The sequence below is a fragment of the Symphalangus syndactylus genome, chromosome 18 (genome assembly GCF_028878055.3).
Source record: "Symphalangus syndactylus isolate Jambi chromosome 18, NHGRI_mSymSyn1-v2.1_pri, whole genome shotgun sequence".
NCBI lineage: Eukaryota > Metazoa > Chordata > Mammalia > Primates > Hylobatidae > Symphalangus > Symphalangus syndactylus.
In genome coordinates, this window is record NC_072440.2 from 63782746 (window position 1) to 63904641 (window position 121896).

Consider the following 121896-nt stretch of genomic DNA (forward strand, 5'->3'; position numbering starts at 1 on the left):
AATCTGGTGTATCCAGATAGGACTCCACTCTGATGACAAGTTTTTTGGGCTGAGTTTCCTTTGAGCCCCATCCAACTTCTTCCCAGCTGCTGAGAAGAGAAAATCCTTTTGAGGCTTCCTGGAATTTTCCCAGTCCACACTGATTTTGCTTAAAAGATAAAAGTTATTATAATAAGGTCTGTTCAGCAGTATCTCAGTTTTGACTTCTTGTCCCTGAGGATAAGAATGTTGCTTTTCCTTCTAGCATAGGGAGGGACAGGGTTTTTTTCACATGGGACTTTTGTCTTCTGCTTTTAAGAAACAGAAAACAAGGCAGAATGATCTTTTTGCAACTGGTGTTTTCAAGTGCCTTTTACTTAAACAGTCAATTTGCTAGACTGGTACTTTTTTTTTCTTTTCTTTTCTTTTTATTATACTTTAAGCTTTAGGGTACATGTGCACAACGTGCAGGTTAGTGATATATGTATACATGTGCCATGTTGGTGTGCTGCACTCATCAACTCATCATTTAACACCAGGTATATCGCCTAATGCTATCCCTCCCCGCTCCTCCCCCCACAACAGGCCCCGGTGTGTGATGTTCCCCCACTGTGTCCATGTGTTCTCATTGTTCAATTCCCACCCGTGAGTGAGAACATGCGGTGTTTGGTTTTTCGTCCTTGTGATAGTTTGCTGAGAATGATGGTTTCCGGCTTCATCCATGTTCCTACAAAGGACATGAACTCATCAATTTTTATGGCTGCATAGTGTTCCATGGTGTATATGTGCCACATTTTCTTAATCCATAGACTGGTACATTTTTAACTCTATCAGAGCGCAAGCCAAAAAGCTTCCTCCTGGGCTGAAAAAAAGCTTCCTCTTGGGCTGAAAAAGCTTTTTGGCTTGCACTCTTCCTCTGGGCCTGAGCCTTCCCTGCCCTCTCATCTACTTGGACAGAGAGCAGGGAAGACTGAAGCCCAGAGCTTAATCGTAAGTGTAGCAGACAATCAGGACCCTGACAGGGTAACAGCGGGGTACTGAGTCATGGGATGAGGCCATCTGGATTCACGCGATGTCCTTGAATTTTCCAAACCTGCAGAAGTGGCCCTCCCTTACTCATTGAAGCCCATGTCTCCCTTCCTTTTGCTTGAAGATGATGCAGAGGCCTCTGACCTGTGAGATTATATTCACCACCACAAGTGTCCCCAGAAATCTGCCACCTCCTCCTATTAAGACCAATGGACCAATAACTAGAGTCACAAAGAAACCTGGCAAGGAATGTGATAGACCTGCTGCAGAACTAAGGAGCTCCAGAACCAGCCAACACGTGCAGTGGGCCCCAGGCGAGTGTGTATGGGGCTGGATTCTGAGGGTGCAAGATCAAAGTGCAAAACCTAAGATTGGATTGGGGAGGGTTTATCTGCTGGAAGCACTCTCCTGGGACACAGGCTTTAACCCCCTAGCAAAGACATTGAGGCATTTTGCAAGCCCGCCGCAAGGATGGCCCTTAGGAGGACAGAGAAAGCAATGGTCTGTACCAAGCAAGGTCATAATGCCAGACTTGCTGTGGCAGACGGTGGGAGAGGAATCAAAAGGTCCTGAGATGCCAGGTGTGGTGGCTCATGCCTATAATCCCGGCACCTTGGGAGGCCACTGTGGGAGAATGGCTTGAGGCTAGGAGTTCAAGACCAGCCTGGGCAATATAGTGAGACCTTGTCTGTACAAAAGATTAAAAAAAATTAGTCAGGCATGGTGGCACACTCTTGTAGTCCCAGCTACTAGGGAGTCTGAGGTAGGAGGATTGCTTCAGCCTGGGGAGTTTAAGACTGTAGCGAGCTGTTCCAGCCTGGGCGACAGAGTGAGACCCTGAAAAAAAGAAAGAAAGAAAGCAAGAGAGAAAGACAGAAAGAGAAAGAGAGAAAGAGAAAAAAGAAAGAAAGAGAAAGAAAGAAAGAAAAAGAAAAGAAAGAAAGAAAGAAAGAAAGAAAGAAAGAAAGAAAGAAAGAAAAAAAGAAAGAAAGAGAAGGAAGGAAGGGGAAGGGAAGGGAGGAAGGGAAGGAAGGAGAGGAAGAAAAAGGGAGAAAGAGAGAAAGGAAGGGAGGGAGGGAAAGAAGGAAAGGAAAGAAAAGAAAAGAAAGAGAGAGAGAAAGGTTCTGAGAGTGCTTAGCTGGAACGGCAATACCAGGTACCATGGACACCTCCCCAAGTGAGAGAATTCTCAGGAGGGCCTGGGGGCTGCAGTCTGTAATTGATTGATAAGCGGTGCACTGGTGAGAGAAATCCAGCATCCTTGAGAAACTCAGTGGCTAGTTCTCTAGACCAGGCCAGCGGGCTAGGCTTGTAAGGAAGTTGATAGCAATAGGGATGGAAGGACCATGCAGTGATAGTGTAACATTGTCAGGGCTTAAGCATAGGAGCCAGGTGTGTGGCAAAAGATGAAGTGGCAGCCAAGGCACCTGACATTGAATGATGGAGTCAGTCAGTATAGCATGGCACGTCTCAGGGCAAGATGCATAAGCCACCAAGAAAGGGATAGCTTCTAATCTTTTTAGCTTATTTTTTATTTTTTTGTTGAGATGGGGGTCTCACTAGGTTATCCAGAGTAGTCTCGAACTCCGGGCCTCAAGTGATCCTCCTGCCTCAGCCTCCCGAATTGCTGGGATTACAGGTGTGAGCCATAGCTTCTGGCCTAGCTTTTAATCTGTATTTTCAGAGGGAAGTAAGGAAGAAGGGCCAAACCCCATTAACAAGTTTCTGAAAGAGCCCAACTTGCAATGTCTAGTCATTCCAGAGTAGGATATTTACCCCAAAGATTAATTCACTGTCGTTGCTGTGATAAACGACCAAACCGTAAAGTGAGTGGCTAAAAACAAAGACCTCTAAATGATTACACCTGATATCTTTGGAGGAGCTATTCAATCTACTATACACTGCTTCCAAGTCTTTGTAGATAAAAATACGAAAATCATGCATCATCCCATGGATGGAAGACCTCGCTCCAGGTTAGTGAACTGCTCTGATTTGTGACTCCAAAGATGGACACTGATGGCAGCAAAAGGAGGACCCAGAATCTTGTGTATTCAAACAGGACTCCACTCTCATGAGAGGTCCTTGGATCTAGACCCTTGGGTCAAGCTTCCTCTGAGCATTGTCCAACATTTTCCCACTTGCTGAGAAGGAAGATTCTTTATGTGGGCCCTGCAATAGCCTCAGTCCAGCCTGATCTCTCTCTCTTCCCTCCTGAAGTTTTACTTCAAACATTTTGAGACTCTAAAAGGGTTTCTTTGTCTCATTTCTCTCCTCCAGTCCTACTACAGGGTTGTTTTCAATTTATATCCAATGTTTCTCTGGCCTGGAACTGAGACCTACCTCCCAAGCAGCGACCCATGGACTGGGGTCCCTGGGGCAAACAGGTGGCCCTTAGCCTGGAGAACCTGGGCCAGCAGGCATGGCAGATGACACATTCCATTCTGGGTGGAGGAACCAGGGAGGGAGCACTGCATAGATCAGAAGGGTAAACGAGGGGAGGGAGAAGAAGCAAACTTAGATTTGGGAGGGAAAGGTGGAAGGGTGCAGAGGAAGCAGAAGCCAGATGACTGGGCCTCCTTCAGTTGTTCTTGTGACTGGACCCTCCCATCTAAGTCACCAGGGGACAGCAAGGGTATGAGTTTGAGGACTCTAATGGCCCCAAGGTACTACTGGGGTTTATCCTACTTTTATCCCGAGAGCTTTGTTCTTTCCAGGGACTCCAAAGGGGATGAACTTATGAGTCTTTTGTCTCCACTCAGTGCCTTCTCTGAATAGGCCAATAAACATCCCCAGGCCTCAGTCTCAGGCCACAGTAGGGGCTGAGGACAGTGAGACAGATGTGTGAGCATCCACCCTTTGGAGAGGTTGAGTAGGAATTCCAGTCAGAGGAATTCCAGCCAGAGGTCCCCAGCCCCGCCTTTGGTCCTTGTGAAGGGAGATGTTGGATATTTCCCAGCTAGGCTGGAATCCTCTCCTCACTCTCCCTATTCAGAGTAGGGATGAGTAAGTCCTCAGCTTTCTCTGTAACCATAATTGTGTTTTGCAGGAAGGGATAAAGTGGGAAAGATCAGATCCCATGCCTCTTCCTCCTCTAATTCACAGGATGACTGCAGAGTGAGCGAGAGGGTAAAAACAGAGCACTGAGTGTGACATTTGCTAGAGGAACAGATAATTGCATCAAAACGTATTTCTAGCAGAGTTGTGGTGTGTGCCTATAATCCCAGCTAGTAAGGCGGCTGAGGCTGGAGGATTGCTTGAGGCCAGGAGTTCAAGACCAGCCTGGGTAGCATACTGAGAGCTCATCTCTAAAAAACAAAATAAAAAAACACACTTAATAATTGTCTAATTGGGGTCCATATCAGACCTTTCTGGGAATTTTTTTTTTCTAAGATGCCTAAATGTGGTTTGGAGACTCTTTGGACAAGACCAATAGCTCAGCTTCCCTACTTAAGTGGTCTCCTTCATTCATTCAACAAGCAGGTATTATTGAGTGGATTGTTGGGTACATTTGTGTGTCCTCAGTAGGATCCAGGCATGCAACACATAAAATATGATAATTCTTCAGAGGAATGGCCTGTCAGAGGAATGGCCTGTGCAAAGGCCCTGAGGTAGAGAGAACCTTGATAATTGAAAGAACAGAAAGAAATCCAGTGGAACTGGGGAAAGAGAGGAAGGAGATGAGAGGGGAGTTATAGGCAGCCAGCAGATCATGTGCAGACAGATCACTGGAAAGCAGAGGCAAATGGCTGGATGTTTTTGTAAATGAAAAGAGAATTTATTTGAAGATCTTCCATCATTTTTACATGAAGTGATTGATGTGTAAAATGAATGAAATTTAACATTCATGGCATATGAAATTTATGGAAGAAAAATTGAAGTAGGCAGAGCATTTTATGGTCTTTGTCTGGGCACAAGAGAGTGATGCTTGTCCCAAGTAGAGTCATGGAGAGTGACTGGGAGATTCACCATTAGAGTCAGCAGGTTGGCTCTTGGATTGAATATGGGGCATGAAGGAAAGAAAGAGTTGTTGACTCATGGAAGTTTGACTTGGTCAATGGCGTGGCTACTTTCTTTTATTGAGACAGAGACAGATGGGAGAGCAACAGGTTTGAGGGAAAATCATAAAGTGCTTTGTTTGGACTCATGGGGATTTTTTGGAGAAGACAGACAAGATACAAGTAACAAGATGATAATGTCTGTAATATTTGGGTACAAAATGCAATTCATAAACCTGAATGTATAATATGATCCTATTTATGTAAAATCATATATGTTTAGTTACCTTGATTCAATTTATACATCACTAATTGTTTCAAGTAATATTAACCAAAGGTCTACTATATGCCAAATAATCTTTTATGGCTAGAGATAGAAAAATGAACAAAACTTACTATGTGTTCATCCTTATGGAAGATACATAATTCATATTTGTAAACATCACATTTAAGTATGGCAAGAAATCTGGGGGGATAGTTCCTAAAATGAAACAGTAGTTTCATAGGTTTGTGAGAATTTAAGTGATATTTCTACTCAACTTTCATGTACACTTAAAATTTTTCCTATGGTCAAAAAAATTTTTTGGAGTCAGATTAGCAGTATATTTATTTTGGAAAAGCAAGAGTCAATCTGAATTGAACTGGAGGGATGCTGAGAGTTCTAGAACTTCACAGAGAGAAAGAAAACTAAGTTATTGGGTGGGGGTTACACCTATCTTTTTGTCTTTTCTTTTCTTTCTTTCTTTTTTTGAGACAGGATCTCCCTCTCTCACTCAGGCTGAAGTGCAGTGGTATGATCTTGGCTCACTGCAACCTCTGCCTCCCTAGTAGCTGGGACCACCACAGGCATGCACCACCATGCCCGGCTAATTTTTAAAAAATTTTGGGTGGAGACAGAGTTTTGCCATGTTGCCCAGGCTGGTCTCAGACTCCTAGACTCAAGAGATCCGCCCACCTTGGCCTCTCAAAGTGCTGGGATTCAGGCAGATTTGCATGGAGGCCCCACCCTCCTCTGAGGCAGAGGGGATAAGACAGGGCTGGGGGCAGGCCCAGTGCTTGGGTCTCAGGAGGCAGCGCTCTCAGGACATCCCCACCATGGTCTGGACTCTGCTCCTCCTCACCCTCCTCACTCAGGACACAGGTGATGCCTCCCGGGAAGGGGCGACGGGGACCTCTGGGTTGATTCTTGGTCTCCTGCTCCTCAGGCTCACCTGGGCCCAGCTCTGACTCACTAGAGTGTGTTTTTCCCTTTTTCCAGGGTCTCGGGCTCAGTCTGCCCTGACTCAGCCTCACTCAGTGTCTGGGTCTCCTGGACAGTCAGTCACCATCTCCTGCACTGGAACCAGCAGTGACGTTGGGCATTATAACTATGTCTCTTGGTGCCAGCAGCACCCAGGCACATGATTTATCATGTCAGTTATTGGCTCTCAGGGGTCTCTGATCACTTCTCTGGCTCCCAGCTCTGGCAACACGGCCTCCATGACCATCTCTGGGCTCCAGGCTGAGGAAGAGGCTGATTATTACTGCTGCTCATATACAAGCAGCAACATTTTCCACAGTGGACATAAGATTGATTCTCAGGCTCCAAGTCTGGCCAGTCAGCTTCTTTGAGACTCCCTGGGATCCCAGCAGTGACACTGATCACTATTGCTGTCCCATACATCCCAAGTGATGAGGAAGCAAGACCAAAACCCTCCTGAGATTCCTGACTTGTGTCCTGACACCAGGGCTGTTGGAATTCCTGTCATTCCTTCAAGATTGTTCAAATAAGCAGTGACAATTACTTCCATATGAGATATGAGAAGAGAATAATTCCACATGAACCAAACCCACGAAGCCCACACCGAAGCCTGCCGAGTTCTCTGCAGTCCAGTGAGATGGAGGGAGCATTTTCATGGGGACTTTTAAGAGTATGTGGAATGTCTGAGGAAACCAGGCTCAGCTATGGGTTTCAGAGGCAAAACTCTGGGATGTCTCTCCATGGCCTGGGCCCCTCACGTGCTACCTCTCCTCACTCTTTGCACAGATGCTGCCCCCAGGCTAAGGCCCCATAGGACCCTAAGCTTAGTCCTGATTCTGAGCTCAGCCCAGATGATGCTTCAGGAGATGGGACCCGGAAAATGAGCCCCAAAGTCTCCTCAACATGCAGCCTCTGTGGTCTCTTAGACTCAGCTACCCCCAGTAGAGGTGGCCATAAGACAGCTGTCCCCCACCTGCTCAGGAGACAGTGGAGCAGGCAACAGTGCGGAGAGAACCAGCAGGAGCCAGGCCAGGCCCTGCATCCAAAGCAGCCCCCAATCCCCACAGATTCTCAAGCTCTAGCCTGGAGTACCGCCCCCACCTTCTGCAGGCTGAAGTGGGCTCCTCAGCATGGCTAGGCCATGACGGGGGATGGCAGTGTGTGCATGGGACACAGCCCTGCTGCCTGCCTGGCCCTCATGCCCCCTCCCTCCCCACCCTGGTTAAGCTCTGCCCCAAAAGGCCCAGGTTCAGAACTCAGGACACCTGGATCAGCTCCTGGACTTGCCCCCACTGCTCTCTGTTCTCCTAAGCCACTTAGTCTGTTTTGGCATCAGTGTTACCTGCTGTGAAGTGTGGAGGCTTATACTGAACTGAAGAGCTCTTTTCTTCATTCAAAATTAAAAGATAGAAAAACAATGAAAGTCATGTGAATGGTGGGATGTCATTTAATGGGCTTCAGACATGGAACTTCTTGTCTTTCCTCTGCAGGGATTCCAAGAAAGGGACTCAAAAAGAGCTTGCTTTCTATATGGTGGGAACAGCAGCTGCCAGCTAAGAACAAGCAGGAGAGTCCCAGTTTCATCAGGAAAACAGACTAGGCTAGTTTAGAAATCCTCCCTGCAGAAACTCTGAGAAGTGTGGAATGAAATAAACATAAACATGAAATTAATCTGCCAACGATGGTGATGTTAGCTCACAACTAAGCTGCAGTGCCAGAAACGTGCGGTGATTGCAGTGAATCATAGCTGCTCTTAGTAGGTGGGAGATGTACCAGTTTGCTTCCTAAGTGCATAGAAAGCCTGGGTCCCTGTAGGATGGCACACACGTCTCTCTGGACTTCGAAAGCTTGGCAGAAGAGCTTCAGTTGACTTACTCTAATTCGTCCTGATGGAACAAAACCACTATAGGAGGGCATTTCAACCTTGAGACACTTTTATAGCAATTGCTCCTGCCCCACATCCCTGCACTGCATGTGTGACCTCTCTGTGGTGGGCTGGGCAGGGCAGATTGGGCCACACTGGCACAGAATGGGGCTGGACTCTCTGGTCCTCAACTTCTGAGGTGACAGGTGCTGTGGGGTCACCTGGAAGGAAAAAGCTCCTGGGCTGAGTCTCCTCCACCAGCTGGGGGCAGCAGAGCTGCAGCCAGGAGCAGTCAGGAGAGAGGCTGGGGCTGCCTAGCTGGGGAAAAGAGGAAGGCCAGCCTGGGGTTCAACAAGTGTCCAAGAATCAGTCTTCAGACTGAAAGTGAAGACAGCTCATCCTGACCCCAGACCTATCCATGCTCAGTGACAGGACAATAACCAGGAACCTGGCTGGAGTAACCAGGGACCACCCATCCTTTGGAGCTCACATGCTGTGCAGAGACCATGACCCTGGGACCCTGGGACCCTGACAGAATCCATGGGGCCTAAAGTTAGATTCTCAGTCCACTGTGGTTTTCTGCTGCTTTTTGCAAGTTTACATAAAACATTGATGAGAAAAACATATATAAATAACAGACGAGCTGAGAGTGCCAATTGCTAATCTCTTGTGGCAGTGAGGGAATGGTATAGAAGGAGCAGCACCATGGCTGAAATGAGACCAGAGGCCCTGTTGACTCCACAAGGGTGTGTGGTTGCCTAAATGACCCAACTATTCCTACTGAATAATTAGCAAGTGTCCTAATGACACAGCACAGCATTTAGATGAAATGAACAAGAGGGGACTGACTCTGAGGGACCAGGAGGAGGAAGATGATGGGTCCCTGGGCCACCTGCTGGCTGAGTCAGGTGTCATCATGATCTCTCGGCAGGGCCCAGCTCAGCCCCATGGCCAACCTCCTGGAAGGTCCACAGCTCTGCTGAGCCTGGCCCAGGACGGACCCCAGGTCAATGAGGTTTGGGACAGTGGTCATGAAGTCAATTCCCAGGAAGGTGACTGTGATCACAGGGCTTCAAGGCTGCAGCTGATTTTCTAACCAGAGATCCTGCTTCTTCTTCCTCTTGTCGCCTGTGCTGCCCCCACAGCTGGTTTGAGTGACATCTTTCCAGGAGGGGTCCCAGAGGAAGTAAATTTGCATAAACACCAAACACTGACTACCCCAAAAAGCCTGAGAGAGAATAAGAGAGGACTGGGGAGCCCAGCTGTGCTGTGGACTCAGGAGGCAGAACTCTGGGTGTCTCACCATGGCCTGGATCCCTCTTCTTCTCCCCCTCCTCACTCTCTGCACAGGTGCTGTCCCCAGGCCCTGCTCCAGGCCCTGCTCCAGTCTCATTCCCCACAGATCCCAAGTTGAGACTGCCCTGAATCCTGAGCAAAGCCCAGACACAGCCTCTGGGTGGGACTACTGGGAATGGGTCATTTGTCTTCAAGCCCCCTCTCTTGTTCATCCTTGCAGGCTCTGAGGCCTCCTATGAGCTGACACAGCCACCCTCAGTGTCAGTGTCCCCAGGACAGACGGCCAGGATCACCTGCTCTGGAGATGCATTGCCAAAACAATATGCTTATTGGTACCAGCAGAAGCCAGGCCAGTCCCCTGTGCTGGTGATTTATAAAGACAGTGAGAGGCCCTCAGGGATCCCTGAGCGATTCTCCGGCTCCAGCTCAGGGACCACAGTCACCTTGACCATCAGTGGGGCCCAGGCAGAAGACGAGGCTGACTATTACTGTCAATCAGCAGACAGCAGTGGTACTTATCCCACAGTGACACAAGCAGACAGGGAAGTGAGACATAAACCCCTCCCCCTCTATTTCATCCTCTTCCTCCTGCCCCAGGAGGACTGTGGACAAAGCCATGAGCAGGCTTGGCCAAATTCACCCAAATCTGAACCCCCAGGCTGCCCTTCCCTCCAGCCCTCCAGGCAGGCACTGCAGAAGAGTCAGTCTGGAGTGGATTTGTGCCTGGCAGGCCTGGCTGTCCTGTGTTTCTTTGCCTGGGGTTTGAGTTGTTGATGGAGGGTCTGAATGGAAAGACAGACACAGGGAGACATCCATGCAGGCATGTCCAGAGGGACGTGGGGGACCCTCAGGTCTCAGTTCATTGTAGTCTTTGTTGTATCCTCTGGGAAAACATTCCTCCAGTGCACCTAAGACCTCTAGACCCACAGAGCCTAAGGTCAGGAGGAGAGGATGTCAAATTTTCGCTAATGGATCACTGAAGACATTTTTGAGTGGAGCCACTACAATGTACTCCTTGATTCTGGACTCAACGATCCTGAGCGTGGGAGAAACAGCCCCATATATCGGGCACTGATGCACAGCACATGCCCCATCCTGGAAGACATTGTCCAACCCTACACATACTTGCCACTTGCCTGGCGCAGTAATGGAATCTCCAAGCAGTCGTTAAACCATTCATATAAGCCACATGTCACAGAATGTTTGGGACAAGAGTAAGAATCTTGAATGCCAGGAGAAAAGGCCCATAACCCTTTATTTGCGGTGAAATGAATTCCTTGGTCAGAACCTCCTCTGGAATACCATCGTGATGGGTGCATCATTCTGTAATCCAGAGACAACAGTTTTGGCAGAAGCACTGCTGTCAATGAAAGCAAATCCTCTGTAGAGTAAATGTGAATTCTAGTAAGAAAAAAGAGCTATTCCTGCCATGATGGAAGAGTGCAAATGAAATTAATATCAAACAGGCCCCTGGCTGTTTTCCACAGAGAAGGTCATCCTAAAGGGATCTCTGTGTTAGTCTCTGCTGTTGGCAGATGGTCACTCAGCAGTGGCTACAGCCAGGCCAGCTCCAATTAGTGGAAATCCACATTGATGAGCCCATGGACAGCGTCCATCCCTGCCACCATGGGCACTTTTTTAATGGAGCCCATTGGGCATCGACAGGAGTGGTTGAGGGAGGCTGCCTGGTGTCCACAGAACAAGTCACCCTACTCACCCGATTAGCAAAATCACTTCATTTTCACAGAAGACTTGGTGAGTATTGACATACGGAAAAAATTCTCATGCTTTCTGCCCACCGGAGGAGGTCTATTCACACATCTGTCCCCCTGACATATTTGTGATCAATATTCTCACTATGTCTCTCTCAAGTCCCTAAACATCCTTGACCATCTTCCAAGACCCTGAGTCACAGCCCATGAATTAGGAATCTCCGCCCATCTCTTTGCAGGTGACATGAACCAATTTTACTGCTTAAAATTCTGCTTTAAAGAGAGTGTTCTTCCACCACTGCTGTTCGGGGATTCTCAGAGGCCAGGTGGAGTACTAGCACTGTCCACACCAGTGGTGGCTGCGTGTCCTGCAGAAACCTCTGTAACCCCAGCCTAAGTGCCTCCTCCTAGGCAGCTGATCTCAGGGAGCCCCTCAGGAGGCCAAGGCTTTAAGGTGAGAGGAAGGCATGGCGCAGGGGTCGGGTCATGTCTATTTGGCCAACTCTTCATGCAACTTACTTGGGCCTCATGACCTAGTCCCTCAAGTCACAAATATATCCCTGCCATGTGATTGAGGAGCTGCTGGAAATGGCCACCCGGGACTGTGGTTCAGACCAAACCTAGCATACTGGCAACTTGGGTCTCATGGTGAGCTGTGTGGCCACAATCACACAGAGCCTCTGCTGAGGCCCAGGAGCCCTCGCAGTCTTTCTCAAATGGAGCTTTCTGCTCATTCAAAAAAATAAGTAGAGGGAGGCTGGGACCCCAGGACCACTTAGACCACAGACATGATCTTGTCTGATTATTCCAAATCCTTATACACTCAGCTGTGCATTATGGTAACCAAGCCACAGTGTCTTTCGCAATAAAATGCCACTACTTGACCCCCACCTGCCCTGGGATCCTCTCAACCACATCTTGCTACCCAATTCAGGTTTCAGCACCACTGAGAGAAATGTATTTTCACACTGAGAAGAGGAAATCTTAATTATTTCAATTGTGAGAATTGTATAGGACAACAATGTGAAAATATTTTAAAAGACATTTTACAAAGAGTGAAAGACCCTCCATTAAACCACTCAATAAATTACTCTGTAAATGGCCACCCAAACCCCAAGTTCAGCTCTGGGTTGGGACCTTCTGGGAATGGGCCCTTCATCAACACGCCCCCTCCCCTCTCCTCTCCTCTCTTCTCCTCTCCCCTCCTCTTGCCTCCTCTCCTTTCCTCTCAGCCCTGTGCTTCTTACGTGCAGAGACAGCTGGTCTCAGCGTTGGTGGCCCTGGGACTGACAACCATGATCACATACTCTGGAGATAACCTCAGCATAAACATGCATTAAGGAACCAGCAGAAGCCAGGCCAGGCCATGGTGCTGGTCATCTAGTATAACAGCCACTGACCCTCAGGGACGTCTGCCCAATTCTTAGGCTCCAATTCAGGGATCACGGCCACCATGACCATTAACGGAGCCCAAGCCCAGGAAGAGACTGACTATTGCTGAGCTGCAGATAGTAACAGTGGGAGCAGCTGGCAGGGACTCGCAGTAACACAGAGAGACAGGAACTAGCCACAGAACCATCTCACCTTGGCCTGGCTCTCATTCTCACCTGCCCTCTGAGCAGCTGTAGGTCAGGCCTCAGGGTCAGGTGTCTCCTCTGGTCTTAACCTGGCCCCTGCGGGGCTGGAGATTCTGAGCGGCTTCTCCATCCTCTCAGGGCCTGCATGTGTCCAGTGAGAAGTGAGTGGACAGGGGGAAGCTGGTTGGAGCTGCAGGGACCTCTGTCAGGTTTGTAGTGTATACGAAAGGTTTAGGAATCCACACAACATCACATGGCCCCAGATGTAATCACGCATCATGCAGGGGAGGAGAGAGCTGTCGCAGAGGGTACAGTCCTGTGGAATTTCTTTTTTCCTTGGGTATAACCAGCTTAGTGGAAGCTCCAGAGGCTGTGTCTCCTCTGTTTTCCAGATGAGTTCAATTGACCTCCACATTCTAATGGGGCGCCTGAGGCCTGAGGAGGACTGGAGTCCCAGCCCCTTTTGGCCCCAGGGCCCTTTCTGTGTTGATATTTTACAGCACCTGAAGAGGAAGCACACACACTACCTTTGGTCCCACCTGGGGACTGTCTTTGGGGCACACTGACCTCCCATGGCCCCCAAAGTCCCATCACCTTCTCCAGGTAGGTTAGATCTGCCTGGGTGTGCCTCCAGTGCCCTTATAGTTTGGATTTTATCTTTGGACTCTGGGCTGCTTTCTGAGGAGCTCACTAAGAAACCCTTGATGCTGAGACCAGGGCCTGCCCCTCTGCTGCAAGTCCCGGGGCTGCAGGTGTGAAGGGAGGGTCCTGCTGGGTGAGGATGGTGCCCTTTTCCAGGAGAGATGTCTGATTCCAGTCTCTAGGGCCAGGTTTATTGGGCTTTCTTCTCACTTGGAAGATCTCAGGCTTTTTATTTCATTCTTTAAAAGTACAACTTGTTTAATCATGAAATCATGTGTATATGCTAAAGTTTACAGACTATTGTCATCAGCACACACACACACACATATATATATGTATATATATACATATATATATACTCTTTCTGGAGGGGACAACTGTGGACATGGCCATACTGCGGTCTCTCTCTCATTATCACAAGTAAGGATACTAACAGCTCTCTTCTATGCAGACTGTAGTCATGTTTCCCAGTTGCACAAGAATGTCTCTTACAGTTGTTTAATTTCCTTCCCAGCCAGGACCCTTAAGTTTCCCATGCTGATACTTGGTTGCTATTTCTCTTTGATCCAACATTTTTCAAACAATATTGCTTGGAACCCAAGGCTTATGAAACATTTTACCAAAAGTTCCATAAGAAAAGCTCAAGTTTCTGGTGCACATTTGGACTAGGTCCATTGTGTGCAGTAGGATCTTGTTCAAGTGATGAGTCCATTTTGTTTTCACCATCAAGGGGAAGGGTGTTATGACTTTTGGGTCCTGAGTTGACAGAGGGAAGATAGCAGCTGATGATGGCCCTACCCACCAATGTGTGTGTGGGCAGGATCTATCGATAGATTTGGAAGTTGACGGAACTTGAGGAAGTTGAGATAAGTTGCTGGAATTCCATTCTGCAGATGGAATTTCCAGCACTGAATCTCCACCACCCAGCCACTAGCACTCAGCAGGTGCTCTGTAAGAAGAAGCCCTTCACTGTCCATCACAGCCATTACACAGGTGAAGGAGAGGATGAGTTTTCACAGCTATTGAATTTCACAGTAAACTGAGGTAGAAACTCAGGTTCACACAGTGACTTTGAGGGAACAGGCTGAGGAAGCAGGTTAATTATTCGCAGAAGGTTTTGCCCAGAGCAGGAAGAATCACAAGGTCAGTGAGAACTGGGTGATGCCACGGTGTGGAAGGAACAAGGCCTGAAGCAGGAGCAGGATGGGACATGAGAAGGTCCACGCTCCCACATGTGATGTGTCAGCATGCTGAAGACATTGCATGTGTGGTGAGGTTTTGTGTAATGTCCTGGCAAACAGCTGCTTCTCTATCCAGTTTGATGAGCCAAAAAATGTTACTGATGCATTGCTGTCACATTTGGAGGTGTGTGAAGCATGGTGACATTCAAGGAAACCTGTTCTCTGCAAATACCTACCCACTGGCACATCAGACACTCCAGCTATGCCAAGGGCTTTGTCTTCCTCTGGAGTAACAGCCTGGCAACAGCCAGGTGTCCCCTGAAAGGGGTGCCCCACCATCTGCTCTGCATGCCTGAGTTAAATGGGGAGCTCCCAGAGAACTTTCCAGAAAACAGCCAATCTGCTTGTGCTGGGTGCAGTTAGGGTGACCCAGGATCAATGGAAGTGACAGAAGCTTAATTTCCCCATGGCTGCACAGTGAGCACTGGGAGGATGGCTGGGGCAGGTTAGCCACCACCCCCGAGTGGCTTCAGCCCCAGGCAAACAGGGACAGGTGAGAGGCCTGTCTGAGCCCACCTGTGTCTAATTAGTTCCAGCATCAGAAGCTGCATCCTGTAGACCACCAGGGTGTGTGGGTGCCCAGCCCCTCACAGATCGCCTGAGCATAAACAGGTAATTCTCCTCCTTACACCTGACTGCACCACACACCTGGGCCCAGCTCTTCATTTACAAGACGGTATCACATCAGACACGGACTGATCTGGGTCCCAGGTCCCCTCAGGTTTCCACTGTCCTCTCAGGTCCCCACACACAGCAGACTCTTCGCCATAGGGCGTTGAGGCAGCTCTTCCCCTCACACGGCCTCTTACAGGTTACTCTTCTCCAATATGGTGGGGGTTTGCTTTCACTGTGTCTGTTTTTTTATTTTGTTTTGTTTGTATTTTCTTGTGTAAGCTGAGCCCCTTGTACCTGGTCTTGAGTCAGGCAGGGGCCACACAGAGAAGAGGAATTCCTCCCCTGGAACAAGCAGTCCACGGATCAGGGCATCAGGGACCTGAGCAGCAGGTTCTGAATCCACACCTAGACCCAGGAAGTCCCTGAGCCCCCAGCCCACAGTGTGGAGCGGCCACCAGGGGGAAGCGGAGAGTCATCTGGCAAAGCCACCTGGAGATGGGGCGGGCCTGCGTGACAGGGAGATGCTGACATGAAACAGGAGCCAGTGGCCATGACCTCACACCTGGAATGAAAGGGTCTTTATTTTCTTAGAGTATTGTCCTTGTGTCCTTGACACTGATGTAGAAATTCTAGAATCAGATTTTACCTTCAGCTCTTGCAGATGCTGCCTCTTTCTCTGCCACAGATCCAGGCACTTGACTTCTCACAATGCCCCCTCCTCACACACCCAGTTGGGCTAAAATGGTGTCCCTGTCATATACAGTGTCCTCCCTGAGGTCCAGGTGTTCCCCCCCCCCGCCCACTCTCCTTTGCTCTGGGAGCCCCTGTCCTGCAGACACAATGGCTTCTCCTTTCCGGGCTGCTCCTCCATTTTCATTGTCTCTCGTGTTTCCTGACTCTCTCCTGGGGAAGCTGCCAAATCATGGCTCTTGATTTCCTGGTTAGTCACAAAATAGCTGCTCATTAACCTTTAGTTGACTTAAGCTCTTATTCCTTGATACATTTTCCCAAGCAACTGAAGACATCATATTTATAATAAACATTCACTTCTGGGGGTCTTGGAGTTTGCAGCCCCCTCTCATTCTCTCATGGAGCAAACATTTCCTTCACCTCCTCATCTGTCCTTGGTCCTGACAGCACCCTGGAGATACTGAGGCACAGCAGCTATGACCTACCTAGAAGCTCACAGCCAAGACAGAAACTTCCAGCATCTCATGGATCTTCCAACACTCTGTGTGCACTTGGCAAATAAGGAATTTCATTGACTTCTATCACTCAGAGGCTGTGCCCTGGGGTGGGACCTGCACCTGTCCAAGGTGTGCGTTTTCACCTGTACAGTAGAGATGAAGAAGGAACCTGCATTGGGTTCTAGAAACTACCATCTAAACATAAATTTAGGCCTACACCAGAAATCTCCTCTCTAACACAAAATATTTATGATCAGGACACATTTGGAGGCCTAGACCAAAATTAAATACCTCCCTCCTGAGCCAAGATAGAATGGAGGAGGCGACTGGGGACCCCAGATATTTCCACAGTTACCAGCATGACTCTACAGTCACCTCCCAGACTAGGTCAAAACCATCCCATAGGAAGGACTTCACATTCCCCCTAGGAAATACAGACAAAGTCACCTCTGAGCTCTGCTGTGACCAAGTGAGCCCAGGAGCGAGGCTGACAGTGTGATGTGGAGATGTCTGCAGAGAATATGGAATCAATTCATAAAGGAGATCCTGTGGGCAAAGGGTGGGAGGGCAAGGTCCCCTCTAACCTCTTTGGGTCCCTTGGGGCTAAGCCCTTCTGGAAACCACAAGACTCCTGCAGCAGCAGTCTGTGACTCTGCTGATTGGCATCACAGGCTGATCTCTCCAACAAGGGGTTAAGAGAGACATGGGAGGAGCCTGTCCAGCCTGGGACTTGAGAAGCAGCATTGGAGGCACTTCAGCCATGGCCTGGCCCCTCTTTACCTTGGTCTCCTGACTCACTGCACAGGTGCTGTCCCCAGGGTCTCACCCACCTGCCCAGCCCCAGGCCTCTAGGTTCCGCCTGGCCCTCAGTCTGAGCTCAGCAGGGCCCTGGGTGTGGTGGGCAGGATGCTCATGACCCTGCTGCAGGGGGAGGGGCTGGGGGGGCTGAAATGCCCGGACTCTGTGCTCCTGTGCTCATGGGTGCCCTGCGAGCTCTTTTATCCCTGGGGCTCACTCCAGTCCTGGCAAGTAGCAAGATATCCTTGGGTTGAGCCCCTCAGTTTCAAGTTTTTTTTCTCTCTCCGTTTCTTTCCTTGCAGGCTCTGTCACCTCCTATGAGCTGACACAGTCACCCTCAGTGTCCGTGGCTCCAGGACAGATGACCAGGATCACCTGTGGGGAAAGCAATATTGGAAGTAAAAGTGCTCAATGGTACCGGCAGAAGCCAGCCAGGCCCGTGTGTGCATCATCTATGGGGATATCAGGCCACCTTCAGGGATCTCTGAGAGATTCTCTGGCTCCACCTTGGGGAACACGGCCACCCTGACCATCAACAGGGCCCAGGCTGGAGACGAGGCTATTACTATAAGATGTGGGACATTAGCACTTCTCATCCCACAGTGACACAGGGAGATGGAGGAGCAAGACACAAACCCCTCTTCCATCGGTGTCACTCTTGTCCTCCATCCCAGGAAGACAGTGGACAAAGCCATGTGTGTGCGTTGCCCAGTTAACCTGGATCTGAGACTCCCAGGCTGCCCTTTCCACAGGCCCTCCAGGTAGGCTCTGCAGAGGGGGCATCAAGAGTGAATTTAGGGCTGAGGTGACCAGGATATATTGGTTTGGGGGACTCAGTTGTGATTCGGGGAAATGGGGCCTGGGTGGAAGATCAGGCCAAGGTCGACATCCTTAGTTGGGCTCTGGATTTCCATAGGGGGTGAAGGCCAGTCCTTGGCCTGAATATCCTGAGTCAGTTTCCAGAACTGCCCAGCTCAGTCTCCCGTGGCATCCTGCCATTCTCTTCAGGAAAACCAGTGGAGTGGACACTGTGGGATGCACCGATATTCCCTCTTCTGAGCTGGCCCACCCAGCACTGCTGGTAGCTCTGGCAGCTCGGAGCTGTGCCCTCACTGAGAAGGGCTGCCAGCAGAGAAAACTGTCTCCTCCAGGTTTATGCCCCTTCTTAGCAAGGTTTGGTTTCATAACTGCCTGAGGTGAAGATCTCAAGACTCCCTTTCAATATGGGAGAAACAGAAAATCCTCCCAGCGTCACAGCTCCTTATTGGGATGGTAGAAGACTCAGTGTGGGTCAGAGTGTCCTTGCGCCCGGTGTTGCCTCCCTCACTTAGTTTCACACCTGCTGAGACAGCAAAGCTCCATCTCAGAGTCTGCTTCCAGGCATCCCAAAATAACACATCAAGTCATCCCCAGCATGAGCCGTCGGGAACCTCAGGAGGCCACAGTGTACCGGGAAGTACCAGTTGATTCCTAATGATCATTGTGAGTCTGCAAATGCCCAATGAGATCCGAGTGTTTCTTGCATTTGTATGGAATGAAAAGGGCCCTGGCATGCCAGGTGCTCTGGGGTCTGAGGGAGAGTTAGAGTCAGATCTTCCTGCAGGAATCCGGGGTCAGGAGGAGCAGCCTCGCCCCATGCAGGGACCACAGATGCACCCACAGGATGAGCTGCAGGATGGACCCTGCCCACCTCCACCCTCCACATCTTGTGCAAAAAATCATTCTTTTCATCCCTCCTTCAGCCTATCAAAGTTGACACTTTAAAAGCCACAAGAGCCCACGCTTGTCAACGGAAAACCCATTCACATCTCCATCAGCCACACAATCTCCACAGAAAGATTCTTCAAAAAATAGTAACAGCAGCCATGAAAAGGCATATAAAATGTTACATAAGTAATTGAATTTAGATTATGATAAAAATGATATTATTTCTGATATGCTAGGTAAATAAAATATTTTATTTGAACTCATTTCCCTTCTTCTTTTTGTATTTCTAACGTGGTGACTAGACAGGGGATTCCCATGAGGCTCACATCATATCGTGATTGAACAGTGCTGGTCTGCACCCCTTCAGATTACATGGGCTGTGGAGTGACCTGGCACACAAAGCCCCAGCTCCATTTATAGGACATCAGTGTGAACCCAGAGAGAGTTGTTGGTGCAACCAACAACAGGGGTCCAGACCACCTGTTGGTACAGGGGACTGAGCCTTCAGTTTGAGCCAAATCAGTTGTTTTATCTATCTTCAATCCTGAACAAGAAAGAAATCCTGAACTTTCCTGGACTTCTTTCGGTTTTCAGATTTGTGCCCCTTCAGGTTTGGGGCTGTCTGGAGTCCCAGCCAGGGGACAGTGAGGAAATCCAGGAGTCTCACACTGACTCTGTTGTATTTCATCTGCTGAGGCCATCCCCAACTGCTGTGTACCATTTCCTTTCCTGGTGCTCAGATAGCTGCTCCATGCACTTGTCATGGTTTCAGACATGAATCTAGGTGGGAAGACAGGATAGTGTGTTATAATATTTAAATGGAACCTAAATCCATTAATTGTTTTTTGTTTTTTGTTTTTCAGAGTCTCACTTTGTCTCCCAGGCTGGAGTGCATTGGTGTGATCTCAGCTCCCTGCAACCTCCGCCTCCTGGGTTCAAGTGATTCTCCTGCCTCAGCCTCCTGAGCAGCTGAGATTACAGGCCCCTGCCATCATGCCCAGCTAATTTTTGTATTTTTAGTAGAGATGGGGTATCACCATGTTGGTCAGGTTGGTCTTGAACTCTTGACCTCAGGTGATCCACCCATTTTGGCCTCCCAAAGTGCTGGGATTACAGGCATAAGCCACCACGCCCAGCACAATAATTTTTTAAATATGAAATGTTAAAAGAGTTTTGTCATAGGCAATGGGAAAGATGAAAGTAGATTGGATGCTTTTCAAGGAGAAAACCAACAATGTACTTACAGACTATCTGTGTGTCTTCAATGTTGCAGGGTTCAGAAAGGTCAGTTTTATGGTTCCCGAAAGATGTGCTAAGATGGAGGAAACCAAGAAAGCCAAAAACACACATCTCTGCGACTCAAAACATAAATCAAAGTAAAATGGAAAAAAATCTTTCAATAAATCATTCACAATAAATATCACTCTGGTCCACACAGAAATGCCTGTTACTAAACTTTCCCTTTCCCCTGCTGGGTCATATCCCCATGGGTCACCTGTGTGCAGAGTGGACTCTGTGGTCCCCATTTCTCAGGCTGAGAACCAGAGTCTGGGAAGGACAAGTCGCCTGCTCGTGAGTGGGAGGGTAAGATTGAGAGCAGTGGACTCAGGATCAGGAATGCAGCTCTGGTTGGTGCTCTGTGCTCCCTCCACAGGGTCCCTCCCACATGTGCCCATGTGGATGTGGGTGCACTGCCTGGGGTGGCTGATGTCTCCAGGGATTCGATGCTGCAGATGCTTCAGCACCAAGGGTGGTGGTGGGGATGGGATGAGGCTGCACCTGAGGAGAGGAGGGACCAGTGATGCCCAGTAGTGTTTTCCACGGGGTGGGGAGAGCCATTTCCTGAGAAGAGAGAGAACCTGGAGATGGGTGCCAGGAAGAGGACACTTTGAGGTGTGCCCAGGCCTGGAGGGTCACAGAGACACAGGCACCGTACAGCAGAGTTTTCTCTCCTGAGCAAATCAGAATAGACAAACAAGGACTTTTATCTCTTCAGCTGAGCCCCGCTGTCCAGGGAAGCAGAAGTCTCTGAGCCCAGCCCAGGTGAGGGTGGGGTGGGGATAGGAGCTCAGGGTGCAGATTTGCATGGAGGCCCCACCCTCCTCTGAGGCAGAGGGGATAAGACAGGGCTGGGGGCAGGCCCAGTGCTGGGATCTCAGGAGGCAGCGCTCTCAGGACGTCTCCACCATGGCCTGGGCTCTGCTCCTCCTCACCCTCCTCACTCAGGGCACAGGTGACGCCTCCAGGGAAGGGGCCTCGGGGACCTCTGGGCTGATCCTTGGTCTCCTGCTCCTCAGGCTCACCTGGGCCCAGCACTGACTCACTAGAGTGTGTTTCTCCCTCTTTCCAGGGTCCTGGGCCCAGTCTGCCCTGACTCAGCCTCGCTCAGCGTCTGAGTCTCCTGGACAGTCGGTCACCATCTCCTGCACTGGAACCAGCAGTGACATTGGTGGTTATAACTATGTCTCCTGGTACCAGCAGCACCCAGGCACAGCCCCCAAACTCATGATTTATGAGGTCAGTAAGCGGCCCTCAGGGGTCTCTGATCGCTTCTCTGGCTCCAAGTCTGGCAACACGGCCTCCCTGACCATCTCTGGGCTCCAGGCTGAGGATGAGGCTGATTATTACTGCTGCTCATATGCAGGCAGCAACACTTTCCACAGTGGTCCAAGTTCCTGGGGAACTGAGACAAAAACCTGCCCTGGGCTCAGGCTCTCTTTTTGCTCTGAAGATGCTTCCTCACCAGGTGCATGGGGCTTTCTGCAGCACGGCCTTGTCAATTCCCCTCTCTCAGCTCGTCTCCTTTCCCTCTATGAAGTCCAACAGGAAACCTGCCCTGTGGTTTCTCATTCAGGACAGGGACAGCTTCCTGATGCTTGTGTGCTGTGGTCCCTGAATGTGCAACTCTTCCTAGCTCTTCAAATGCAGGGACAGTGACAAGGAGCTGCCTGATTGGTGCAGTCACTGCTTTTTTCAGGGGTGTCTTCACCCTAAATGCATCACCATCTCCCACACTATGGGTAGAATTTTAGCAACGACATTCTAATGGTTATCGCCACAACTGTGATCTTAAATAGCAGTGCAGCGAACATCCCTATGCAGCCTCCTTTGAGTTCCTGTGTGAATACGACCATAGGATTCATTTCTAAAAGTGAAATTGCAGGTCAGAAAGATATGTGTGTGTAATTTTCTTTTTTTTTTTTTTTTTTTTTTTTTGAGATGGAGTCTCGCTCTGTCACCCAGGCTGGAGTGCAGTGGCGCGATCTCAGCTCACTGCAAGCTCCGCCTCCCGGGTTCACGCCATTCTCCTGCCTCAGCCTCTCCGTAGCTGGGACTACAGGCGCCCGCCACCACGGCCGGCTAATTTTTTGTGTTTTTAGTAGAGACAGGGTTTCACCGTGGTCTCGATCTCCCGACCTCGTGATCCGCCCGCCTCGGCCTCCCAAAGTGCTGGGATTACAAGCATGAGCCACCGCGCCTGGCGTGTGTTTGTAATTTTCACCCCTTGTTGTCAGATTCCCCTCCAGAGGGGTTCTACCAATCTACAATGCCAGCCGTAAGTACTTGTTCAGAGTACATTGTTGAAAGTGGAAATTTTTGCCAAGCTATCAGACTCAAAAATGTTACCTTGTTATAGTTTTAGTTTTGAGTCTCCCATTCTGCTCAAGGTTAGACCTTTTCACAAATATTTCAGTACTATTTATTTTTTAGGATTTTGGTAAACTTTTTCTTAAATATCCAGATAAGAAGTATTTTAGTCTGTGCGGCCAGGCAAGGTGGCTCACGCCTGTAATCCCAGCACTTTGGAAGGGTAAGACAGGTGAATTGCTTGAGCCCAGGAGTTTGAGATTAGCCTGGGCCACACAGTGAACCCTCATCTTTATTAAATTAAAGAACATAAAAATAAATTTTAAAAAGAAGTATTTTAGTCTTTGTGGCCCAAGAATCAACTTTGGGGATATTCCACAGGTACTCAGGAAGGAAAAGTGAGCAGATTCAGGACAGGAATGGCAGAGTCGCAGCCAAGGGTACCTGAGCAGCAATGGCCCCGGGAGAGGCCTGGCACCTGCCGGAGGTGACATTGGAGACAGAGAAACATCTAAGCCATAGGACTCCTAGTTTCTGTGTACTTTCCCCATCCAACAGTTCCTGCGTGGCAGATATCGGCACAGCCTTACTGCAAGAGGTCATAGGAATAATACAGTCTCCAAGGGCATGGGTGGGAGGGCAGCCAGGTTTAGCCTTGAAGCCCATTTATGCTACCTGCTGCTGTGTGGCTGCGAGTCATTTATTCTCTCAAAAACCTGTCCTTCCTAAGAGGTTAAGAAGCTCTGAGAAAAAAAGAAGTTAAACAAGAACTCATAATAATTCTTCCCTATTAAGTCTACAGGAATAACTTAATCACATTTATAAGTGTATAATACAGAACCTGATGTGCCCCAGGAGTTCACGAGTTGATAGCAATTATTCCTGACAATGCTCATGAAAATTGGACATGAGATGGAAAAAAGGCAGTGCAGTGGGTTTCAGAGAGTTTGGGACAAGAGAGACTTCAATGATTTAAAATGAAGGCCTAGGAGTGGAGGTGAGCATCCCTGGGGCTTTCTCCTGCCAACTCTCACAATGTCTCAGGAACTGTTTCAAGGGGAGGTCAGCCAGAGAGCAAAGGGAGGAGTTTGCAGAATCAAAGATTGCAACTGCATGCATGAAGGGACGTGGAGTCAGGGGATGGGAAGATGCAGATGAGCTCATTTGATGGGGTGTTTAAGGTTTTCTGGGCCTGGAGTCCTAGGCCATCCTGCTATGACTAGAGCCTCGTTCCTCAGCTGACAGCCCAGACCAGGAGACTGACCTGTGAGTCTAATTAGCGACCCCATCAGGGGCCCCAGAGGGAGCAGGTGTGGGAGGGAGGGGTCTAAGGTCACAGGATACACTGTTTCCTGTCTGGAGGGTTGGGACAGGATCCTGGAGAGGAAATTCAGACAGTTTAAGAGAAGAAAACATAGGACAGAAAGGTCCATTCCCAGGTGATTGTGATGATAGAGACAAAAGCATCTGCAAGGAGCCCAGCCCTGCAGGAGGTTCCCTGAAAATAGGGGCATCGTTTTATGTTATTTTTTCAGGACTATCCTAAAGAAGTGGCAGAGCGTGGATGGCTCACAGAACAGAAATTTAAGCTCTCACTAAGCTGGAGGTGATGTTAGATCAAGGTGTCGGCAGGGTTGGTTTGTTCTATGGCTGAGGGAGGATCTCTTTCATGCCTCTCTCTGGCTTCTTGTGGTTCGGAGTTATTTGCTGCTGTTCCCTGGCATGTAGGTAAATCACCCCAATCCCTGCCTCCATGTTCATGTGGCATTTTCCTCACCTGCATGCCTGTCTCCAAGCTTCCCCTTATTGTAATATCACCAGTCCTGTTTGATTGGGGCCAACCCTACTCCAGTATAACCACACGTTCACTAGTCACAAATGCAAACACCCTATTTTCATACAAGGTCCCATATGAATTTCAGGGGTCACACAATTCAATTTCCCAACAGCGTCTGTCACATGGCTTGAGCTTCTGAACTCTGGGGCTGTGAAGATTGGACTTGCACCACCAAGCTCTCAGATGGGGCATTAACTGACAGCCCAGGAGGACCCCTGGCCCTCTGCAAAAGACTTGATCTCTTGTGCATCCTGAGGGGCAGGTTTTCATGCTATCCTTGTCGTCCTTTTTATGTTGACACAGTAGACTTCATTCTCTGCTTTTGAATGAACAGACCCAGGATTGACTTTCAAGGTCCCAGTCTGACAAGTCAGTTTCTCTGAGACTCCCTGGGATTCCAGCAGTGAGGCTGATCATTATCACTCTCCCACACATCCCAAGTGATGAGGAAGTAAGACCCAAAGCCTCCTGAGCTTCCTGACTTGTGACCTGACACCAGGTCTGTTGTCACCTTTCCTGGGATGTGACATCTCTTATGTGCAAAGCTGAAGAAGTGTGGCTTTTGAAAGGTCTCCCTCACCCACTTCATTACCCCAAGCATGTGCCCAAGCTGGGTTCAGAGGAACCAAATCTGCGTGACTTTCTAATTATATGAATCATCAGCCGTCAGTATTCCCTGAATGTCCAGCACTCATCCATGCTCTCTGACCATCCCCAGGGTGAGCAAGGCTCTAATGTGAATAAGAATTGCTTTCATGGGCTCCTAGCCAGGCTGAAAGTGATGAAGGAACCTCCTTTCTTCAGTGCTTGGAGCTCATTGCAGCTACCTCCCTGACAAGGTCTCCCTGGGACACTAAGCTTCTTTCTTCCAACCACAGTTCCTAGTTACCCTGAGCCCAGCTCTGTGCTGCTGTGGCCTTTGCAGCCTAACAGCCCACTTGACCCCACTTGCGTTCATGGCCTGACCTGGAGAAAACAGTAGGAGGTTGCCCTGCTCTCTGTCCCCAGGGCCTCTTCCCTTCAGTGGCAGCAGCCAAGCCCTAATGTCCATTCATCTGCGCCTGCCCATCCAGGGCTCCATGCTGCCCACTGGAAATGGCCACAGGTCAAAAACTAATTGCCAATCTTGAGCAGATTGTCCTGACAGTTTCTGCAGAACTGGACATCTCCTCCCAGCACCAGAAGGTCCCAAGCAAGGCAGGTGTAGGAAGGCAAGCAGGAGTGTAACATACCTCACAGAGTTTGGACAAGACAAAGTGGTTTTGCTGTAGCTCTGCTGGGACACGACCTGGTGATGTCTCTCAAAACTCGTTCAGGTGCTTGCGACAGAAAGCCTACAGAACAGGACAGCAGGATGAAGGCTGTGCTCCCTTTTTACCTGTCCAGCTCCAGGTGGACTCTGACTCAGGGGGCAGCTCCTGTGCTCAGCGGAGTCTCGGCTGGGTGTGGTGGGGCATTCGGGGCTCTTGTCCCTGCATGGGCATCCGCAGCCTCCTTGAGGAGACGCTTTCCAGAGGGAAGGGGATTCTCACCTGCCTCAGGCCACAGCTCTCACCACGGGGCTGTCCTTTGATCAGTGGCAGGATCTGCATGGCTGGAGGGACTACTGACCACATGCCCTCTGGAGCTCATGTCTTGTGCGGAGACCATGACCTGGGGACCCTCAAAGAGACCATGTGGCCTAAAGTTAGATTTTCAGTCCAGTGTGATTATCTGGTTCTTTTCACAAGTTTACATAAAACATTGATGAGAAAAAGTGAATAAATAAAGGAAGAGCTGAGGATGGCAATTGCTGGTCTACTGTGGGGTTGGGGGATAGCACGGAAAGAGCAGCACCACATGTCAAATGAGACTAGAGATTGTGGTGCATCCAAAATGTGTGTAGTTGCTCAAATGACAAAACTCTTCCAACTGCAATGATTAATAAGTGTCCCAAAGACACAGTACATCATGTACATAAAGTTACCAGGATGGGGCCAAGTGACTTGGGGGTATCCAGAGCAGAGATGAAAGAGGAGAAAGATGATGTATCTTCGGTGCACTTGCTGCTGAGTCAGGCGTCCTCAATGATCTCTCAGCAGGGCCCAGCTCAGCTCCAGGCCAGACTCCTGGAAGGTTCACAGTACTGCTCAAGGCAGCCCAGGACAGACCACCTGACACAGAGGTTTGAGACAGGGACAATGTTGTCAATCCCCAGGATGGTGATTGTGATCACAGGCCTTGGAGGCCAAGGCTGGTTTTCTGACTAAAGAAGCAGATGAAGGAAGCTGGGGACTCACCCCCACATTTTAAGTGTCTTGTGCTGCCCCCAGAGCTGGCTTGAGGGATATCCTGCCATGAGGAGTCCCAGAGAAGTAAATTTGCATAAACACCAAGGATACACTGCCCCAGTGGGCCTGAGAGGAAATGAGAGAGGCCTAGGAAGCCCAGCTGTGCTGCGGGCTCAAGAGGCAGAGCTCTGGGTGTCTCACCATGGCTTGGACCACACTCCTGCTCCCACTGCTCAATCTCTACACAGGTGCTGCCCCCAGGCCGTGCCCCAGGCTCAGCCCTCCTAAGCCCCTGAGTTGGTCCTGCCCTGAACCCTGAGCTCAGCCCAGGCATAGCCTTAGGGTGATACCACTGGAATGGGTTTGTTATCTTCAAGCCCCCTCTCTTGTCCTCTCTTGCAGGCTCTGTTGCCTCCTATGAGCTGATACAGCCACCCTCGGTGTCAGTGTCCCCAGGACAGACAGCCAGGATCACCTGCTCTGGAGATGTACTGGGGGAAAATTATGCTGACTGGTACCAGCAGAAGCCAGGCCAGGCCCCTGTGCTGGTGATATATAAAGATAGTGAGCGGCCCCCTGGAATCCCTGAGCGATTCTCTGGGTCCACCTCAGGGAACACAGCCACCCTGACCATCAGCAGGGTCCTGACCGAAGACGAGGCTATTACTGTTTGTCTGGGGATGAGGACAATCCCACAGTGACACAGGCAGATGGGGAAGTGAGACACAAACTCCTGTTTCATCTGTGTCATGTTCTTCCTCCAGCACCAGGAAGACTGTGGACCAAGCCATGAGCAGGTCTGGCCAAGTTCTACTGGATCTGAGACCTCCAGGCCATCCTTTTGTCCATCCGTCCAGGTTGGCTCTGCAGAGGGGGGAGCAGGAGTGGATTTAGGGCTGCTATAATCAGAATTTATGGTGTTTTTGGGCCTCATGAGTGACTTGGGGAAATAAGAACTGCATGGAAGATGAAAGAGATGTAGAGAACCATCACTTGGCCTTAGATTTCCATACGATGGTGATTGGGCCACTCCTTCTTGAAAATATCCTACATCAGTCCCAAAAATTGCCCACCTCAGCTCAACACCTGAGGTTCCAGGCTTCCATGGCAGCCTGGGATTTTGAAAAGGAAAAGCCAAGGAGGGGACGCCATGGCATCTGCCTCGATACCCTTTTCTGAGCTCACCCACCGTCAACTGCTGGGAGCTTCTAGGAGCTCAGAGCTGTGCCCTCACTGGGAAGTGCTATTAGTTCCAGAAAACTTCCTTCCTCATATTTAGGCCCAGTTTTGAGAGTTTTGGTTTGATGACTGCCTGAGCCAAGAACCCAAGGCCCTACCTTAATAGAGGATGACACTAAAAGGCCTTCCAGCTCCAGACATCCCAGTATGGATGCCTGAAGCCTCAGTTGCAACCCTATTGTGGGTCGGGGTCTCCTTCTGGTGGGCGATGCCTCCCTCACTCCTTCCAGATCCTCTGTGCATGCACATCTTTATCTCAGAGTCTACTTCCAGGGAACCCAAGCTAAGAGGCCAGCTGTCACCAAAATAAACTACCATAGAGCTGAGGTGGAAACACCAGTGAGAAAATTTCCCAGATTTCCATTGTGAGCATCCAAATGCCCATTTATATCTGAGTGTTCCTCGTATCCTTATAAAATGAGAATGGAGCCTGACATACCAGGTTCTTGGAGTCCTGAAGGAGAGGTGAAGTCAGCTCCTCCTGAAAGGAATCCACTGGAAGGGGAGCAGCCTCACCCCATGCAGGGACCAGAGATGCTCCCACAGGGGCAGCTGTAGCATGGACGCTGCCCACCTCCACCCTGCACATCCTGCACAATCACTCTTTCACCCCTCCTTCAGCTTATCAAAGTTGACACTCACGAAGCCAGCACAGCTCACCCTTGTCAATCAGACTCCTTCAAACCTCCATCAACCACACAATCTCAACATAAAGAATCTCCCCAACTTAATAATAGTAACAGTAGCTATGAAAATGTCTATAAAATATCTCACAAATAGTTTTAGATTATGTGCATGTGTAAATATTATTTTTCACACTTTGGGTTAAATAAAATATATTATTGAAACTAGTTTACCTTTTTATTTTTTATGTCTAATATGGTGACTAGACAGTAGGATTCACATGATACTCACATCATGTTGTGATTGTACAACGCTGGTCTCGTCTTACCCCTTGAGGTGACAGGTGCTTTGGAGTAACTTGATTCAGCAAGCCCCATCTCCACCCGTAGGACGTATGTGTGAAGCCAGGGAGAGGTACTGTTGGAAGAGAAATGACAACACAGATGTGGACCAGCTGTTTATGCAGGTGACTGAGTCCTGGAGCCCTGACCTTGCTCTAACCTAGATGTGTCACATCCATCTCACCAGAGACCACTGCTGGCCTGCCTGAGCTCACAACTGGGGGAATCTGGCAGTTCATGAAACATGGTCGCTTGATGTCCAGTGTTATCCTGTCTCTCTCAGGGCCCAGTAAGACAAAAGGAGCTGTTTTTAGAAAGGGGAGTAATACTCTACTGCACATGCCATGGCCTTCTTCCAAAACCCCAGGAGTCTACAATGGGATTCTCCAGTGGGGTTTGCCATGTGCAGGAGGTTTCAGTTCCCACAGTAGAGTCAGCTGGATTCTCTGGCCCCAACAGCAGGACACTCACAACCCTGCCTGCACCTACCGCAGAGCCTCAATGCTCTGGGCCTGGAAAACAATGGGTGATATTTATGGCTCCTGATATATGGGTTGGAGCCACATCCCCAAGTGTAAAATATGCTACTCCTAGACCTTTATAGACCTTATGTCTCTTTCTTCCTGGGGGGAATTGAAGGATATAATAACATGTTCTTTAATTTGTAGGAGAGTCTCAGCTACTCCAGACAACTAAACTCCCAATTTCGGCTAATACAGAAGAGGGAACAGTTTATTTCCCACTCTCAAAAGTGCGTGGATCTCACAAAAGCTTCCAGTAGGCCGTGCCCATCATGTACATGTGACTCAACTATGATATCCAGATGGTCTGAACCCTCATGATGATATCATGATAGAGAAAAGAGAGCTAATGAAGCTGGGCAGAAAAAGTGTGAATGTATACTGTTGCCCATTCCACGTGAATGCACACAGATTCTGATCCTATTCTCTGAGGGGAATAGACAAGACCTCAGCATCTGCTTCAATGGTGTAACTGTGCAGCCATAGCATTCTGTTCCAGGAGATCTCCATCTGGCACAGATATTGCTAATGCCACTACTGCCTGTCTGGATCTGTGCAAATCCAAATTCATCTTTCAGGATCATTCAATTATTGTAGAGATCAGTCCAGTAAACTGAAAACGAAAACCCCAGAAGTAATCACACGTACTGCGGGAGAGGAGAGCGCTGTCTCAGAGGGCACAGTCTTGTTGAAATTCCTCTGATCCTTGGGAAGAAACAGCCCAGAAAAGGCCCCAGGGGCTGCGTCTCATCTGGGTTCCTGGATGAGGCACACCCCCTACTGCACTGAGATTCCATAGAAGCTGGGGGTGAAGTGCAAACACCGTCTTTGGTTCATCCTTGGGATTTTCTTTTTATCACACACTCGTCATTTTGTCCACAATGTCCAAAATTTCTAAATAGCTGTCTAATAGATACAGAGGTTCTGCGTGGGCTGATGAAAAAGCTCTGGGGTTGGATAGTGGTGATGTTTGCACAACGTTTTTACTGTGCTTACTGCCGCTTAATTACACACTTAAAAATGACTAAAAGGATGAAACATTTTGTTATGTTTATTTTACCATAATAAAAATATTGCATGCTCAGGAAGCAAAGTAATACTAGTTTAATTTTGCAATTATACAACTGTTAAAATGGGAGAATTATGTACTGAGCACCATTTTCTGTATTCTGTATGCTACAATTCAACTTTCTCTCTCACTCTTTCTCTAATTAGCAATGATCTTCTGTCTGGTCCAAGGTCACACATTTCCAGTCTTCCAGGAATGTCTATTGAATCTGTTAATTTGTTGCCAAATTTCTCATGCTCATATTTGAGCGTCAGCTGTCTCCAGCCAGCATTTCTAAGCCAGATCCTTTGTCAAGGGTTTTGAATAATTTTGTGAAAAGTACCCCGCAAGATGACAGTGTTCACTGTTGCCAGCAGGACTGTTTCCACGCAGTACGGCTATGCTGGGTGTGCAGTGGAGCCGTGCACACTGTGCCCACGGGGCAGATTCTGTGCTGCTGACTCTGATCCCTGTGCTTGGGAGGACCGTGTCCACTGCTGAGTCTACATCTGAATTTGATTCTCAAGAAAAAGGTCATTCATAGCTATTGGACACTGAGTCACATAGAGGGACAGAAGGTGGCTGAGGACACCTTATCTCTGATGAGCATAAGGGGATTAGATCTGCTGGTGGAACAGGAAGCTGAAGAAACCTGTGGCTCTAAACATGGAATTTCCAGCCCTCAGTCTCTGCTGTCCATGCCCCTCTCATCTGTGTGTTCCTGGAAATGTGGACCACGGGGGGTGGAGGTGAAGGGGATTGGGAAGCTTTCATGTTCTCTCTCGCCATCTCCCTTGCTTATCTAACACACTCTTCTACACCTACTTTATTAGAGCTTCTGCTCTACAAACATGCCTGACCTCTAAATTAGAGACTTTTGAAAGTGCAGACGGATGCAGGAACTCGTCTATCTGGAGACTTTCCACCACTTGAAGCAGTGAACATGTCAGTGTAAGGCTCAGAATTTCAAGTGACAGGATTTTGGGATTTAAAAGAAAACTCAATCTTTGGATGAACCAAGACAGAAGAGGGAAGGTTCACACATTTCCCTGCTGCTTGGGCCTCAGTGAGGACTGACTCAGCCAGTCTCAATGTTCTGGAGACCGCCTGGGAGATCTGCACTAGGAAACCCTTTTCAGCACAACCCGGGGCTGGTAAGGGGCCCTTGCTCTGTTATTCTGCTGCCTGATAATTTTGCATTCAGAGAAGAATTAGGACCTGTGAGTCCAGGAAGTTCAAAGCCCACAGACAAGTTCCCCTCATTCTCCCATGACAGCCTCAGCTCTGCTTTCCCAGAAAAAGAGCATCTTCCCGGCATGAAGAACGAGGAGCAAAGAGGGAGCTTCTCCCAGGGGTGAGCAGGGCAGAAGCCACCTTGGTCAGTGAGAAGGAAACGTGCTCAGCTCACATCTGACCCGAATGACTCAATCACACCTGTGCAGGGTCACCTGCGTGTGAGCATCATCTATTTGCTCCATGAGAAAATACCTTGTGTGGCTCTTGGGTAAAATCATACCATAGGTGACATTTCTCTGCCTATTGCTTCAGTCGATGCTTTTCGTGATTCCCTTTAGGACGCTTACCTAAGGTAAGCATGTCAGGTGTGGGACGTATTGAACAGGAAAAGCAGAGGCTTCGCCTATCAATGCTTGTGGCTTGTATTCGGGCCCATACCTCATGGAAATGGGGAAAACAGAAACGAAAATGATACTCTGCTCAAAAAAGCACTGAGAAATACTATAGTATTAATATATTGACAACTCTTTTATTGAGCTAATGAAATATTAACATAGATCATTTTTATAGGGGGATCCCTAATCCTTAAACATTATATTAAAAATTTGTCAGGTTAAAGGATCATTAAAAGGCCTATGTTTGATTGAAACGTGGAGTAATGTACTTTGAGTCTTCTAATCAGCCAATGAGTGCAGGGAGCTGGCTGCCTTCCCAGGCCCTGACCGGCTCCATGTCCAGGTAGAGCAGCGCTCCCCACAGGCAGCTGGAGGAACTGACGAGGGGAAGCTGTTTGCATCAGGGCCTCAAAAATTTGACTCAGGGTTTTCCCATGTCCCCTCCCCAAGTCCAGGCGGGTTCCAGGACACTCAGAAGAGTTCATCATTATGGGTCTAGGACTTCCCTGGTCCTGCTCTTCTTTCTTCCTTCCCCAGTGGCCTTGACATTGTCACTCCTTCTCACAGGCGCTTCCTTTCCTTGTCAAGTGCACTCCCTGAATTCTCTGCTCCTGGGTCAGGAAAGCTCTGGAACTTCAGGGAAAGCAGTGCTGGGTGACCCAGTGGGGCCCCAGAAAGCTGGCCCAGGACCAGACACACAGGCTGCAGGGTGAGTCCCCACAGGGCTGATTGGTGGGCATCGGGTAGAGGGGAGTGACCAGGACCAACTCCCCTGAGTGTCTTCAGGGCCAGGTGAACTAGGGAGAGGCTGAGACCTGGTCTGGACCCATGCACTGGTTACTGGACTGACCCAGGAATAGGACAGGAAACTCCGCAGAGCAAGGACTGTGTATTCCTCATGCTGAATTCCTAAAAAGCAGTCTTGCCAGGATAGAGTGGGCCAGGGTGAATATATGTTGGGTGAATGAACTTCTGTCTCTGTTTTATTGCAGGAGTCACTACCAACCCACGCTGGCCCTGTATTTCTATCCAGAACCAGTCAAAGCCACCTGTGAGTCCTGCATCCCTCAGTACCAAGCCCCAGTCCCCCTTCAGGACCACCCACCACCCAGAGAGGTGTGCAGGGATCCTCAGGAAGAACTTGTCACCTCCACAAACACATGGAGTGTTTGTATTTCCACACCCGTTGCCTCACAATAGCATCTTCCTGGAGGTCAAGAGTGATTTTGTTTGCTATGCTGCCCCAGGTCACCTAATTTATTACCTGTAAATTTCCTACCCTACACATCATTCCTGTCCCCAAATTCTTCACATGTGAGCAATGTCATATCAGACCTGAACTGGTTTACATCCCAGATCCCCTTCAGGCTTCCCACTGTCCTTTCAGGTTCTCACACACCCAAGACCCTTCCCAGCAGGGCACAAACACAGCTCCCTGCACACGCTTCCATCAATTGTCTCTTCACTCCTTCCTCAAAGGAGCTCCACAGACTCTTCTTCAGGGAGGCCTTCTCCGATCACTGAGGCTACAGCAGCCGACCAGTCAGCTTCTGTCAGAACTTTCCATGATCATCTGCATACAGCCTACAATTCCAAGTTTACTCTTCTATCATTATTTTTGACTGATTTATTTCTATTAATCATTGCATTATCAGTCAGAAATGCTTTTTCACTACAGGAACACATGTGGCAGGAACCAGGGAGCATCCAAATTTCTTCCACAAAAATAAGTCTGCACGTGCTTGGTGGTTGTTTTCCAGATGCTCTCCAGTTCTATAGGAAGCTCAAATATTTCTAACTCTCCATTCCCTTTCAATGCGATGTTGACTTTGCTTTCATTGTTGTTGGCCTAAGACCTCAGCATGGCTGCTGCAGCTCCAGCTATCACACCCATGTTCAAGAGAAAAAGCAAAGCACAAATCCAAATTAGTCCTTCCTTCACAAGAGGAAAAGTTCCCTGAGAAGAACCTCAGTCGTCTGACTCTTACATACTATGGACCAGCGCTGGGCTGCATGGTCACTCCTGGCTGGGAGAAAGTGGAAATTTGCCTTTCAGTTGAAAAGAGGGGATGACCCATAGGTTGAAAGTGCTAGGGAGTATCTGCTGGGTCTGTAAACCCAGTCTGCCTACTGCACTGACCCAGCAACAGGCCAGGAAACTCCTCAGAGCAAGGACTGTGTCTTCCTCATGCTGAATTCCTAAAATGCAGTCTTGCCAGGACAGAGTGGGTCAGGGTGAATATTTGTTGGGTGAATGAGCTTCTGTCTCTGTTTTATTTCAGGAGTCACCACCACCCCACATTGGCCCTTCATTTGTATCCAGAACAAGTCAAAGCCACTTGTGAGTCCTGCATCCCTCAGTACGAAGCCCCAGTCCCCCTTCAGGACCACCCACCACACAGAGAGACATGCAGGGAGCCTGAGGAAGAAACTGAAACCTCCACTACTACTTGGAGTGTTTGTATTTCCATCAGGAATCTTGAGCGCCTTGTGCCAGGTCTTGAGGCAGGAAGGGGCCACACAGAGAAGAGGAATTTCTTCCCTGAGGTCAGCAGTCCATGAATGAAGGGATCAGGGACCTGAGCAGCAGATTCTGAAGCAACACCTGGACCCAGGAGGCCCCTGAGCCTCCAGCAGCCAGCTTAGAGTGGCCAGCAGGGGGCAGCAGAGAGTAACCTGGCAAAAACACCTCTGGATGGGTTGGGCCTGGGCGGGCATCGGGGGATGCTGACATGCAGGGAGCGTCAGTGACCATGACCTGAGATCCGGAGGGAAAGAAGTTTTTCTTTTCTTAGAGTATTTGTCCTTGACGCCGATGTATAATTCTTCTGACTGCCTGGTTCTCAGATCTGACTCTTGGAGACGGTGCTTATTTTTCTGACACAGCTTCAGGCACTTTGCCTCTTCCCATCGCCCTGGCACTTATCTCACTGTCACACATGCCATCCAATCCTGTATTCACACGTGTCCCACCTCCCTGCCCTTGCTCGGGGAGCGCTTATCCTGCAGACACAGCGGCTTCTCCTTCCCTGGCCACCCCTCAACGTCCGCTGTCCCCGGTCTCTCCTGACTCTGTCCTGGGGAACCTGTCAATTCATAGTTCTTGATTTCCTTATGAGGCACACAATACTTACTCATTAATCTTTCGTTGACTTAAGTTTGTATACATTGATACATTTTCCCAGCAAATGAAGACAACTTAAACATTCAGTTCCAGGGTCTTGGAGTTTGCAGTCCCCTCTCATTCTCTCACGAAGCAAAAATTTCCTTCAACTCCTGATCTGTCCCTGGTCCTGACAGCACCCTGGTGATACTGAGGCACAGCACCCATGACCTGACACTAGAATTCACAGCCAAGGCAGAAACTTACCGCATCCCATGGATCGTCCAAAATTCTATGTGCCCTTGGCAACCAAGGATTTCATTCTCCTCTAGCACAGAGGAGATATGCCCTGGAGTGGGGCCTGTACCTGTCCAAGGCTTGTGCTGTCCCCTGTGGGAGATGAAAAGCGTCCCTGCATTGGGCTCTGGATGTGTCTTGGACATGAGTGAGGATGAAGAGGGTCCCTGCATTGGGCTCTGGATGTGTCTTGGACATGAGTGAGGGTGAAGAGGGTCCCTGCATTGGCCTCTGGCATGTGACTTCAAAATGGATTTAGGCCTGTACCAGACATCTCATGTCTGACATAAAATATTTACAATCAGGACATTATTAGAGAAGCAGAAAAAAGCTAACCATCTCCCTCCTGAGCCGGGATGGAACGGAGGAGGGGACTGTGGACCCCAGATAATTCCCCTGTCACCACTGTGACTCTAACAACCTCTTGAACCACAGCCAACCTCTATCCCATAGGAAGGACTTTATATCCCCTAGAAAATACAGAGAAACTCAGCTCTGAGCTTTTCCATGATGAACCCAGGCAAGGAGCAAGGCTGGGCACAACCTGGGTAAAGATGTGAGCCCAGACCATGAGACCAGTGGGTGAAGGAAAATCGCATGGGCTGAGGGGGTGGGTAAGCAGGGGCCATCCCTCCTCTCTCTGTTTCCTTTGGGGCTGAGCCCTTCTCTGAAACCACAAAGCTCCTCCAGTAGCAGCCACTGACTCTGCTGATTTGCATCACAAGCCGCTCTCTCCAGCAAGGGGATAAGAGAGGCCTGGGAGGAACCTGCCCAGCCTGGGCCTCAGGAAGCAGCATTGGCGGTGCCTCAGCCATGGCCTGGACCGTTCTCCTCCTCGGCCTCCTCGCTCACTGCACAGGTGCTCCCCCCAGGGTCTCACCAACATGCCCAGTCCCAGGACTCTGGGTCCAGCCTGGCCCTGACTCTGAGCTGAGGAGGGCTCTGCCTGTGGTGGGCAGGATGATCATGGACCTGCTGCAGGGTGGGGGGCTGGCGGGTCTGAAATCCCCACACACTCTGCTCAAAGGCTTGTGAGAGCCTGAGGGGCTGCAACTGCCAGGAGAGAGTAGTGGGTTTGCAGTTCAAAGGCTCCATGCAACAGGAAATTCCATGGGCCACTGGGACTGGGGCTGATTGCAGGGGATACCCTGAGGGTTCTCAGACTCTCTGGAGCTTGTCCAGGACAGCCGGGCAAGGGATTTCATATGAAGGATCTTTCACCTGCAGGCCAACTTCTTTTTTTCTCTTTTCTTTTCTTTTTTTTTTTTTTTTTTATCTTTGCAGGCTCTACAACCTCTTATGAGCTGAGTCAGCCACTCTCAGTGTCAGTGGCCCCAGGACAGACGGCCAAGATCACCTGTGGGGGAAACAACATTGGAAGTAAAAATGTGTACTGGTACCAGCAGAAGCCAGGCCAGGCCCCTGTGCTGGTCATCTATGGGGATAGCAACCGGCCCTCAGGGATCCCTGAGCGATTCTCTGGCTCCAACTCAGGGAACACGGCCACCCTGACCATCAGCGGGGTTGAGGCCGGGGATGAGGCCGACTATTACTGTCAGGTGTGGGACAGCAGTAGTAAACATGACACGGTGACACAGGCAGATGGGGAAGTGAGACAAAAACACCCTCCCAGCCTCGGTCACCCTCTTGCTCCAGCCCTGGGAGGCCTGTTGATAAAGTCATGAGTGAATCTGGACGAGTTCACCTGGATCTGAGCACTCCCAGGCTGCCCTTCCCTCCAGCCCCCTCCAAGAGTCTCTACAGAGCATACATCAGGCAAACACATGGCCTGGAAGGGCCAGAATCATCTGGTGACTTGGGGTTGTTGTGTGAGTTAGAGAATGAAGGCCTGGGTGGAAAGACAGACATAAGCAACCTCTGTCCACTGTCCTGTCCCTGGATGGTCATATGGTGGGGATGGGGCCTGTCCTTAGAACAGCTGTCTGGATCAGGCCACAGAACTGCTGCCCAGCCCTACTAAGGTCCTGGCCCCCAGGCTGGGTGGCAGCCTGTGATTCCCAACAGAGCAAACCAGAGGAATGGACACTGTGAAGTCTGCCCAGATCACCTCCTCAGTGTGACCCACCTAGCACTGCTGAGAAGCCCAGCAGCTCAGAGCTGTGCCCTCACTGGGAAATGCTGTTAGTTGCAGAAATCTTCCTCAAGTTTATGCCCCTTCTCAGAGAGGTTCAGTTTAATTAACCAAGATCTCAAGTCCCTACCTCAATTTAAGATGCCACTGAATGAAGGGCCTCCCAGCTCCAGAGCTCCCTTTGTGGAAGCCTGAGGCCTCAACAGCAACCCCATTATGAGGTTGCCGAGTGTTGCCTCCCTCGATCCCTTCTAAATCTTCTGTGCATGGAAATCTCCATCTCAGAGCCAGCTTCCAGTGAACCCCATCTGCGATGGCCAACTGCCCCTACATGGGCCATCAGGGACCTGAAGAGGCCACTATGCACTGAAAACTCTGGTTTCTGTCCTAAATTTTCAGAGTACATGTTCAAATGCCCAATCTGATTGTTCCTTGAATTTTTATGGAATGAAAAGGGAGCCTCAACTCAGGTGCTCTGGGTTCTGAGGGATAGTTGGAGTCAGATCTCCCTGCAGGGAAAACCAGGGCAGGCAGAGCATCCTCGCCCCATGCGGGGACCACAGATGCACCCACAGGGTGAGTTGCAGAATGGACACTGCCCACCTCTTCCTTCCACATCTTCTCCAAATGTCACTCCTTTCTACAATCCCAACCAGATATGTAGATGTGATGAACCAGGTAAAACACAGGTCGCTTGTCACATCAAAAGCCACTGCAGGCCACCCTGGTCAACAGAAAACCCATTCACATCCCCATCAGCTACACAGTCCCCAAACCATTGATCTCCAGAAAAATAACAGTAACAATAGCCATGAAAATCGATGTAATTTATCTCATAAATAATTTCATGTTGATAAGATGTGAAAATGATAGTATTTTGCTCTACTGAAATAAATAAAATATATTTTATATATATATATCTGAATTTATTTGTCTTATCTTTTCATATTTAATGTGGTGATTAGACACTAGGGGGTCACAGGAGGATCGTGTCATACCGTTATGGCACAGAGCTGGTCACAACTCTTTCAGGTGAAAGGTGCTGTCGAGTAACCTGCTGCAAGCAGCCCCACCTCAACTAGACCATGTAAGTGTGAACCCAGGAAGAGGCACTGGAACAATAGAGAGAAGAACCTGCTTGTGCGGAAGACAGTGCCCTTGAGCCCTGCTCCTGCTCCATCCTACATGTGCCGCATTCATCTCATGGTGTAATATTTCGCGCCCTGCCTCAGCTCATGACTGAGCGGATATGGCATGTCTGACTGTGTGGTTACTGGTGTCTCATGCGGTTCTGGATGTAACAAAGCCCTCGAATATAGAAGAGGTTGTTTTCAAAAGGAAATAATTCTCTACTGCACATGACATAGACTTGTTGCTAAATCCCATGGGTCTACAGTAGGATTCTCCTCTGAAGCCTTGCCTTAAGCACAAGGTTTCAGTTCCTATGTCCAGTTCCTCTATTATGGTAGAGTCTGCTAGTTTCTCTGGCACAACAGCAGGACACTCACTCCCCCACCTGCACCTGCTGCAGAGCCTTTCTGCTCTTGGCCCCAAAACAATGGGTGACACAGTTCTCATACCCGTGATTTATAGTGTCAGTATTCAGGCCGCAGGGGTCCCTGATGGCTTCTCTGGCTCCAAGTCTGGAAACACAGCCTCCATGACCATCTCTGGGTTCCAGGCTGAGGATGAGTCTGATTATTACTGCAACTCACATAGGAGAGGTGGCACTTTCCACAGTGGTCCAAGTTCATGGGGAATTGAGACCTAAACCTGTCCTGGGCTCTCAGGCTTTCTCTTGTTCTGAAGATGCTTCCTCACCCTGGGCAAAGGGCTTCTTGCAGCACCGCCTTGAGAATTTCCCCTCTCCCAGCTCCTCTCCTTTCTCACCAGGAAGTCCAAAAGGAAACCTGCTCTGCGGTTTTTCATCCAGGACAGTGACAGCTTCCTGATGCTTGTGTGCTGTGGTCCCTGAATGTGCAGCTCTTCCCAGCTCTTCAAATGCAGGCACATAGTGAGAAAAGCTGCCTGACTGGTGCATTCACTACTGTTTTTAGGGATGTCATCACCAGAAATGCATCCTCCTCCCACACTGTGAAGAACAATCTGGACAGAAGTCATTACGGGGAGTTTCAAGAAACTGCATCTTATTCAATTGTGTCCATCACAGTCTGGTAAAGATGGCCCTCCTGGATGGACTATTCCTCTGCATGTCTGTCCTGAAGCAGTGACCACTGTGAGAAGATCTGAACGTGTCTGTGAGGTATTAAGGATGAGAGGAAGCTGTTGTTTTTATTATTCTTTTGTTTTTGTTTTGGAAACAAACTTTTGCTCTGTCACCAGGCTGGAGTGCAGTGGCAGAATCTTGCCTTACTGAAATCTCAGCCTCGCAGGCTCTACCAATGCTCCCTGCCTCAGCCTCCTGAGTAGCTGAGATAACAGGTGCCCACCACCATGCCTGGCTAATTTTTGTGTATTTAGTAGAGACGGGGTTTCACCATGTTGGCCAGGCTGGTCTTGAACTCCTGATCTCAGATGATGCACCCACCTCGGCCTCTCAAAGGGATGGGAATATAAGCATGAGCCACTGCACCTGGCCGTGTTTTTTTTTTTTTATTTTTGCTCCTCCTCTTTGCCTCAATACCTCAGGTTGCTGAGCTGGGGAGATTTTGAGTGACAGGCTCAGTGCTCCCTCAAAATCCTCCTGTCTCACATCGCTGAGGCCCTGTCCTGGAAACTCCCCAAAAGTGGATGGTGTCCCCATAGGTTGGGAGTTTTCAAAATGGCCCCACAGGGAAGAGTTAACCTGAGTCTATTCCTTCTTCCTCATTGACATCCAGCATTTGTAATTTCCATGGGTGTCAATACTTTTGTAGCTGAAATCTTTCTTAATATACTAAACGTGAGAATGAATTTAATAAATATTCAGACATTAGTTGTATCCAATATTTAAATTTTATGAGTCAATTGGTAGACATAGCCATTATTATATATAATTTAGGCTTCATAAACTTTGATTAAATAGATTTTATTAAAAACAAAGTAACCATTTTATTATGTGTTTAGACTATATCAACATGTTGTGTACCTGAAATATCCACAAGAAAATATATTTCAAAAACCAAATTGTATTTATTGTCTATTGTTGCATAAAAATTGCTCCCTAATAGTTAGCATGGTAAGAGAACACGTGTTTGCGATCTTGTCACTTCGGTGCATATGGAATTGAGAGCAGCTTAGTTTTGTGGTTCTGGTTCTGGGTTGGTCATGAAGTTGCAACCAAGCTATCAGGCCAGGCTGCATTCCGAGGCCAGAGCAGGTGGCCAGGCCCAGCCTGAGGGGCTTCCACTGTCCCTAACCTGTTTGTCTGATGTGGAAAACTCAGAGGAAAAGGAGAGAGTGAAGTGTAAGGTGCCTGTCCTGGTCCCCAATGTCAAAGACCATCCCACACATGCACCATTTCTTATTCTTTCCTGCAACATCCTAGGCATAGAGCACTGTCCATTCATTCTAAGGCTGTAGAGTATTCCCCAGTAGAATTTTAGCCATGCAACCTCTAATGGTTAACACCATGATTTTGATCTTACAAATAACACTGCAGCAAGCATTCCTATGCCGACTCCTTTGAGTTCTTGTGTGCATATCACCGTAAGATAAATTTCCAGAAGTAGAATTGCTGGGTCAAAAGGATGTGCATTTCTAACTTTTACCCATTGTTTTCACATTCCCCTCCAGTTCTACCAGTTTACAACACCAGCCCTAAATATTGATTGGAATTCATTGGTGAAAGTGCAAAATTTGCCAACCTATCAGGTATAAAAAAGTTATCTTGTTACACTTTTATTTTTGATTTCTCCTATTGTGCTTGAAGTTGAGCATTTGCTCAAATGTTTCAGTGCTCATTATTTTTTAAAATTTGGTAAACTTTTTCTTCAATGTCTCTATAAGGAGTATTTTAGTCTTGCCACACATGAGTCAACTTTGGGGATACTATGTAGGTACTGACAGCACCATCTGCAATGTAATCATTAAAATATATAAAAACCATTTTTAACCCATTAACCATCCCCAGATAATAGCTGATTTCTTATTAGAAGTAATGCAAGCCAGAGTCAGTGGAGTTATATTTAGAAAATATTCAATGAAAAAACTTACTACCCAAAGCAATCTACAAACTCAATGCATTTCCTTTCAAAATACCAATGACATTATTCACAGAAATTTAAAAAAACCTCTAAAATTGGTATAAAACCAAGAAAGATCCTGAAGAGCCAAAGCAATACTGAGCAAAATGAACACAGCTGAAGATATCACATTACTAGAATTAAAATATACTACAAACTATAGTAACCAAAACAGGAAGGTATTGGCAATCAGACACTGAGACCAATATAACAGAATAGACAACCCAGAAATAAACCCATCTATCATACAGAGCCAACTGATTTTCAACAAAGCTGCCAAGAACATACACTGAGAAAATGGCACAATTTTCAATAAACGGTTCTAAGAAAACTGTATACTCATGTACAGAACAATGAAACTAGACACTTATCCCTCTCCATATAAAAATATCAACTAAAAATGGATTAAAGACTCAAATATAAGACCCAGACTATAAAACTACTAGAAGGGAACTTAGAGAACATTGGGGAAGAACAATTCTTTAGGACATTGGTCTAGATAAAAGTTGTATGGCCAAGAGGCAACAACAAATAATAAAGATATGGGACATCATTAAACTAAAAAGCTCCTGGAAAGCAAAGGAAACGATCAACAGAGTAAAGACAACGTGTAGAATGAGAGAAAATATTTGCAAACTACTCACCTGACAAGGACCTACTATTCGGTATAAGAAAATTAAAAAACTGAAATAACTAATCAACAACAACAAAAAAACTAATCATACCATTAAATACTGGGCCAAGAATTTGAAGAGACTTTTCTCAATAGAAGACATACTAATGGCCAACAGGCATATGAGAAAAATGTTGAACATCACTAATCAGCGAGGGGATTAAAATCAAAACCCCAGTGAGATATAATCTCACCCTAGCTGGAATGGCTATGATCAAAAAGACAAAAAATACAAACGCCGATGAAGATGTGCGACTTCATATTTCTCTAGTCCGATTCTCTGGGAGCAATGAGAGTGCTCTCTTTGCTCTCCCTCTAGTAACTATTTTTCGCACACAAAAATACGGACCCTACTGGGAAGTAATGCCTAAGACCACCAACACCTTAATTGTTTGTTCATCACACTAGAAATGAAACTGTTTTCTGAATAATATTAGCTTCTATCTGTGTCTATCACCATTGTATCAATGTTTGTGTGATTCTATAAAGTTTAGAAGGCTTAGAAGAATGCCCTTGCTTTTTGCAATACAAAAATGGCCTAACAGATACAGATGATATATAGATATAGATACAGATATAGATGATATAGATATAGATATAGATATAGATTAGATATAGATTAGATATAGATATAGATGATATAGACATAGATATAGATAGATAGGGGGTTGTATCTTGAAATTTGTTTCTCTAAGGGACTTATTTCACATCTAATTTGAAATTATTCTGGTTTTAAACACTATAGAATGATAACATAATTGGTGAACCAATCATTCTGTGTTGAGGTTAACAGTATTATTTTACTGCAATTCTCACTAAATGAGAGTAGTTTTTATACGGAGGGGCTATGCCCTAACAATACCACATACTGGGGTTGTTCTCAGACTATGAGGTTCTGTCCACACCAAGCCAGGATGAGAATTTTATTTGTCAAACGGCTCTCTCCACTTGTTTGTATCCCATAATATCCCCCCAAAATGAGCATGATTTCATTTTTTGTGCTGCTTGTTTGTTCTCTTACATTTAATACATGTACCAAAAAGTTGTCTTTGTTTTTAAAATAAAATTTTATGCTATCTTTTAATCTATGTCCCTATAGAATGATCTTGATCCATACACATTTGTTATCACAGAAAGAACAAGATAAATTTCCTCTCTCTCGAATAAATGCCATGACCGCTGCTTTTGGGACATTATTTTTCTTAAATTATTTTTTAAACAAATTCATATAACTTACTTTAAATTTCTTTTCAAAGTAATCACATTTCTTTTATGTGAAAAATTAAATACCTTCTTTTATCAAAAATTATCTTAATACAAAATATGTATTGTTTTACTTTTAGAAGAAATGGAAACTACCTACATGTTACTAATCTAAAAATACATGCTCTGGGTTTATATGGTGTTAACATTATTCCAAATTTTAAGGAATAGGTATTTAAATGTCATGCACTTTGTTTTTAAATTTAGAAAATGTTTCAACCTTTTGCCTGGGCATGGTGGCTCATGCCTAGAATCCCTGCACTTTGGGAGGCCGAGGTGGGAGGATCACCTGAGCTCAGGAGCTCAAGACCAGCCTGAGCAACATGGTGAAACCCCATCTCTACAAAAACTTTCAAAAATTGGCCAGGCATGGTGGCACCACCAGCAGTCCCAGCTACTCGAGAGGCTGAGATGGGAGGATTGCTGGAGCCAGAGAAGTTGAGGCTACAGAAGGTAAACTGTTGAGGCTAAAACATGGTAAATATTTAATTGTTCACTTAAAAGAAATGTTGGTTACATTGAAAAGAAATTTGATTAATGTAAGTTAGATAAATATCTGCTTAAAAAATAATTTAAGCGAGCTGTTAGCACTACTGCATTCCAGCCTGGACAACAGGGCAAAATCTGTTGAAAGAAAGAAAAAGGAGAGAAGGGAAGGGAAGAGGGAAGGGAAAGGGGAATGGGAAGAGGAAGACAGGGGGAGGGGGAGGGGTGGAGGAGGGAGAGGGAAGGGGGGAGAGAGAGAGAAGGAGACAGAGAGAGAAAGGAAAGAAATAAAAGAAAAGAAAAAAAGAAAGAAAGAAGAAAGAAAGAAAGAAAGAAAGAAAGAAAGAAAGAAAGAAAGAAAGAAAGAAAGAAAAAGAGAAAAGAAAGAGAAGGAAAAAAGGAAGGAAGGAAGGGGAAAGAAAGAAAAAATATTTCAAGCTTTTCAGTAGCAGAGACACTTTGTAATCAATAAGCAACAGAACCCCCCCCAAAAAATCTACAGAACAGTCTAACCAACAATACAATTATAAACTTCTGACTTCTGATTCAGATATCAAAACCATTTCAATAATAAATATATGGTATGAAAACCTCACAAAGATCAAGTAGAATGTATTATATTTGAAAGAAATTATGAGTCGAGTGTAGGAAATTTATAAATTTAATCAAACAAAGCATTATGAGGAAGTTGTACTGCTAATGTATTATTTGGCAAGTGGAACACCAAGATATTCTTAAGGAAGTTGCAAGTATCTTTTTTTTTTTTGAGACGGAATCTCGTTCTGTCGCCCAGGCTGGAGTGCAGTGGCGTGATCTCGGCTCACTGCAAGCTCCGCCTCCCGGGTTCAAGCCATTCTCCTGCCTCGTCCTCCCGAGTAACTGGGACTACAGGCGCCCGCCACCACGCCTGGCTAATTTTTTGTATTTTTAGTAGAGACAGGGTTTCACCATGTTAGGCAGGATGGTCTCCATCTCCTGACCTCTTGATCCGCCTGCCTTGGCCTCCCAAAGTGCTGGGGTTACAGGCGTGAGCCACCGTGCCCGGCCGCAAATATCTTTTAAGATGTTATCATTGAAGTGGATTTTAAAAGTGAGGACATGAATACCTTTAAAAAATATTCAGGGATAAAGAGAGAAAATTACATTTAGATTGTGTACATATATACAATGTATTTTAAAAGATAAGCTTGGCCGGGCGCGGTGGCTCACGCTTGTGATCCCAGCACTTTGGGAGGCTGAGGTGGGGGCGGATCATGATGTCAGGAGATCCAGACCATCCTGGCCAACATGGTGAAACCCCGTCTCCACTAAAAATACAAAAATTAGCTGGGCGTGGTGGCGGACACCTGTAATCCCAGCTACTGGGGAGGGTGAAGCAGGAGAATCGCTTGAACCCAGGAGGCGGAGGTTGCAGTGAGCCGAGATTGCACCACTGCACTCCAGCCTGGCAGTAGAGTGAGACTCTATCAAAAAATAAAAAATAAAAAAATAAGCTTGTCTCTTTTTATTCCTTAAATAAAAGGAGCAGACACTTAAATTCCTTGCCTTTTATTTTAAAATTTAGAAAATGCTTACAGCTTCCCACAGTGAAATTTATACTAAGATAGATAATCTAATCAATGGATAATAATATCAAAACAGAATTCTTTGACAAATCTATTTTCTTGATTTTTAAGTCTAAATGTATACTCAAAAAATAAACTATTTATAATTGATTCTGCTGTTTGAAAATATTTACTGATCATTTACCTCGCACCAAGTGACCTCCAGCTCTGAAGATAGGTCAGTGGTAAAATATGCAAAGTTGCCCAGCTTCATTAAACTTAAATTCTAATGAGGAAAAAAGGAGTAATTGATCAGGGACTTTAAAACAGGAGTGTTGTGATATGGCTTGGAATTCTAACTGCATCCTGTGCTTGCTGTGTGGAGACTGGAGTGAAAAATAGGGCAATGACAGAAGCTTAAATTCATATAGAATATGGCTAGCCTGTATTTTGAAGGCCCCTGAAATAAGAATGTATAACAGTTTGCATTATTTCTCCAAGAAACCTCTGCAGTAGAACTTTGGCCTTGTGAGGGAAGTACTATAGTCACCAAGTGGTGAGGGTGGGAAGGTGAATTTGCAAATACCTTTTGGAATTACTGCACTTTAAAGGTAAAGCTGGCAGGATTTTCATACATGTCAGATCTGAAAATCTGTGTGTGTGTGTGTGTGTGATAGATAGAGAAAAAGAGAGAATTAGAACCAGACAGATACAGAGAGACAGTGACAGAGCTGCAGAGACAGAGAGAATTAAAAGCGGACACCACGAATATTGAGCTGAGAAACTATAAAATGGGAATTACCATTAAACAGAATAGGGAAGAGCAGTTTTGGGAGTGTCAGTGGCTCCATGTGGACTTATGAATTTTGGTATTCCCAAACCCCATCCAAGTGGAGAAGTCAGACAGTGTTGTGTGTAGTCTACTGTTATGGTATCATATAAAATATCAGGAAATGAATGACACAAAAATTAGTAAGAAAGCAAAGATAAGAAAGATAAAAGTCCTGAGTCTAGTGGTTATCTAATACCTAAAATGTAGTAGGCTGGGCGTGGTGGCTCATGCCTGTAATTCCAGCACTTTGGGAGGCCAAGTTGGGCAGATCACCTGGGGTTGGGAGTTGGAGGCCAGCCTGACCAACACAGAGACACCCCGTCTCTACTAAAAGTACAAAATTAGCCAGGCGTGGTGGCGCATGCCTGTAATACTCAGGAGGCTGAGGCAAAAGAATTGCTTGAACCCAGGAGGTGGAGGTTGCAGTGAGTCGAGATCGCATCATTGCTCTCCAGCCTGGGCAACCAGAGCAAAACTTCGTCTCAAAAAAAAAAAAAAAAAAAAAAAAAAAAAGAAAGAAAGAAAAAAGAAAAGAAAAAGAAAATTAGCAAAGATGGGAAGAAACCAGCAAAAAAGTACTAGGGATAATTATCAAAAATGTCAAGAGGAAAGTAGGTTAAGTGTTCTAAATTCTATCAAAGAAAGTTTTGAAAAAAAAGAGGGAGAGATCAACTGCATTAAATGCTGCTGATACGGAAATTAAGCAAAGGCTGAGGAATGACGCTTCAATTCATCATTTAACAATATGGATACCGTTTGTGCTTTGATAAGAGCAATTTTCTTGGAATGAGTAGGTGAGAAACCATATTGAAGTGGTTTCTCAAAGGAACGCCTGATCTCTGGATTCTTAAGGAAACTTTTTATTGAACAGTGGAGGCACAAATTGGATTAGTTTTAATGCCGGGGTCGGGACACACTCTAAACATGTGCCTCTGCATGCCTCGCTTTTTAAAGCTAGGTATCCTATTGTCTTTCCATAACAAAATAATCACCTGCAAAGCCAACACGCATTGAATGGACACGCTTTACAAAGACTGATACTAGAGGTTGTTGGAGAGGATGTGGTTCCACGTAATAGCTTACGAGTCACTGATGGGCAAGTAAGCTGGTAAAATATCTTTGGAAAACTCACCATACCTTTTATACTTAAATATTCAGATACCAAACACCAGAAAATCCATATTGTAATATATTTCCATGAGAAAAAACAAGAGACCTGTATTAAAATATTGATTATTATTAAAAATAATCCCACTGGGTTTCCTGACTTTTTTTTTTTTTTTTTTTTTTTGAGACGGAGTCTCGCTCTGTCGCCCAGGCTGGAGTGCAGTGGCGCAATCTCGGCTCACTGCAAGCTCCGCCTCCCGGGTTCACGCCATTCTCCTGCCTCAGCCTCTCCGAGTAGCTGGGACTACAGGCGCCCGCCACCACGCCCGGCTAATTTTTTTTTGTATTTTTTTTTTTTTTTAGTAGAGACGGGGTTTCACCGTGGTCTCGATCTCCTGACCTCGTGATCCGCGCGCCTCGGCCTCCCAAAGTGCTGGGATTACAAGCGTGAGCCACCGTGCCCAGCCGTTTTCTGACTTTTTTATTAGCAAGTCAGTCTCTGCCTGTTTTCAGTAGCACAACCTCTATTTAACATGTTTTGTATTTTTAATCAGCCACTTAGAAAAAATATTATATTTTATATCAATTCTACATTCAGTGCCAAAACCAGCATTTTGTACATTCCACAGAATTATTTGTTGAATAAATAATGAATAACTTAAATAAGTTATAGTATCTATATATAAATAATATATCATCTCCGAATACAGTGATAACATTTGTTATGTAGAAAATGATTTCAATCTCAGTTAAAAATATTTTGGGCATAGGAGTTACTGTCACATAAAGATTCTCACATTGTTTTGTTTGTATGAAAATGTTTGTAGTTAATGTACATTTTTGGTACTTAAGCCTTTTGCTCTTGCTGCCATAGCAAATAGTGTGCCCATTAAGAACATGAACCTGAGTTTTATTTCATTTTAACACATTTCTTAATAAAATATATGCCACCTTATTTGGTTTAATACATAAGCAAAGAGCCATCCACTCCACCATTGCCACTTGTCCCTCCTCTAATACAGCTCCTTAAGATGTTACTGATAGCAGAGGACTTTGTGTTCAACCTAAGCACATTATAGCCCTTTTATTTTCACCTAGGTGTGAGGTAAAATAATTCAGCACCAATAAAACAAACACTCCTTAAATGACCCTTTTTCTTAGCCTGTTCAACAAAACGCAGCAAGACAGAGTACACTTCTCTTTCCCAGCAAATCAGTGTTGCCACTACACTCTCTGCGCTCTAAAAACTCGTATTATTGGCTTTCTTACAAACACCCTTTGAGCTTATAATTTAGATGTCATCAAATAATGTACAAAAATACGCTACTTCCTCCCCCTTCTCTTCTCTTCTTACCAGACTATTGTCAGTTTGCTTTTCTATCCAACTCCTTTCTTCTGTCTACTTGATTTTTAAAACACTTTCTACATGTTTACTATCTTGGTATTGTAGAGACCAACTATGTGGTCAAACTACACATATAGGAAGAGCTGAATTATATGCAAGCATTTTTAAACAAACGATTCCTACTCAGTTTTCTGTGATTATTTCATATAATCAAACGTCTTCCAGATACGCATCCCAAATGAGTGGTTGTCAAGCTCTGCTTTGTGGTCTAATTTTATCAGAATTATCCAAAATTCTTATGATAAATACAGATGAATTAGCATAATGCCAGATTTATGAAATCTGAATTTCCAGAACCCAGGAATATGCATTGAAAAAATGTATTCCTCAGGTGGTGCTGATGTGATATGGGATCTGAGTTTAGAATCCAAGGAATATTACCCTCCTTGGCCTCTAGTTGACCAGAGTTATCTAGCTGACCAGAGTTGCTCTCTTGTTATCCAGAGGCCCTCTTTCCCTTTCACATTCTGCTCTCTCTCCTTCTGCACCTTCCTCCTCTCCTCCCTCCACTTCTGCTCCTCCAGATCCCAAACCCTCCTCCATCGATTCTCCTAAAACTCCAAATGGTCAGTTGCCACTAAAGTCCCTCTGTCCCATGAACAAGATTTGTGGGCAAATGTAGAATTTAAGCTTGGACTGAGCTGAATCAAGAGCTGCAATTAAAGATTTCCCTAAACCCAGCAGGGACCAGCAAACACTTACAGAAGATTACAGATTTCTTGTGAGTGCAAAGGGCTCAGATTGACCTGATGCTATAGACCAAATCTTACGGTCCCCTCAAATTCATGTGTTAAAATCTAATTCCCTATATGATGGGATTTGGAGGTGAGGCCTTGGAAGGTGATTAGATTATGAAAGCAGAGACTGTATGAATCGGATCAGTGTCCCTATCAAAGGGACTGCTGAGAGCTCCCTCATCTCTTCTGTCATGTGAGGACACAGTAAAAAGATGGCAATCTATGAACAAAGAAGGAAGCCCTCACCAGACACGAAACCTGCTGACCAGTTGACATTGGATTTTACCATCTCCAGAAGCATGAGAAATGAATTTGTTTCTCTGCTACCTAGTGTAGTGCATTATCTTTTGGCACCCAGATTGGCTAAAGTACCAATGTATCAACTTGTACATGTAATTTTTGAAGCTCTGATGCCAAATCTTTGATGGCAACAGGTGATTGATCTGCTGGAGGAATGGGCTGACATGATCCCTCTTTCCACAATAAACCAGAGAGTAAAAACAAGCAAAAGTAGGTCAAGGTCTTCTAAAAGCCGTACCTGAAAGGTTTCCAGTAACAGTTGATTAGATGGTAATTCAATCACAAAAACAACCACAGCAAAGAGACACAACTATCAGAGATGTTCAGGATAGCCTCTAAAACAACATCTGACAACATCAGGGAGTTAAAGAATACATGAAATTTCAAAAAGTCAAACTATTTAAATGTCATTGTAGAAACTTGTAATTTTAACACTATGGATAAATTCTAGGGCAGGTGGTGGCATGGCATGGCGAATTTGGGGCACAAGTGCTGAGTTTCGAAGCTTCGGTTTTGATACCCTTTGGAGATGCCCCCTGGCCTCCTCACCCCTGCCCACCTGTCAAGAAGAGCCTGTCCTGGGCATCACCTCAGGGATAAACAGCCCAGAAGCCCAGTTGAGCGCAGACCTCCAAGGCTGGAGGAAGAAGCCGCCTCTGGGAGCAGGAGGAGCTGCTGGAACCCCTCCTCCCAGGCTTCTTTTCCTGCTCTCCAGCGCCTCTTGCAGGCAGGCAAACAACCCCAGCAGGAGCAGCAGCAGGCCCTTCAGCTGCAGGGCTGCAGCTCTGCCGAATGAGAGAAGCCTCTCTCTGGTGAGTCAGAGGAGCGCAGGCCATATACCCAGGTCTCTGCCTCCATGTCTCCCACCGTGCCCAGGACTGAGCCCAGCGTGGGAGATGCGGGCTGGGGCCGTGCTGGCCACCCCCTGTCTTCCACCTCTTGCTCCAGCCATGCTTTCAGCTCCAGGGCTGAGGCCAGTGGCTAGAGCAGGTCTCACGATGCCAGGTAGCTCCTCACTGGGCTGGTCCTTGGCAGGACCAGGACAGGGGCAGGAGGGACTTGGACCTGCCTTTAGCTCCAGTTCTGTCCCTGAAGGGGGCTCTTCCCCTGGTGCTGGCACTGGCTCATCAGCTGGTGCTGGAAGTTCCTGTATTGCTGCACATGCAAAAAGAGCTGAAAAAGAAGAGACTCACCAACGTCAGTCACTGTCCACTGGAATTTTCACACACAGAATCAACCTCGCTGAGTTTAAGGTATCCCAGCCCGAAAAGACTGCCCCTGCAAAGGCTCATAGACTGTAGGCCACCTCACCGTGTGCCTGTGCCTCGATGAACTCCAGAGGCTCCAGCTGGACAAGGACAATGTGCAGATGTGGCCCCAATGGGATCAATGGCCCCAAATGGCCAGAGGTGCCTGGAGTGAAAGATGAGTGAGGTATTGCCCCTCACAAGAGGGCTTGAGCCGCGGGGGTCCGCCCGCAGACCCTGACCCAAATGACACATGAATAAAATGTACACTGACACACAGTTATTCTGCTTTGCCAGTCCTGCTGAGTGTCCCCCGCCTGCACGCCAAGAGAGGTTTGTCACTGCAGCCGGCCCTGAGCAGCTCGCACTGCAGGCATTTATTTAGTATAGAACTTACAACAGAAGCTTTGAGTAAATACTCCTGTGGATAATTAACATGGTTGAGAGTAGTCCTACCAATGATTAAAGCTCAGGTGCCACGGTTTAAAGTAAATACCATTGGGGGCAGTTTCCCGGGTCTACCTCCCCCCTCCTCCCCAAGAGGGCCATCTGGCTCAAAGGTGAGTTAATGGAGGTAGGGTAAACAGACTTAACTGGGGAAGCCTCTATTATCCCTAGCATTTACCCCATGAGCTAATGCTCTAAGGTAAGAAGCAGCTGCCTTCAGCCTGTTCCATTATTACAAGCTATGTAACCTTTCCGCCTTCCAAAAGGTTTGTGACTATTCCCTATAACTTTCCCTAATATTTCCCTTTAATATTTCTGCCACCATCCTGAGTGAATCCCAACAGATGAGCCTGCTTCGGCATTGTGGGAAAAGGCTCTCGCTCTGGGCCCTCCTGAAGCAGGGGCCTCAAGATGTGCGGATGCAGCATGAGGACATCTTCCTCTCCTGAGCGTCTCCCACCGAGGGAGCTGGCTGCGGGGCTGTCCCTGGGATGTGGGTGCCTGATTACCAGAGCTCTAAGTTCAGTTAGAGTCCATCACCAAGGAAGCGAAGTCACTTCTTTAAGTTTCCGTATCCTTGGCTCCTTCCTTCCATAAAACCTACTCAGAACTCTCTGGGCTGCTGGCTGCTCATCCTCCCCCCAGGTCAGCTCCTCACCTGTACACAGGTAAGTCCACCCAATGTCTGCTTGTACACCTGTGCCTGATGTGCACCTGGGGCCTAGGAATCCACTTAGGGCCTGCGATCCAACAGGAGCCTAATGTTGATTAAAACTAATTTTGATTATTCCTATGGAGAAGGAAAGGCCTTCTAACAACAAGCAGCAGAGTTCCACATCAAATATGTAAAAATGATCAAAATCTTGTAAAAGCATCTTAATTTTAATCACTGAAATGTTAACTTTTTGATAAATATTTAAGGTTATAATGAAAAATGAAACAATACTAATAAAACAACAGTTGCAGGAAATGCTATTGAGTTTGGTTGTTTGTGGTTTGAACACTGAAAGGTCCCACCTAGTTATGGTCATAATTGCCTACCTTAATCTTCTTGTTCTTATGAGTAATAGAAAAAACGCAATGACAATGATGGTGATGATGGTTCAAATACACAACTGAAGTTTAGCGGCAGAAACATCAGGTGCTCCCAATTACAATGCAGCTGTTCTTACTGGGGTGAGAAAAAAATCTTGTTTTCAATATATACGGGAAGCAGGAGTGCATGTAGATATGACTGCATTTCTCTGGACTTATGTTTTTCACAGAAGAGCTACAGTTTATCCTGCACTCTCCATTCTGTGATCAAAAACCATGGAACAGAGAAGAGCATTTCAACCTGAGACTCAATTGTAAGAATTGCGTCTGCCCCATCTCCCTGCAGCCATATATGCCACCTCTCTGTGCTGAGCCAGAGGGGTTCACATATGGCACAGACTGAGGCTGGACTCAATAGTCCTTACCCTCGCAGGTGACAGGCGTTCTGGGGTCACTTGGAGGAGGGAAGCTCCTGGGCTCTGTCTTCTCCACCAGCAGGGGGCAGCACAGCTGCAGACAGAAGAGAGGCTGAGGCTGCCCAGAAGGAGCCTAAGAGCGAGGCCAGCCCTGAAGGCTCAAGAGGTGTCGAAGGATCAGTCCTCAATTTGGAAGTCCAGTAAAGTGCATCCTATCCCCTCGGGCTGCAGTAACTCCGTCCTGACTGTAAGACTCACACAGCGTCACTCAGGACATTGACAGGAGCCCAGGGACAGTGACAGCCTCACCTGGGAAATGCAGCCGGAGGTGCCTGGGCCCGGGTGTCGGCCCGGGCAGCTTCCACAGGGCTGGGATTCCCTGGGAGACACCCCGAGGTCGAGGTGCTCTAGGAGGGGGCCACAGTTTGAGAAGACAGGGTTTCCAGGGCCTGAGCCCTTCACCTAGTATTGCTGCCTGAGCCTCCTGCCACTCTCATGGTCTTGTCCCTCTCTGATCAACAGCATTCTGGGGATCTGAGCCCTCAGTCCTGGGCACTTCCAGAGACCCCCCCACCCCTTCTCCCTTTGCCTTTCCTTCCATCTCCAGGCATACTCTGACTCAGGGGGCAGCTCCTGTGCTCAAGGGAGTCTCAGGTGGGTGGGGTGGTGCACTCAGGACCCTGGCTCCAGGATGTGGCATTTCCAGCCTCCTTGAGGAGATGCTCTCCACAGGGAAGGGGATTCTCACCTGCCTCAGGCCAGAGCTCTGGCCACCAGGTGGTCTTTGGTTCAGTGACGGGATACACCTCATTGCAGGAACAATGCACCCACCCTGCAGACCCCACACCCTGTCCAAAGGCTGTGTCCCTGGGATGCTCACAGAGACCATGGGGCTTAAAGTTGAATTTCCCACCAATATTTCATGTAAACTTGTAAAAAGCACAAGAAAACCACACTGGACTGAGAACTCTGGTGCTATTTTGGTGCTTTTTACAAGTTTACATAAAATATTGATTGGAAAAATAAACAATGGCAGAGCTGAGGATGGCAATGGCTGGTCTACTGTGGGGATGGGGATGGCCTAAAAGGATCAGCACCATTGGTGAAATGAGATCAGACGTCCTGATGACTCCACATGGGTGACTGGTTCCTTAAATGACTCAACTATTCTCACTGAAATACTTAAAAAGTGTCCTAATGACACAATCCATCATTTAGATGAAATGACCAGGATGGGACATTTCCTCCAGCCAGGAAGACTGTGGAGAAATTCATGAACTGGGCTGGCCCAGTTCACCTGGATCTGAGAACCCCTGGATCTGAGTCCCTCCAGCCCTCCAGGCAGACTCTGAAGAGGGAGCGTTAAGAGTGGATTCGGAATTAGGTGACCAGGATGTATTGGGGTGTGGGGACTCAGCTGTGACTTAGGGAAATGGGGCCTGATTGAATCATCGGACTGAGGTAGACATCCATCAGTTGGGCTCTGGATTTCCATAGGTCATGACAAGCCAGTCCTTGGCCTGAATATCCTGGATCAGTCCCCAGAACTGCCCAGCTTAGGCTCAAGTCATTCTTTACAGAAAAACCAGTGGAGTGGACACTGTAGGATCTGCCCAGATTCTTTCTTCTGAGCTCACCCACCCAGCACTGCTGGGAGCTTGTGGCAGCTGAAAGCTGTGCCTTCCCTGGGAACTGCGGCTTAGTGCAGAAAACTGCCTCCTCCAGGTTTATGCCCTTCCTCAGCAAGGTTAGGTTTCATGACTGCCTGAGGCCAAGTTCTCAAGACTCTGCCTCAATATAGGAGGAACTGAAAATCCTCCCAGCTCCACAGCTCCCTGTAGGAAAGACTGAGACCTCAGTGTGGGTCAGGGTCTCCTGCCCGGTGTTGCCTCCCTCACATCCTCTGTGCATGAATTCCTCATCTCAGAGTCTGCTTCCAGGGAACCCAAATTAAGATCCCCAGCCATCCCCAACATGGGCCATGAGGGACCTCAGGAGGCCACTGCACACTGGAAAGCACCCGTTTATTCCTAAATTAGCACTGTGAGTATCCAAATGCCCAATGAGAGCTGAGTGTTTCTTGCCTTTGTATGGAATGAGAAGGGAGCCTGACTCGCCAGGTGCTCTGGGTTCTGAGGGAGAGTTGGAGTCAGATCTCCCTGCAGGGAAACCCAGGGCAGGAGGAGCAGCCTCACCCCATGCAGGGACCACAGATGCACCCGCAGGCTGAGCTGCAGGATGGACACTGCCCACCTCCACCCTCCACATCCTGTGCAAAAAATCATTCTTTCCACCCCTCCTTCAGCCTATCAAAGTTGACACTTAAAAAGCCACCACACACCACCCTTGTCAACAGGAAACCCATTCACATCTCCATCAGCCACACAATCTCCACAGATACTTCCAAAAATAATAAAGCCATGCAAAGTATATGATACATATCATAAATAATTGTACTTAGATATATGAAAATGATACTCTTTTTGATACACTAGGTAAATAAAATATATTATTTAAACTCATTGACTTCTTCTCTTTGTATTTATAACGTGATGACTAGACAGTGGGATTCCCATGAGGCTCTCACATCATATTGTGATTGAACAGGGCTGGTCTGCACGGCTTCAGGTTACAGGCGCTGTGGAGTGACCTGGTGCAGGAAACCCCATCTCCATCCATAGGACATCAGTGTGAACCCAGGCAGAGGCGCTGGTATAAGACAGATGAGAACACAGGCGTGAACCACCTGCTTGTGCAGGGGACTGAGCCTTCACTTTGAGCCAAAGAAGTTTCCTTTCCTATCTTCAATCCTGAACAAGAGGGCTTTCTGGATGTCTTTTTGTTTTCAGGTTTGTGCCCCTTCAGGTTTGGGGCTGTCTGGAGTCCCAGCCAGGGGACAGTGAGGAAATCCAGGAGTCTCATACTGACTCTGTTGCATTTCATCTGCTGGGGCCCCTGTCTGCATCTGCCTGGCTGTGAGCCTCAGCCAAGCTCACCTGCACCCTGAGCAGTGAGCACAGCACCTACACCACTGAATGGTATCAACAGAGACCAAGGAGGTCCCCCCAGTGTATAATGGAGGTTAAGAGTGATGGCAGCGACAGCAAGGGGAACAAGATCCCCAGTCACTTATTGGGCTCCAGGCCTGGGGCTGAATGCTACTTAATTATCTTCAACCTCCAATCTGAGGATGAGGCCAAGTATTACTGTGGAGAGAGCCACATGTTTGATGGTGAGGATGGGTGAGCCACAGTGACACAAAGAAGTGAGGCCAAAACATACCCCCTCCCCTTCCTCTTCAAGGACTGAGAGTGAGAAGCCCTATGTCATCTCCATTGACCCTGAGAATGTTGACTCTCCCCCTTGCAAATTTCATCGTCTCACATGTCCTCCCTCAAGACACCCCTAGGCAGAGGCAGATGCAGGCCACGATTGAGGCCATTTTGATAACTCATCATTCTGTTTCCACCACACCAGCCTGTGGGGACCACGTTGGGAGAGACCAGAACAGCCCAGGCAGGAAAAGGGCCCCGCGAGAGGGGCCAGGCTGAGATCACTGCATCCAGTGAGTGCCATTGCACCCTGTGCCCCTGCCTGAGGGGACTGTCATGGGGCTCTGCCTGAGGAGGCAACATGGATCTTGACATGTCCCCAGCCATTTATGAGAACTGTAGTTGTGTGCATCCTCATTAACACTCAATATTATTGTCAGCTTTTGTTTAAAGTCACTCTAATAGATCTGTAGCGATTCTTATTAATTTTTTAACTTGTATTTTCTTAGTAACATCAGGCTGAGCATCTTTTCAGGTGCTTGTTACCTGTATATCTTCTTTGGTGAAAAGCTTAATCAAATCTTCATCTTTTTTTAAAATTTACTTTTCCCCACATTCCCCTTCATGCAATATTTTTCAAAACTGGTGAATAAATGAAAGTTTTGCTGACATTTAAAAACTCACAGAATTGTTCACCACCAGACTGTGGCTATTAGAAGGGTAAAGGATATCCCTAGACAGAAGGAGAGTGATGTCACATTGAAATGTGAATTTACACAAAAAAGTGAAAACATCAGGCTGGGCCCAGTGGCTCATGTCTGTAATTTCAGCACTTTGGGAGACTGAGGCAGGAGTATTGCTTGAGCACAGGAGTTTGAGGCTGATGTGAGGTGTGATCCTACCACTGCAGTCCAGCCTGGGCAACATATTAAGAATCTGTCTCTATTAAAAAAAAAAAGGAAATTAAAAAATTAAACATCAGATACGGTAACTACATAGATACTTGTGCAAACCTCTGTATTATGTTAATGCCGATAAAATACAGTTCACTGATCAAAGATAAAGTAATAAAATACATTGTGATTTATAATGAAAATAAGGGCAAGTTATATGACAAAGAGAGCACAAAAGCTGTGGTGAGTGAAGAACCTGTTACCAAGGTCTCATATGGGAATGTGTAACAACTGCAGGTAGATTTTCATAAGATCTCTATATACATAAACCCTAAAGTAGTCATTAAATCAAACCTTTTGATCAAAAAAGAATTAGAGTTAATAAGCTATATTAGGGTTATCCACAGAAACAAAATCGATAAGATACATATGTGTGTATAACATACATATGTGTATATACACATGCATGTATGTGTATATATTGAGAGAGAGAGAGAAACTTAACAGAAGAAATTGGTTCATAGGATTGTCACGTCTGACAAGGATAAAAATCTCGGGCAGGCTGAAGGCTGGAAATTCAGGTAAGAGTTGATGTTGCAGTCCTGAGCCTGAATTCAGCAAGACAGGACTTAAGAAATCCTCAGTGTTTGCTCTAAACACTTTCCTTTTTTTTTTTCTTTTTTTTTTTTTTTTTTGAGACAGAGTCTCACTCTGTCACCCAGGCTGGGTTACAGCGGTGCGATCTCAGCTCACTGCAATTGCCGCCTCCCAGCTTCAAGTGATTCTTGTGCCTCATCCTCCCAGGTAGCTGGGATTACAGGTGTGCACCATCACACCCATCTAATTTTTGTATTTTTAGTAGAGACCGGGTTTCTCCATGATGACCAGGCTGGTCTCGAACTCCTGGCCTCAAGTGATCCTCCTGCCTCCCTGGCCTCCCAAAGTGCTGGGATTACAGGTGTGAGCCACCAGGCCTGGCCTGCTCTATACACTTTCTGCTCATTAATGAGGCCCACCAAATTGTGATGAGTAATCTGCTTATACAAAGTCTACTGAGTTAAATGTGAGTCACATCTGGAAAATATCTTCACATAAACTTCCATGTTTGTATTGGACAAAATCAACCTGGAACCACATCCTAGTCAATGTGCCACTTAAAATTAACCATCACTTAAGCCAGCATGAAGATAGAAAGGAATCATTTTTTAAAACAATCAAAAACAGAGACAGAGAAAGGGAAAGAAAAACAGGGAACATATCCATAGACTGTATTTTTTAAGTCATTTTTTGAGGTTTTCTATTGTTTTCCTGTTTTCTATTTCATTGATATTTGGCTCTTAACTATATTAATACCTTTTCTCTATTTAAATTGAATTTCAATGCTCTCCTTTTCCTTAGATTTATGAGGTAGAACCTTAGTTTATTTTAGATCTTGCTTCTTTCCACTGCCAAACATTCAATCCAATAGATTTATTTAAAACTACTTTCTTACATCCATTTTAAAAATTTTAATACATTGTGTTTTTGTGTTTAAAAAGTTCAGTATTTTCTAATTTTATTGTGATTTTTTTCTTTGACTTATGAAATATGTAGTTTTATCTTCCTTCATTTCCAAAAAATTGAACATTTACCACAGCTCATCATGTATCAATTCCATTTAATTAGTTAATTCTGCATTAAATCATATCTTGCATGAACTTCATCTTTTCAAATTTGTTAATATTTGTTTTGTGGCCTAGAATAGGAAGTATCATGAAAAATGTTCCCCGTGTATTTGAAATAGCAATGTTTATTCTGCTGTTGTGGGTGTAGTTTTCTATAAATTTAATTAGCCTAAGTTGGCTAATAGTTCAAATATATATTCCTACTTTTTTTGTGTATTTATTTTGTAGGTCTGTGACAGAGAGCTATTGAAATGAACAACACTAATTGCAGAATTTCCCATTGCTTCTTTTGAGAGAGGAAAATTTCCAGTTGTGGTTCTTAATACCTTTATTCTCCTGATAAAAGGTCGCGAGACATTATATTTTGGCTTTTAAAAATCATAAATCTGGCTAAGACATCCATGAACAAATTTGAAGACATACACATTGAATAAAATATGAAAATTAAAAGAAAGGTAACTGCATATGTAAAACATTGCTATCACAGCACCTGACTCATGGGAAATGGATAAAAAGTATTATAAATTCAATTACATTTACTTACACATTAAACAAATATGAATTTAAACCAATTCACTGAACTGTCTCATATACTATTTAGGTGACGAAGATTGATTGGTGCACAAAAAAGACAAGAATACCTGCTCTCAGGGTGACATCATGGAAGATGGTGGAGCAGGAAGCTCCAGCAAATGGTCCCTCCTGTGAAATTACTTGAAGTAGCAAGAGTCATGAAATTAACTCTCATAAAACAATAGAATCTTATCCCACATTTGCAGTATTCAGGGATGTGCCGATGAAGAGAGAGACATAAAATAATCCCTATCAGGTCAATTTCTGGCCATGGAAATAATTGAACAGAAACTGCATGGATCACTCTGACAAGGAAGCTGGTCCTTACCAAAATATTTTGGAAATGTCACTACGCAGTTGAATAACAGCACCTTTCAGCAAGCAACATCAGCCAAGGCAGAGAAGAGAGACAATCTGATTTTCAGAGTGACAATATCATGACATCCAAAATACCCAGATCTCAAGAAAAGTTTACAAAGCAGACAAACGTAAAAGAAAGCACAACCCACTAAAAGGAAAGAAATAAATCAACTGCATGCATTCCTGATGAAGCACCGGCATTGCACGTGCTACACAAATACTTCAAATGAACTGCCTGTATGTGCTCAAAAAGCAAAAGGACTCCATGGAAACTGAACTAAAGGAAAGCAGGGAAATGATGTTTGAACAAGCATTAAATATCAATAGTGACAAGTTTTATAAAGGAACCAAGCAGAAATACTGAAACTGCAAAGTTCAATAGCTGAAATCAAAATCTCTCCAGAGGAGTTAAGTGGTGGTGTGAGCAGACAGAATAATCGGTGAACTTGAAGATACATCATTGAAATTACACAGGATGAACATAAATTTTTAAAAAAAAAAGAATAAATGAAATGAACAAAGCCTAAGAGACATATGAGACAACATCAAGCACATCAATATTGCTTTATGGGAGTTTCAGAAAGAGAAGAAAAATAGGAATGGAAAAATAAAATACATAAAGAAAAGTAGCTCAAAACTTCTAAGTTTGATGAAAGATTAGAATCTATACTTTTGAGGAGCTCAATAAACTCCAAGCAAGTTAAACTGAAATCCGCAGTGAGACACATTCTGATCAAAGCACCAAAAGCCAAATACAAAAGGAAAGGTGTAAATAGTAACAAAAGGAGAGTTGGGGTAGCTAAAGTAATTTCAGACAATATAGGCTTCAAGTTAAAAATGCTTACAAGAGACAAAGAAAGGCGTTATAATTGATGAAATAATCAACTAGTCAAAAAGATAGAATAATTATACACCAAGGGATAGCACTTCAAAATACATAAAGGAAGACCAATTCAAAAAAAATATGTAGATCTATAATATAACTTGGAGACTTCACTTCTCCACTTTTATTGACCATCTAGGCTGGGCATGGTGGCTCATGCCTGTAATCCCAGCACTTTGGGAGGCTGAGGCGGGTGGATCACGAGGTTAAGAGATCGAGACCATCCTGGCTAACACGGTGAAACCCTGTCTCTACTAAAAATACAAAAAAAAAAAAAAAAATTAGCTGGGCATGGTGGTGGGTGCCTGTAGTCCCAGCTACTCGGGAGGCTGAGGCAGGAGAATGGCATGGACCCAGGAGGCGGAGCTTGCAGTGAGCAGAGATCATACCACTGCACTCCAGCCTGGGCGACAGAGCAAGACTCCATCTCCAAAAAAAAAAAAAAAAAAGATAATGAGAGGAGACACAAATAAGTAAAATCAGAAATTTGGGACAATAGTACAAAGCTTATGGAAATTTAAATTATAATAGAAGAACACATAAGCAATTGTATGCCAAATCTTAGAAGATATGGACAAATTCATAGTAAACACACATTGCCAATCTGACTCAAGAAAAAGGAGAAAAAAAGGGAAAAAAATATTGAAAATAAGGGAAGTAAATCAGCAATGGAAACTTCCCAAAAAAGAAAAACTCAAAACCAGATGGCCTCACTGGTAATTCTGCTAAATTTAAAAAGGAATTGATATCAACCATAATCAATCTCTTCCCAAAATAGATTAGGAGGAAGTACTTCCCAGCACATTCGAAGACCCTAGCATTAGCCTGACACCAAAGGCAAACAAGGATAGTATTAAAAAAAACTAAAGGCTAATATGCCTTAAGAATAAGCATGCAAAAATCCTCAGCAAAATAAAAGCAAACCAAATCCAATGTTAAGGGGAATAAAGGATTTCAAAGATGGTTCTACATAAGAACACGAATCAATGTAATACATATTAACAGAGTGACAGAAAAAGTGTATGATCATCTGAGTAGATGCAGAAAAAGTGTTTCACAAAATTCACATTTTCCTGATTAAAAAAAAAAAAACTCAGCAAACTCGGAATAGAAGGAAACTTCTACAAACTAATAAAGGACCTTTATCTAAAGCCGCAGTGTACATCACATTAAATAGTGGAAGAGTAAAAGCTTCCCTACTACGAGGGACAAAACAAGGACTCCTGCCTTCACAACTATTATTTGACTTTTGTACAGAAGTTTTAGTCAAAGCTCTTAGGCAAAGAAAGAAACAATAGTTATCTAGAATGGAAATGAAGGAGTAAAATCATCCCTATTTGCACAGAACCCCATTCTAAATGTACAATATCCCAAAGAATACATGCACAGAAAAACTAACAAAGTGAATAAACACATTGAACAAAGTTTCAAGGTACAGGAAAAACTCCTGGACTCGCCACAACTTTTTTCTGTTATCCTGGGCATTAGTTCTCTTGGCCTCAATGTTATCTTTTAAACTGGGATGCTTATACTGCAGTTAAGAAATTCTTTTCTAAAAAAAGAAAAAAATCCAAGAAGACACAAAAAGAACCTGTCAGTTAAAGATGCAATAAGCGAATCTCAGAGGGTGGACACAGGTTGGTGGGGTCCTCTCCATCTCTGGGGGCATTTTCTGGAGTGTGGGAATGGGTGTTCCCAGATGTATTAGCAAGATACTCGCAATTTTCTCAAAACAACAGACAAGGATAGTGTAGAAATCCTCCCACCACAAGTTGTGAACAGTGTGTGATGAAATAAAAATAATAGTCATAGAAAAAGATGGCGATGATGATGATAATGACTTAAGTACACAACTAAGGTTTAGTGATAGAAACATCAGGTGTTCCAAAATTCAATGCAGCTTTTCTTATAGAACGGGGGCACCAGTCTTAGTTCCCATATATTTAGGAATTGAGGGTCCCCATGAGGTGTCGCTGCATTTCTCTGGACTTTTATGTTTATCACAGAAGAGCTACAGCTTACCCTGCACTCTCCAGCCCACAATCAAAAATCATAGACCAAAGAACATTTCAGCATAAGACTCCATTATGGGAATTGCACCTCCCCACCTTCCTGAAACCATATACATGACCTTTCTGTGGTGACATGAGAAAACCACAGTGGATCACACTGGACTCCTTTGTCCCCACCCTCCCAGATGACAGGTGCTGTGGAGTCACCCAGAGGAGAAAAGTTCTCCTAGGCTCAGTCTCGTCCACCAGCAGGGGGCAGCAGAGCTGCAGCCAGGAGCAGCCAGAGGCTGGGGCTGCCCAGGTGGAGCCTAAGGGGTAGGCAGCCCTGGGAGGTCTACAGGTGTCCAAGGTTCAGTACTAAGATTGGAAGTTAGGACAGTCCATCCTATTGCTTCTGGTTACAGCGACCATGTTCTGAGGGTCAGACTCAAACAGCATCACCCAGGATACTGACAGGAGCCGGGGCACAATGAGAGCCTCACCTGGGAAATGCAGCTGGAGGCACCTGGGCCCAGGTGTCAGTCTGGGCAGCTCCCACAGTGCTGGAATCCCCTGGAAGATGCCCCAAGGTTGAGGTGCTCTAGGAGGGGGCCCAATATGAGAGGATGGGGCTCCCAGGGCTCAAGTCCTTCACCCAGGATGGCCGCCTGAGCGTCCTGCCACTCTCAGGGCCTCACCCCTCCCTCTCCAGCAGTGTCCTGGGGAGCTGAACCCTGTCCTGGGCACTTCCAGGGATGCCTGACCCCTCCTCCCTCTGCCTCTCCTTCCAGCTCGAGGCTGACTCTGACTCAGGGGGCAGCTCCTGTGCACAGGTGAGTCTCAGGTGGGTGGGGTGGCACATTCAGGGCCCTGGTTCCTGGGTGGAGCATCCCCAGCCTCCTGGAGATGCTCTGCAGAGGGAAGGGGATTCTCACCTGATTCAGGCCGCAGCTCTGACCACGAGGCTGTCCTTGGCTCAGTGACAGCGTCTGCTGCATTGCAGAGACCAGGGACCACCCACCATTCAGAGCTCACACTCTGTGCAAAGGCTGTGTCCCTGGGATGTTTGCAGAGACCACTGGGCCTAAAGTTGAATTTCCCATCAATATTTCATGTAAACTTGTAAAAAGCACCAGAAAAACACACTGGACTGAGAACCCCAATGCTTTTACAAGTTTACACAAAATACTCATAGGAAAAAATAAATAAATAATGGAAGAACTGAGGATGGCAATGGCTGATCTATGTGGGGATGAGGGATGGCCTAGAAGGCGCAGCACCATGACTGAAATCAGAGCAGATGTCCAGATGACACCACAAGGGTGTGGGGTTGCTTAAATGAACCACCTACTCCTAATAAATAATTAAAAAATATCCTGATGACACAGTACATTATTTAGATGAAATGACCAGGATGGGACTAAGTAATTCTGGGGGACCCAGAGAGGAGATGAAGGAGAGGGAATATGGTGGGTCCTTTGTCCACCTGCTGCTGAGTCAGGTTTCATCAATGATCCCTCAGCAGGGCCAAACTCAGCCCCAAGCCAGGTTCCTAGAAGGCCCACAGCCCTGCTGAGCCTGGCCCAGGACAGACCACAGGTCAGAGAGGTTTGGGACAGTGGTCATATGGCCAGTCCCCAGGAAGGTGACTGTGATCACAGGCCTCAGAGGTCGAGGCTAATTTTCGGATCAAAGACCCAACTCCTTCTTCAGTCATCTGTGCTGCCCCCACAGCTAGTTTGAGTGACCTCCTTCAATGAGGAGTCCCAGAGGATAGAAATTTGCATGAACACCAAGCACTTACTGCCCCGTAGGGCCTGGGAAGGAATAAGAGAGGCCTGAGGAGCCCAGCTGTGCTGTGGGCTCAGGAGTCAGAGCTCTGGGTGTCTCACCATGGCCTGGACCCCTCTCCTGCTCCCCCTCCTCACTTTCTGCACAGGTGCTGCTCCCAGGCCCTGCCCCAGGCTCAGCCCCCATAGACCCCAAGTGGGCCCTGCCCTGACCCCTGTGCAAAGCCCAGACACAGCTTCAGGGTGGGACCCCTGGGAATGGGCTCTTGATCTTCAAAAGCCCCCTCTCCTGTTTTCCTTGCAGGCTCTGCAGCCTCCTACGAGCTGACACAGCCACCCTCGGTGTCAGTGTCCCCAGGACAGACGGCCAAGATCACCTGCTCTGGAGATGCATTGCCAAAAAAATATGCTTATTGGTACCAGCAGAAGTCAGGCCAGACACCTGTGCGGATCATCTACGAGGACAGCAAACGACCCTCTGGGATCCCTGAGAGATTCTCTGGCTCCAGCTCAGGGACAATGGCCACCTTGGCTATCAGTGGGACCCAGGCGGAGGATGAAGCTGACTACTACTGTTACTCAACAGACAGTAGTGGTAATCATAGCACAGTGACACTGACAGATGGGGAAGTGAGACCCAAACCCCGTCTTCATCTATTTTACCCTCTCCCTCCAGCCCCAGGACCACTGTGGACCAAGCCATAAGCAGGTCTGGCAGAGTCCACCTGGTTAAGAGATCCCTAAGCTGCCTTTCCCTCCACTCCTCTAGGCAGACTTTGCAAGAATGAGTCAGGAGTGGATTTGGGCCTGGCAGGGCCAGACTGTCCTGTGTTTCCTTGCCCATGGTTTGAATTGTGAATGGAGGGTATGAGTGGAAAGACAGACACAGCGGGACATCCATGCAGGCATGAAAAGCCCAGAGCGACAGGGTAAACTTTCAGCTCTCAGTTCAATGCAGTCTTTGTTTTATCTCTTGGAAGAAGCATTTCTCCAGTGCAACTAAGACTCTAGACTCACAGAGCCCGAGGTTGTGGGGGAGGACATTAAATTTTGCTAATGGATCACTAAGGACATTTTTGAGTGGAGCCACTACAATTTATTCCTTGATTCCTGGACTCATGGATCCTGACTGTGGGAGAAATAGTACTGCATATTGGGCACTGCTGCACAGCGCATGCCCCATCCTCAAAGACATTGCCCAACTCTACATGTTTTTGCCATCCTGCTGCCACAGTAACTGGGCCTTCAAGCAGACACTAAGCCATTCATATAAGCCAGATGCCACAGAATATTGGTGAAGATGGTAAGACACTTGAATGCCATGAGGATGGGCCCATGGTTGCTGTTTGTTTGCTGTGATATGAGTTCCTTGGTCAAAGCCCCATGTGGAATACCATCCTGGTGGCTGAAGTATTCTGTAATCCAGAGATAAAAGGTTTGGCAGTAGCACTGTAGTCAAAGAAAGCAAATCCCTATCTATACTAAGTGTGTATTCTGGCAAGAGCAAAGAGCTATCCCTGCCATGAAGGAACAGCTTTAGTGAAATTAATATCAACCAGGCATCCTACAGGGATCTTCCTGTTGGTCTTTACTGTTGGCAGATGGTCACTCAGCAGTAGCTACAGCCACGTCAGCTCTAGTGAGTGGTAGTCCACTTTGATGAGCCCATGGACAGCCTCCTTTTCTGCAACCATAGGGCATCTGTTATTGAGCCAATTGGGCAATGACGGCAGGGGTTGGGGCAGACTGCCAGGTGTCCAGAGAGTCACCCATCCTACCAACCTGTTTAGCAAAATCAATTCCTTCTCATGTCAGACTTTACAAAATATTCACATAGGAGATAAATATCCTCATGCTTTCTGCTTGCTCACACATCTCTCCCTCAGACATAGTTGTGATCAATATTCTGATTGTATTTCCTGTGTCCCTGAACATCCTTGATCATCTGCCAAGTCCCTGAGTCACAGCCCATGAATTAGGAACCTCTGCCCATCTCTCTTTGCAGATGACATGAATCATGTACACTGCTCTAAGTTCTGCCTTAAGGAGAGTGTTCCTCCACCACGGCTGTTCAAGGAAGCCCAGAGGCCAGGTGGGATACTAGCACTGTCCACTGCAGGGATGGCTGCATGTCCTGCAGAAACCTCTGTAACCCCAGCCTAAGTGCCTCCTCCCAGGCAGCTGGTCCCAAGGAGCCCCTCAGGAGGCCAAGGCTGTAAGGTGAGAGGACGGCCACGGGGCAGAAGTTGGCCCGTGTCTATTTGGCCGCCTCTTCCTGCAACCTGTTTGTCCCTTGTGACCTGATCCATCAGTTCTCAGGTACAGCCCAGCCATGTGATGGGGAGGCCGCTGTAAATGGCCACCTCGGACTGGGGGTCAGATAACACCCAGCTCATTGGCAGCTTGTGTCCCATGGTGAGCTCTGTGGCCACAGTCACAAAGAGCCCCTGCTGAGGCCCAGGAGCCTCCCCAGTCCTTCTCTAATGGAGCTTTCCGCTCATTTAGAAAAATAACAATGGGGAGGTTGCTCGCCTACCTCAGGTCTAGGGTCACTAGGGCCACCTAGACCACATCCATGATCTTGTCTGATTATTCTGATTCCTTGTTGGCTCAGCTATGCATTAGTGTAACCAAGCCACAGTGTCTTAGGCACTAAAATGCCACTACTTGGCCCCTGCCTACCCTGGGATCCTGTCAACCACATCTTGGTATCCAATTCAGTTTTAGCACCACTAAGAGAAATCTATTTTTATATTGAGGACAGGAAACATTAGTTATTTCAATTGTGGAAATTTTATATGACAATAGTGTGGAAACGTTTTAAAAGACATTTTATGAAGAGTGAAAGACCTTCCATTAAACCACTCAATAAATTGCTCCGTAAATGACCAGCCCAAACCCTGAGTTCAGACCAGGCACTGCCTCGGTGTTGGGATCTTCTAGGAATGGGTCTCTGTCATCAACCCCTCTCTACCCTCCTGTCTGCACAGCCCTGGGCCTCCTACATGCAGGGACAGCTCCCCTCAGTGTCGGTGGCCCTAGGACAGATGACCACGATCATATGCTCTGGAGATAACCTCGGAATAAACACGCATTTTGGAACAAGCAGAAGCCAAGCCAGGCCTCAATGTTGGTCCTCTAGTATAACAGCAACCAGCCCTCAGAGACCTCTGCTTAATTTTTAAGGCCACAAACTAGCGAACATGGCCACCCTGACCATCAGCAGTGTCCAGGCAGGGACAAAGCTGACTATTACTGTGCCTCAGATTGTGACAGTGGGGGCAGCTGGCAGGGACTCACAGTGACACAGACAGATGGGGACTTGCAACAGAACTGTCCCACCTTGGCTTGCCTCTCACTCTCACCTGTCCTCTGAGCAGCTGTAGGTCAGGCCTCAGAGTCAGGTGTCTTCTCTGGTCCTAACCTGGCCCCTGCAGGCCTGGAGATTCATAACAATTTTTCCATACTCTCCGGGTCTACATGTGTTCAATAAAACCTGTACAGGAGGAAGCTCGTTGAAGCTGCAAGGACCTTTTACAGGTTTGTAGAACACATGAGAACTTCAGGAATCCATATAGTGTCACATGGCTCCATGTGTAATCACATGTCACACAGGGAAGGAGAGAGCTGTTTCACAGGGTGCAATCCTACTGGAATTCCTCTTTTCCTTGCATAGAAACAGCTTAGTGGAGGCCGTGTCTCTTCTGGTTTCCTAGATGAGTTGACCCCACATTCTAGTGGGGCACCTGAGGCCTGAGAAGGACAGGAGACCCAGCCCCTATGGGCCTCAGGACCCTTCCTGTCCTGACATTCCACAGAAACTGCAGAGGAAGTGCAGAACCAACCTTTGATCCTACCTGGGGACTGTCTTCAGGGAACACTGACCTTTCCCAGTCCCCAAATTCCCAGCACCTGTCTGACCTGACTGGGTGTGCCTCCAGCTCCCCGATAGCTTGGATTTTATCTCTGGGCTCTGGGCTGCTTTCTGAGGAGCTCACTAATAAGTCCTTGGTGCCAAGTGCGGGACTTGCCCCTCTGCTCCATATCCCGGGTCTGCAGGCACAGGGGGCAGGTCCTGCTAGGTGAGGCTGGCACCCTCTTCCAGGAGGGATCTCTCATCCCAGGCCCTAGGGCCAGGTTCACTGGGCTTTCTTTTCTCACTTGGAATCTCTTAGTCTTTTTGTTTCCTTCTTTAAGAGTACAACGGCTTTTTGACGAAATCATGTGTATACATCAAAGTTAACAGATCACCGTCACAAGCGCATATATATACACATCCTCTTCCTAGATGGGGCAACTGTGGACACACTGCCACAGTCGTCTTTTTGTTTGTCTCTCTCTCTATCACAGGTGAGAACATTAATAGCACTCTTCTATGCAGACCATAATCATATTCTGCAGTTGCACAAGAACGATTCTTATAGTTGCTTAATTTCCTTGCCTTTCAGGACCCTGAAGTTTCCCATGCTCACATTCGGTTGCCATGTCTCTCTGATCCAACAGTATTCCTTGGAAGCCAAGGCTTATGAAACATTTTGCAAAAAGTTCCACAAGAAAACTCAAGTTCCTGGTGCACAGTGGGACCATGTTCATTGTGTGCAGTAGAACTTTGTTCCAGTGTTGAGTCCATTTTATGTTTTGACCATCAAAGGGAAGGGCATATCATGACTTTTGGGGACTGAGACAATGGAGGAAAGACAGCAGCCGATGACGACCTTATGCACTGACGTGTACGCGGCCAGTGTCTATAAATGGATTTGGAACTTGAAGGAGCTGTTCATTCTGCAGATGGAATTTCCAGTGCCGCATCTCCACCACCCAGCCACTAGCACTCGGCAGGCGCTCTGTAAGAGGAAGCCCTTCACTGCCAATCAGCCATTACACAGGTGAAGGTGAGGGAGACTTAATAGCTATTAACTCTCAAAACAAACTGAGGAATAAACTTAGGTTCACAAAGTGACTTTGCGGGAACAGCCTGAGGAAGCAAGTTAATTAGTAGCAGAAGGTTTTGCCCAGAGCAGGAGGAATCACAGGATCATGGAGGACCTAGTGATACCATGGTGTGGAGGTGCTGTGAAGCATGGTGACATTCAAGAAAACCTGTTCTCTACAAACACCTACCTACCCACAGGCACAGCAGACACCCCAGCTATGCCAAAGGCTCTGTCTTCCTCTAGAGTAAGAGCCTGGTAGCAACCAGGTATCCTCTGAAATGCAGGTGCCCCATCACTCAGCTCTGCACGACTGAAACAAAAGGAAAACTGCCAGGGAACTTTCCAGAAAACAGTCAACCTGCTTGTGCTGGTGCATTGATGGTGACCCAGGATCAATGGAAGTAACAGAGCTTAATTTCCCCATGGCTGCATGATGGACACCGGGAGAGAAGTGTGGAGGCCGATTAACCACCACTCTAAGTGGCTTCAGCCCCAGGTAAGGAGGAACAAGTGAGGGGGCTGAGCCCACTTGTGTCTAATCAGTCCCAGCCTCAGCAGCTGCATCCTGGAGACCAACAGGGAGTGTGTGCGCTCAGCCCCTCCCAGGTTGCTGAGCATAACCAAGAAATTTCCCTCTGCACACCTGACGCACCACACACCTGACGCACCACACACCTGACGCACCACACACCTGCCCCCATCTCCTCACTTACAAGACGATATCAAATCAGACACGGACTGGTCTGGGTCCCAGATCCCCTCAGGTTGCCGCCATCCTCTCAGATCCCCACACACAGCAGACTCTTCCCCTCACACTCCTGTTCCAGGTTACTCTTCTCCAATATGATGGGGGTTTGCTTTCACTGTTTCTGTATTTTTTGTATTTTCATGAGTAAGCTGAGCCCCTTGTACCTGGTCTTGAGTCAGGCAGGGGCCACAGAGAGAAAAGGAATTCCTCCTCGGGGGCCAGCAGTCCACGGATCAAGGCATCAGAGACCTGAGCAGCAGGTTCTGTTCCTATGCCTGGACCCAGGAGGCCCATGAGCCTCCAGCAGCCAGTATGGAGCAGCCACCGGGGGGCAGCAAAGAGTCGCCTGGGAAAACCACCTCGGGATGGGGTGGGTCTGGGCATCAGGCAGATGCTGACATGCAGGGAGGGTCAGTGACCACGACCTGACACCTAGAGGGAAAATAGGTCCTTCTTTTTCCAGAGTATTGTCCTTGACACTGATGTAAAAATTCTAGCATCAAATTTTATCTTCAGCTCTTGTAGATGCTCCTATTTCCCTGACAAAGGTCCAGGCACTTGACTTCCCCACACGCCCTCTCCTCACACACCCAGTTGTGCTAAAATGCTGTCCCTGTCATGCACAGTGTCCTTCCTGAGGTGACACGTGTCCCCCTCCCTGCCCTTTGCTCTGGGAGCCCCTGTCCTGTAGACACAGCAGCTTCTCCTTCCCCGGCTGCTCCCCATCTCCACCGTCCCTGGGCTCTCCCATCTCTCTCCTGGGAAAGCTGCCAAATCACAGCTCTCGATTTCCTTGTGAGGCACAAAATAGTTGCTCATTAACCTTCTGTTGACTTAATTAAGTTTTTAACCCCTTGATTTGTTTTCCCCAGCAACTGAAGACAACTTAGTCATAATAAACATTCACTTCCAGGGGTCTTGCAGTTTGCCAACCCCTCTCATTCTCTCATGGAGCAAACACTTTCTTGACCTCCTTATCTGTCCTTGGTCCTTACAGCACCCTGGGGACACTGAGGCACAGCATCTATGACCTGCCCTGGAGCTCAGAGCCAACGAAGAAACTTACCACATCCCATGGATCTTCCAACACTCCATATGCACTTGGCAACCAAGAAATTTTATTCTTCTCTATCACTGAGGAGCTGTGCCCTGGGGTGGGGTCTGTACCTATCCAAGGCACGTGCTGTCACCTGTAGAGTGTGGATAGAGGGTCCTTGCATTAGTTTCTGGAAAGTGTCTTCAAAAACGGATTTAGGCCTATACCCAAAATCTCTCTGACACAAATTATTTATGATCAGGATACATCTAGAGGCCTAGACCAAAATTCACCACCTCCCGCCTGAGCCGGAATGGAATGGAGGAGGGGACTGGGGACCCCAGATAATTTCCCCGTCACCACTGTGACTCTATGGCCACCTCCTGCAACAGTCAGGGACAATCCTATAGGAAGGGCTTCACGTATCCTACGAAAAACACCCAAAGTCATTTATGAGCTCTACCATGACCAAGAGAGCCCAGGAGTCGGGCTGAGCAAGGTGTGGTGTGGACATATCTGCAGAGACTGTGGAACTAGTTTGTAAAGGAGATCCTGTAGGCTGAGGGTGGGAGTGCAAGGCCACTCCTCCCCCTCTCTGCATCCTTTGGGGCTGAGCCCTTCTCTGGAAACCACAAAGCTCCTCCGGTAGCAGCCCTTGACTCTGCTGATTTGCATCACAGGCTGCTTTCTTCAGCAAGGGGATAAGACAGGGCTGAAAGGAACCTGCCCAGCCTGGGCCTCAGGAAGCAGCATCGGGGGTGCCTCAGCCATGGCTGGACCGCTCTCCTTCTGAGCCTCCTTGCTCACTTTACAGGTGCTGCCCCCAGTGTCCCAGCCACCTACCCAGCTCCAAGGCTCTGGGTCCAGCCTGGCCTGACAGTGATCTCAGCAGGGCCCTGCCTGTGGTGTGCAGGATGCTTGTGATCCTGCTGCAGGTGGAGGGGCTGCTGGAGGTGAAATCCCCCCACACTGTTCTTCTGTGCTCATGGTCCCCTGAGGGCACTTTTATTCCTGAAACTCAGGCCAGGCAGGTGGGAAGGCAGTGTTGGGTTGAGCCCCTCAGTTTCAAGTCTATTCTATTCTCTCCCCTTTTCTTGCAGGTTCTGTGGCCTCCTAAGAGCTGACTCAGCCACTCTCAGTGTCAGTGGCCCCAGGACAGACGGCCAGGATCACCTGTGGGGGAAACAACATTGGAAGTAAAGCTGTGCAGTGGCACCAGCGGAAGCCAGGCCAGGCCCCTGTGCCGGCCATCTATGGCAATAGCAACTGGCCCTCAGGGATCCCTGAGCGATTCTCTGGCTCCAACTCGGGGAACACCGCCACCCTGATCATCAGCGGAGCCCAAGCCGGGGATGAGGCTGACTATTACTGTCAGGTGTGGGACAGCAGTAGTAAACATCACACAGTGACACAGGCAGATGAGGAAGTGAGACACAAACCCTTTTGCCATCTATGTCACCCTCTTTCTCTAATTCGAGGAGGACTATGAACAAAGCCTTAAGCAGATCTGCTTAAATTCTCTTTAATCTCTGCCCCCAGCCTGTCCCTCCCTCCAGTCCTTCAGGCAGGGTCTGCAGAAAGCGCATCAGTAGTTCATTTAGGGTGATGTGATCAGGATAGACTGGTGTTTTGGTGACTCAGCTGTGACTTGGGAAAATAGGGCCTGCATGGAAGATCAGACCGAGGTAGACATCTACAGTTGTCTCTGGATTTCCACAGGCGGTGACAGGCCAGTCCTTGCCCCAAATGTCCTAGATCAGTCCCCAGAACTGCCCAGCTCAGGCTCCCGTGGTAGCCTGTCATTCTTTAGAGAAACACCGATGGAGTAGACACTGTGGGATCTGCCCAGATCCCCTGTTCTGAGCTCACCCACTAAGCACTACTGGGAGCTTCTGGCAGGTCAGAGCTGTGTCCTCACTGGAAAGTGCTGTTTGGTGCAGAAAACAGACTCCTCCAGGTCTATGCCCTTTCTCAGTGAGCTTAGGTTTCATGACTGCCTAAGGCCAAGTTCTCGACTCTGCCTCCATACAGGAGGACCTGAAAATGTTCCCAGCTCCACAGCTCCCTGTAGGAAAGACTTGAGACCTCAATGAGGGTCGGGGTCTCCTGCCCGGTGTTGCCTCCCTCACCTCCTTTCACATCCTCTGTGCATGCAATTCCTCATCTCAGAATCTGCTTCCAGGGAACCCAATTAAGAGCCCCAGCCATCCCCAACATTGGCCATGCGGGACTTCAGGAGGCCACTGTATGCTGAAAAGCACCTGTTTATTCCTAAATTAGCACTGTGAGTATCCACATGCCCAATGAGATCTGAGTGTTTCTTGCCTTTGTATGGAATGAGAAGGGAGCCTGACTCGCCAGGTGCTCTGGGTTCTGAGGGAGAGTTGGAGTCAGATCTCCCTGCAGGGAAACCCAGGGCAGGAGGAGCAGCCTCACCCCATGCAGGGACCACAGATGCACCCGCAGGCTGAGCTGCAGAATGGACACTGCCCACCTCCACCCTCCACATCCTGTGCAAAAAATAATTCTTTCCACCCCTCCTTCAGTCTATCAAAGTTGACACTTAAAAAGCCACCACACACCACCCTTGTCAACAGGAAACCCATTCACATCTCCATCAGCCACACAATCTCCACAGATTCTTCCAAAAATAATAACAATAGCCATGCAAAGTATATGATATATATCATAAAAAATTTTACTTAGATATATGAAAATGATACTCTTTTTGATACACTAGGTAAATAAAATACATTATTTAAACTCATTGACTTCTTCTCTTTGTATTTATAACGTGATGACTAGACAGTGGGATTCCCATGAGGCTCACATCATATTGTGATTGAACAGGGCTGGTCTGCACGGCTTCAGGTTACAGGGGCTGTGGAGTGACCTGGTGCAGGAAACCCCGTCTCCATCCATAGGACATCAGTGTGAACCCAGGGAGAGGTGCTGGTATAAGAGAGATGAGAACACAGGTGTGAACCACCTGCTTGTGCAGGGGACTGAGCCTTCACTTTGAGCCAAAGAAGTTTTCTTTCCCAGGTTCAATCCTGAATAAGAGGGCTTTCTAGACTTCTGTTTTCAGCCTTGTGCCCCTTCAGGTTGGGGCTGTCTGGAGTCCCAGCCAGGGGACACTGAGGAAATCCAGGAGTCTCACTCTGACTCTGTTGCATTTCATCTGCTGGGGCCATCCCAAACTGCTGTGTACCATTTCCTTTCCTGGTGCTCAAATAGCTGCTCCATGCACTTGTCATGGTTTTATAGCTCAATCCAGGTGGGAAGACAGGATAATGTACATTACAATATTTAAATAGAACCTGAATCCCTTAATAGTTATTTTAATATGGAACATTAAAAGAGTTGCATCATAGGCAATGGGGAAAGATGAAGAAAGATTAAAAGCATTTGGAGGAAAAATAAAAACGTATTTATTGAATGTCTGTGTGTCTTCAGTGTCAAAGGGTTGAGAGAGGTCAGCTTTAGGTTGTCCTGAGGATGTGCTCAGATAGGGGAAAGCAAGAAAGCAGGAAACACGCATCTCTGTGACCTGACACATAAATCACAGTAAAATGGAAGTAAATCTTTCAATAAATCTTTCACAATAATATCACTCTGGTGCACATAGAAAGGCCTGTTAGCAAACTTTCCCTTTCCCCTGCTGGGTCCTGTCCCCATGGATCACCTGTGTGCAGAGTGGACACTGTGGTCCCCATTTCTCAGGCTGAGAACTAGAGGCTGGGAAGGACAAGTCACCTGCTCATGAGTGGGAGGGGCAGGATTGGGAGCAGTGGACTCGGGCTCAGGACTGCGGCCCTGGTCGGTGCTCCTTGTTCCGTCCACAGGGTCCCACCCACATGTGCCCCGTGTGGGTGTGGGCGCACTGCCTGGGGTGACTGATGTGCTCCAGGGATTCGATGCTGCAGATGCTTCAGGACAAAGCGTGGGGGTGGGAATGGGACGAGGCTGCAGCTGGGCAGACCAGGGACCAATGCCACCCAGCACAGGTTTCCAGTGGGGGTGGGCAGCCCCATTTCCTGAGAATAGAGAGAACCTGGCAATGAGTGCCAGAAAGAGGTTACTTCAAGGTGTGCCCAGGCCTGGTAATTCAGAGACACAGGCACCACCCAGCAGAGACACTGAGGGCCAGGAGCTCACTCAGGTGAGGGGCTGCAGCAGATCTTCCTCTCCTGAGCAAATCACGTGCAAAGAAATCAACTTCCTGTCATCAGAATAGACAATCAGGGACTTTAGTCTCCTCAGCTGAGTCCCACTGTCAAGGGAAGCAGAAGTCTCTGAGCCCAGCCCAGGTGAGAATGGGGTGGGGATAGGAGCTCAGGGTGCAGATTTGCATGGAGGCCCCGCCCTCCTCTGAGGCAGAGGGGATAAGACAGGGCTGGGGGCAGGCCCACTGCTGGGGTCTCAGGAGGCAGCGCTCTCAGGACGTCTCCACCATGGCCTAGGCTCTGCTCCTCCTCACCCTCCTCACTCAGGGCACAGGTGACGCCTCCAGGGAAGGGGCCATGGGGACCTCTGGGCTGATCCTTGGTCTCCTGCTCCTCAGGCTCACCTGGGCCCAGCACTGACTCACTGGAATGTGTTTTTTCGTTTTTCCAGGGTCCTGGGCCCAGTCTGCCCTGACTCAGCCTCGCTCAGCGTCTGGGTCTCCTGGACAGTCGGTCACCATCTCCTGCACTGGAACCAGCAGTGACGTTGGTGGTTATAACTATGTCTCCTGGTACCAGCAGCACCCAGGCACAGCCCCCACACTCATGATTTATGAGGTCAGTAAGCGGCCCTCAGGGGTCTCTGATCGCTTCTCTGGCTCCAAGTCTGGCAACACGGCCTCCCTGACCATCTCTGGGCTCCAGGCTGAGGACAAGGCTGATTATTACTGCAGCTCATATGCAGGCAGCAACACTTTCCACAGTGTTTTAAGTCAATGAGGAAGTAAGATCAAAACCTGCCCTGGCTCTCAGGCCCCCTCCTTGCTCTGCAGATGCTTCCTCACCCTGTGCAAGGGTTTCCTGCAGGACGGCCTTGACAATTCTCTTCTGTCAGCTCCTCTCCTTTCCCACCATGAGGTCTAAAAGGAAACCTGCTCTGTGGTTTCTCGTTCAGGACAGTGACAGCTTCCTGATGCTTGTGTGCTCTAGTCCCTTAACGTGCAACTATTCCTAGCTCTTCAATGCAGGAACACAGGGACAAGGAGCTTCCTGCTTGGTGCAGTCCCTCCTGTTTTCAGGAACACCCTCGTTCTAAATGCATCCCCGATCTGTCACACTGTGCAGATCAATCTGGACTGCGGCCCTGGTCCCCCGCAGGGGGATGGCTTCCAGTTTCCAGGAATCACAACTTATTCCACTCTGTGTCCACCACGCTCTAATGAAGATGGCCCTCCTGGCTGGTCTATTCCCCTGCACCTGGGTCCTGAAGCAGTGACCACTTTGAGAAGACCTGAAGATGTTTTTGAGAGATTAAGAACAAAGAGGATGCTGCTGTTTTCTTTTTATTCCCCCTGCTCTTTGCCGCAATTCCTCAGGTTGCTGAGCTGGGGAGATTTTGAGTGACAGGCTCAGTGCTCTCGCAGAATTCTCCTCCCCTCACATCGCTGAGGCCCTGTCCTGGAAACTCCTCACAAGTGGACGGTCTCCCCATAGGATGGGAGATTCCAAAATGGCTCCACAGGAAAGAGTTAACCTGAGTCTGCCTCCCTTTCTCGTGGACATCAAGGATTTCTCATTTTCATGGCTGTCAATACTTTTGTACCTGGAATCCCTAATAATCTAATGGTGAGAATTGATTTAGAACATATTCAGACATTAGCTAGGTCCAATATTTAAGTTTTCTGAGCCAGTTGTTACATATAGCTATTATATATAGTTTAGGCTCCTTAAACTTCAATTATACAGATTATATTTAAAACAAAGTAACTAGTTTACTATATATATTTACAAAGTAACTATTATATAACATCATGTCGTGTACCTGAAATATAAACGCTAAAATTTATTTCAAAAACCAGAGTGTATTGTCTATTGATGCATAAAAAACACTCACAAAACTTAGTACACTAAGAGAACACATGTCTATAACCTGTGACTTGGATGCACCTAGAATTGGGAGTAGCTTAGTTTGGTCATTCTCACTCCTGGTTAATCACGAGGTTGCAGGCAAGCTGTCAGGCCAGGCTGCATTCAGGCTACATCTGCCAAAGAGGTTAGGAACTCTGGAAGCCTCCCTCTGGCTGTGGAAGCCTCCCTCTGGCTGGGAGACTTCCGCAGTTCTTAACCTCTTTGGCAGATGTAGATCATCTCAAGGATAAAGGAGAGAGTGGAGTGAAGGCCCCTGTCCTTGTCCTCCATGTAAAAAACCATCCCATGCATGCACTATTTCTTATTCTTTACTGAGACATCCTAGGCATAGAGCACTGCCCCATTCATTCAAAGGTTGTAGAGTATTCTGTGGTAGGATTTTAGCCAACTCACCTTTAATGGTTATTACCACTATTTTGATCTTATAAATAACACTGCAGCAAACATCCTTATGTAGACTCCTTTGAGTTTATGTGTAGACATGACCATAGAATAAATTTCTAGAAGTCAAATTGCTGAGTCAAAAAGATGTATGCTTGTAATTTCCACTCACTGTCCTCAGATTCTCCTCTAGAGAGGTTATCTACAAATTCGCAATGTCAGCCATAAATATTTGAACAGAGTACACTGGGGAAAGTTTAAATTTTTTTCAACCTACCAGATTTAAAAATGTTATCTTTTTTTAGTTTTGATTTCTCCTGTTCTGCTTGAAGTTGAGCATTTTCTCAAATACTTCAGTGCTATTTATTTTTATAATTTGGTAAACATTTTCTTAAACGTCCAGATAAGAAGGATTTTGGTCCCTGGTTCCCAAGAGTCAACTTTGAGGATATTATGTAGGTATTTATAGCACCATTTATAGTGTAACCATTTAAAACTATAAAAACCACTCTCAGCTCTGGGGCCATGGAAAAACAGGTGGCAGGACAGAGATGTGGTTTAACAGTCCCTGATTTGTAGGGTAATTTGAAGTTTGAGAATTCCACCAGCATATGTTCTAGTTGGAGATCTCTATTTGAAGGACACCGTATTTTACCTCCTATAGTGGCCTGAGGCTTTTGGATAAGAACATACTTGTATCATCTATTTAATTGGATCTCAGGTCTTCCCAGGACAGCCCTGTGTCACAGTCTCATGTTTTTCATCTCCATCCATCTGCTCTGAGTTTTCAGAAAGCTTTAGTATATCAGAAGTAGACTCACCCTAGGTGGAAAATCAGAGGTACCGGGAGCAGCAAATGGTCAGGGAAGCTTGCACCAACTCGGGAATAAACCAGTACAGGCTCAGAGAAAAAGGTCATAAAATCAGCATTGTAGCTGAAACCAAAAACGTGCATGATCTTTGAAGTTCTGGGGATTATAAATAAGTAAATGAAGTTTAAGGTTTAAACGTGTTGCCAATTTATATAAAGCATGTAGATTTTAAAACTCAGAATGTAGCAATGAAATATGGAAGCTTGAGATTTTAAGCTGTTAAGGCCCTACAATAAATTGCCAGGAACAGAACAGGAACTTGATAGTCATAATATGTTATGCTGGAAATTATCATTTTCTCTAAATGAAATTTTTTTCCCTTTTTTCTTAGACATAAGGAAACATGTCATTGAACACCCTTCTTTTCCATTGTCAAACACCCTTACCCAGAAAGGAACTGTAACATTAAGTAGGCAACAATTGCTTTTTTTCATAACTATCGAGAGATTCCTTTATTTGCACATCAAAATGTTGATTGTCAGTACTAAAATTGGAATTAGTAGCTTAATATGCACACAAGACATTAATTTTGTTTGGATTACCCCATTTCTGTCTATTATTTATCTTGGTTGACTCAGACATATCCTGCTTTTGGTATTGTTTGTTTTGTTTTCTTTGCCAACTACATGTAAACCAAAAATAAAATTCTAATGCTCCCCCAACAACCCCACCGTCGGAGTGGACTCTCTTCTCTTGGTCAGGGCACTCCAAAGTTAATCTGAAAGACTGGCTCAGGCCATGGCAGAAAGGGGGTGTCAGACATGTCGCATTAAGCCCTTTTCCTTTTGGAATTCAGGAAAAGCCAACCTGCATTTAACATCAATACAAATCTTAAGTCTGATAAGAAACATTTACAATCTATTCTCTCTGAAGCCTGCTACCTGGAGGCTTCCTCTGCATGATAAAACTTTGGTCTCCACAACTTATTATAATCCACACATTCTTTTCTATTGATAATAATACTTTCAACCAACTGCTATCAGAAAAATTTAAAATCCATCTATAATCCAGAAGACCCCACAACCCTGCCTCCCATCCCCCTCTTGTTTTGACTTATCCTGCCTTTCTGGACTGAAGCAATGTATATCTTGAATGTATATAATTGGTATATCTTATCTCCCTAAAATATGTAAAACGAAGCTATGCCCCAACCTCCTTGGGCACAAGCTCTCAGGGTCTCCTGAGGGTTGTGTCACCAGTCATGGTCACTGATATTTGGCTCAGGATAAATATCTTAAAATATTTTACACAGTTGACTCTTTGTCAACATATGGCTCTTTTCAAAACACCATTTGACACCCAGACATAACCCGTGGCTAATGATTACAAAATTCAATTTTATGAGCATTTAAGTTATTACTTTAAATTATTTCAAGAATGCATGGATGTGATTTCCCCCACATCTAACTCACACATGTTGCTGATGCTGACTTGCTCTTTTCTTTCAGTCTTAGCAAATAAAGAGGGAGTTTACTTTTCTTGATACCAGAAGATAACAGGAGAAAGGAGGTGAAACTCCCCAAAGCTGTTATCGTTTCCACCCTCAGGATGAATCACACATGGAGTCACCTGCACTTCATTTGGATGATAAATAAACAAGATAGATCTTAGAGTTGGTGCCGGTTTAGTCAATGATTTGGGATGTTGGGCTGAGGTGAATGTGTTTCACAGGTGAGAAAGACATGAGTTTTAGAGTCCATAGTGTGGAGGGTTATTGGCTGAAGTGTGCCCCGAGAATTCATACGATGAAGCTCTAATCACAGTGCATGAATGAATTGGAACATAGGGTCTTTAATGGGGTGATTAAGTGAAAATGAAGCCAGTAGGACGGGTTCTTATCCATCTGACTGGTGTCCTCTGAAGATGAAGAAATTTGAGCACACAGAAATGAGACACCATAGATGAGCATGCAGAGGAAAGATCACATGAGGACACAGAAGAAGGGAGTGATTTGCAAGCCAAGGAGATGTTACAGTAGATAACTAGGCAGGCGTGACAGGGCAGGAGACCCCCTGCCCCAGGAATGTCACGCAAGCATCAGATGATGGTCAGGTAGTTGTTAAACTGTCTCTCTGAATTAATAATTAGTCACAGCCGGCACCAAGGAAAGGCGGTCTCCCAATAGGTAGAAAATACCTGAAGCTGGTGATCAGCAGCTTTCTGATAAGATCTCAGGCCTTGGGTGAGTGTCAAGCAGGCAAACTAAAAGGCAAAACAGAGGCCAGGCATGGTGGCTTACCCCTGTAATCCCAGCACTTTGGGAGGCCGAGGTGGGCCAATCACTTGAGGTCTGGAGCTCTAGACCAGCCTTACCAACATGGTGAAACCCCGTCTCTACTAAAAATGCAAAAATTAACCAGGTGTGGTGGTGCATGCCTGTAATCCCAGCTACTCAGAAGGTTGAGCCAGGAGAATCACTTGAACCTGGGAGGTGGAGGTTGCAGTGAGCCGAGATTGCACCACTGCAGCCCAGCCTGGGTGACAGAGCAAGGGTCCATCTGAAACAAACAAACAAACAAACAAAAAGGCAAAATAGCAGAGTTTAACCTGGATCTGAGACTCCCATGCTGCCCTTCCCTCCATCCCTACAGGTAGGCTCTGCAGAGAGTGAATCACCAGTAAATACACAAACAAATATGATTACGTTCCTTTTGTTTAAGAAGTAGAGGAATGATTGAATATATTAAGTAAAAACAAGGAATACCAACACAAAAGAAAAATTTAACTGTAAGTAAGGTTAAAAATATACTGGGTGAGATAGACAAGTTAGACGTTGCAAAATAAAAGATTAGCAAACTGTATAGTGTAACACTAGAAACTATTCCAAATGAAACACATAACAAAAAATAACGATAAAAATAAACAGCATCAGTGAGATGTAGGAGAACTTTAGACAGGCTAATATATGTGTAATTGAAGTCCTCAGAATAGAAGATGGGGTAAGAATGAAAAGAAAAAATATTTGAATGAATAATGACAAAATATGTTCCAATTTGGTGAAAACCGTAAACTGATATAACCCAGAAGCTCAATAAAACTTAAGCATAGGAAACACAAAGAAAACAACTCCAAAACACATCATAATCAAATTAATAAAACATAGTGATGAAAAGTAGTCACTTAGGACAAAACTACAAAGAGCAGATTTCTCATTAGGAGCAATGCAAGCAAGAAGATAGTGAAGCAATGTCTTGAAAATAATAACATGCAAAATCCAACAACCTTGAATTCTTTATCCACCAGAAACATCTTTCAAAACTGGAGGCAAAATAAGACTTTTTCAGACATGTGAAATCCTACGGAATTGATCACCATCAGACTCTCGCTATTAGAAATGATAGAGGACACCCCTAAATGAAAGAAAATGATCCTACATTGAAGTGTGGTTTGACACAAAGAAATGAAAAATCAGATACAGTAGCTACCTGGATCAATTAGAAACCTCTGTTTTTATGTAATGTCTATAAAGAGAACAGTAATGTCTATAAAGAGAACTATTCAGAGAAAAAATAATAAGAATACAGTATGATTTGTAATAAAAATAAAAGCAAACTATATGACAAAGCAGAAAAGCGAAGGTGAGTGAAGAACATGTAATAATGGTTTTGTACTATATGTGAATATATAATAGCACCTGAAGGCAGATTTTGGTAAGTTATGTATTTACTGTACACCCTAAAACAACCATTAAAATAAAACCCCCTTAACAAAAAAGAATTATGGCTAGTAAGCTATATTACACTTGTCCACCAAAAATTAATAGGCTATGTATGGATATGAATATATATGTATAATGTATCTATATGGTGAGAGAGACAGAAACTTATTTTATGAAGCTGGTTCATACAATAGTGGTGGCTGACGGACAAAATCTGTTGGGCAGGCTATAGGCTGGAAATTTAGGTAAGAGTTGATATTGCCGTCCTGAGTTCAAATTCTGCAAGAAGCTAATGTTTCCCCAAGACAGCATAAGTTGTTGTTACGCACACTGGCTCCAACTCAAGGAGAGTGTCCACCCTGACCATTAGCAGAGCTCATGCCAAGAACAAGGCTGACCATTAATGTCAATCACTGGGAAACTTCAGTATTTATTCCAAAAACCTTGAACTCATTAATGAGACTCATACATTGTGGAAAGTAGTACAGATACAGGAGATAAAAATTATTTAGGCAGATAGTGAGGGTGACAGGGTCCTCAGCAGAGCTTCTCGTCTAACAAAAAGCAGCCCTAAAAATCTTTTTTTTTTTTAATAACAAAGAGCAGCCTGAAAAAATCGTGCTGCAAACATAGATAAGCCAGCTGGAAGCTTGCATGGGGCAATGCCAGCAGCTATGCCAATAGAAAAGGGCTACCTGGGGGTCAGGCATGTCTAACATGGAGGCTCCATCTTCCCTTTTTTTGTTACTATGTGTATAGCAATAGAGAAATGGGCAACATGGAGCAGCTCAGGCAGATAACTCTGCATAATAAAAGATTAGGGCAGGGTTGGCCAGAAATGTGCACCTTGTGCAAATGGTACACCTAGTCCTAATCAGTTTTTCATGCCCTGTGCAAGTAGCACACCTGGTCTAACCAGTCTTTGACACCCACCTTATGTAGATCAGATACTGTCTCCTCACCAGCTCATCTATAAAATTCCCTACATTTCACTGCAGATCCGGCAACCCACTTTTCTGGGTCCCCTCTCTGCAGCAGAGAGCTATTATCTTTCTTTCACCTATTAAACTTCTGCTGTCAACCTCATTTGTTGTAAGACCATGTCCTAGTTTTCCATGGCCCTGAGACAATGAGCTTTGAGTATTCACCCCAGACAATGAGGCCATTTCAATAAGCTTATACAAAGTCTACTGATTTGAATATTTATCACATTTGAAAAATATCTTCATGACAATGTCTATACTGGTGCTTAATAAAATCAACCTGGTACCATGTCTTAGCCAATCTGACACTTAAAATTAACCATCACTTAAGCCAGGAGCTAAAGAAAAACAATTTTTAAAAATAAATTTCAAAACAGAGAAAAAGGAAAGAGGAACAATGAACGTGTAAGACAAATAGAAAAAAAAAGATGGTATATTTTAACAAAGTATATTCCTAATCACATTAACTATAAATGGTCTAAATACCACAATTAAAAGGCAGGTAGGATCATCTATATTCTAAAGGAGTTCAGATAGGATTGGTATGCTTTCTTCCATAAAAATGTGATACCAGCGAAGCTATTTGGGTATAGGTAGGCTTTTCTTAGCACGGAGATTTAAAATTGCTACTTTGATATCTTTAAGTGTCATAGACCTGTTCAGATTTTCTATGTATTCATGAGTCAATTTTCATAATTTATATCTTTCCAGAAATTTTACTTCATTTATCTATAATTTTGGCATTTATTGTTTATAATATTCCCTATAACCATTCTCACCCTTTTAGTGTCAATAGTGATGTCATTATTTTAGCCATGGTTTTGGCAACTTGTGTTTCTTTTTCTTTTTCTATCATGCTTACTTTATCTAAAGATAAAAATCTATTGATTTTATTAATCTTTTTGAAGAGCCAAGTGTTTTTGTTTTTTTTTTTTTTTTTGAGGTTTTCTATTTTTTCCTGTTTTCTATTTCATGAATGTTTGGCTGTGATCCCTATTATTATCCTCTACTCGCTTAGAATTTGAATGTTCACCTTTTTTAGATTTATGAGGTAGAAGCTTAGATTATTTTCTTTAAATCTTTCTTCTTTCCAATACTAAGCATTTAATGCCATAGTTTTTCTTCAAAGCAGACTTAGCTGCAATCCTTAAATTTTAATCTGCTGTGTTTTTATGTTTAAAAAAGTTCAGTATCTTCTCATTTATGTTGTGATTTTTCTTTGATTCCTGGATTACTTCACATGTTCTTTCACTTTCAAATAATTGAAGATTTCCCATGGTTCTTCAGGTATTAATTCAAGTTAATTAGTTAATTCTGTATTAAATTATATCTTCTATGATTTTCATCCTTTCAAATTTACCAATATTTGATTTATAGCCTAAACTATGAACTCTCATGAAAAATGTTCCATATGTATTTGAAAAGATAACATGTATTCTGCTGTTGTGGGTGCAGTTTTCTAAAAATTTATTATAATTAAGATAACTTGGCAAACGGTTCAAATCTATATTCTTACTAGATTTCTGCGTAGTTATTTTGTAGATCTCTGAGACAGAGCTATTGAAATGAACAACACAAACTGTAGAATTTCCCAATGATTATTTTGAGAGAGATCGTTTTTAAAATCATGGATCTAAATAATGTATACTCCTCACAAAATGTCTTCTATGATTTCCCAATGCTAATCAAGGGAAGAAGGCAGAGTTAAACTCACACTTGTAGATACCACGGGAACAGTGAGTGATCATGTGATGTGCCTCCAGAGGTTAGGCTAATGTAGTTAGAGTGGTTTATTTATTTATTTTTTTTTTTTTGAGACGGAGTCTCGCTCTGTCACCCAGGCTAGAGTGCAGTGGTGCTATCTCGGCTCACTGCAAGCTCCGCGTCCCGGGTTCATGCCATTCTCCTGCCTCAGCCTCCTGAGTAGCTGGGACTACAGGCACTCGCCACCACGCCCGGCTAATTTTTTGTATTTTTTAGTAGAGACGGGGTTTCACTGTGTTAGCCAGGATGGTCTCGATCTCCTGACCTCGTGATATGCCCGCCTGGGCCTCCCAAAGTGCTGGGATTACAGGCGTGAGCCACCATACCCAGCTGGTTTTTTTATTTTTTTAAATCACACAGTTGGGCTAAAATATCCATGAAAAAATTTGAAGCATGTACCTTGAATAAAATATGAAAATCAAAAAAGTTAATTGCACACGTACAACATTGTTACCATGATGCCTGCCGCATGGGAAATGAACAAAAAGTGTTATTAATTCAATTCTATTTTCTTACACATTCAATGAATATGTATTGAAACAAATTCACTGAATGGTCCCAGATACTGAATAGGTCCTTGAGATGTACTGGCAAACAAGCCAAAAAAAAAAAAAAAAAAAAAAAAAAAACCTGTTCTCCGGGTGGCCTCACGGAAGATGGTGGAGTAAGAAGCTCCAAGAAATGACACTTAAGTCATTTGTACTTTTGGCATTAATTGCTTGTAATAATTTCCCTAACCATTTTAACTTTTGTAAGGTTGGTAGTCATGGCACTCATTTATCATGGTTTTAGTACCTTGTGTCTTTCAAGTTTTCCTAGTTAGTCTACCTAAAAGTAAAATCAATAGATTGTATTTATCTTTTTGAAGAGCCAAGCTTTGTTTTTTAGAGGTTGTCTATTGTTTTTGTTTGCTATTTCATTAATATTTGGCTCTGATCTTTTTTATTATCTTTTCTTTTTTTGCTTCAAATTTAAATGCTCACCTTTTGCTTAAATTTATGAGGTACAAGCTTAGAGAATTCATTTTAGATCTTTCTTCCTTCTAACATTAAGCATTAAATGCAATAGATTTCCTTCAAAGCACTGATCCAAGCTGTATTTCTTAAGTTTTGATATGTTGTCTTTTTGTGTTTTAAAGGTTCAGTATCTTCTAATTTATGTTGTGTTTTTTCTTTAGCTCATGGATTACTTCGTTGTCTGTTCTTTCCTGCTCAAATAATGGAAGATTTCCCATAGTTCATCAGGTATGAATCCAATTTAATTAGTTATTTTGGCATTAAATAATACCTTCTATGATATTCATCCATTGAAATTCACTAAGATGTGATTTGTAATCTAGAACACAGATTATTTTAAAATCATTTAAAAATGTGCCAAATGTATTTAAAAGCATAATGGGTATTCTGCTCTCATGTTTGAAAGTGTAGTGGGTATTCTGCCATCGTGGGTGTAGTTTTCTAAAAATTTAATTAGGATAAATTGGCTATTTGGGAGGCCAAGGCAAGCAGGTCATCTGAGGTCAGGAGTTCGAGACCAGCCTGGCCAACATGGTGAAACCCCGTCTCTACTAAAAAAAATACAAAAATTAGCCAGGCATGGTGGCAGGCGCCTTAATCCCAGCTACTTGGGAGACAGAGGCAGGAGAATCGTTTGAACCCAGGAGGCAGAGGTTGCTGTGAGCCTAGATAAAGCCATTGCACTCAAACCTGGGGGATAAGAGCAAGACTTCTCTCAAAAAAAAAAAAAAAGATAAATTGGCTAACCATTCAAGTCTGTATCTTTATTGAATTTCTGCATAGCTGTTGTGTAGATCACTATCAGGGAGCTATTGGAATGATTTAACACTAATTTTAGAATTTCCAATTAATTATTTGAGAGAGGAAATTTTCATGGGTCTAAATATTTTATTCTTCTGACAAAAGGCCTTTTATGATTTCCCAAGACTAATCTAGGAAGAAAAGGCAGAGTTCAAGCCACAGTTGGTGATACCATAGGAGCAATGAATGATCATGTGAGGTGCCTCCACTGGTTAGGTGTATGTAAATGAAGATTTTTTAAAAAACAAATTTGGAGGCCGGACGGGTGGCTTATGCCTGTAATCCCAGCACTTTGGGAGGCCAAGGCAGGCAGATCACGAGGTCAGGAGATCGAGACCATCCTGGCTAACACGGTGAAACCGCGTCCCTACTAAAAATAAAAAAATTAGCCAGGCACGGTGGCGGGCACCTATAGTCCCAGCTACTCGGGAGGCTGAGGCAGGAGAATGGCGTGAACCCAGGAGGTGGATCTTGCAGTGAACCAAGACCATGCCACTGCACTCCAGCCTGGGTGACAGAGCGAGACTCCATCTCAAAAAAAAATTTTTTTTTAATTTAAAAAATAATTAAGAAATAAAAAAAAAATTGGGGCTAGTATGTCCAGAAAATTTGAGAAAATGTATGTTGAATAAAGCATGAAAATGAAAAGGAAGGTGATTGCATATGTATAACATTGCTACCACAAGGCCAGCCTCATGGGAAATAAACAAAAAGCAGTTCATTATGTTTACTTACACACTGAACAAACATGAATTGAAACCAATTCAATGAACTGTGCCAGATACTGTTTAGGTACTTGAGATGTATTGGTGAACAAAAGAGACAAAAGTACCTGCTCTCACAGTGGCATTATGAAAGATGATGGAGTAGGAAATTCCAGGAAATGGTCCTTTCTGTGAAATAACTACTGAAGGGTAAGAACCATCAGAATTAACCATAATGAAATGAGGAAATCTAGTCCCACATTCGTAGCATCCAGGGAAGTCCTGATGAAGAAAGAAACAGGCATAAGGAAATCTCTGCCAGGTTAATTTTTGGCCATAGAAGTAACTGAACAGAAATTTTATGGATCACTCTGATAACAAAGTCCTTGCAAAACTATTTTGGAAAAGTCACTACACAAATGAATAACGGCACCCTTCAGCAGCAACATCAGCCAAGGAGGAGTAGGGAGACAATCTGATTTTGAGAGTTACAGCATCACACATTCAAAATACACAGATCTCAACAAAAAAACTTAAAAAGCAGACAAAGGTAAAACGAAGCATGACCCATTTACAGGAAAAAACTTAATGAACCGAATATATTCCCAAGGAAGCAGAGGCATTGGACAAATGACACAAATACTTCAAATAACCATTTACATATGTTCAAAAACTCAAGAAAACCATGCGAGTACAACCAAACAAAACTGAAAGAATGATGTTAGAACAAGTGAGAAATATCAATAAAGAAAAATAAGTTATAAAAGAAAGAACCCAAGCAGATTTTCTAGAACTGAGAAGTTCAATAGCTAAAATCAAAATTTCACCAGACGAGTCTAGCAGCAGTTTGAGCAGGCAGAAAAATAATCAGTAAACTTAAAGATACATTGTTGTAATTACGCAGAATGAGCATCAATTTTAAGAGAATAAATAAAATGAGCAGAGCCTAAGAGATACATGGGACATCATCAAGCGTATCAATATACGCATTGTGGGAGACTCAGAAGGAAGAGAAAAAAGAAAGTATAAAATACATGTAAAAATATGGCTAGAAACTTCCAAAATTGATGAAAGATATGAATCTATACTTTCAAGGAGCTCAGTGGCCTTCATCAGGTTAACCTGACACAGACTCACAGTGAGGCACAATATGCTCAAACCGTCAAAAACCAAATACAACAGAAAAATATTGAAAGCAGCAAGAGAAAGAGACTTATCACAAACAGTAGATTCTCATGAAGATTAACATTTGGTCTTTGATCAGAAACAAAACAGTCCAAAAGGCAGCACAATAATCTATAAAGTGATTCATAAAAATATAGTATCTACCAATTCTACATTTAGTCAAACAAATCTTCTAAAATAAAAAATAAAATAAGATAATCACAGATAAGCAAAATTTAGTAGACCTGGTAGATCTGCTCTACAAGAAACACTACAGGAAGTCCTTAAGTCTGAGAAAAGACACTACATAATTTGAATACATGTGAAGAATTAAAGATCTTTTGTAAATATAAAGCTAGTGCTGTTGTATTGTTGGTACGGAGCTGCTGTGTTTTCCATGTTGTTTATGAGATATATGGAAAAAATCAATAATTATAAAGCCATGTACATAGGCACAAAATGTTTAAAGATGTTATTTGTGACATTAACAAGGTCTAGAAGGAGAGGAAATGGAACTGGATAGGAACAGAATTAATGGATATTATTGAGACTAAGTTCGTAGCAATTCTAACAATTTTAAAACATTAATCATTACTCCAATGATAACTAGTAAAAACTAAATTGAGTGTATAAGGGAAAGAAAATGAAGAAGGAATCAAAATGGACTCAGAAGAAAATAAATAAAACACATGGGAAACAATTATTGGGGTAATTTAGGAACAACAACAACAACAAAAGATAAAAGATATGTAGAAAACAAACATCAAAATGACAGACTTTCTTCGTTATCAGTGATTAAATATAAATGGATTAGATTCACCACTTGAAGCAAAATAACAAAATGAAATTTTTAAAAGTAAAAATTTCCCTGTACGAGGGAAGCTCCTGGGCTGAGTCTTGACCACCAGCAGGGAGCAGCAGAGCTGCGGCCAGGAGCAGTCAGGACAGAGGCTGGGGCTGCCCAGGTGGCACTTAAGAGGGAGGAAACCCTGGGGTGTCCACAGGACTGTCCACAGTCCATCCTATTGCTTCTGGCTACAGTGAGCATGTTCTGAGGGTGAGACTCAGCGCAGTGTCACTTTAGAACATTGACATGAGCCCGGGCACCGTGAGGGCCTCACCTGGGAAATGCAGATGGAGGAGCTGGGCCCAGGTGTCAGTCTGGGCAGCTCCCAGAAGGCTGGGATTCCCAAGGAGACGCCCCGAGGTCGAGGTGCTCTAGGAGGGGGGCACAGTGTGAGGGTATGGGGCTCCCAGGGCTCTAGTCCTTCTCCCAGGACGTCTGCCTGAGCCTCTTGCCAATCTGAGGGCCTCGTCCCTCCCTGTCCAGCAGTGTCCTGGGAGCTGAGCCCCCTCTCCTGGGCACTTCCAGAGATGCCTGACCCCTCTTCCCTCTGCCTCTCCTTCCAGCTCCAGGCAGACTGTAACTCAGTGGGCAGCTCCTGTGCTCAGGGGAGTCTCAGGTGGGTGACGTGGGACATTCAGGGCCCTGGTCCCTGGATGGGGCATCTCCAGCCTCCTGAGGAGATGCTCTCCAGAGGGACGGGGATTCTCACCTGCCTTAAGCCACAGCTCTGACCCCAGAGCTGTCCTTGTCTCAGTGACAGGATCTGCCTGGGTAGAGGGACCGGGGACCACCCACCCTCCAGAGCTCATGGTCTGTGCACACACTGAGATCTTGGGACTCTGACAGAGAACAAGGAGCTTATAAAGTTGACTTCTCAGTCCGGCGTGTGTTTCTGGTACTTTTTCAAGTTTACATAATACATTGATGAGAAAAACAGTAAAGAATTGAAGAACTAAGAATGCCAATTTTTAGTCTATTTTGGGGGATGGGGATGTCATAGAAGGAGCAACACCAAAGGTGAAATAAGACTAGACGTTGGGATGCATCCACAAAAGCAGGTGGTTGTTCGCCAGGTAAACTGCCACAAAGAAATGACTACCAGTGATCCTAATGGCTCCGAGCATTCGGATGAAATGGCCAGGAGGGGACCAAGTGAGTTTCAAGAGCCCAGAAGACAAAGAAGAGGAAGATGATGGGTCCCTGGTCCACCTGCTCCTGAGTCAGCTGTCATCAGTGATCTCTCAGCAGGGCCCAGCTCAGCCCCAGCCCAGGCTCCTGGGAGGTCCACAGCCCTGCTAAGCCTGGTCCAGGGCAGAACACAGACCAGAGAGGTTTGGGACAGTGGCTCCGTGGCCAAACCCTGGGATGGTGACTGTGACCAGGGGCCTTGGAAGTTGAGGCTGATTTTCTGACGAGCAAAGCAGATGGAGGAAGCTGGGGAACCCACCTCTTCCTCCTTGGTCTCCTGTGCTGCCCCCACAGCTGCTTTGAGTGACATCCCTCAATGAGGAGTCCAAGAGGATGTGCATTTGCATAAACACCACTCACTCACTGCCCCAAAGGGCCTGAGAGAGGGTAAGAGACACCTGGGGAGCCCAGATGTGCTGTGGGCTCAAGAGACAGAGCTCTAGGTATCTCACCATGGCTTGGACCCCTCTTCTGCTCCCCATCCTCAGGTGTTGCCCCCAGGTATTTTACACAAGTGTTGCCCCCAGGCCCTGCCCTAGGCTCAGCTCCCACTGAGCTGAGACTGCCCAGAACCCTGAGCTCACCCCAGGCACAGCCTCAGGGTGAGATCCTCTGGGAATAGGTTCTTCATCTTCAAGCCCCCTCTCCTCCCCTCTTTCACAGGTTCCATGGCCTCCTATGAGCTGACACAGCAGTCATTGCTGTCAGAGTCCCTGAGACACATGGCCAGGATCACCAATTGTGGAAATAGAGTGGGGAAAATTATGCTCATTGGTACCAGCTAAAGCCAGGCCAGATCATTGTGCTGGCGATACATACAGACCCCAGTCATTGGGGTCTCTTAGTGATTATCGGGGTCTAGATCAGATCAGCCAACACAGTCACCCTGACCATCAGTGGGGCCCAGCTGAGGATGAGGCTATTAATGTCAACTGAGTGACAACAGTAGTACTCAATCTACGTTGACCCAGGCAGATGGAGAAGTGAGACAGACACAAACCCCTTCTCAAACTCTGTCTTCCTTTTCTTCCAGCCCCAGGAGGACTATGGACAAAGCCGTGAACAGGTCTGGCCCACGTCACCTAGATCTGGTCCCAGGCTGTTCTTCCCTCCAGCCCTCCAGTCAGGCTCTGCAGAGGGGAAGTCAGCAATGAATTGGGATCTGGCAGAACAACTAAGACCTCTAGTCCAGCTGAGCAGAAGGTCAAGGGAGAAGATGTAAATTTTTGTTAGCAGGTCACTAAGGACATTAATGAGTGGAGCCACTCCAACTCACTCCTTGATTCCTGGACCATGAATTTTGGCTGTGGGAGGAACAGCACCACATATTAGCCACTGACTGGCAAAATATACCCCATCCTGGAAGACATAGCCCCAATCCTACATGTCCTTGCCACCTCACTGGCATAGTAAATGAGTCTTCTAACAGCCATTAAACCATTCATTTAAGCCACATGCCTCAGAACGTTGAGGATGATGGCAAAACACTTGAATTCTATGAGGACGGGCCCATGACAGCCCTTCATTTGCTATTAAATCAGTTCCTTTGTCAGAGCCCCCTGTGGAATACCGTCACGGTGACTGAGGCATTGTGTAGTTCAGGGATAATGGTTTTAGCAGAAGCATTGCAGCCAAAGCAAATCCTTCTCTAGAGTAAATGTCAATTCTGCTACCAAAAAGAGCTATTGCTGCCATGATGGAAGAACTCTAATGAAATTTATCCCAGCCAGATGCTTTCCTGCTTCCTGCAGAGAAGTGAATCCTATAGGGATCTTCCTGCTGGTCTCTGATGTTGGCAGATGGTCACTCAGCAGTGGCTACAGCCAGGTCAGCTCTAGTGAGTGGAAATCCACATTGGTGAGCCCATGGACAAGCCTCCACCCCTGCCACTGTGGGTGCTTTGTTTTTTTTTTTTTTTTTTTTGAGACGGAGTCTTTCTCTGTCCCCCAGGCTAGAGTGCAGTGGCGCGATCTCGGCTCACTGCAAGCTCCGCCTCCCGGGTTCACGCCATTCTCCTGCCTCAGCCTCCTGAGTAGCTGGGACTACAGGCGCCCGCCAACACGCCCGGCTAATTTTTTTTTTTTTTGTATTTTTAGTAGAGACGGGGTTTCACCGTGTTAGCCAGGATGGTCTCGATCTCCTGACCTCATGATCCGCCCGCCTCGGCCTCCCAAAGTGCTGGGATTACAGGCTTGAGCCACCGCGCCCGGCCTACTGTGGGTGCTTTGTTAGTGAGTCCAATGGGCAATGACAGCAGTGGTTGGGAGAGGCTGCCTGGTGTTCACAGAACAAGTCACCTTACCCACCTGATTAGCAAAATCACTTCCTTCTCAGGTCAGACTTTGGTGAATACTTACATAGAAGAGAAATACGCTCACGCCCCTGACCACTGGGGGAGGTCTTCTCACCATCTCTTTTCCATATGTATTTGTGATGAATATTCTGATTGTGTTTCTCTCAAGTCCCTGACCATCCAGCCAAACTATGAGCCACAGGGCATGAATCAGGAAGCTCTGCCCATCTCTTCCCAGGTGGCATGAATTAGGTACACTGCTAACAATTTTAAAGAGAATGCTCCTCTACCACAGCTGTTCAGAAGCACCCAGAGGCCAGGTGGAGTACTAACGCTGTCCACACCAGTGGTGGCTGCATGTCCTGCAGAAACCTCTGTGACCCCAGCCTGAGTGCCTCCTCCGAGGCAGCTGGTCCCAGGAAGCCCCTCAGAAGGCCCAGCCTGTGGGTGAGAGGATGGCCATGAGGTAGGGGTTGGGTCGTTACTATTTGGCCACTTCTTCATAATACTTGTGCCTTGTGACCTGGCCCATCAGGTCTCAGGTTCAGCCCTGTCATGTGATGGCCCCAGTGTGAGGCCACTACTAACGGCCACCTGGGGCTGTGGGTCAGACCACACCCAGCTCATAGGCAGCTCAGGTCTCGGGGTGAGCTCCAGGGCCACAGTCATGCAGAGCCGCTGCTGAGGCCCAGGAGCCCTCATGGTCTTTCTCAAATGGAGCTTTCTGCTCATACAAGAAGATACGAATGGGGAGGCTGCTCACCTACCTCCAGTTTGGGGCACTGGGACCACCCACCACCCCCATAATCTTGTCTGATTATTCTGATTCCTTCCTTGCCTCAGCTATGCATTATGGTAACGAAGCCACAGTGTCTTTGGCACAAAAATGCCACTACTTGGCCCCTGCCAACCCAGGAATCTTCTCAACCACAGTCTTGGTACCCAATTCAGGTTTCAGAACCACTATGAGAAATCTATTTTTATGAGAAGTGTAAAATTTTATTATTTCCATTTTGGAAATTTTATAAGACGATTGTGTGAAAATATTTTTAAAGATAGTTTACCAAGAGTGGAAGATCTTTCATTAAACCACCCAGTAAATTGTTCACTGAATGGGCATGAAATTAAATCAGCAAATAAATACATTGCCCATCGTGACTGCTCACAATATCAACCAATAATTCATTCAAAGTTTGAAAATATGTACGCCCTGTTCTTACGAGTTGCACCATATAAGAGACATGGCACCATCAGTATTTGGGTGACAGTGTCAGGGACATTGACATCCACAAAGAAACACAGCCTGAAAGGTTGAATGTGTGGCATAGGTATGTTTGAATCTCTTATACCTGTCAAAGAAGAATTTAAGATAGACATGAAAAAATAGTTTGTAATATGAGGGACGGTCCCCATCTATATGATGTCAAAAATCTGGATTTATTGGAATTGTAAAACCAGAGGCCAATGCTTTTCTTATTGATTCCTTCCAATGTGCAATGCATATTGAAAATATTGGTGCTTAGGTTTCTCCAGCAGACACAATTAAAGTTATCATGGGTGCAGTTGACATCATTCAGTGTAGACCTATAAATGCTGAGTCATCACCAGGGTAAGAACCTGCTGGGAGGGATAGATGGTGGTGGTGATGGCGATGGTGATGATGGCGGTGGTGATGGTGGTGGTGGTGATGGCGGTGGTGGTGATGGCAGTGGTGATGGAGGTGGTGGTGATGGCGGTGGTGGTGGTGGTGGTGGTGGTGGTGGCGGTGATGATGGTGGTGGTGATGGAGGTGGTGGTGATGGTGGTGGTGATGATGGCAGTGATGGTGGTGATAGAGATGGTAGTGATGGAGGTGGTGGTGGTAATGGTGGTGATGGCGATGGTTGTGGTGGTGATGCTGATGGTGATGGTGGTGGTGATGCTGGTGGTGAGGATGGTGGTGACGATGATGGTGATGATGCAAGTGGACAACTGAGCTTTAGTGCCAGAAACATCATGTATTCCCAGTGAATTGTAGTTTCTCCTATTGGGTGGAAAGAGCATCTGTCTTGGTTCTTAAATACACAGGAACTGTGGGTTCCTATAGGGTGTCACAAATGTTTCTCTGCACCTTGACACCTCGCTGAGGACCTGCAGCTCATTCTGCTCTCTCCTTTCTTCTTCCAAAAACCTTGATTCGCAGAAAGGCATTTAAATCCTCAGTCAGGGTTATAGTAATTGCACCTGCCTCACCTCCCTGGACACCACATTTGTAACCTCGCTGTACTGGGCATAGGAGGGCAGGGTGTGTTACACTGGTACAGAGTCAGGCTGGACTCCCCAGTTCCCAATTTTTCCCTCCACCTCCTTGCTCACTGCACAGGTGCTGCCCCCAGGGTCTCAGCAATTCATCCAGCCCCAGGGCTCTGGGTCCAGCCTGGCCCTGACTCTGAGCTCAGCAGGGCCCTGCCTGTGGTGGGCAGGATGCTCATGGCCCTGCTGCAGGTGGATGGGCTGGGGGGCTGAAATCCCCCCACACGGTGCTCCTATGCTCACACTGCCCTAAGGGCTCTTTCATCCCTGGAGCTGTGTCCAGGCCAGGCATGTGGGAAGATTTTCTTGGAGGTCAGTTTCTCAGTTTTAAGACTCTTCTCTCTCCTCTTTTCTCTGTCTGTAGCCTCCATGGCCTCCTATGAGCTGACTCAGCCACCCTTGATGTCAGAGTCCACGAGACAGACAGGCAGGATCACCTGCCCTAGAGATAAATTGGGGGATAAATATCCTTCCTGGTACCAGCAGAAGCCAGGATGGGCCCCTGTGTTGGTCATCTATGAAGATAGCAGTCAACCAACAGGGATCGCTGAGTGATTCTCTGGCTCCAACTCAGGGAACATAGACACCCTGACCATTAGTGGGGACCAGGCTAGGGACCAGGCTATTTACTGTGCTACACAGATCATGGCAGTGGGAGCAGCTGGCAGTGACTCAGAGTGACACGGACAGATGGGGACACGGGACAGAAACCTCTCCCACAACCTGGCTGTCACTCTGACCCACCCTCAGCAATGACATGGCCTTCATTTCAACGGACTCTGCCTGTTTCTCCTGCAGCCCAAGCAACAGGAGAATGGTGTCAGGCTTCCATTTGTATTGTAGTTTTCACAAATAATTCATTTGAAGTCCAAATATCTTGCCACTTGAAATCCAAGCCTCTGCAGAGACCAGCGCACAGGTTCAGGGCATGGAAAATGTCTCTAGACAGCTTGGTTCCTGCACTGGGAATCAACCGTCTTTCCCCTCCCTTTCAACCCAGAGTGTGGCTGGCGCGCCCCCTACAGGCAGCTAAGAGAGCTGACAGGGAGATGCCGTCTCCCTAGGGACCCTGAGCATTTGGGCTAAGGATTTTCCCACGCCCTCCCTGGCAGGTTGGTCCCAGGACACTAAGAAGACTTATTGTTACAGGTCCAGGATCTTTCTTATCTTCCTTTTCTCTCTCCTTCCCAAGTGACCTTGGAATTGTTACTCCCCATCTCAGCCCCTTCCCTTCTGTGTTAAGTGCACTTTGCAGATTCTGTGCTCCCAGGTCCTAGATCTGTAGAATTTCAGGGAAAGCAGTGCTGATCACCCACATGGAATTCAAGACAGCGAGCCCAGGACCAGAGGCACAGGCAGCAGTGGGGGTCCCCACAGAGCTGCATGGTGGGCACTGGGTGGAGGTAAGAAACCAGGAACCACTCCCCTGAGTGTCTTCAGCCCCAGGTGAACTAGGGAGGGGTCAGTGGGCTGGGCTCAACCCACCAGGGCCTCCCCTGTCACTGCCCCAGCAGCATCGTCCTGGAGGCCCCTATATGTGCTAAGCAGCTGCCAAAGAACCTGATTAATTACCTGGAAATTTCCCTTCACCACACCTGACCACACGTGACTCCTGCTCCCAAATTACTAATTTATTAAAATGGCACAATTAGCCTAAATGGCCTGAATCCAGGTCCCCTTTCAGGTTTGCCGCTGTCCTCTCAGGTCCTCACACACACCAGATTCTTTCCACAGGGGCCTGACTCTGCTGTTTCCAACACAGATCCCGGGACTCGTTTTTCTCTATCAGTCCTGACAGCAGTTCCAGAGACACTTCCCCATTAAGATGTCCCCAGGCTCTTATTATTATACAACCTGCCTGTTATTTTCTGCCTAAATCTTTTTAATTATCCCCATAGCATTTACAACTGTAGGAATCTTCGCCTATTATTAATTTTATTAATTGATTGATTTGTGTTAACTATTTACTTAATTGGTCATGGATGCTTTTTTACCACAGAATCACACATAAAAAACAGAGACACAAACAGCTAAGGGCGTATTTCTCCCTGCAATAATACCCACCACTTTCACGAAGACACCAGGGTCTTTCTCACTGTTTGTTCCACCATCCCTATGATGTTGGCTTTATTTTCATCCCTGCTGATGTGTGACTTCAGGGTGGCTGCCGCGGCTCCAGCTATCACTCCCATATTCAAGGAGAAAAGGGCCTCATGAATCCAGTGCTCTTTCACAAGAGCAAAGCTTTCCTAAGAAGAATTTCACCCACTGATCTCACATCCCACTGATCGGGCCTGAGCCACATGGTCAACCCCAGCTGAGCAGGACCTGGGAATCACAGGCACCAGTCTTTTCAGTGAATATAGAAGACAATGCTCAGGTGGAAGGTGACAGGGACTGTCTGCTGGGTCTGCAAACCCAGTTTTCCTGCACAGCCAAACCAGCACGATGAACAACTCACTTCAAGAAGGCCGTGTCTTGTTCCTGCTGAATTCCCCGCATGGAACGTGTCCCAGACCACAGTGGGTCTGGATTAACATTTGTTGGGTGGATGTTCTTCTGTCTCTGACTTTGGTGCAGGAGTCACCACTGTACGTTGGCCCTGCATCCACAGCGGGGACCAGTAAGAGCCAGTCCCGGAGTCCTGTGATCCCCGCCCTGCATGCCAAGCCCTGGTATTACCCCCATGACCACCCACCACCCAGACACATGTGCAGGCAGCCTCAGATGGACCTTCCTCCTCCTCTTCCAAATATTCATGTTCATATTGTCATGAGTAACCTGCACCCCTCGCACCTGGTACTGAGGCAGGCGTGAGTCACAAAGAGAAGAGAAAAACTTCCTCCATTGGCACCAGCAGTCCGCAGACCAGGGAATCAGGGACCTGAACAGAAGATTTTAATTATACACCTGGACCCAGGAGGCCCCTGAGCCTCCAGCAGCCAGTATGGAGCAGCCACCAGGGGACAGAAGAGAGTCACCTGGCAAAGTCACCTGGAGATAGGGTAGACCTGGGTGACAAGGAGATGCTGACAAGCAGGGAGGGTCAGTGACCACAATCTGAGATCTAGAAAGAAAGGTGTCATTTTCTACAGCGGCATCCTTAACATCGAGTACAAATTCTCCAGGCCTTGGGTTTCTCAGCTTTGTCTCTGGCCAATGTTGCATATTTTACAAAGGTGCAGACACTTTGCTTCCCCACACACACTGGCCCACTCTTCTGCGCTAAAATGCTGTCATTGCCACAAACGCCATCCTCCCCTGTGGGCACATGTGTTTCACCTCCCTCCTGTTTACTCTGAGAGCCCCCTCATTCTGCTACACCTACACAGCAAAGTTTTCTTTCAGCATCTAAGCTGTACCTGACTGTGACCACATACTGGGGGTGCATAGGCACAGCACCTGTGCCCTACCTTAGGAGCTCACAGCCAAGGCCAGGAACTTACAGCATCTCCTGAGTCTTTCAACACTCCGTGTGCACATGACAAGGGTGAAGTTTGATTGTGGAAAGCACCACTCAGAAGCAATGGCAGCCTGCACATGTGCCAGCCTTATGGTGTCACCTGTAGAGTGGGGTCATGAGGGCCACCGCATTGGGTTGAAAAGTGCCCTCCAGAGGGGGAGCTAGAACTACACCTAACATCTGGACTTTACTATAAAATATTTAAGGACAGGACACCCCTGGAGTCCTAAATTACCCAAGTTACTCTGAGCCAGTATCCAACAGAGGAAGGACCTTAGGTCTCAGAATAATCCCTCGGTCGCCATTGTAAGTAAGTCCCTGGCCATCTCCACGCAGGACAAGGAATGGCCACATGGGCAGGACATCATACTACCTGGAAAACGCACATAGAATTCCTCTCAGAGTTCTGCATGACCAGATGAGCTCAGGAGTGAGGCCAGAACATAACCTACAGTGACGATGTCAACCCAGACGATGGGACCAGAAGGAGAATGAGAATTCTGTGTGCTGAGGGTGGGTCTTCAGGGGCCCCCCTCCTCTCTCTGTCCCTTGGGGCTGAGCCCTTCTCTGGAAACCACACAGCTCCTCCTGCAGCAGCCCCTGACTGCTGATTTGCATCACGGGCCGCTCTCTCCGGCTACGGGATAAGAGAGGCCTAGAAGAACCTGCCCAGCCTGGGCCTCGGGAAGCAGCATCGGAGGTGCCTTAGCCATGGCCTGGACCCCTCTCTTCCTCGGCCTCCTTGCTCACTGCACAGGTGCTGCCCCTAGGGTCCCAGCCACTGGTCCAGCCCCAGGGCTCTGGATCCAGCCTGGCCCTGACTCTGAGCTCAGCAGGGCCCTGCCTGTGGTGGGCAGGATGCTCATGACCTTGCTGCAGGTGGATGGGCTGGGGGGCTGAAATCCCCCCACGCTGTGCTCCTGTGCTCACACTGCCCTAAGGGCTCTTTCATCCCTGGATCTGTGTCCAGGCCAGGCGCGTTGGAAGATTTACTTGGAGTTCGGCTCCTCAGTTTCAAGCCTTTTCTCTCCCCTTTGTCTCCTGTAGGTTCTGTGGCTTCCTATGAGATGACTCAGCCACCCTCAGTGTCAGTGTCCCCGGGACAGACAGCCAGCATCCCCTGCTCTGGAGATGAGTTGGGAGACAAATATACTCACTGGTATCAGCAGAAGCCAGGCCAGTCCCCTGTTCTGGTCATCTCTCAAGATAATACGCGGCCCTCAGGGATCCCCGAGCGATTCTCTGGCTCCAACTCTGGAAACACGGCCACTCTGACCATCAGCGGGACCCAGGCTGTGGATGAGGCTGACTATTACTGTCAGGCATGGGACAGCAGCACTGTGATATTCGGCGGAGGGACCAGGCTGAGCGTCCTGGGTGAGTCTCTTCTCCCCTCTCTTTCCCCGCTCTCGGGACAATTTCTGCTGTTTTTGTTTGTTTCTATATCTTGTCTCAACTTGTGGTCAGGCTTTCTCCCTGGATCCCAGGCCTGAGTAAGGACGTCTGTCTTCCCTGTTCGGACCCTCGCCTGCCTCAGCAGGTCACTACGACCACTTCACCTCTGACCGCAGGGCCTGGGGACTGGATAGAATGACCTACTGAGCCTCATCTCTCTGTCTGTCTGTCTGTCTGACAGGCTCAGGCTGCGTCTCTAAGTCTTGTTGTGTTCTGGCCTCCTCAGTCCGGGTTCTTGTTGGAACAGCTTTGCCCTTGGGTTACTTGGGTTCCATGTCCTGGGGAATTGGGAACAAGGGGTCTGAGGGAGGCACCTCCTGGGAGACCTTAGAAGGACCCAGTGCCCTTGAGGCTGATGCTCAGGGGTCACAGGGCTGGGACCCAGAACGAGAATCCAGACCCAGAATGAGGTAAGAGGTGGAGGGGCTGCCCTGGGTGTCTCGGGGCCTGCCAGGGACTGAGCCCTGAGCCAGCCTGAGACTCAGGAATCCCCGTCAGGAGGGACAAGGGAGAAGCAGACTCTGGACACCAGAAAGCCAGGGAAAGGGTCACCAAAAGAGAGGATGTGAGGGAAGGGCGAGCTCCTGGGTCTCTTCAGGACATATCACCTGTGCCCAGGGGGATCAGAGGGGCAGAGTCCACCGCGTGAAAGCCCCACTGCTATGACCAGATAGCCGAGACGTGGGGGGGATGCCAGAAAAGACTCCATGGAATAAGAGAAAGCCCAGGACAGCAGACAGGCTCTCTGATCCCCCCCGGCCCTTGCCCCATACACAGGCTCCAGAACACACATTTGGCTGGAACAGCCTGAGGGACCAAAAGGCCCCAGCATCCCACAGAGCTGAGGAGCCAGGCCAGAAAAGTAACCCCAGAGTTCGCTGTGCAGGAGAGACACAGAGCTCTCTTTATCTGTCAGGATGGCAGGAGGGGACAGGGTCAGGGCGCTGATGGTCAGATGTCGGTGTGGGGGGCCAAGGCCCCGAGAGATCTCAGGACAGGTGATCAGGTGTCTAAGGCCAAACAGCTCCCAGTGCAGATCAGGACATAGTGGAAAACACCCTGACCCCTCTGCATGGCATAGACCCTCGGACGCAGAGTCCCTGAACAAGGGCACCCCAACACCTCATCATATACTGAGGTCAGGGGCTCCCCAGGTGGACACCAGGACTCTGACCCCCTGCCCCTCCTGCACCCCGCAGGTCAGCCCAAGGCCAAGCCCACAGTCACTCTGTTCCCACCCTCCTCTGAGGAGCTCCAAGCCAACAAGGCCACACTGGTGTGTCTCATAAGTGACTTCTACCCGGGAGCCGTGACAGTGGCCTGGAAGGCAGATGGCAGCCCCGTCAAGGCGGGAGTGGAGACCACCACACCCTCCAAACAGAGCAACACCAAGTACGCGGCCAGCAGCTACCTGAGCCTGACGCCCGAGCAGTGGAAGTCCCACAGAAGCTACAGCTGCCAGGTCACGCACGAAGGGAGCACCGTGGAGAAGACAGTGGCCCCTGCAGAATGTTCATAGGTTCCCAACCCTCATCCCACCCACGGAAGCCTAGAGCTGCAGGATCCCAGGGGAGGGGTCTCTCTCCCTATCCCAAGGCATCAAGCCCTTCTCCCTGCACTCAGTGAGCCCTCAATAAATATTCTCATTGTCAGTCAGAAATCTTGTTTTATCTCATTTTTTCTTTTCTCACATACAATTCCTAGCCTTCCCTGGGTTCTCAATTTAGAGTGGAGGGAATTCTGCACCCAGTGGGAAACTCACCCAAGGGAGGAGGCTTACAGCCTCCCCGAGTCATCTCTCCGGAAGGTCCTTCCTCTCCCAGTCACCCCTTCCCCAACTCTCCGCCATACCCCTGAGCCTCCAGCCTGACATCAGCTCGGACCAGTCCCATACCCTCCTCAATTTTACTTCTCAATAAAGACCTGATCATGTAAAACCCAGTTTCCAATGTGCCGTCTGTGTCTGGTCATGTGCCTGTGCTGAAGGGTCACTGCTCTGGGACAGGAGTCAGTTTCAGGTGAGATCCCATGTCCCCGTCATCCCACGCCCCACCCAACCTGCCAGGGAACCGGGTGAGCTCCCTGTGCTAGTGGGAACCATGTTCCATAGCAGAAAGTTGTCCCTGCAGAGTGGTCCCTGCAATGCAGTTCTTGCCCACCTGGGAAGGATGTGGAGCCTAGTGAGGACAGAGTGGTGGCCCTGAGCAGGGCATCGGGGAGAAACGAGGAGTGTTCCAGGACCCCCTGCTTTGGGCTAGAGGCAGAAAACCCTTGAGCCCAGGCCAAGATCAGAGCAGGAACAGGGTTGAACTTCCCTGTCCCATCCATGATACCCAGTTAGGAGACCATTCACTAGGTGCCATCACCTTACATTATATTACAACATTACATGGTTGTGCCATCAACAGGGAGACATGAAAAGGCTGGAAAATGGAACCCTTTAGTGTAGTTTACACTTTCACGATGCACATTAGCTATGAAAGATGCTGACAAGTTCTGCAGTTGGAAAACAGTTCATGTTATATAACCTTACAAGTCAAGAATTCTATTCAGTGTCCCAACCCACTTAGCCCTAGAATGCTCTTCAAGACACTGGTGTTCATGTCACTAGTGCTGGGACATGGGCTGAGGCTGAGGCACACAGATGATTCGTTGTGATCAAATGGGCCAGGCTCAGGGTTAACACTGGCCAGATCAGAAAGAGAGCATAGGGCTGAGATCTCAACCATGAAGAGTCTCGAATTCTAAAGTTAGGGGACGCAGTAGAGTTAGATTATGGTTATGGCTGGAGCCATGATGGCCAGCCTGTGTGAGGGTAGGACTCAGGTGGACTGGGTCAAATGAGAAAGTCACCATCCCAAGCACAGAATCGGCATCCATTGGTTGTCTGATGGAGGCTGTGTCAAAATCATACTCACCCAAGAATCAGGGCCAGGTCACACTAGGTCAGGGCAGGGTAAGTGTGACTTAAGGGCTACAGGCAGGTCAGGATTTCATGGGACTCAGCTACCTTAGACCCCACCCCACCAGGGCCTACTCCCCCCCTCAATCATGTGGTTCAGCCCCTCCATGTGCACCTACACCCTGATGTCAGAGACACAATCGTCCCAGGGTCCCTGACAGCGAGTTAGGTGGCCTTGGGAGATGTACTTCCCAGCCCTCCTCATCAGTCTTGGGCGCTGTCAGGCCCCTTCTTGGTGCCTCCAGCATATCAGCGATGTGGCGGGTGCCTTCACCAGAGCTGCTCGGTGGCCAGGCCAGGCCTGAGACAGAGCCTGCAAGGGCAGGGAACTCTAGGGCCATAGTGGGGCAGAGAAGGGGGTCCTCTTGGAGCCTAATCATAGAACCCCTGCTCCAAGTCACAACCTACAAGTTAGAAGGAAACTTAAGGGTCCTGATTCCCACCACCCTGTCTGGCCCCATTTCATAGATGTGAACGCTGAGACCCCTACAGCAAAGAGGACCACATTGATCTCCACCTTCTCAATGGCCCTGCTGGTTAGGGTGCCAGACTCCCCTCTGGATGTCCCCCTGGTGCTGCCCCAAGACTAATCTCTCTCATTACTGCCTTGTAAGATATTACAGGAAACTGATAGCAAGAAAATAAAAAAAAAAAACAGGAGGATAATACAGCTCATGTTGACCCACCCACAATCAAGTAACCTCTTTTACACAGTTGTTTGAAGCAAATTGTAGACATCATGTCCATTAGTCTAAATATTCCATTTGTGTCTCTAAAAATATGGACCCCCCAAAAAACTACATCCTTACAAACCTAAATATAAATATCTAATTCTTTCATATCAAAAAAAGAGGCCGGGCGCGGTGGCTCACGCTTGTAATCCCAGTACTTTGGGAGGCCGAGGCAGGCGGATCACGAGGTCAGGAGATCGAGACCACGGTGAAACCCCGTCTCTACTAAAAATACAAAAAAAAATTAGCCGGGCGTGGTGGCGGGCGCCTGTAGTCCCAGCTACTCAGAGAGGCTGAGGCAGGAGAATGGCGTGAACCCGGGAGGCGGAGCTTGCAGTGAGCCGGGATCGCGCCACTGCACTCCAGCCTGGGTGACAGAGCGAGACTCCATCTCAAAAAAAAAAAAAGAATGTTTCCCATCAAATACTTCACAAATGTCCTATGCTTCTTTCACCAGACCTGTGTTTGTGTTGTTGTTATTCTATGGTTTTCCATTTCATTTCTATGAGGATTCAATATGGTTTAAAATTGTGACTGGTGACTGTGTTTTTAGACCTGTTCTGTCTGCAGGTATCTTCCTAATTGATTTGTAATTTCCTTGCAAGGCAGGAGCTACAGGAGCTGGGGGCTGGTCCCAGGACCTTCCCATGGTCAGGATGCAGCCTGTGGCCTCCCCAAGCTGGAAACAAGCGCTCTTCTCTGCTTCTGCGTTTCCTGAAAATGGGTTCTTGGCCAGAAAGGTTTAACAAGGCTCAGTGTGACTTTGCAGCAAGACCGCTTGGCTACCGGGCTCCTATGTGGGGTCATCTATTTGTGACGTTAGCTGGGCTTTACACTTTGTATCCAGTGCCATTAGATGGTATATGGATGCAAGGTGACTGCACTTCAGTTCGACCAACTTTTCCTTCTACTGAGTGTCTGTAAAAGGCGTGCCCTCATATGTTCTGTGCTCCTCTGGGAGTGTGATTCTTATTTCAGTAAGAAATAGCATAGACATGTTGAGTCTTTCCTTTCATTTAGCATCTTAATAATGATGACCGTGTTGCCTGCCATCTTGTGAAGATGAACAATTATTTCATGGTGAGCTCAAAGTTATGTTACTGTTTGTGACTCACTTGAGTCCACCACGGTTCTATTTTATTGATGATGACAAATGACCCACCGTGGCCCACTGGGTGCCTCTTCTGGTGGCCCCAGGATCCTCCTGAAAGAACCCAGGAGACCTCGATGGCTTTCTGCTCTCTGTTTACAATCTGTCCTGGGCACATCTTTCTCCTGCCTTGTGCCTGGAATTGCCCATTAACCCCAAGTGGACGAGTACCCATAAGTGGGAGGCAGGATTTAGTGATCACACTTGGGGTGCTTCTCACACAGCCCTTTTGAGTCAGATACTCCAGACATACCCAAAAATGAGATAAGACCCTGAAAGGGTAACAGGGGCTTAATTCCAACTTCTCCCTGGAGGTTGAGGCTGGCATTTCATACTGGAACCTAGTGAGACCCAGCCCAAACTAAGACAACACAAGGAGGATGGAAGTGAGACCCCCTGGAGTTGTGGTTGTGGTCACACTGGAGCTTCCCATAACTGCTGACTCTGGGGCAAGCTGCCCCTCCTCTAAGGCACTCGCTGGGGACACCTGAGGACGCCTCCTGCTCTTACCCTGTAGTCACACCAAGAGATCAGGGTTACAACAACCCTACAGAGAATCCCTGTCCCCTTCCATGTCACTTCACTCCTTCGTGAAGCAAATGCCCTCCAAGGAGCTCACTCCTATTCCTGGGTCACAGTCACATGGAAAACCTGATCCAGACACCAACTTCCTCAGGCCTCTCCATTTCCAGACGTCCCGTTACTGCATACGCGGGGTCGACTGTCCCATCTCAGCTTGAGAAGGGCAGGCAGGCGTGTGGACTCTGCTGAGCAAATGCCTTCCAGGGGCAGTGGTCTAGCTTCCTGCACCGTAGCTTCAGGTGGGGGATGGGGAGGGGGAGTTAGGGGTCCCAGGGAAGAGTTTGTGTATGAACCTGTGTCACGGCATTTGGTATTCGGTGGAGGGACCCAGCTGACCATTTTAGATGAGTCTCTTCTTCCCTTTCCTTCCCTGCTCTTGCCAAGTTGGTGACAATTTTATTCTGATTTCGATCTTTGTGACTTGCCACAGCCTGTGGTCAGGGTTTCCTTTGGGACCTCGGTCCTGGGAGGCTGATCTCTCCCCTCCCTATTCAGACCCCTGTATGCCTCAGCTGGTCACTGAGACACCTTCATCTCCTCTGACCCCAGAGGCAGGGAGCTCCAAGACAAGGCCACACCGGTGTGTCTCATGAGTGACTTCTACCCGAGAACCATGACAGTAGCCTGGAAGGCAGATGGCATCACCATCACCCAGGGTGTGGAGACCACCACACCCTCCAAACACAGCAACAAGTATGCGGCCAGCGGCTACCTAAGACTGGCGCCTGACAATGGAAGTCCCACAACCTCTACAGCTGCCAGGTCACGCACGAAAGGAACACTGTGGAGAAGACAATGGCCCCTGCAGAATGTTCTTAGGTCCCCGACCCTCACCTACCCACGGGGGCCTAGAGCTGCAGGATCAGGGCATGTGTCTCTCCTCCCACCCCAAGTCATCCAGCCCTTCTCCCTGCACCCAGTAAACCCTCAATAAATATCCTCATTGTCCACCAGAAATCCTGCTGCCTCTCTTCATTTCTTATTTCATATTTAATTTGCAACCTCCGTGAATTCTAAGCAGGGATGAGGAAAATCCAGGTGCCCAGTTTATTGGGTGAGAAGTCCATGGTGGTGCCATCACCAGGAACTTGTAGAAAGGTCTGGGAATGGAAACTCACAGGTGAATTTCACAGATTTTCACAATACAGGTTGGCTAAGTAAAGACACTTACAAGTCCTGCAATAGGGAAAAGGGAAGTCCAGAATCCTGGTCACCGTCCCAGCCAACTTAGTGAGCCCTAGGATGCTCTGCAAGATACTGGTGTTCACGTCACTAGCTCTGGAACCTGGGGTGAGGCTGGGGCACACAGGTGATCAGTTGTGATCAGATGGGCTTAGGGTGAGGTTCAAAGCTAACCAGCACGTGGCTGAGATCTCAAAGATGAAGTTCTCAATTCTAAAGTCAGGCTCTGGGGTGGAGTGAGTGTGTGCTTAGTGTGTGGCTGAGCCTATGATGGTCAGCTTGTGTGAGGGGAGGACTCCTGTGGACTGAGACAAATGAGCAAAGACACCGTCCCAGGCACAGAATGGGCATCCCATGGTTGTCGGGGAGAGTCTGTATCAGAGTCTCATTCTGGACTAGAGTCAAGGCTGGGTCACACAAGGTCAGCATAGGGTGAACATGCCCTTGGGGCTATTGGCAAAGTCAGGCTTCCATGGGACCTCAACTGCCCCAAACACCCCCATCCCACCAAGACCCACTCCCTCCGTCACTCACGTTGTTCTATCCCCTCACCCCCTGCACCATGGTGCACCTGCAGCCTCACTCAAAGACATCCTCATCCCAGGGTCCCTGACAGTGGGCAATTTGGTCCCTTCAAGGCCTTGACAGCCTCAGTTAATCCATAGTGCCTGGGCTGGGACCCCCACTGTTTCTGGTTTATCAGGGACATGGCAGCAGCTGCTGGGTGGCCAGCCAGAGCAGGGACAGAGCTGCAAGGCATGGGGACTTTTTCCACAATGATGCAGAAAGAGAGGGACCCCTTTGGAGCTCAGTCTCAGCCACCCCGCCCCAAATCACAGCCATGAGCTGAATTGAATTTCAGGCGCCCAAAGTCCCTCAGCCTCTGTTTGACCCATTTCACAGCTATGAAAATTCAAGCCCATGGGAGACACTGTCCCAAGCTTCACCCTCTCTGTAAGTTGTACATTTTTATGATGAAGATCTCTGAACACAAAAATAGGGAGACAGAAGAATAGTAATGACTCCAAGGTTCCCATCACCCAGTCCCCAGCATCATCCATTTTCAGATAATGCGGACCCACCCACAGCAGAATAACTAAACTACCCCTTCAGGCAAGGGTGTGAAGCAAATGCTAGTCATCACACTCTTAACTGGAGAGAATATCAAGGATTTCTTGACATCAAAAATAGTTAATGAGGGTCTTATCAAATGTCTTGTGAATATCATTGTGTCTATTTTTAGTTGACTTTGTGGAGCTGTTGCATATTCGTGGTTTAATTTCATTTCTATGTGGATTAAATACTTGATGTTATCGTTGGTGAATGTGTTTTCAGACCCATTCCATCTGCAGGTGTCTCCCAGATGGCTCTGGCTTTCCCTGGCAAGGCAGGAGCTGCAGGATCAGAGAGCTGGTCCCGGGACCTCCCACAGTCAGGATGCAGCCGCCGCCTCTCTGAGCAGGAACCCAGTGCTTCCCTCAACCTCTCTTTTCCTGAAAAATGGTTCTAGCATCGAGAGGCTCAAGGGGGTTCAGGCTGGACACTGGCATAATCGCTTCCCAGGACATGTGGCTACTTCCAGCAAAGCCACCCATGTTGTGTTGTCATTCTTTTAGTGACATTAGCTGCATTTGATGATCAATAACTTCACGCCTCAGATGAGAAGGAAGGCAGAGGGTCAAGACTTCGGTTCACCTCCTTCTCATGAGGGCTTCCTGAAGGCAGCAGGGCACAGCAGCTGCACTGTGCACTCAGGAGTGTGCTTCATGCTTTGGGAAAAAGAAAAAATGTACATTCTTCCCTTTTGTTCACCACTTTGATAACTGATGATCTGGTGCCCAGCCATCCTCCAGGGCACACAGCACAGTGTAGTACCGGAGTGAGCTCTAGCATGTGAGGACATCTGACATGCGGGCTCCCCTGCGGTTATATTGAATTGGCAATGAAAATGCGGCTACAAAACATAAACATTTACCCACTGAGCGCCTCCTCAGGTGGCATCTGATTTTCTCTCATTGCCCCAGGAGCTTCCATGGCTCCTGATTTCTTGGAGGATGAGAGGTTCTGTCTCATCATGTCCCTTTCCTGCCCCAGGCCTGGGATCCCACACTGACCTCACGTCCCTTAGCAGAAGGTGATATTTGGAGACCACACTCGGGAGCTCCTTTATGTCCCCCACATTTGAATAAGGCAATGGCAGCCACTACCCCACCTCACCCACCAGAGACCAGGTTGAGGGGTGCAGGAGATCCTTCCATTTTACCCTGGAGGATGGGGCTGGCATTTCCAGTGGGGACCAGCCAGTCCTCACTGGCCAGGCCCATCCCAACTAGGACAAGCCCAGGGAAGGTGGGGCTGAGACTCCTGGAGTCACAGCTCGGTTCATGGGAAGGTTCCCAGGACACCGCACTCTAGGGTAACCAGCTTCTCCCTGGAGGGAGAGGGAACTGTCTGCATCACCCCAGGGTGTCACCAAGCAGTCAGTGTTGAGTCAGCTCCACCAGGGAGACCATTTATCCCTGACCGCGGAAGTTCACTCCTAGTGACACAATGCCCTCCAATAAACTCATCCCCATGGCTGCATGATGGTTGGTGGGAAAACCAAATCCATTGTCCTCCAGGAACCAGGATTTCTAGGGATCCTGCTGCTGGTCACAGGATGTCACCTGTCCCCTTCTGTCTGTGGGGGTGAGTGTGGCAGCTGTGTGAACTCCCTCATGAGCAGATGCCACCAGCATCTGTGGCCTCAGCTTCCTCCATCACAGCTACAGCGGGGGTTGGGGGTAGAGGCATCCAGGGAGGGTTTTTGTATGAGCCTGTGTCACAGCATTGGGTGTTCGGTGAAGGGACCAAGCTGACCATCCTAGGTGAGTCTCTTCCCCCTCCTTCCCTGCTCTCCCCAAGTTACTGGGAAATTTTCTGCTGCTTTTGTTCTTTTCTGTATCTTGTGTTGACCTATGGTGAAGCTTTCTCTCTGGAACCTAGGCCCTGGTCAAGGATCTCTCCCCTCCCTGTTCAGAGCCTTGCCTCTGTGGGTCACCAAGACGCCTTCCTCTCTGACCTCAGAGGTAGGGCACTAGACTGGATGACCTACTGAGACTTATCTGTCTGTCTGTCTGCCAGGGCCAGGCTGCTTCCCTAAAACTTGCTCAGTTCTGCCCTCCCCCACCTGGGCTTCTGTCTGCCTAATGAGCTTTGTGCAAGGGAAACTGAGACCCCATCTCATGGGAGAGAGGGAACAAGGGACTTGAAGGAGTGACCACCTGGGAGACTTTAGAAGGACCTAAAACCCTCAAAGCCAAGATTGGGGAATGAAATCTCAGAGTCTCGGGGCCCAGTCCCCTGGACTGTGGGACTCTGGATCCAGGCTGGGAACAAGGTAGGAGGTGCAGGGGCCTCTCCAGGTTTCTGTGGGCTCCCAAGGAGAGAGCCCTGAGCCGGCCTGGGACCCATGAAGCCCTGTCAGGAGGGAGGGGAAGGCTCTGGACATGAAGGAGCCAGGTGAAGGGTCGCGAAAGGACATGGCATTCAGGGCGGTGGCTGATGGGTCTCTGCGGGAGGCACCCCAGAAGCAGAAACCCCTGAGTTCACCGACAGGCATATCCCAAGGCAGAAAAACTGTAGATTGGCCCTAAACCCAGAGAGACTCTAACACAGACTCCACAGACAAAGAGCCCAGGACAGACAGACAGCGGGACTTGGGTGAGCAAAGGCCCTGACTCCACTGCAGAGGATCCAGGAGAGACGGATGTGGGTACAAACAGAGCGCTTAGGTGAGAGACCCACTCTCCCCCAACCCAGAGCAGCTGTGTCAGGTGAGAAAAGTTTCCAGAGTGAATCTGACAAGAGGCTCACAGAGCTCAGAGAACACAGCCAGAGCCGGACCATGTCAGGATGACAGGGTGAGGCAGGGCCAGGCAATTGAAGGTCCACTGTCTGTACAAAAGCCTAAGTCCTTGGAAGATTTCCAAACAGGCGATGGGCAGGGGCCAAGCTCAGAGGTTTTCTGACTGACAGAGTTCTTTTAGCAACATGATGTCACACCCTTCTGAGACAGTGTGGACCACATCTGAGAAGTCCTGCACTGGTACTGGGGGGCCTGAACACTCCTCACACACTGAGGTCAGGGGCTCCCCAGGTGGACACCACGACTCTGACCTCCTGCCCCTCATCCATTCTGCAGGTCCACTCAAGGCCACCCCCTCAGTCACTCTGTCCCCGCCCTCCTCTGAGGAGCTCCAAGTCAACAAGGCCACACTGGTGTGTCTCATAAACGACTTCTACCCGGGAGCCATAGAAGGAAAATGGCACCCCGGTCACCAAGGGCATAGAGACAGCCACACCCTCCACACAGAGCAACAACTATGCGGCCAGCAGCTACCTGAGCCTGACGCCCGAGCAGTGGAAGTCCCACAGAAGCTACAGCTGCCAGGTCACGCACGAAGGGAGCACCGTGGAGAAGACAGTGGCCCCTGCAGAATGTTCTTAGGCCCCCAACCCTCATCCCACCCACAGGGACCTGGAGCTGCAGGATCCCAGGGCAGAGGTGTTCCCTCCCACCCCAAGTCATCCAGTCCTTCTGCCAACACCCAGTAAACCCTCAATAAATGTACTCCTTGTCAAGCAGAAAACATGCTGTCTCCTCATTTTTGTTTATCCACTTTCCATCCTAAATTTTTTTATCTCCAAAGATGAACAGAATCCTTTGGACTTGTGACAATGCAGCCTGGGAGCATCCTCATGTTTCTCTGAGGCATACTTTTTCCATCACCCTATCCACACAGAATGTTCCAGAACAAGGAAATAGTCTTCAGAAGGATGCAGGCATATTCATTCTTACCCACGTCTCTGTTGTGCTTCCTGCTGCCCTGTGAGCACGTCCACCTCTGGCTGCCCGGGGACACACCCTCCTTACATCCCCATGGCCCCAGGAGAACATCTCAGCTCCCTTCCTTGTTGCCCTTGGCCCTCACTGTCCAGATGCAGTCCCTCTCTCAAGGTGTTTATCCATCACCCTCCAAGGCCATGCGGTCACCCCACCTATATTTCCTCTCATCAAAGCCTAGAGCATCTCCCCTTCTCCATGGGCACACTCTGTTCCCGTCATCCCAGGGACCCTGCCCTCTGCCCCCACAGGCCCTCCTTGTAACAATCACTGATGGGATGATTACCCCCTGGACCCTGGTCACTCACCCACATCCCCCTCTGGGTGCCTCTCATCCCACATGTGTCACTGGATACCCCAGCTGTATTCGACATTCCTAGGGGACAAGAGTTGGCTCTGCTCCTCACTGACGCCACTACGAATGCTTAATGTCCTGCTGCGCACAAGTTGTCAATTGACTGGTGAGTTCAAAGTCAAGAGTCAGATTCTGGGGTTATGCCAGGAGCTTGGGTGAAGCTGATTTGTCTTCTGAAGAACTCAGCACGGGATCTGAGCTATAATACACACACACGTGCACACATACACAATGCACACAAACACACATGTCCATGTTGGGCATCCTTCTGGGAGGATCAGGAAGGTAGAAGGGGCTGCAGTCAGGCCCAGGTCAGGACATGAGCAAAGAAAAACTGAGACCTGCTGTCTCTTGGCTTTGGGACTAGGGGGTCGACCCTGGATATGTGAGGGTGGGGCAGGGTTTTCTGTCCAGGCCAAGAGTGAGACAGGAGAAGATGTTGACGAGATTCTGATCAGGGAGCAGCAGGCCACATCTCAGGGGTCAGGGGAGGTGCTTGCTGTGGGGAATACTGTTGGGGACTGCATGGTGCCAGGTCTGTGCCCAGGTGTGAGCTCTTCAGGTGATGGGCCCAGACCAGGAGGCAGGTCCAGGCTGTGTGTGGCCAGGCCCCACACCGCACATGCCCATCCACTGTGGGTGCCCCCCATGCTGGTGACACTCTGGAGCACAGGCTGTGTGGGTCACCCTTGCATGTAGGGGACTGCAGAGCACACACATGTGGGTGCGTGTGTAAGCCAGGGGAGCTGAGGGGGACAGCAGAGATCCCCCACACGTAGAGCTCCTGGAGGAAGCCACACTGCCAATGAGGCCCATGACCTCCCTTGAGAAGCTCTCCTCTGGGCCATTGCAGCTCTAATCCAGCACACACAGCCTATAGGTAGGAAGCTGTCCCCATGGGATCAGGAGGGGGACTTGGGCAGGGACCTGTGAGCTGCTCCTTCAGGACTGCTGGGCGAAGGATGCTGGAGCTCAGGCCTTGCAGTGGGGTCTGTGTCTCTGTGGTCAACGTCATTCTTCCCACAACCCCCAATTCTCATTCCAAGTCCACCCCACCATGACCTCCAGTGCTGAGGATGTGGGGGACATCAAGGACCCTCCCCGCCATTCCTAACTTCTCAAAGGGGTCCCAGCTGCACCGTGTCAGTGGAGTCACCCAGCCGCTCACCTCCTCCTCCTCCCTGGCATTCCTGACACCAGCTGATCCAGGCCACCCAACTCTCCCTCAGAAATGCAATTACCTGGGAGACAATTCCACACACGGACCTGTCAACCCTTCCCATGACTGGGGTGGATGAACTCCTAAGCCCCCAAGAAAGTGATATTCAGGTCATTAGAAGGTGACCCCCTTCACCCCACCCGTGGCTCACCCACCCATGAGAAAAGGGGGCTGGATCCTGGGCCTTGTGAGCAGCTGCAGTGGCGGTGGGGGGAGGGGGGGCTGGGTGCAGTGTATCAGGAGGGTTTGTGTGCAGGGCTATATCACAGTGTAATGTGTTCGGCAGTGGCACCAAAGTGACCGTCCTCGGTGAGTCCCCTTGTCTATTCTTTTGGGTCTAGGGTGAGATCTGGGGAGCCTTTTCTGTCCTTTCCGTTCTCTCCAGGGCAGAGGTCTCAATCTCTCTGGGGTCTGCCACCATTGCCTTTTTTCCTGGCCCCAAATTCCTCCAGCCTGTCCCTTCTTAGGCACCTGGTGGGGCACGATGGGAAGATCCCAGTGACATCTTCTTGCTCCCTGCTCAGGCCTGAACCTGCCGCTGTCACTCAGGGGGCATTCTCCCCTGGGCTCTGGGATGTTCTGCTCCCTTGCACAGAGTCTCCAGTCCCCAAAGACCAGCAGAGCAAGGGCTCTGGCTGGGGCACCAGGGCCGTGGAACAGGGGAAGGATGCTGGAAACAGTTCAGCTTCCTGGGGTTCTGGGTCCCAACTATGGGGCTGCTTTAAACACCAAGAAGGGAGGCCTTTGACTGGGGACTTGGGGAAATGAAGGGGGACAAGGATGGAGGAAGAATGTCCTGTGAGGTGGCCCCAGGGTGCTGGGTCCCTCCTCCTCCCCCAGGACAGGCAGGCTGCCATGGACAGGGTGGTTCTCAGGACACTCAGTCCAAGGTTAGAGCCTCCCCATCCCACCAAAAAAGAAAGACCCCAAAGCAGATGCTGAGGGAGGCACTCCTGGTGGGCGCAGGTGACAGGGACCTGTCAGGACAGACATTTGTCCTAGGACAGCCAGATCTCCCAATGACAGGGAGACCCCATAGAGCAGACACAGCGCCAGGCTCAGAACAGAAAATATACCTCACATGCAAGTCCTCCATCTCCTGGACTCCCAGGGACCCGGCTCCCGGGACTGACACCCCCTCCCCACCAAGGGGCCTCTGTGGGAAAGTGGGGCAGAGACTGCAGTGATGGTGCCGGGGGACATGTGGGGAAGAAACTCACTTGTCAAAAGGGAGGAGAACCTAAAAACAGGACACAGACGCCCTCGTGAACAGACCCAGAGGAGGGACCTGGCAGGGGATGTTCAGTCAGAGACGTCCCCCAAGGAAAGACGAGGGCTCAGGGCTGAACCCAGCCAGCGTCGGGGAGCATAGGTGAGGTGAGAGCTGGGTGATAAGGAGGGGAGAATCTGGAGAGGAGGCTGGAGCAGAAGAGGCCTGATTCTCCTCAGTCCTCACACGCTGAGGAGTTTCCCATCAGGAGGTAAGCATCCCCAACACCACCAAGTTGACCTCAGTACAGCAAGGGCCGGGCCTGAGGTCCCTATCCTGGGCCTTAGTCCTTCACCCACCTGAAAACTGAGGCCAGGGGCTCCCCAGGTGGACACCAGGACTCTGACCCCCTGCCCTTCATCCACCCCGCAGGTCAGCCCAAGGCTGCCCCCTTGGTCACTCTGTTCCCGCCCTCCTCTGAGGAGCTCCAAGCCAACAAGGCCACACTGGTGTGTCTCATAAGTGACTTCTACCCGGGAGCCGTGGAAGTGGCCTGGAAGGCAGATGGCAGCCCCGTCAAGGCGGGAGTGGAGACCACCACACCCTCCAAACAGAGCAACAGCAAGTACGCGGCCAGCAGCTACCTGAGCCTGACGCCCGAGCAGTGGAAGTCCCACAGAAGCTACAGCTGCCAGGTCACGCACGAAGGGAGCACCGTGGAGAAGACAGTGGGCCCTGCAGAATGTTCATAGGTTCCCAGCCCCCACCCCACCCACAGGGGCCTGGAGCTGCAGGATCCCAGGGGAGGGGTCTCTCTCCCCATCCCAAGTCATCCAGCCCTTCTCCCTGCACTCAATAAACCCTCAATAAATATCCCCAATCAACCAAAAACCCTGGGTTTTGTGTTTTGTTTCTGTTTATACATTTTCTACCCTAAATTGGTCCAACCTGCAAGATGAACAAAATTCTTTTAGCCTTGTGGGAATGGAGTCTGGATTGTTTTTGAGGGGTAGTTCCACCATCACCTAGAAAGGCCCAGAGAATATTCCAGAACAGAGCCTTGGGCAGCAGGCCCCAGGATTGCCCCTCTTTCCCATACGTGCTGTGTTTGTGTGGACATGTCCACCTCCAGCGGCCTGGGGCAACCTCTCCTTGGCTCCTCATGGCCTCCAGAAGAACGAGTTCCCTCCACAGATCATCAGGCCTCATCCCCTGGACAGCCTCCCTCTCTCAAGGGGTCCTTCCTTCTCCAGTCCATGGGACCTTGGTCTCCCCTACTCCTTAGGGGCCCACCCTGTTCCTGACTCCCAGGACCCTGCTCTCCACCCCCATATCTATCTCTGAAGCAGGCACAGACTGGACCCTTACCCTCTGGACCCAGGTCACTCACTCCACAGGCCAGCTGGGTACCCCTGGTCCCACATGTGTCACCAGTGTCCCAGTTATACTCAAGTCCCCTGGGGGATAAGGGTCAACTCTACTCTCTCTCACCCCTAAGTAACCAGCCCAAAACTGACCACACCTCAAGTACCTAATGTCCAGTTATCCATGGATGGTCAGTGGGGCTGGGGAGGTCAAAGTCAGTCATGAGATTCCAGAGTGGTGCCATAGACGTGCCTGTAACCCAATTAGTCTTTTTAAGAGCTGTATGTGGGATCTAAGAACCGGGCTGATGACTGTCCCAGGAGGTAGCACAGGATGGGGGGCCTGGGCTATGAGACAAACACACATACACACATGTTCACAAACATAAACACACATGAACACCTCATAGGCACACAGGTATTCACAAACAAACATGCCTGCATGCAAATACATACACATATACTCTCCTGTGCTATTTAGAATCATTACCACATGGGCATCCCACTAGGGGCTGTGCTGGGCAGCCAGGATCCTCCCAGGGGACTTGGTTCTCCATAGGGGACCAGTTCCACCTTCCCTGTGGCATAAACAGGCTTCTCACTTCTTCCATGGTGACAGTCTCCAAAGGAGCTGAGCCGGGACACATGGCTTCCTCCAGGACAGAGAGTAGCAGGGGACCCAGATGTGATGTGCAGACATGCCTCCTCCCTCTCCCCTCTCCCTTTGGGGGTGGAGGGATCCCTAACTTCCAGTAAAGTGTGCATCCATGCTTGGAGGGGCCATCCCCCTCACCCTCCTATCGGCCAGACCTGCTTCATGACAGGGCCGCTGGACCTGGGCACCCGAGCAGCTGCAGCGGGGAATGGGTCGGGTGTGTCAGGAGGGGTTTGTGTGTGGGGCTGTGTCACTGTGTGCTGTGTTCGGAGGAGGCACCCAGCTGATCGTCCTCGGTAAGTTTCCCCGCTTCTCTCCTCTTTGACATCCCAAGTGAAATACGGGGAGATTTTCCCTTTCCTGTCTGTTGAAGCCTAAGGTCTAAGCCTGTCTGGATGTCTGGAATCTTTGCCCCTCCTCGCCTGGGCTCCTGGGTCAGTGTTGTAACCCATCCTCTCCTGGGGTCCTGTCCTCTCCTGGGGTCCTGTCCTCCGTAGGTCCCAGTTATGGGGCTGCGTTAAACACAGTGACAGGGGGCCTTTGACTGAGGACTTGGAGAGATGGGGGAGGAAACGGGAGGAGGACAAAGATAGAGGAAGAATATCCCATAAGAAGGTGGCCCCACAGCGCTGGGTCGCACACCATCCCCCAAGACAGGCAGGACACCACAGACAGGGTGGCGGGTCTCAGAAAACTCAGGCCCTAAACGTGGACGCTTACCAATTCCTCCACTGGAGAAAGACCCCAGAGCAGATGCCCAGGACAAGGACTCCTGGTTGGGACGGTGACTGGGACGGGTGCCTGCTTGTCAGGGAAAACCCACTGGACAGTCAGATCCCCAAAATATCTTCGCTCGACATGGAGACTCTTTCGAGCAGACACAGCTCCACGTTCAGCTCAGGGAGTCAAAAAAAATGCCTCAAATGGAGGCCTTTCATCTACTGGAATCCAGCCCCCGGGACTGACACCCTGTCTCACCAGAGAGCCCAGTGGGGTCTCTGCAGGGAGGTGGGGTGGGGGCTGCAATGATGGTGCCAGGGAGATGTGTGGGTGAGAAACCCACTCCCTGTGAGAGAGAAGAGCCTGAACCCAGGACCAACAGCTGCCCTGCATGAAGAGATGAGAACAAGGGGAACTGGTAGAAGGTGTTCAGACAGACACCCCCAAGACAGACAAACACCCAGGGTGAGATGTGGTCCTGGACTCCATCCCATCCAGTGTGGAGCCAGCACAGGTGGGGGTCTATAGGTGATGGAACATATGAAAAAGAGACAGATCCAAGAGGGGGTCTGTGACTCCCCGAAAGTGAGTGTCTCCACCCACCGCTGACCTGACCTCAGTCCAGCAAGTGTCCGGCCTGAGGTCCCTGCCCTGGGCCTTAGTCCCATACCCACTTCAAGACTGAGGCCAGAGGCTCCCCAGGTGGACACCAGGACTCTGACCCCCTGCCCCTCCTCCACCCCGCAGGTCAGCCCAAGGCTGCCCCCTTGGTCACTCTGTTCCCACCCTCCTCTGAGGAGCTTCAAGCCAACAAGGCCACACTGGTGTGTCTCATAAGTGACTTCTACCCGGGAGCCGTGACAGTGGCCTGGAAGGCAGATGGCAGTCCCGTCAAGGCGGGAGTGGAGACCACCACACCCTCCAAACAGAGCAACAGCAAGTACGCGGCCAGCAGCTACCTGAGCCTGACGCCCGAGCAGTGGAGGTCCCGCAGAAGCTACAGCTGCCAGGTCACACACGAAGGGAGCACCATGGAGAAGACAGTGGCCCCTGCAGAATGCTCTTAGGACCTTGACCCTGACCCCACCCGCAGGGGCCTGGAGCTGCAGGTTCCCAGGGGAGGGGTCTCTGCCCCCATCCCAAGTCATCCAGCCCTTCTCAATAAATATCCTCATTGTCAACCAGAAATCCTGCTCCCTCTCTTCTTTTCTTATCTCACGTATAATCTGAGGCCTCCCTTGGGTTCTCAGGGTTGGGTGGGGGGAATCCTGGCACCCAGTGAGAAAGTAGCCCTGAGGGAGAGGCTCACAGCCTCCCAGGGGGTCTCCTGGTGAAATAGGCCAGGATAGAAGTCTGATCACTGAACACCAGTCCCTCTGCCCTTTCATTCCTCCCCCTTCTCCTCAAAGCATAGCCCCCCACTCCCTGCCTCCTTCCTGGATGGAGTTGTCTCTGGCTGGACCTCTGGTTACACCCTCTATCTCTGTCCTAACAGAGACCCTTCACCCACCATCTCTTTTCCCAGCCTGAAAACCCTGCTCCAAGCCTGGAGCCTCTTTGCCCCTGGCCCTCGCCCCTGGAATACCCTCCTCCCTCTGTGCCCAGATCAGCTCCCACCCACCCTCACCCTCTCCCTGTCATCCCTGAGAGCCAGACTGTCCAGGACACTCCAGCACCACTGGCTTCTCAAGCTGTTAAATGAGGGACCCACCTCGATTCCTCACCTGACAGCAGGTTCAGACACAAGAGGAATGGGAGGAAGCCAGGAAGGAAACTCACACAAAAGGCCTACAGGAGGCTTGGGACACTTGCAAAAGATAGGCTCTGAACTCCCTAGGAACCAGTGCAAGGAGGGTAATAGGCACTTCATCATTTCTGTAAATTTAAACAAACCCTTTGCTGAAGGGAAGGTGGTGTTCTCAATGCTGAGGCCAGGCATCTCATCACAACTAAAAGTGGGAACATGTTCTATCCAAGGCCTCGGTAGTAATGGGATGTGAACCTTGACACACGCATAGGTAACTATCTGGCAGCCCTTAGACATGGTGATTCTCTCAAGTGCGTGAACAGAAAGTCACTGGCCATCTTTGGGAACATCATTTTTGGGAACGCTTCTCCATTGGATCCCGGGCCTTCACTGGAAAACCAGGTCCCTCATCCGGACTTTCTCTGTGAGGTTCCCTGAGTCTGGAGCTCCAGCTGCTCTCTGAGAGGAAGGTGTGGGGGGAGAGAACACGACCCAGCCCCCACCAGCGCCTCCTGCATGGTCCCTCCTCTGTAGAGTGGGGGCACCTGCAGGAGTCAGGCCTGGGTCACTGTGGGTGGGGCCTGGGAGGGGCCCTCGTGGCATCCTGGGGAGTCTCTCCCACGGCTCCTGTTTGACTTTCCTGTGACTGCTGGCTGCTATCACAAATGACCCCTAATTTAGTGCCTTAAAACATCACACATTGCTTCTCTCCCAGGTCTGGAGGTCAGAAGTCCAAAATGAGTCCTTGGGGGCTAAAATCAGAGTCCCAGCAGGGCTGGCTCCTTCTGGGGACTCTGGGGAGAATTCACTTCCAGGACTTTTCCAGCTTCTAGAGGACAACCTCAGCTCCTGGCCCCTTCCTCCAACTTCAGAGCCTGAGCTCGGCATCTTCAAATCTCTCTCTCGCTCTTCTCTCCCTCCCTCCCTTCCTCTCTCCCTCTCTTCCTTCCTCCCTCTCTCCCTCTGTCTCCCTCCATCCTCACATCTCGTCCTCTCACTCTGACCCTCCTGCCTCCCTCTTTCTTTTATAAAGACCCCAGCTTGGACCCACCTGGATAACCCAGGATCATTTCCCACCTCAGGCTCCTTAACGACATGACATCTACAAAGTCCCTGTGGCCACACAACATGACACATAGGTCCAGGATTGGGACATGACTGTCTCCAGGGTGCCTAATTTAGCCGACCACAGCCCCTTTCCCGAATTCCTCTCCCTTTCTCCATGCCCTGCCCAGTCCAGGCTGAGCCACTCCTGGGGGCCGTCCCAGCCCAGCCCCAGCCCTCCCTATCCCTGGTCTCTTGTGGCCCCTTCTCCTCCTGGGGTTCCAGGAAGGCACTGGGAGTTCAGCCATAGCTCTAGGGCACTGCCTTCCGGCAGGCCCCCTGAGGCTAAATGCCTCCAGGCCAAATCACCCTTGGAGGAAGATCCTATTGTGATCCTCACCCTAGGATGGTGACATCACAGCCCAAAGAGCCTGAGTGACCTGCCACAGGCCACAATAGGGACTCAAACCTGGCCCACCCAACTGCAGGTCTCAGCTCTGGACCCCAGGTGCCTGGCTGCCCTCAGCCCACCTGGCCACGCCCACCCACTTCATCCAGCTTCCTCCCTGGAGAGCTCAGAGCCCACTGGACCCAGGCCCCCATCCCCGGACCCAGGATTCAAGTGACAGAGTTATTGGGCCAACAAGGGTTGGAGGAGGACAGGGGCCTCAAGTCAGAATAGCCGGATTCCTCATGCCCCTTCTCCTTCCTCCAGGTCAAATATCAGGGTCAGGGCACTCGGGGGAGGGACCATGAGAGAGTCCCCTTTTCCTAGAGACCCCATCCCAGTCCTGGTTCTGGATCCAGGGCTTATGGTGTCCCCCACCTCCAGGAGAGTCAGTCCCTGGCAGGTGGCTCCCCAAGCCCAATCCCCTCCATTCCTGGTCCCAGTTGCTCCCTCAACATCCCAAAATTCCTGACATCTTCAGTCAGGGACTGCTCTCCCAAGGGAAGAGCACATGGGGCTCTGGGGCTGTGGGAAAGAGGAACCCTGGGCCTCTCGGGGCCCAGCACCGAGCACATTAAGTGTTCAAGGGGGGCTGTTGAGTGGTGGCAATGTGAGACTCTTTGTGGAACCCCGGATTCAGGTTCGTGTACCCGATATGCAGCGGAGGTCAAAAACTGAGACACAAGTGCTTGGAGATAGACAAAGATCTATTTCATTCAGCCAAAGTAAGAAGACAGGAGAGCAAATTCCTCAACTCCATGTTAACAAAAGGATGCAGCAGGGAGTTTTTATGTGGCTAAGGAGTGAGGGAAGGGGCATTTCACGGGAAAAGTCTGTGGTTCTTCAGTCTCAGGTAATACCTTAAGCAACCAGACTTGTGGGCGACAGCGGCTGGTCTCTACATCCCTAAAAGCATTCAGTCCTGCAAAATACTTTTGTGACTCTAAAGTTACCTCCTCCTTCTTGACAAAGAAACAGGACATCCGCAGCTTATGATCATATTGTGTGAACAAGGGATGCAAAAAGCAAGCAGTTAACTTGTACAAGCAGGCAAGGGCCAAATCAGAATTTTCTTTACTTCAGTCACAAAAATGCTGGGTACTGAAATCCCAGCGCACCTGGTGTCACTCCCAGGGCACAGGCTAGGACAACACACGCCCGTCCCTGGAGAACTCTGGTCTGGCTCCCCGTTCTCCCACTGCTGACCCTCTTAGTCTACCTCTGCTCCTCCCTTCCCCCACTGGAGAACCTCCCAGGGTTTCCATTTCCTCCAGGATAGCACGTGCTGCCCTGTGAGGAGTCGCTAAAGTCAAGAGCAAGGTGGCAGGGGGCTTTCAAGCAAGAGGCAACCTGACTTCAGAGACCCTCAGCCT

The 121896-nt window shown here is 47.9% G+C and overlaps 1 protein-coding gene, 2 long non-coding RNA genes, 1 pseudogene and 3 gene segments (V, D, J or C); 6 read left to right on the forward strand and 1 right to left on the reverse strand.

Annotated features, from left to right (window-relative positions):
- Positions 1-3426, forward strand: part of LOC134733562 (uncharacterized) — a 14428-nt gene extending 11002 nt beyond the window's left edge. Inside the window, exon 4 of the long non-coding RNA XR_010117138.1 lies at positions 3286-3426. This is a non-coding gene — a long non-coding RNA (uncharacterized lncRNA). The remainder of the gene's footprint in view (positions 1-3285) is intronic.
- Positions 3427-6073: 2647 nt separating this feature from the next.
- Positions 6074-6830, forward strand: LOC134733553 (immunoglobulin lambda variable 2-23-like; annotated as a pseudogene).
- A 2526-nt stretch (positions 6831-9356) lies between these two features.
- LOC129468494 (immunoglobulin lambda-1 light chain-like) lies at positions 9357-115436 on the forward strand. The gene is made up of 4 exons (XM_063623462.1): positions 9357-9457; positions 9624-9917; positions 109702-109743; positions 114978-115436. Exons 1-4 carry the CDS (start codon positions 9412-9414, stop codon positions 115295-115297), a joined length of 702 nt encoding a protein of 233 aa, XP_063479532.1. The 5' UTR covers positions 9357-9411; the 3' UTR covers positions 115298-115436.
- Positions 35951-37081, forward strand: LOC134733552 (immunoglobulin lambda variable 3-21-like). The segment is given in 2 exon segments: positions 35951-36240; positions 36666-37081. Coding segments are annotated over 2 exon segments (447 nt in total).
- On the forward strand, positions 64664-101929 carry LOC134733547 (immunoglobulin lambda-1 light chain-like). The segment is given in 3 exon segments: positions 64664-64724; positions 75911-76222; positions 101424-101929. Coding segments are annotated over 3 exon segments (723 nt in total).
- LOC134733558 (uncharacterized) lies at positions 94037-99348 on the reverse strand. The gene is made up of 3 exons (XR_010117132.1): positions 99188-99348; positions 98148-98235; positions 94037-97953 (listed from the first exon to the last, which is right to left on the reverse strand). It is a non-coding gene; the product is annotated as an uncharacterized lncRNA (long non-coding RNA).
- A 695-nt stretch (positions 115437-116131) lies between the features above and the next one.
- LOC134733424 (immunoglobulin lambda constant 2-like) lies at positions 116132-118489 on the forward strand. The segment is given in 3 exon segments: positions 116132-116164; positions 116734-116860; positions 118032-118489. Coding segments are annotated over 3 exon segments (480 nt in total).
- Positions 118490-121896: the final 3407 nt, after the last annotated feature.

Excerpts from the sequence above, each read along its gene's own strand:
- LOC129468494 (XM_063623462.1), top strand. The coding sequence starts at position 9,412 with ATGGCCTGGATCCCTCTTCTTCTCCCCCTCCTCACTCTCTGCACAG. Across the intron at positions 9,918-109,701 it reads ATCAGCAGACAGCAGTGGTA|AGCATTGGGTGTTCGGTGAA; the intron begins CTTATCCCACAG and ends AGCCTGTGTCAC. Across the intron at positions 109,744-114,977 it reads GACCAAGCTGACCATCCTAG|GTCAGCCCAAGGCTGCCCCC; the intron begins GTGAGTCTCTTC and ends TCCACCCCGCAG.